The sequence below is a fragment of the Falco biarmicus genome, chromosome 4, assembly GCF_023638135.1.
Source record: "Falco biarmicus isolate bFalBia1 chromosome 4, bFalBia1.pri, whole genome shotgun sequence".
In the NCBI taxonomy this organism is placed as follows: domain Eukaryota; kingdom Metazoa; phylum Chordata; class Aves; order Falconiformes; family Falconidae; genus Falco; species Falco biarmicus.
In genome coordinates, this window is record NC_079291.1 from 51320709 (window position 1) to 51446253 (window position 125545).

The following is a 125545-nucleotide window of genomic DNA, read 5'->3' on the forward strand; positions in this document are numbered from 1 at the left end:
TTTGACAGAATTGCAATAACAGTGCATTTCCTTGCACATGCAGCTCCATTGAAACTTCAGAAAACCATTTAAAAGACTCCTGCTACTTCAGGGGTTACATTTCCAGTGTATTTTAATTCCAATGAGGTTCATGTGTCTCTTAAAATAGAAATACTTGTTTTTCTTCTTTAGTTCAACAGTGAACTCTCTAGTTGGGTTACTGTTAGTAACATGCACACTGATAAGAGAGTTTTTAGGCAACACTAAGACCCAGAGTTTTAGATTTTCTCCTAAAATGGACTAATTGGAAACAAACTTACAAAGTTTTTGAAAACATCAATGAAAACAATAATTTTTTTTTAAAACAAACCTGTTTCTGCCATGCTGGATACACATACCTCAGAGTATCACACAAGTGCATGAGAACTACAGACTGACTTACATCACTTTGTGTTCTAAGATGAGGGCATAATTTGCTTAAAAAGCCAAAATGCATCCATTTTTAGACTCATGACTGCTCATGATATAAAGGAAGCTATTTTCAAAATGCTTTCCTATTTATAAAGGAACAGATTATCCTGCTACACTACAATAGCACTTTCCTCTGAGATTTTTTGTGCAAGCTATTATATAACACCGAATTACTTGTATTGCTAAGACAAATGTTTGAACACTTCTGAATCCAAGTCTGTGGATTTGTAATGCTAATACTTAGCAGAGTAATATTTTTTTTTTATATCTTGTTGTATATTTACATTAATATGCTTTTGGGGATTATAGATACATCATGTTATTATGTGCAATAATGTGTGAGGATAAAACGCCGTAGTAATTTCCATGTTGTGGCTTTTGCTATAAGTAACGTTCTTTATTTTACTCTCTCATGTTCCATTAGTCTGCTTTGGAGTTCTGTGTCGTTTGGCTCCAGTCAGCACTGTGGTCCTCAGGTTTTTAACTGGTTTTTTTTTCCGTGCTGAAGTAGCAAATTTGAGAGCAGAGCTGATGCAATGGGAATGTGCGCTGTACTTAGATAATACAAACTAGTTCTCTGGCTGTTGCTGCTTATCGCCTCTTTGCACTGAAATAAAAAGAACTTTGGCTAAATTAGTTGGTCACAGAATGACCTGTTGTTATGCGCACCCATCAGAAATGAAACACAGTGGTAGGATTGCTATAGGCTGAGTACTTTCTTTAGAGAAAGAATAGTTTTAATGACCTTGCGCAAGGCACAGCTGGGACCCTGCAGAAATATTGCATGCAAATTTGATCACCTGTGTTCTAGTCTCCATGAAAAAATGCAGGCAACTACCAGGGAGAAAAAGGTCTAAAAGAATCATCATCATTAACTAAGTGAAGCAAAGGCTGAGAGGGAATGTCATGGTTTTGGAAATATATCAGAGCTGAGGAAAAAAAATAAATGTGCTGTCAGTACTACTTAATCTGACTGACAAGGCAGATAACAGATCCAGACTGTCTAGGAATACAGGTAGGCTGAAAGTCGGGACTTTTACCTGTTAAGCAGTGTAGTCTGAAGCAACTTTCCAGTACCATCAATATAGCAAAAGCTATACCTAGTTTAAATCTTGATGAGTTTTTAAAAAAATCATTGTATGTTCTGAGGTCCTCAAGCGATGTTTTATACAAAGATATGAATCTCAAAAATGTGAGTTGAGGCTGCTACAAAATTGTCATTGCAGACAATGTCTACTAAATTTTTTGGGGGTTGGAAGAATCATCACTGTTTTATCTCAGACTCAGGAAAGCCTGTTCTTTCCAAAGATTAGGAGAAAATGAAATCCTACCACAAGAATAATTACTTAAGATCAATAAGTATGTATCATTATATAGGAGGTTTGGTACCATCCTATGGCTATACGTATTTATACTATCACAGGATTCATAAACATTTTGTGTTAATTTGTTCTGCCATTGAGGCAGAACTCCATTTATAACTTCATTTGTAATTTGAAAATATTTGCCAAACAAATAGTTCTGAAATTAACTGTGTTACTAGAAGTCTCTAAGATTTCTCTTTTCCTTTCGTGGAATACTAGCTTCTAAGTACGATCCATAAATTCTTTCGTCTAACACTTCTTTTTACTCTCAGTATCCAAATGCACACCACTGTTGATATCTTTTTAAAATTTTACTTTCATGCCAAGGTATAACTGACATGAAGATGTGTGGGATCTACAAAACAAGTTGAAATCAGGGTCTCTGAATAAACAGTATGCTTAATGCCATGGTCCACTGAAACCACATGGAGACATCAGCAAACCCACTTATCAATGGCACAAGCGGGATTTTTGGGGAGTTGAAAGGGCCTCTGAATAGTGTCCCGTCAATAATTTCAAGTGAAAGGATGAAGACTCTCTATTAGTGAACACATCTATTCTGTGAAAAACAGTACCACAAATACTGTACAAAAAAATCTTTATTATTTGAATGACATTATCCTGAGCAAACTCCTCTCCTGGCAGCAAAGACAGAGACAGAGGCTCTCCAGCCTTTTAAAGCCATTTACGGTGTCTGAAACCTGCCTTTTGGAGTAAGAAGCCCTCCCACTTTGGGGATGGGGGTGGGGTGTTGGAGTTTCTGGACTGGGTGTTCTGCATTATAACTTTGCATATAAACACCTCTACTTTGCTCAAGTGCCTCTCCCTCTCCCCCCGTAGAGACTTTGCCACCACACTTTGTGTAGCTGCAGTCCCAAACCACCCTCATATGTTTTGCAGTCAGGATGCTCATTCCTTACCATAGCAAAACAGTTTCTCAAGTATGCTTTGCAGCTGACGAAGCCTTGGACATAGTGCTCTCAATACTTTCTGGACCGACTGCTTTAAAACAGGTTACTTCAACTTCTTGATGAGTTTTTCCTAAGCTAATTTTCCCTGCATTACAATTGCATAATAGTCTCAGATTGAAGTCTCTTTAAACTTTCTGCTGCTGCTTTAATTTGAAATAAATAGATTTTATTTACATCTTTCAGTTCCTTAATTTGTTTGATCTCAGGGGAATCAGTTGACATTGGCTCATGTTTAAATTATCTACAAGAAATGCATTATTGAGTATTAGGCTAATAATACAATAATACTCTGATTAAGGTGGTAACTCACTAATATAAATTGTCTTCAGCCTGAGGTTCCATAGGTTAATTTTTGGGAGAATATGTACTTAGCACAGCCAGATTGGTGCCTTAACAAAAAAGGTAATTAGCATATAAAAGATAAAGTGAAAGCTCTAAGTATTTTATAAATAGTATTGATGGGGCTTGCATCCAAGAAGGGTTGTAATGTTAGAACTATTAAGTCTTTACGTTCACTAATGCATATGATTAGACACAAATATCTGCTTATAATAGAATCTTACTGGAGATCTGGGAAAGCATGTTTGTCTGGATGAACAACAACTTAAATAATTAAAGGACAGAAGAAAACAGTTACTTGAATAATAGATAAATTAGCAGACTGTGAGGAAGAGATCTAAAATAAAACTAGTTATCTGAAAAACTGTTCATTGACAGGGGAGATAGTTTTAATGAGAGGTTAAAAATCAGAGGTTGTCTATCTTCAGAAGTTAAGTGAAGTAGCTGTCTCAGAAAATAGTGGCTATTTGAAGATTTCCAATGAAACAGATACTCTGGCTGTTTCACCACATTTTCAAACGTAAACAAGTCTCGACTGCTGGTATATTTATGAATTTAGCGGCTGGTGTTTATTTTAAGTTGAAGTTCGCAGAAGTTGGATGACTTAAATGATTAATAGCAGAGTCAGAGACTGGGTAACTAACATCCCAAATGTTTCTGTGTAGTCCATTTACCTTATTAGCACGGTGCTTTCCACGGTCAAGGTGTCAGCATGGGAGACTAGATGGCAAAAATATTGTTGTTATAAAGAAGGTAAAAGAAAATAATTACCTTTTTCTATGAGAGACACCACTAGCAGGAGCCTAATTTAATCATGCATGTTAACACAGCTGAATAAAGTTGCCACTGTATGTTGAGCTACCTGATGATGGAGAAGGGGTTTGTGGATTCTTCAGTGTGTGGCTGGATACCAGCCCAGGGACCTGCAGCAGTGGGCCGTCTGTTATGCTGCTGCTTGGTGTGGTCGATATTAAAGGTAATACTGGGAAATGTAGCTCTGAATGTGACAAAATGATAAGTGGAGGAATTTTGGGTTGTCCATCCAGTAAAACTAAGGCCCAGTTCTTAGACTATTACTGTGATTCTGCTAGAAGGAGACATGTAAAATCAGGTTTATCTGAAAGTTTCCACAGACAGGTAGAAGCCCAAAGTGTTTGGGTTGTGAAGGCTGAAAAATTTAGTCATGTATTTTCATAAGCACCCACAAACACCTCACAGAAAATAGTGCAGGGATACATACTAGTTATTTTCTACTTTAGTGAAGCAGTCCAAGTTGTCCTGCCTTCTACATTTACCTTGAATAACTCACTACTCTTGATAGAATTTTGTAGATATATTTATCCAAATTTTAAACAGGTAGCCTGATATCAATTCTTGTGGGACATCACCAGCCAATTTCTCTCTCCCTAATGAATTATTTATAATTTTCCATTGTCAGTTGCTCACAAGCCAGCTTTTGGTTGGACTAATTGTATTGTGGTCTAAGCCAAATTGATTTAATTTTCTCCCTAATCTATCCTGCGCCTCCTTATCAAATGCTTGTCTAAAATCTAAGTATATCCATGACGCTCCCTCACTTCGGTTTTCTGCCTAGAAACTATCAAGCTTGTTGGGCCAGCTTTATTTTTAGTATTTCCATGTAGTTTTGTTTCCATGACAACAGTCCCATCTATGGACTAGAGTGTGACAGCCCATCATCTGGCACATGGGAACTATGGGGGCTTTGGGACACCTGATGAAACTTCTGAGCCTCACCTATGTGTTCACCCAGGCCATGAGAGTGGGCTCAAGGACTGCTCTCCCCAAAGTCTTCTGAAAGAGAAGGGCCAGGAATAAACAAAAAGCAGCATTGGCTATGGCCCACGCTCCAGCCTGCAAGCCTAAATGGACAGTAAATGGTTCCACTGAAACAGGCACAAAAAGAGATTCACATTAAACATGGGGAAAGCAGTGAGAGAATTAGGATTGGGAATATCAGAGGCACGAAGTACCCACCTGGCACGTACCACCCAGCACGTGTCTTCTGTCAGGAGCTAAGGGATCCTCTGGGAGTAGGACACAACCCACAGCAAGCAGGTTACATTAGCCCTGCTGCAGTCCAAGGTGATCTCACCATGTGATGCTTCCTTCAAGATGATCTGCAACTTTACCTGAAACCCAGGATGCATGAGAGGCTGGATCATTTAATCTTGTTTTTCAAGGAATTCAGGTTTGGCTTGTGTTAAAGCAAAGGTTCCTTCATGAGATGTTATGCATTTGGGAAAAATAATGAATACGTTTGTGGTACACTTGCTATCATGAGTGCTAAAATACAGTAAGTTGTCACTCTACAGGAAGGGAGGATTTGGCTATCAGGTTAGTACAAAGTAAATTGAAATTATACTCTGGTATATTTTCTGAGTTTCAAATCTGACTTGGTCTTTCTGACAAAAGCTTTTTAAAAGGAACCAAACGTTGCATGAATGACATTCAAAGAGTGTGTTATGTGTATGGAAGCATGTTAATACTTCCTGGGTTAAATGATTAGATATAATGAACTTGTTTTCTTATCGAAATAACTTCAAATTTTCCCTTTACCTGTCCCATCAACATCATTCTGAAACTGTCAAACACACATACTGAAATGAAATTTAAAATAACAATGACAACGATAGATAAATAAAATATAAGATGCTTTTAAAACAGCTTGAAGAGCTCCTGCTACATCACCCAAGGAAGAATGAAGAGACATTTTTTAGCACAGACTAGAGAAATATGCTTTTCTCTCGAGACCCTTAATGCCCAACTCTAGCCATTTGAGCATGGACCATTACATTTTAGTGGGTTTTATTCTCAAATTGTTGAGGCCTTGAGGGAATTTTAGATGCAGTGTTGACTTAATTTGAGTATTTCATAGTCATGTGCCACCCGGTACACAATAAGGGCAACTTTACCAGTGCAGTGGACAAGGGTAACTTACCTGTTCGTTGAAAGGACCAATTATAAGAGGAAAAAAATACTTGGGCTCAGTACAGCCTCAAACATTTAGTATCAACAGCATTGTAAGTGGAGGGGGAAGAAGTCCCAGGAGAGCAAAAAGATCGTTGGATTTCAACCCAAAGTGAGGCAGAAGCTAAGCCCTGTGTCTTCTGGCCCATGTATGCGTCCTTACCCTCCATGGTTTTCAAGTGCTCTCTGACCAGCAGTTATTTTGGTGTTTTGCATAAGAACAGTTTCAGTGGGACAGAACCGAATATATCAGTGGTTATGGTACGCACCTGCAAGGTGGGAGACAACGGTTCAAGTTTCTATTCCAGCCAAGATAAGGGAGACAGCTAACTCAGAACTCCAGTTTCTCGACAGGGTATCTGTCCCCCTGTGCCAGCCTCACCATCAGGTGAGGGTCTGTCTTAGAGAAAGAACTGAACAGATACAGCTGGTTAACTGTGGGAGACAGGTGCTGGCTGTGAACCCCAAAGTAGCTACGATGCTTCGCACTGTTGGGGAGCAGCACAGGCCAACTGCTCCACAGGGGAGCTTGGTCTGTGCATTGTATAGGCAATCCTGAATTTTTAATTCCCCTGTAATCAGGGTCCTTGCAAGATTAATTCTCTGTACTTTTTCATACCTGAATAATGGATAAACAAGTTTTGTGACCTCCATGTAATATCTCATCATACACTGCTGTACTGCTGTTTATACATTTCTGTTTCATTGCCTTCGTGTTTTAGAAGGCGGCAATGTTTGTACTAGAAGAGAGATTCTCTTGGATATGTTCAAGCAGTAACACTGAGAATTCTTACTACTAAGATTTCTTCAGCTGGACTACTGGTTTCCACTGACCTCCAGTCAATGAGAGGGTCTGCTCTCTCGACACTTCATCTATCTCATTACTTTCTTCCAAATCTGTAATACTTGAATAGTAGAGGCAAAAGTGAATCACATTACATTTCTTATCTTCCACCGAGACATCTGAGATACATCAGACTTCTATGCAAATGAAATATTTGATATGCAGAATAATCCAGCAAGAGTTAACTTGCATGTTTACAAGAATTATTGCCACTGAAGAGTAATCAGGTATGCTCTCATAATCCTCCTCTAACTCAGCTTCTATTTAGCCAATCTGTTGTATCCAAGTCGTATTTTTATCTGTACTTGCTGCTATTAGCTCTGCTGTGACTTCTACCTTTTTATTATGTTTGAAAGCTACTTTTTTTCAGGCTACTAGTTAGAAGCCATGGGTCAGACACATTTATATACAAAACCACCACGTGTGGGATGGATAATGGCAAAGAAATTACCATGAAAATCATTTAGTCTAAAAGAGTGAAATTACATCTATTGTGCTCCCAAGGAGACAATACATGAAGTGCTAAGGGAAGGGTTATAATCAGATACTTTGATTAAGCTTGTCAAGAGAAACACAAAAAGCTGCTATTATGAGTACCCATTCCCACAGTCATTGGCAATTTTCATATTTAAGTTTTCAAACAAGCAAACAAAACAAAATAGCAACCCCCCCAGTTCCTCCCCTAAATTACGTGAACAAGTAGTACCAGTTTAGGTCCAAGATAATGTTTGTATCCAATACTTGTAGTGAGTTAAGTATCAAAATTTCGGCTATTAATTTGGTCTTAGACTAACCATCCAAAATCTCAGTGGCTTTTACTGAACTTCAATCTATAAAGCAGATCTAAACAGACTGAAAGAAAATGAAGGTATTCATGGTTTTGTTTTTTTCAAACCTGCAATTCTGTCTCTTTCTACTCAAACTGACAATGTAGCTATGTCAAAGAGGTTTATCTAACTCTTCAGCTATACTTACCTTTCTCTTTTTTGTTTTGATGTGAAAGACCTTATTCCCAACCTGCCCCAAAGTGCCTCTGAGTTATTTCAAAAGCAAACCCTCTTGTTTCTGAAAACTATTTTCTCTCCAAAAAGTATGAAACCGTATTGTCTCTCGGGTCCATTAAATTTCTTTCTGGGTGAAAGCTTAGGAACTAAGTCAGATTTTTTTGTCCTTTACATTTTTTCAACATGTCCATAGAATGAGTACAGCTTGGTGGTCCCAGTGAAAATGGCAGCACTAATTTCTGGAGCACAGCAGGCTCTCTTCTGAATGTTATGGAACATGAGAAACCTCTGCCTTGCACCAAAAAGTCAATTTTTCCTTGAAATTGAAAATCTGGAGCTGAGCAGTCAGGACCAAAGAGGAAGTTGCATGCTGAATTCTGTAGTTTTAAGATTTATGGGAGTTGTGTATTATAAACAGGGTGCATTTCCCTTCTAAATTCTGTTTTGGTATCTGGCTGCTAAGTAAACATTTGTGTAATTCGTCTGATAATCCAGCCTTACCCCCACCCACCCCGAACCCCCTCTTTGGAAAAGTCAAGTCCCCCAGGTAAGCTGTCTTCAAGATAAAATGAGAGAGTACAAACTTTCTAATAACTTCTAATACTGTATTTTAATGCTATTTTTGTGTAACTCAGAAAAAGTGAACTTTCCTGCTTTTGTGCTGTATAGGATAAAACTACTTGCCAGTATATTGCAGATCTGACTCTAACCTATTCTGTAATTAGGATTTTTAAATTATGTTATTTTATTTCTTGTATGTATAATACCCAGCTGATCTCAGTAAAGCTGTTTTCCAGGTAATGTAGTCCTCTGTTCTGCCTTTTAGAAGAACGCACATATTGGAGCACAGTAAGGTATAATTACATTGAACAGGTTGATTGCAAAGAGGCCGTCAGTCCACAGCTCTCTGTTTTGTGAGACCATTTACTGCTGGGAGCCTACAACCAAAGTTAGATGTTAAAAACGTTCGGTAAGTACCAGATGAAATTTCAGCAACAATGGGCTGGTTCTTCCTTTGCAGGTCCTTCCACACTACAGCTGGAAAGTCACATTAGCAATATATAGATAACATTCTTACATACATTATGCTAAAACTAAGGCCTGCTTGGCTCAACTGTTTGCTGCAATAGACTAATGTGGCTTAATATAGAACTAATCAAGGCTCCGTCTTGATGTGACCCAAGAAAATAACTATCTTCTAACAATCAACTCCACTGGCAGTAGACAATTATGCCTTCTCTCTTGCAAAAATGTGTATTTATAGTGTAGCAGATAACTGCACTGGATATATTCTTGGAAGCCAAGATAAAGCCCTTACTCTTCTGTACAAATAATCTGGTTTTGAAAAGCATTCCAATATAAAAATTATGTTAATAAGTATGCTGCAGTAACCTCCAGTGGCAATAACATTGCGATTTATCAAGTAGGAGTTTAAAATGCTTGCATCCACATTTTTGTGATTTTCAAAAGGTTCATTTTGACCTCAAAGTATTACTCTTGACTAAAATAACAACTTATCCATGAGTTTTGCTGAGTCTTCAGAAACTGATGAAAATTTTCATCTGAACTGAGACAGCCTTCTCAAGTCATGCATCTGGTTTATCTGTCTATTCCCTACAAACAGATGATCTCTGCAAATGTTGTTCATAATCTAGACTGGAAACCAAAGTGTCCATAGGCTCTGCAGTTGATTTCAGTTGCCAGGAGATCAAAAGAACTGAAAGGTTTGCTGCTTTGAGAATTTTATTCCCTTTCAGGCTTCTTTAAAGAACAAACTTACAAAATCTCCTTGCTGGTAGGAAAAATTACTTAACCTATGAATTTTTTTTTCATACTGTTATTACAGTGCTGCAATATTCAGGAGCTAACTATGGATATATGTGTTACTAAGCCCTCATTCATATGAACAATATAGTATTCAAAATTTTGAAATGTTTGAAAATAACATGGTTACAGCAATGGTTTTGTTTTTCTTCCTGACAGTGGAGCTATGTTTTGCTTAAAAGCCTGATTTTCTTATGCAGGAGAGAATTTCTCCAGGGAAAATCACACACATTAGTTAGAGGGAAGGAAAAATTTGTACTCATAAATTTTAATGCGTAATTTATTTGCTTGTTTCTGCAGATTGGTCTGAAGAAAAATGTGAAGGGCAAAAGCCAGCATGGCTTGATTAATGGCCCAAAAGGCCTTTCAGGGATTAGGAATCTGGATGAATTGTTTAAAAGCATCTAGAGTTTTAAGAGGGCCCTTCTAAATGTTTTAACTGAAAACAATACCTTTATAAATTGCATAATAATAATTCTTACCATATGGTGAACATAACTGTATTCCAAAGGCCTCATTCTAACTCACTTGCTCTGGTTTAACTCTCTGTTCAATACATAGCAGTATATTCTTGCCATGTACATCAATATATGAAATACAAATTGGTCACTAGAGACAAGAGGAACAAAACCATGTGCTACTAACCCCTAGTTCATATCAACAATAGGATAGTAAAAAAAAAGATATAAAATATTTGAAACTAACATGGTTATGGTAATGGCACCTCTGCTCCCTACCTCTGGTTATAACAACTAGCTAGATGCCTAAGAGGTCACTAGCTGGAAGGAAAGTAAGATCTACTTCTAAATTCAAACCAGATTACATTTTAGTTAAAGAACTGGCAACATTGGTTACTCCTATCAAGTAGAGATTAAAGTTTATTTTGCAGGCTTACTCCCAACTCAGGGTGAAAATACACAGTATCAGAGGCTTTATTGGAAACAAACCCCAGAGAGCTGGTGCACCTAACGAGGCACGCTACCTCTTATTGTGTATTGTGATATGACGACCTCCTGACTGCAAAAATTATGTTTTTTCTAGTTATATTTTAAAAAACTCTATAGATAAATATACTGTCAAAGACATGGTGAGATAATAATTAAAGAAATATTTACTGACTGACTGTGTCTCATTCCATTCCTGTAATAGTACCTAAATCTAACTGTGGGGAGCTTTATTTATATTAGAAAAAAAGAAATTAACAAACAAATAAAACAAATCTGCACTAAACAGAAAAATCTAGGCAAGAACTTTTCCTGTTTTCACATAAACTTCAACCCCACTTTATTTTCATAAGCCTACAGCAAAGAGGTTAATGAGGAACTTCAGACCCGGTGGCTGGGAAAACATCTCAGAATAAATGTACAAATATAGCATGAGTTTCCAGACTAGAATGATGCATAGATGTTTGAATTGTTTCTGGCACGGGAGCTCGTGAATTATATTTCCTCATGAAGAAATCCATGAAGTACTTTGGAATTCTCCCAACCAAGCTATCAGGTACCATATATGTATTGGAAAAAAACTTAGATGAATATCTGGATATGCCATGATCATAATCCTCAGTACCAAAGATAACAAACTATATGAGATAAGAAAGCAGATGAAACATAAGAAAACAAACCTCTGAAAACTAAAAGAGAAAGTTGACCACAATGGACTAAGAGTAGTGCTATTTACTGCAGCATTTTCAAACTGAAGTAAAGATTTCACATGGAGCAAGGCTTGACTCATCAGAAGACATCAATGCTAACATGTTGAGTCCCTTTCTGTTTCACAGTATCATAAATTCTGGAAAAAATCCAGTTTTCAGAGCAGCAGTCCTTCAGCATGGGTAAATGAGAAAATACAGAGCTCGATCAACAAAAGGAAATCAGCCAAAATAAACTTTTTCAAAAAAACATTTTCGAAAACTCCAACAAGCCCACAACTCTTCCATGTGAAGCAAAATAAATAAAAATCACATCAAGAAAAGCAGTACAGAAAAATCCAGGAGGGTTTACATGAACAGTAAGGAAATCGATACAAATGTTGAAAAAGATGGTAGTAAATCACAAGGCCTACTACCTTAATCTATAATGTTCTTAAGTAATTGGGGCTAAACAAATTATGAAGCTCAACCTGAGAAAAGTTCAACAACGGAATTAACAGGCCAACTATGCTTTTTATGAAGCATTTTAATGCTTCTATGAGGCATTTTAAAGGGAATAAAGACAAAGCTTAGCAAGAACAGCGTAGATCTTAACCAGTTTTCAACCACAAGTTTAGCCATAGAAGACTATACCAAAGATGCCTCAAACAACGAATACTTAAAATATGCACTACAGATTTTAAGGGAGTATTTGGTAGTCTCCTTCTTGGAAGGCTATATAAGCAAAAAGAAAGTAAATACAATATGATGGTTTTATATCAGCATATAGCTTGCACAGATGAAGTAGACACAAGCAATGACAAGGCAACATCAGCGCTGATGTCGGAGACATTCTCAACATGGTGTTTAGCACTGAATTTATAAGTTTTTAAGATGGAGTTGTACAGGTAAAGTGAGAAAAAAGTGATCCAGGAGCAGAACATTACTTGGGTTTTGCTAATGATACAGCTCTTATACAAGACAATCACCTAACAGGCAAGCAAATCAGAACACTATAAAAAAGAGATGGGTTAACAAGCAGTCATAAAAACAATATGTAGCAATGAGTATTGCTTTCATGTAGATCCAAGAAATAATTGGATGGAAACTCTATTATGAATTGGGAAGTCAGCTGCATCATTCACTAAAATGAAATTTGGCCACTGCAAATTTTGAAACTCAAGACCAAACTAATCTTTGTCTTGAATATAATTTCCAATTTACATCTGGATGTTGCAGTAATTTTAAAAGCAAGCGCACTGAGAAAATAGTGAATATTCAGCAGAAATTAATTTATAAGTCCATAGATTTATCCTAAAATTCAATAATTCCAGTATGTGATAAGAATGAAGCCTCAGGGTGTCTCACTGCCAGACAGGAAAACATGGAAAAGGACCAATGAAGGTAACTTGCAGTGCAGTAAGGTTTGGGCAAACTTCGAGAATGTAAATGGGATGATGAAATGGGAATACCAAAGCATTATTTTTTTTTCCTTTCTTTTTGCTCTTGTTTGACTCTATGGGAGAGCCCAGATTCAGACAAAAACCAAACCATTGACTATTTTGACACTCAGATCTCTGCAGTTGTTGTTACCTTTCATGCCTTGGGGAAAACTCATTTTTGAAAGAAGCAGCAAGATCCTCTGTTACAATTCCAAAGCTACTGCTGATTTTCATGATTTATAGCTGAGAAATATTGACCTTGGGTATTTTGAACCTGCATTTATAAAGATGATGATGCTGAAGGAATGAATCACACACGCTTGCATTTCCATTTCATTCATATGTCTTTTGAATTAGGTCTTTTTTGCAAATCATATCCTGAATTTAGACCTTGGAAAATTGAATTGCTAGTTGAATTATAGTGCTAAGTGGCACTTTGGAATGCCTATTGAAAGTCCTTAGCTTTCTCTATTTGCCATATGCAGTACTGATTTTTGAAAGTCATTAGGGTTAGCTTATCCTTCTGAAGAACTATTTTTGGAAGCGAAGAACTCATCCTCCCTCCCCTCTGCCCACGTGCAGCCCAGAAGTGCTGTTTGTGCTGGTACAGCGATAGATGTTGCACGTGGCTGCCCAAGCTCCGCAGCGACACTCAGCTGGTGGACAGGGCCAGCCAGGCACCGCAGAGCAGCTCGTTACAGAGCTGCCCTGGCAGGTGACCTGGTGGGCAGGGTAATTTCTAGGCACAGGTAAAGCACGCAGTTTCTAAAGCCACTGTGGAACCACAGCTTATTTCTTTTGCCTCTGAGACCTGAAAACCTACAGTCATTGCTGCCTTGGCAGGAGACCGCTGGGCACCCGTCAGGAGGAGCGGGTGCTGGTAACCCCTTCTCCTTCCACCAGGAGCAGAGCCAATGCTCCCACCTTCTCCTGCTGTCAGGCAGCTCTTTGTGGCACTTCTTTAGCTTGCCCCTGATCTCTGGCTTACATTTTATCATGCTTCCCTCCCTCTTTTCTCAGCAGGAATGGTCAGGTCTGAGTCCTGGTTCCTCAGTCCTGGAGCAGGAAAATGAAAATAAAATAGTGCCCACACTGCTGAGAGGCCCCGAGCTGGCAGGTGGACCAAAGGTATGTCTGTCCATGTCAATGCAGATGAGCCTAGGCCTGGCTTCGGTAAGTATGGTCCAGCCACATTAAAGATCTGCTGGAGCATGCCCTCCTTGAAAGGACTTCCAGCCTGGAAGAAGCTTATGTCCAGCTAGGTCAGAGCAGCAATAGAGGAGCTTCAGAAAGCCTCATCCACCGATACCAACACGCTGCTATACGATGAAATGTGTATCAGATTTTTCACAGAGCAAAGCAGATGAGCTCAAGCCTATTTTTAATGACGTGGGAGTAGGTCCAAGGTGGTACCACAGCCTCTTCTGAAGCCACCCAAGTGTGATGCCTGTATAAGCCCTGTGCCTAGAGCGCACACTGAATCACTTGAGGCTGCTGACTAGAAAGCTAGAGGTGTTGTTTCCACTTTCTTTGGGGCTTTGTGTCTCCATATTACTGCTGCCAGCCCTAAGTGCATCAGTTCTTGCTTTGCTAATAAAAAAAAGTAGTCTACTGTTTCACTTAGTACTGGAAGAGTCTCTGGAATATCTATAAAATACATATACCCTGCTCCAGGGTTAAGTTACTTCAGTATGTCATTAAAAATGTGGAAATTCCCAGTGCTTTTAGACCATAAATCTGTCAGGATGCATCCTTTTTCTCACTTTGTGCTATATGGCTTGAATATGAAAGGATTATTTATCTATTCTGCCTTTTTCCAATCTGGAAAGACATGATATTTATTTATTTATTTATTTATTTATTTATTTATTTATTTATTCATTCATTTATTTATTTATTTATTTATTTATTTATTTGAGTGAAAATTCATTTTCCCAGTCCTGCTATTATTGTTTCTTTTATGATTGAGGTTATCATAAAGTGCATCTTTGAAATGTTTTTCTTTCTTCCTGGTAGCTTTTTTGATTTTTTTTTCCCCTGTGAAAATATTACTTATTGCTTAAGTGAATTCTGTTACTTCTATTGTCTTTTCCGTTAAGCTTTTTTAAAGTGAAGGGAGGGAGGGAGACGGAATTGGAAGGAAGAAATGGGACTTCAGCCAGCCAAAAAAAAAAATATATCAGAAGCATCATTTAGCTACCACGACTGTATTTACTACATTTCTATAGTCATCTGTTCGTAATTTCCTGTTCACCCTCTGTGGTTCTATGAAGATTGTCGCCTTAATGGGTATGGCCTGGGTCAGGTATGGATCTGAGAGATAAGCAAGTCAATCTTTTTCCTTCAACTGCAACCTGTTCATTCTGTTTGTTCACGTATTTAGATATTCTAGATTAGAAAAAGGAGAAAGGAGATAGCTTGCTTCAGATAAATAACTTCTAAGGGCAGATCTAATTTACAATTCTAAGATAAACCAACTTTTTTTTAATGTTAGTGTAGGTATTATAGTTCAGTATGAGGGAATTAAAATAAGAATAAGGTCTTATATTTCTTATTTTTTTAATAAGACTTATCAATACTAAAATATGTCATCCAAAACTTTGCTACATGCTCCAAAACTGAAGGTTCACAGACAAGCAGAAATGAATTTAAGTTCATATTGGTTTGCAATATCAAGTCATGTAGCTTTGGGCCATTTCTAATGTACATCATACGGAGCTTCCTTTTTTTAGCAAAAAATCTGCAAACAGATTTTGTCTAAAAAGTAAATCCTAGGCTTTCTGAAAGCAAAAACTTTTTTCCTTAAAAAAAAATTATCTAAATAAAATCTAAACAAAAGAAAGTATGTGTATGTAATAGATTATTTGCAGAATATTTTTATGTATAGGCTTTAGTGCATAGGACAAAGGAATCCTGAAGACATTCTGAGTCGCTTATCTTAGAAGTCCAGTGAGGTCCCAGTCAACAAGTGAACCATGCTGGTGCCATCTCATGAGCTGATATAGCATCTCCTTGTGCAGGTCTCAGAAGGAACTCAGCCTTAATAAGTGTATGATGAAGTTCATGGTAGTTCTCACATCCAGGTAAGTAACAAACTTTTGGGACAAAAAAAATCAGCGTAACAAGAATCTGCTTCCTAAATTGCTGACTAGGTATGCTTCAAGCATATTCTCATATCAATCATATATTTTGGTGGGGCAACTAGCCCATCTCCTGTGGAATAAGATTTTGAAAATATTAGATGAGATTAAACAATAACAAAAGAAATGGTGAGGTAAATATTTTCAGATGTGCCAACTCTGAGGCCAGCGTGAAGCATTTGTTAAATGGGCATGAAAAAGCAACTAAACAAGCTAAAGTTATTAATAGGCAGCTGCAGGCTGAAAGCTTGCCCAGTTTCTGAAGACTGGAAGGAGGAAAGATAGTAGAAATTTTATTCACGTTCCGTGTGTTTGTGCTTCCCTCAAAGAGGGGTATGAAGATTGTTAAGAGAAAGAAACATATTCATACAACTTATAATGTCCGTAATTCTGTTGACAGTCTGGACAGCTGACAGAAATCAAGAGTTTTAGGAGTTTTTCTGTCTGCTGTGTGTCCCAGAACACTGACTGTCTGCATTTACATCTGTATGGCAAAATCTGTGACTTTTTTATAAACTTAAAACAAAATTTTGGTTATGCACCTCAAAACATACCACCCAAATATTTACCTACTGTACGTGCAAGAAAACTTTGTACATGTTCTCTTTGGTTTACATTAGGGTAATTCAGAGCAAAATTCAGCCAGGTTTTTTGGATGCTTACTTCGTTTATTTTTCCTGGGTTTTGGCAAGGTACATCAGTCTGTTTAGTTAATGCAGTCTTGGTAACAGCAAATCTTGCTTCATCCATTTGCTGTTGAAGATTGGTGGTGGTCAGGGATTTGAATATTGCTGGATTTAGTATGAAACATTAATGGATTTGTAAAACAGCAAAATGAGAACTGGGTACCCTGCTTCTCGAGTAATGATTGCTGAGAGTTTTAACAATCACTTGAAAAGTGATGAAAACCCACTGTAGTGGTCCTCCCCTACCAGCAAAGATCTGAGTTATATCACTGCTTGCCTGGTCAGAGATTTTGTGAGTCCCAGGGCACACAGCCCCATATATTGCAAAATGTAGCTCAAGAGGAATTCAGCAGCACAAAATGTCTACAACTTTTTTGCTCACAACAGAGGAAAAAAATTAAATTTAAAAAAAAAAGTATTCAGGGTTTTGCTTCAGTCACTGAATTTCCCATATAATCAGAATGTCCAGAAACTCTTCCCTGGAGTGTTTAGGCTGCTTCTTCCTTTCTTACCACAGGGCATAAGTAACAGTATAGATGTGGTTTGGTGCACGGGCAACAGAGTGATTTGTATTAATGCCATTGTTGTAGACAGTGACTGGAATTCATTTGCTGTGTTGTATTTTGTGTATAGGAAGTTTGCTCCCCTAAATGCAACAGAATGAGACAATGAAAACATTCTCCCTCCTGCAGTACAGAGTGAGGTCGCAGAATGTCCATGCTGAGGTCTGTGTGTTGATCTCTTGCCATTGCAGAACCACTAAAATTTACTTTAGCATTGTCACTGCAGTAGGCATCTCTTACTTTTCTTTTTAACCAGTTTTGGTCCAGTAGAGGGACAGGCATACTTAACACAGGAACATTTTTTATCATTTTCCATTGTTTGGAATGGAATTTTGCTTCATTCACTTGCATGTCTGCTCCTTGCTATGTCCCACAATTCAGTTAATACTCCTAATGTAGACAAAAATTCTATTGTTATCCAAAATACCTAGATTTCTGCATATGCATTTTCACATTTAAAAATAGAGGAATAGAGCACTGTGAATGGGAATTGAACACAATTAATGCCAGAACCCAAACCTAGAAATGACTGCATAGATGTTGGTATTCCTATTATATGTTGGTGCAAATAAAAGTCACTGCATGGACCCATTATTTTCATTAGCTCTGGAAGTGAATGGTTTTTTTTCCTTATATTAAAATATTTTTGTTAAAAATAAGTTCTCACGTGCAAAATTTTCTGTTAAAAACAGTGAGTTAAATCTTTGTAATCAGAAGCTAAATGTGATTTTGATATCAGTCAGAGTACTACCTAGAACATGTAAAGTTTTTTTGTAAATTAATGGTCTAGAATTCATTTCATTTAATAATCACCATTTAAAAGGTAGGCATGACATCTAAGCACCCTCCAACTCAGCAACGGGACAAAGGCACCCCCTGAAGAGAATTAGACCTTCCAGACTGTTCAGATGAATCGCTTCTTCCCAAGTGCTTGTTTCTTTAAATTGCTGGTAAAAGGTGACCACTAATTTCATTCAAATACTTTCTTAGGTGAATGAATCCCATCTAAGATTAAGAAATACAGAGAAATGTTGGAGGGGAAAAAAGCCCAAACCAGACATTCTGCAATGCAGGGCATTTTTGTGCCTTCCCACAAGTAAAATTATGCTTTGGATAATAAATGTGCCTATAAATATCAGGTAGCTATGGGAATTTTTAAAGATTGTATGTTGCTGGAAGGATAAATAGAGACTGACTGCCAGTGCTAGCAGGGCAGTAATCTTTCGACAAAAAACTTGTAAGTTGCTATTCACATAGGAAACATAGTAGAGGACAACATTTAAGAATCAAATATAGTAGAAACTGAATTAAAATGATATGCTTAACACACTGGGTAGATTTCAGTAGTGAACAAAAACTAAAGTCCATTATACCCTAGGCATTCCTGACTGCTTTGTAATAAAGTTTTTCTACCACACAGCAAATTATTACAACCTTAAAAGGCAATTTAAGTTTTACTTCAGTCCCAAATGCCCCCTTTCCCTTCAGCTAGCCTGTTGGTTAGCCTTATTTCTTCACACCTTCTGGGGTAAGCAAATATTCAGAAACTGAAGCTTTAGGGATACATCTAAAGATTTAGAAACTTAGTAGTTAGATGCTTTAATGTTGAACACCTAAAGCCTCGTCCCTGAACGGAGTCCACCGCACTCACCCTCATACTGCACCTGAGGATGAACACCAGCTGGTCACACTCACCACACAGACCCCCCGAGCAAACCAAGAGTAAGCTCTGAGGTTACATGTAAAACACAGCCTGCATTGCAGTACTTTTTGCAGGGCTGTACAGAGGCACTGCTATATACTTAAATTCTATAGTCTGTAACCATTCCTTGGGGAGCTACATATAGTTCTCTCTTCCTTTTTTTTTTTTCCCTGAGTAAAACTTTTTTTTCTCAAAATGTAGGTACTTTCCCTACTTTTACACCTTTGCACTACAGAGCATACAACCCTAAGTAAGAGAAAGACATTCAAGTATGTCTTCAGCTTACAGCTCTGCACCGATCTTTTAGGAACATGCCCTCACCATAAAGCTACAAGCTGCTCAGAAAAGGAGTGCTGCAAACTGCTCCAGCTGGATCTGTACCAGTGTGCAGAAAGCATGGAATTAGGAAATACTATAAACTTTTGTTTGTTCAAGTTATATAATATACCTGGAAAAATTTTAAAACTTTGGGGCTCAAGATGGCTTCATCAAGGCTACCAAGATGAAAAAAAAAGGGAGATCAACTTAAGCATACTTATGTTTCATTTGTTTTGATACACCGGTGATTTCTGGTATCCAATATTTAACAGTTTTGTGGAGTAACAGTGTAGTTTAATAAAAGCAAAAACATATACGGAATGTAAAACTCAAGTCATTTTGGAGTAAATTATCAATTTCTTTCCAGAGTGGATTGTTGTATCAAATTCATAAACAACTTCAAAGTCTACCAAAGTAAATCCTCTTCAGGTATAAATGAAGAATGGGCAGCAGCAGCAAAAAAATGAAAACCTTTCCCTAAAAAGCCTGGGAAAACAAAGGTCCCTGATGTTACTTTAAATATAATGAATACTAATAGGTACCTGCTAAAATAAGCTTCAAATATAATCTTGTCAATCAAACCAAAGATTTGTGCAAATGGCAAATGGCTTTTGATTAATGGACAATTTATGCTCCATTTTCTTGAGTGAGTCCAACAGGAGCTGATTCTCAGATGACATTCACTTGGTTTCGGCCACTCTCTTACCAACATATTACTCCACAGAATCATGAATGTCAGTGTGCTAATGACTATAAAGACTTTACAGTAAAGAAGACTAGTTATATTTCTAGATAGTTACTGTCTATGCTTTGAACAGACGTTATTGGTGATCTCTGTTTTAGCTTATAGACTGGGGCTTTGGGGAGGTCTGCTGCCAATGTCTGAGCAAATTAATTTGTGTACTAGAACTGGAGCCTGCAACAAACACTGCAAGTTTGTGAATTATGAGATTATAAGGTTAGATGTATGAATGGAGAAATGTTGTTTCAGTCTTGTCCCCTTAAAGTAATTCCTTAGCCTAGAAATGAGTCCACTGCTTTCTCCATGGTCTTCCCACAGGTTGCTTCCGAGCCTGCCATTCCCATCTGCAGGAACTCCCCTAGCACACAGCTGGGCCTGCTTCATGGAGTGTTGCAAAAAAAGAATATCAATTGCACCCAGAAAGGAGTGGGATAGATGCAGCCAAAGATCAAAAGTCAAGGTGCTCTTTTTTTTACCCCAAATATTAAAAGGAGCTCTTGAGCACAACAAGTAGGAGGACGTTGGACTTCACCTGTTTTTCAAAATCCTGGAGCTGCTGCTGAGGTTCCTTCCCAGCCTTTCTCTACTTGTATGCTCATGGTGACAATAGGTGTGACTACCCTGAGCTCTTCAGACTCTGCCTATGTCAGCCTTTGTTGCTGTTTAAGCCAACTTCTAATCAGAGTACAAATGATGTATTTAAATATGAATCACTACATTTGGGCAGAATGAGCATGGAAATCGGTTCATTTGCATTTTCCAAGCTACAAGAAAGACAGTAGACAAGAACAATATTTGTGTAGAGATTCTTGAATTAAATGAATGTGTTAGTCAGCATGTTCCTTAACATGGCATTCAAGAAGTTATTTCTTAGACTGTCTTCCAGCTGTTGTATAATACTCTGATTTCATTTATTATATGTGCAGTCACACAAATTTTGTTGACGTCAGTTGTAGTTCACTCCTTATAATTAGTGCATAATACTCTCTCATGTTTAACATAGGGAAGTAGAGAACTATTAATCTTTCTAAAATAATTAGGTTGCCATCAAAATATAATGAATATAAGAAAATTAAACAAACTCTCTTATGAGTCTGAATGAAATTTAAACTGAGAAAATAGATGACTATCTACATCTGGGTTTTTTTCCAGCAGTAAATAACCTTATTTAAAAAAAAAGATATTTCAGCTGGTGCCTTGACAAGTGTGTACATCTGTCACATTAAGAGCAACCCACAAACACTTAAATGAATAATTAAGGATATCATAAATCTTATGCCACCCACATAGTAATGTCACTTTAGTAACATATAATGTCACTTTAGTAATGTTTCTCTGCATGAAACAATAGACTTGGAACAGATTCCTCTGGTACAGAAGTAACAGTGCTGACTTCCAGCTTAAAGCCGCCTTTGTCCCTTCTCCTGAGCCTGAAATCTATGAAATTCACATTGGAATCAATGGGAAAACTCTCATTGATACTAAAAAGCCTCAAAATACTGCAGATCTCTTCATAGATGAAAGACAGGAACTAGCCTATTATTTTATTCATGCCTATTCTAAGCTTGAAGTAGTAATGTTAATGTCTCAATTAAATACAAACCAAAACAAAACTTCAGTGTGCTAAGTTGCTATTACAGCAAAAAAATGAAAGCAAGTCTGGAAAAAAGAAGGTACAAAGGCAGTTAATTAATTAATTTTCAAGAAGGAGATCAACAGCATGGTCAATGCATCCCTCATCATGCAAAAGATTCTACTGGTCATTCATTTAAACCTTTTGCAATACTGCTTTGATAAAACTGTGCTTTAGGAAGAAAGCTAAGTGCTAATGCTAAGATTAAACTGCAAACATTTATTTTTATTGAAGCTTATTGGAGAACTGAAGAATATCTATTTTGCAGAAGAGAACCTGAAAAGGTTTTCTTCAAAATATATTTCTTTTTCCTCCATTTTTTTTTTTTTTAAAAAGACTACTTTTCATTGTTGTAGAAGACTAAATTGGTATCTTTTGGCATGACCACAGAAATGGTTACATCTTGCAGATAACATCTCTGAGACCTGCCAAACCTTGTAAGGACAGAAAATCTAATGACTAGAAGCATTATTTGTTTGACTGACTTTGAAGAACTCAATGATCCGTGAGCAGACAGAAACAAAAGACTCATTTGCAAGGTACGACCTTGGCTATGCCGGGCTTTTCTATGCACTTCATTTCAGGCCCAGTTAGCCCAGCATATACAGCTGAGGAATTGCAGCCTATTTTCCAGCTTCTAAGTAGGGAAAGATTTGGGACCTGATCCAAATCTCAATGAAGTCAATGGGCATCTTTCCACAGACTCCAATGGACTTTGAACCGGGCTTTTTGTTCTGAACACTGCTAGTAAGCAGAGCTGTGAGAAAGTATTATGCGTGGTTGCTCTATTGAGCCTCTTTAGGAAAAAGAACTCATCTGTGAGATGTGCCTCTGCACATGTGAGTGCGTGGGTGTATATAAAAATGGTATACAAACAGGAAAAAACCATTTTCATAAGCAAGCTGCTTTCCTTACATGACTCCCTCCTGTCCCTGCTATTTTTGACTGGAAGTACTATAAACAGAGCAGGACAGATATTTGTATCATTCAGACAAGGATTTCTCTTGGGTCAGCATAAAAGCAAACAGAATTAAGTCTCCTCTTGAGCGAGGCATGGGATATGTCTGTCTCCTCAACATGCACATGCAACCTAAGCTTTCCATGACCCCCTTGATTTTGTTGCCATCTTTTCACAACTAATTGACATCACCCATACTGGCCTTACATTCCCTCCCCACTTTGAAATGGTCAGTGGCTCCTTGCCACTCCTCCCTTCTCCACCACTGCACCCAAATCCCACCCAGCCTTTGGAAACTCCTGCCTGTATCCAGAATAAATGGTCTGTTCCTCCAGGGCAATTCTAATGACTCAGAAGGGGGGGCAGGGAATGCCAATGGGAATTTGACATTAATTCTCAATGAATTTCCATTGAATCTGGCATCTCTCCCTTCCAGGCTCCAGCTCACTCTCTTTTAGCTGTATCTGCAATGGAAGATCTTTGCAAATGCAGACTTAACCTTGTCCAGCCTATTTACTCCTTCTGTCATTGCCAGGTTCCCTTGATCACCATAGAGTATAATTTTTGCTCAACATATTGATGTTATGCAAAGAGACTGTCTGAGGTCTTTGCATTAACTTAGCTCAGAAAATAATTTTACTATGCCATAACCAAAAAAGAAACATCCACACATGCGATGTGTAAAAACAGCAGGCCCCCAAATCTGCTGCTGTAAAAAATAGTGATAACCTCCTTGTGTTTGTCTTGCTGTGCTGGTTGGTAGCTACAGTGTTACCTGCAAATACTGAAGTTCTGAGTTTAACAGAAAAAGAGATTGTGTTTCAGCCTGAGTTTTGGATGTAGGAAGTAATGCACTGCACTCCGCCAAGTATCTTGTAATTCATCTTGAAATCCCCCAAATTCATCATCACTGCTGTTTCCCATTCTGTCCTTTTGTTGTAGAGCTACAGACTGCTGCCATACTGTTACTAGTCCATTTGGTTCTTCTTCCTAATCACTTGTAGCTGTGTGGCTGAAGATGATGGCTATGACTACAATGCAAGCTGCTTCTCGATATGATAAATCAGCCTCTGTTAAGGTCTTCCATAGCAGAGTTAATTCAGTTAAGGGTACCACAACACTATTGAGTAGGCAGTAATACCCCTGCTCAAAACTTAGGAGCAAAAGCTCATTTTTGTATAGGATTCAGGGATTTGGGGTCGATTGTCTGGTTGGTGGGTGGGTTTGGAGTCTCCTTAGAATCACATCACTGCTCCAAATTTCTGTAATATGTTTTGTTTGTTCTTTAAAGACACCTCAGGGAAGAAGATCTTTCTTGACAAAATTATCTGAGAGAAACCTGGATCCAGCTGAAGCCAATGGGAGTTCTGCCACTCAATTTACTGAGACCAGTGTTGTACCTTGAGGACTGTAGATGTCTTACAACCCTGTTAGATCTGATCTTGTTACATCTGATCAGAAATTTCTTGTTAGGGAAAACATAGAAGCTAAAACACTTATCTGTACTGGATCCTCTCCAGTACCAATTCCCTTTTAGCTTCCAAGCAAAGCATGAAGTATAAAAATGAGCACTCTTCTCACCTTCTGGACAGCCTTTCAGCCATCTGTCTGAAAAGCCACTATGTAGAAAATTGAAAATTGTCTTTTTTTTCAGAAGTAGCTTTGCTTATGGCCTGAAAATCAAGTTTCACTTGTTGAGTGGATCCACAGTATTGAGACTTTCCACAATGACTTACGCTGTTTTGAGGCAAGAATTTTGTTACATTGAGGCTGAAGGGAATATTCAACACTAAACCTTAGGCATGTAGCAGCTGCTTAAATCAGGGGCCCAAGTCCGATGTGTCATCTCTGATGGCTCTGAAAGAGGATGCAATGTGCATAAATTAGGCATCTATCTCTCTTCATTGACTGTAAAATTCACTGTATTCCAAAAGAAGGGTAAAATTTACTTCTGTGCAGGCAATACAAGCAAGAAACAAATCTTGGTTGCCTAACAGTGACATTAAATACAGATTGTGATTTGTAAACCATAAACTCTTGATAAAGATCAGGACTGAGAACCACCCAAAAGTTTGAATAGTTCTTGAAGCTATTCGAATCCCTTTTATCTGCTAAATTGGGTTGGACAGTCATGTGAGAGCTGCTTTTTTAGGAGTTTTTTTAGTTCTTTCTGCTTCTGGATAAGCTGTAAATAGCCTGAGAAAAGGCTTTCTCATAGTATTTTGGCTACTCCCATTCTAGTCCCAAGAGACGTGGTGCAGTGTGAAAACAAAGATGGAAAATAATTTTTAAGATTGCCTAAAAGCTTGAAGTTGAAAGAGAGGTATCAGATAAGAGAGTTGAGGAGAGAGGAGTAGGGCAGATTATGAGGCCAGTTTCTTGATCTGAGATGACCCCCCTAATACCAGAAGTTAGCATGACAGTTGATAAGACCATAAAAATGCAAGTATGGCTCTACTCAGACCAAAAATTTGTCTAGCCTGGTATCTGACCAGCAGTAGATGCCAAGTTAAAAGTACAAGAACAGGACAAGCACATATTCATACCTCCCTGGGACTGTTCCCAGTGGCCTGTGGTTTATGGCTTTCCTGAGCCAGTGACAGCATCCCAGTGCTGAGCAATGCTTATTCAGGAGACGGGCTATGCAGCCCCTTCCCACAGGGTGCAGGGACATTGTAGTTCCTGCACATCTTCTTTCTACCTGTGAATTCACTGCCCACCTACCACCTCATAAGGCACAAACAACCCCCATTGCCCTGAGCTAATCTTTCCCTGTACAGCTGACACTTTGCAGGGTGTGAGCATCTTTCCGGCAAAGAATAACGGGAGGAGATTTACTTTATCTATGCCAGCCTGGAAAAGCAGTTCAAAACCACTGTGGGAAATGAAAGAAGGGTAGAGGGAAGGTGGGGTGAACCTCCCTCCCATTGACTGCTGCTGCCAACAACAGCTAATTAATTTCTCCCTGGATTCAGGTCCTGGCTTCTGCGAACAAAAACAGAGAGCTCTGTCTCCCAGGAGACAGGCATCAACACAGAGGGAGGCAGCTATGGCAATCCAGAGGCAGAATTACCTGTCAGGAAAGTATTCGGTCAGGCACATGTGTGTGCCTCCTGTGAACACACTGACACCACAGCACCCACCAGCACAGCTCAGCCCGGCCCCACAGCCACCGCCTGCTGCTCCCTGGGAGTGGAAGCATCAGCCTTGAGGACAGCAGCGCCTCTGTTCTTCAGGCTGAGGGCCACATGGAAGGCGGAACATTGCATGGAGCACTGTGTTAACAGCAAATCCCAGTGCCATAAGAAGCAATTACAGCCTTTTAAATCAGGATTAAGCTTCATGAGGCAGAGAAGAAGGGGGGAGACTGGCTGATCTTGATCCAAAGTTCTTATCACTGAGATATGCTTATTACCGTGTAACGTAGCTGCATATTATAACAGATTATATTACTACTAAAAATGAAGTCCCGTCAGTAAAAAGGAAGCCACATTTAACTTCTGTTACAGATGTACTTTCTATCCTGATATATCAAGCCATTCCTTTGTAGAGAATGGGGTGAGAAAGGACTCCCTTAGTTGCTGTAATTGTTAAAGCAGAAGAAAAAGAATATGTAGCCATAAGAGGTATGACTCCTATCCTTGCATAGCCGACTCAAGAAGATAGGGCCAGCAGAATTAAGAAACTGAATAAGCCCCATGGCATTTATAAAATCCCATGCAGCAACACAGCGGGGTGCAGGAATTTTCTCCTTATAGACAAATTGTCCTCCCTTTAACGGCTACGGAGCTGGCCAGCAGGGATTACTAACCTCATTAATATCTCATGTTTAGTTCTAGTTTATAAATAGAGCAGCAATTATGCATGTACATGGTCTATGCAACTAAGTGTTCTTATCACTGTTTCCCTCCTGTCCTCTTCTCCAGTCTCCCCATTTGTTTTATTTGTTTACTGTGTCTGAATCTAAGCTGTACAGATTAGATACATTTGCTTGTACAGTTAGCATGATAAGATGATCTTTGTTCTCACAGGAGCTGTTGTAATACAAATGCTGCTAAGTTGTTAATGTTGTTAATCTTTTTGACAAAATCCTTTTGCAATTATTTTACTAAACGAAGGAATATGCATTCTGGTGAGCAGTATCTGGATTAGAGCACTGGAAATTCCAGCCAGAAGCTACCACATACTCTCAACTTTTCCTCCTACCTCCCTTAGATGATTTACAGTGCCATGTCCGCTGTCCCTGTGACTGCCTTTCAGTTCCTTGTGATCTTGAACTAAAGGCAATTGCTCATTGCACTAGCTCTCTTTATGGTCACTTCCAATTCTCTTGTAAATTGAGGAAGATACCAGTGATACAAATGCTTATTGTGAGCACAATTCTTTTGGTAGATCTGCTAAAATCAAACAATCAGTGGGGGAAAAGTCAAAAAAGTTATCTTTTTTCTTTCTTCATTATGAAAAATTTAATCTAAATGTTTTCATGTGTCCAGCTAGAAAATGTTTCATTTGGGTATCAGGCATCACCCTCAGCTGTGATGTAATGAAAAGATGAGTGTGATGTTAGCCTCTGTACAACTGGAGGTGGGTCATCACACTTGGTTAGAGCACTGAGGTTGACTCCTCTGCTCTTTTTAGAAGGTTTCCACATTCTCCACCACGTTCCTGCCCTGCTCTGTATGAAGTATAAAATACCAAGATTGTCACTGAGACAAAGAGTGACTTTATAGGATGGCTGTTGCCCCCTCCTGTGTGCAGTCGTGCTTCAGTGACTTCCATTTCTGTGACTAGTATTTTATAGTTAGCAGTCGACTATCAACAGGGTAGTGAGGTACCTGGAAAGTGGGAGCGGTGGATGCAGATCTCTTAAGGAGAAAGGGCGGTTTCGTGTATGTTCTCCATTGCTTGTGTAAAAGCCTAACTGCTGTATGACAGGATACAATTTCTCCCAGTATTTTGTGAATCTAACTGATGACTTCTTTTTCACTGTTTTGATCAGATTAGCTCTAAAACAAATAGAAAATAAATTATTAATAACTTTTTATAGTATGCAATAAGTGTATAATGAGTAATAATTTTCATTAACAACTTTTCTCTGAATTCAATCTGCAATTACAAGTGGTTTGGGGTTATTCAAAAGCATATTTTCTTGTTAATAAATGACTCGTGGAAAAAATCATTCAGTGCTAACATTAGCTACAGACAAACATAATTCTCCCTTAGCAAAGATGTTTTCAGCCTGTTGTTGGACTCTTCATGATTTCATGTCGCAGATGAAACATGATGATGACTGTGTTGCAGAAAAGTAGTTAAACAAACATCTTGTAGCTGTGAATATACACAGGATAGTAAAGCTCAGCTGCATCAACTTCTTTATTAGTATCACAGTGCAACCCTGAGATTTTGCAGAAGTTTCTTGGTATATTCCACATTAATATTTCAGACCATCTGAAAGTGTTTTTTACTCTATACAAAATGGCAGTCAAGACACAGTATATAACTAATGAAGCAGCAACCAATAACCTCTAGCAGTCAGCAATCCGGCAAATCAGTTCTTTTTCTTTTCTTATTTTTTTTTTTTTTTTTTTTGAGAAGGATTAATATAGCTTGAAGTTGTGAAAATGAGTTCTGCAACAAAACTTTCTCATATTACTTCAGGTTACCCTTTTAATTCCCCTTTTGCCAGCTTTTCATCTTCCTACACCCCTTCCTTTGATCTCAGACAGGCTGTGTGAGCAAAATTTTAGGGCCAGCTAACAGATGTCTTCATATAAACCTTCACTTAGGGAAAAAATTAAAATACGTTGGCTTTATCTGTACAAAATGCTTGGCCCATTGAACTTCAGAAAGTGCTTTAAAACGATTTGTAGTCTTTCATAAAAGTCACCAGCTCACTCAAAACCTGAGTCTACCACTTGAGCTCTGTTTTTTGGTATTACTGGGCAAATGATGAAGGCTGAAGTCTTGGCTTGCCATGTGGACATAAAAAGCAGCCAGGATGCTGGCTTTCATGGGAAGAACGTACTTCTTATTGACACTGTGCACAGGTAGTCCTGCTCATCTGCATCCTTCTCCTCTTCCATCCCTGACTGCACTCTCGGTCCAGGGCTCAGAACTGGGACAGACAGTAAGAGAAAGTGCTTGAAGTCTTGCTGCTTGGCACCTGGAGCTGTAGAAAGTGCTGCTCCATCGTGACTACAGATACAGCACCATTTCCTATTTGTTGCGTCTGTGTTTTGCCACGACACTGCAGACACATTGTTTTTTTTCCTTCTGTACATATTTACAAATATTCCACCGGTTTAAAACAAATAAACCCTCCACCAGGCATACATATGGATTCAGGGTTACTGTAGAGGTGGAAAGGGTAAAGGCAGCAGATCACTAGAACACTGGCCAGACTGACAGTGATAAGTTAGAAATTTATGATTCCTCAATAAGAATTTGCCTGAAGTCAGGCATTTAAGGCCAAGCTTTACTTCCTGAAAGTAAAATTAATAGGCAATTTTCAGGAATTAGCATACTGATCGTTATGGAAAAGTTCCATAGAATTTAATTGCAATTAAATGGGATTATGTCAATTAATTAGGTTTATAAAACAGATTTTAAAATACAGAATTTGAAAAATATAAATAATTATGCATAATTTCAAGCTCTTACAGAATTAATTAGATAATCATATCTCTATAGTAGTGTTCTCTGGGAAGTTTTAAATAAATTTAGAAAGGTTATTATTCTTTGTTCATAAAGGGTTGAAATACTCAGTGTGGATTTTTTACTGACTAAAAATATTGTGTGCTTGGCAAACTCATTGAGTTCATCGGCACTGCACAGATTTGATGGCAATAGTTTGAAAGCCAGAAATACCAGCTAGAGATCAAACCAGAGCAGAGTGAAAACAAAGGATGGCGCTCTATGCAACACCCTTAAAACAGGAAGATGCCTGCTTTCTTGAAGACCTTAGGGATGTCGGTTTGTCCAGATTCAGTACAAAAAGACTTATTCTGCTCCTATTTAGAGCTACCATCTAATCTGGGTTCATCACTGCAGTCTTCAAAAGGCACTGAGCATGTTTAAACCTGTACGGAATAAATCTATGCATAACTGTAAAGCTCTTAATAGGTAGACTGCAAATTTTGTTGTTTCAATTTAATTCTTCCTCAAAAAGGTACATTATTTCTGTACATGTAATTCTCCCTCATAAAGGTACTTACTGTTTCCAGTTCTCTGTAACTCACCAATATCAAATGAAGCAGGAATACACAGAAAGTAGATAAAACTCTGTTTTGTAACACTCTGTTACTGTTGATACTGTTTTGTAACACTCTAAGAAACAGTTCCAGCACTTTCTGTGTCATAGACATCCACAATTATTAACCATTTAATAAAAGCGCAAATATACTGCAAATGAACTGGTTTGGTTGCTAAAAGCCCATCAATGTCACGATGATAAGGCTAAAGTAGCATAACTAAATATTTTTTCTATATAGCTATTCTGGCAGAAAGTAATGTGGTTGGAGCTGATGAATGTTGACCTGCATTTCCATTGAAGAGTCTGTTTGAGGCTGCCTACAACATTTATAGAATGGAATATATCCATTGGAAGGGGCCTGCAATGATCATTTAATTCAACTGCCTGACCACTTCAAGGCTGACCAAAAGTTAAAGTATGTTATTAAGGGCATTGTCCAAATGCCTCTTAAACAGGGACAGGCTCCGTGGGGTGGGGGTGGGAGTGTGGGGGTGTGTGCATGTAATAATTACACATTAAAACCGTTGTTCCACTGAAAAATTAGGGGACCTCTGTGGTTTGGAGGATTGTCCTGGCTTCATTCCTTAGTAAATCTTCCCAAATCTGGGTATGTTGCAAAGTTGTGAAAAATCAGTCAGCAATAGAAACTTGCTAGCATTTAATAGCTAGGTAACTCACTAGAGATTTTGTTTGTACTCAGTGTGCTGCAATCCATGACTGGACAATTTTAGCCATTCTTTCCTTGCAATTGCTCTTTTCTCTTGATGGTGCTGAAATAATTATGAAGATTTTGGTGTTCTCTCAATATACCTATTGTATGGAAGAAAAAGTAATGGCATGGGAGAGAGGGGGAAAGAGAGTCTGCATGAAGCACAGAAGAAGGAAAAAGAAGAAAGAGGAAACAATATTCAGGGTATAATATAAAAATAATGCATAGTTAGCAAAACCTGGAATTCTGAACACATGCCAGAAAAGCATCCTGAAATCCATGACAAATACTTCAATGATATTGAGGATATCTACCTATAGGATATCTATTGATGTTATTTTACCATTTTCACAAATTGAAATTATATCCAAAATTAACTTACGTAATGGCTGAAAATCAAGATTTCAAAATATAAGAACCACGAGGTGGGCATAGGTGTCATGTGCACAGGTGTTATGGTGAGGTCCAGATATAAATCTTAGTGAAGAACCTAATACTGAATTCTAATTATTGCCGTACTAATGAATGGCCCCAACAGAGCTCACTCACCCCACACAGAGTGGCAGCTCGGGGCAGCAATACGTACGCCTGTGCTCCCCCATGGTTTTCCACAAGTCCTTTTTGGCACTAGTAGCAGGGTGCTGAGGCTGGAGCCTCCAAGCAGGCAGAACTCACCCAGTACTTAAGCACCTCCACACTCAGAATGCAATTGTATCATCACCGTGGTGGCTATTCCCTCACTGTTTTGTTCCTTATACTTGCACATTTAACCCTATTTATTGTTCATTTTAATTTCCTTCTTCCCTCCCTCTCCACCCCCACTCCCTTCCTCTTCTCTCTCTCCTTTGCCTCCTCCTCTCCCTGCCTCCTGCCCCCCTGCTTCCATGAGTAGCCTCTCCAAGCAACTGTGACATGCTTTAACAGAAAGCAGCAGGAAAAGCAGAACAGCAGTCATCTTTGCTTTGATACCAAACACCCACGTGCTTCTGTCATTCCTGTTTTCCTAAGCTCCCATTTTCCAGACTTTCAGTTACTGGTACACAGCAAAGCAGCAGAGAGCTCATGGCCCCTGCCACCCACACAGAGCCACCCCCGTCCCCACGCTGGTCAGGGAGCACTTGCCCACATGCCTGCATTGGCTGCAGGGCACACGCAAGAGTGTGAGGATCTCTGCATTTTCTTTGGGTCTGGTCTCATCCCATTTTTCAACTCTCCACCCACAAACTTCTCTTCCCTTGCTCCTCTTAGAATTATTATCACATATAGCTCTGTCTTGGAGCTTCTCAAGCTCATTATGCTAGAAAGGGAAAGTGCCTTCCTTTATATGAAGTTTATGCTGGTTTCTTCTCCATTTCACTGCTTACATTCCGATGAGACAACAAGGTATACAAATCACTTAGGGACCCTTCATAATATGTATCACAGAAACATTTTGGCCAAAAGACCTTCCCAGACTTTCCTTATGCCACACCCGAAACCAGAGCCATGCAAGATGAATGATGAGGACACAAAAGAGTTTGTGTGTCTGCAACAACCTGGTGGTGAAGGGTGCCAGCAGTGAAAAGGCTGCTGCACGCTGGAAGTGTGGGTGTCCTATAGTTTATTTAGTATTTTCCTATTTGAGAGTGGGTTGCCTTGTCTTTTGCTCCGTTTTCTTCCTCAGTTTTATGGAAGGAAACAAGCCATTGTTTTGAGCTGAAGGCTGAACTACAAGGAAAGGGAGGCTTGAGCCAGGACTTGGTGGTTCTGTTTGGTTGCCTTAGGTAACAGAGGAAAGTGGCTTCTGGTAGCAGCAAATCTTCAACTAATATTTAAAAATGGTTATGAGGGCTTCTTTTTCTACAGCCACACGTGACTGAGGAGACCAGAAGTGTTTTGTCCTAGCTAGTGTAATAGCAGTTTATCTCCTGGACATAAAAACACATGGAAGGTTGCCTGACTGCTGTCACCAAGGGACCATGCAAGGTGCTGATGTGTTTTGTTGGCTTTAGCTAAGCATGGAAGCTTCCTGCAGGAGGTGGCATCCAGTCCCTACAGGATGACATACACGGGTCACCTTGGTAGGCCTGGCTTGAAGGCCTAGAATGCCAGAGAAGTTGTCCCCATGCTGTCCTTCAAAAGATCTGAAACCATGAAGGAAAGACTTGTCCCTCTCCTGCTAGCAGTCTGTAGGGGCAGATGGGCCCTTGCGGGTACAGCAGAAATATGTGGCATTGCAGAGGCTGAAGTTCAGTCTGGCCTCACTCTCTCTCTCCCACAAAAGTCTGGTTGATCATGTCAAAGGCAGGAGGCTGCGCCTGCCATGCCAGGCTGCACGGCAGGTCACAGGGTGCACAGTGTGGAGATGAGGCGGAAAGTGCTGGAAAGCCCTTGCAGGATGGTAGAAAGGTAGTGGGGTAGATGCCTGTCTGGCATTCCATGTTGATTTCTTTGGGACTGTCTGCAGCACTCAGAGAATCACAGGATCACGGAGCAGTCAGGGTTGGAAGTGAGCTCTGGAGACCATCTAGCCCAACCCCTGCTAAAGCAGGTTCTCCTAGAGCTGGTTGCACAGAGCCATGTCCAGGCGGGTTTTGAATGTCCCCGGAGAAAGAGACCCCACAGCCTCTCTGGGCAGCCTGTGCCAGGGCTCTGGCACCCTCAAGGTAAAGAATTATTTCCTTACATTCAGACGGAGCTCCCTGTGTTGCAGTTTGTCCCTGTTGCCCCTTGTCCTGTCACCAGAAACCACTGAGAAGAGCCTGGCCCCAGCATCTTGCCACTCACCCTGAAGATAGTTGCAGACGTTGCTAAGATCCCCTCTGAGTCTTCTCTTATCCAGGCTAAGCAGGCCCAGCTCTCTTGGCCTTTCCTCATAAGGGACATGCTCCAGTCCCCTCATCATCTTTGCAGGCACTGTCACCAAAGTGTCTTAAAATTGCAGTTTGTAGGTTGCTAGAAAGTACTATAGGAAGTCCTTAGCCATTAGGCTCCAGGCTTTTCAGCTTGGAATACAAAATTAGGTAGTTAGCTTTTGACCTTCATCTCTAGGTCCCTATAAAAGGGCTAATAATAATGCAGCACATCAGCTGGGTGCTGTGAAAATGAATCCATTACATTTGTGTAGTGTCCAAACACTCTGCAAGTGAGCACATCAGAACAGCCATTGAGAAAATTGACGAATCTCTGTTCTGCGGAGGGTTTGGATAGCATGAATTAAGTAGGATCTCTAAGGTCACATACTGAATAAAAATAAAAGGAAATATTATATATCCATGCACTGATTGTGGCAGATACAGGGGGGAAAATATGATCATGTAATGAAGGCCTGAATTGTAATGCACATGCCAGAAAGCCAATAGAAAGTTACAGACAACCTTAAATCCTCCATTCTGAAACTTTGGTGCATAATTTCTTTTGACCTTCTCTTCTCCTTCTCCTCTCCTCTCCTCTCCTCTCCTCTCCTTCCCAGTGTGGGTTAACCCTGACAGGCAGCTCGGTCCCACACAGCCGCTCACTCACTGCCCACCCCAGGTGGGATGTGGAAGAGAATCAGAAGAGTAGAAGTGAGAAAACTCATTGGTTCAGATAAAGACAGTTTCATAGGTAAAGCTAAAGCTACACACACAAGTAAAGCAGAATAAAGAATGAGTTCACTACTCTCCACCAGCAGGCAGGTGTTCAGCCACCTCCAGGAAGGCAGGGCTCCATTGTGCATAACGGTGACTTGGGAAGACAAATGCTGTAACTCTGAGCATCCCCCCTTACTCCTTCTTCCCCCAGCTGTTATCGCTGAGCATGATGCAGTATGGTGTGGTCAGGCAGTCCCAGCTGTGCCCCCCCAGCCTGCTCACCAGCAGGGCAGCTGTGTAAGCACTGCTCAACAATAGCTGAAAGATTGACGTGATATCAACACTGTATTTGTCACATATCTAAAACACAGCACTGTATGAATTGCTCTGAAAAAAATTAACTCTACACCAGCCACACCCAGTACACTTTCTTTCTTTTCCTTTCTTTTTCTTTTTTATTTCCATCCTCCTTTCTCCCCTCTTTTTGCCTTCTTTCTTATTCTAGAAGAGCATTTTTGAATGCAGTACCTTTTCTGCCACCAGGAAAGCAACTTCTACACATACAACAGCTTTATAGAAGGCAAATACTTCCAAGCATCTCAAACTGACTGGATTTTTCCCCAGCTTTTTAGAGCTTGATAGCATCCAGAAAAAAACCAGAATACTCCAATGTTTCTGCGATAATGTGTGCTGAGCATGTGACCTATCCTTACTGTGTACTGAGATCCAGCAGAACTTGGATGGAGAACTCGGAGAACAACAGACCAAAGTGACAGTTCAAATTTGTTACTTCATGTTGTCCACAGGAATAAAATTCCTAAATCAATGAGAGAGATTTTGGGCTGCTGATCCATAGAACTACATTAAGTTGCCTTGACAATATTTGAAAACTGTAATTGCAAGTTGCAAGTGCTAATGGGCAGAGTGATGAAAGAATTAGATAACATTGTAATACTGAGGTATAGGGTGGGATGAAAAATGAGCTTGTAGCTTGTTTCTGCTCTTTATAATAAGCTCATTTGTGCAGCGTGATATGTACGGTTAGTTCTGCATTGCCTGCCCGGGCAGGCAGGCACAGCAGCAGCCCCAGGTGCCCACTGGCGAGGTAGGTCCACACGGCCAGCAGGAAAAGCACCCTTCGTGCGTGGCCATTTCAGGGTCTATGACTTCTGAGCAGCAAAAACACAGCCCCAGCCTCTACCCTCAGTATTAACAGATACATGTGGAGAGTGTCGACTTGCTGTGTGATCTTGGAGAAGTCAATTTCTTTTGGCTCACAGTTCTTCAAAGTACATGCCTGAACAGCGACCAACAGCATGGCGCCCGAGGAATCTTAACTTGAAATCTTAACTAAGTAGTATAAAGGATCAATTGTGCACATATAATCCTTTAGATATAAACCGTTTACCAAGTCTGAGACTAAGTCTGGATCTAGCCACACCTGAATTCCCCTCTGAGAAGTTCAGAAAGCAAGGGGGTCCTTTCTGAACCTCATGACTCAGTAGGAGGGTCTCCCTGACAGTTTTGAATGACCCTGTCCTCTGCGCAGTAAATAATTATGTACCTTGCCATCAAATCTTGTTCAACCACTGTGGCATGTACTATGAAACTTTGTTAAATCACTGGTTTATACCAATAAACGTATTGCTGCTTCTCTCTGAAGAATGAAGGGTATCACCATCCGCCACACTTTCCAATGTACAAAGAAAGCACAAACAGGATCATAACTGGCAACACTTGAAGCAGGGGGCTGTCTGGAATAGTGAACAGGCTATAGGGAGCATATTTGGAATTCTACCTCACACTAGGTCCTTGCTCAGGGCTGCAGAGAGGTGCCTCTCTTAAGACAGAAATAGTCTGGCTAGTTCTATCACCTGGTGTGCCAAAACTCATTAAAAATTGTTTGGGCAACACAACTGATGTTTACAGCTGTTATTGTGCTCACTGCTATTGTTATCTCTGAGATCCAGATGTAGTTCCTTCCTCTGTTCTCTCTCTTGCATCTCTGGAAGTGCCCTAATTAGCAACGATCAGCTATTGTATGGTCTGGGAATTCTTTGTGCCCTTGGTGAAGCTCTACTGCTTTGCATAAAGCAAGGATTCATGATAGACATCCCTAAATGTGAGTCTGCCATGGCAGGCTGACAGCTGGGGGGAAGGAGCCCTCCATTTCTGCCGCTGCCCGGAGCGCTGCCCATGCGTCACAGCTGAGAGCTCTTTAGGTGAAGCACATAAGCAGTGTTAGACAAAACACATAAGCAGCATTTGGGGACTCAGGACTGTCTTTCAAAAATGCTTAGCTGCTGAATAAAAGGGGGAATTTCTGCCTGTGCTTTGAAAGCAAGAGCAATCAAAATGATTAATTTACTGGTGGTTTTTTTCAGGTTATCAAAGACAGGGGCAACAAATGAAGATATGTCTTCTAATTCGTGACTCTGGAATGGCTTTTTGGATAATCTCTCTGCAAGCGAAGACCTGAGATGCTACAGGACATTTGCAGAAGCAAAGTATCATGCAGCAGGGAAGCTCATCATCAAGAATGCAGCATATAGTGAGGTTTTGACCCCTCCATATGATAACTTTTTTCTTTTATTGTTATTTTACTGGTTTATTCTTTTGTTATTTAATCTGTTTGTGTCTCAGCCTCTCATCTATGAAACCAGGGGGATGGGCTTACCTGAACTATCAGCTGAGCTCTGGAAGTAAAAGCTACACAGATTTTGAGTCATTATAGTCATTAGGATCATATAACTAAGGTAGGTGAATAAAATAAAGCTAAAGCTGAGGACATGTATTCTTAGAGCAGTATAAGTCAATTCTCTCACTTAAAAAGAGTGATAGCCAGAAAAATATTTTTGGTTAATTCCATTTTTAATTTGTTTACAGTGGACTTTTATATGCAGCACAGTATACTGAGGATGTTTTTTTGCATTCCAGTACAAACCTCCCAAAGTCATAACACCTTAGGTACTATGGAAAGACAGATACTAAGTTGCCAGGAATTTTATTAAATTAGCTGAATCAAAAAGGGAAGTATTCCATCAGTCTATCAATTCTCGCATATGAGAAGAATGTAGTCGTAGTTCAGGACTTGCTACAAAGAAAAGAATTCGTAGAAGACAGAAATGTTAGAAAAGTTTTAAACACAAGATATATGTCAGTGGGAACTTTACCTTGTCAGGCACTGATGAATGCACTCCACCCTCAAGATTTTTCTTCCATGTAAGATCCCTGCAGTAATGTTCTCACCTAAAGCTAAACACAAAACCTGAAAAAAACTGTTCTCTTCCATGGGTCCTGCAATTATTATTTTGTGGTTGATCCTATTTAGATTTTAAAATGGTAGGAGCCTATAATTTTCCCTGGAACTTTGGAAAATCTTGTTGCTAGTTTCAGTAGCAAGTTTTTAAGCAATTAAAGCAATTACATTAAATACTTATGGAAACCCTAATCTCTTCCTGTAGGATTTGCTTTGCTAAAAAACCACAAGCTAAAATATAATTTCCTCTCTGTATAGTATATGGAGTTTAATGAGGTTGCATCAAAAATAAAAGCTATATCCCTTTTATTCTAATATGGGCAGACTGTAATGTCTGTCTGGAAAGATCAGTAGAATAGTGACATATCCTAGACCAGAAGTGACATCTCAGGTTTCAGGCAGTGAAAGTAGACCTATTCAGAATAGAAAAGAATTTCTTTCATGCTAACAAAAATGTTTTGGGTTTTCATGTCTTTTTATTATTTGTTACTTAACTTCAGGATCTGAACTAACCCTTCTAAAAATATTCGGCATTCATCACATTTGATAACAGGCATTAACAGATTATAACAAACATCCGTTTTATCAAAATAATTATTCAACAAAACAAGGTAAGAGTTGATATTTATGAGTTTTTTAAGTTACAGGGCTGGGTGGGTATGTGTGGGAGGTGGGGGATGGACACGCACAAACAAACCCTCCAAACAATCTTCAACCTAAACCCCAATTTTTACAACTGGTGGAGAGCAGATACATATCAGCAGTGTGATCACAAAGGGCTCACAGCCTTAAGAAACCAGATACAACTTTTTGCAGACCACCATTAGGACAGGGCTTCAGATCTGCAGCCAAGTATCTCCAGTAAACCTCTTCATCTTAAATCTTAGCAGGTGTGTTCATAAGAGATAAGAAGTTTTCTTACTTTAAAGGCTGAGACCTCACTGACACATGCTTTACGGTCTATAACTGAACCATGTTTCGCTCCACCTTCAGCAAAGGAAAAATACTATTAAAAAATGTGTATACGAGTATGAGTCTAAAATGAAAATTTCAGGGTAATACTCTAGAAATTGGAACTATGAAAACAAGTTTTATTATTATTTTCAGGTCAGCTGATGTGAAACTGAAATAACCTTTATCAAAATTATGTTGACACAGTATTTCAACAAGTTTATACCATCTTTTTCATCTAGTTATTTTAATACAGCTTGTTTTCATATCTTTATGCATTTGGGGGCAGGAAGTGGTGGAAGATACTTTACTAGCTGGGGTGGGAAGTGGAGGATATCTTAGATACCAAGTTCATTCAACTAGTTGCCTATGCATATACAACGAAGTGAAGAAATAAAAGGCAGTACATGAGAGAGACTACAATCTCATTTTGGAAACTGCTAAAAGAACGTTTACTTTTTGTTTTATTAGCAATTGGAATATACACAAAAGAGAAGAATCGCATATTTCCTGCCCTAATGGTTTGTTCGGAAGTGCAGTAACTATTCTCAGGCTTTCCTCAGTATTTTGAACAAATGCCACAATTTGATCTCAAAGACATTGAAAAAGAGCATCTCTTCATTTTCTGCAGCCTAGAAGACCAAATAGGACCGTTGGGCTCAGGAGAGTGGAATTCAGCCTCTGGCCCATAGACTGACCTCAGGAAAGCTACCTCATCTCTCCAAGAAACTTCAGCTTTGCTGCTTGTTTGGGCTGGCTGGGGTCTTGTGAATGCCGTGCGCAGAGGTACAAATTTCAACATGAGAAATTACAAGTGCTCCTTCCCGGAACAAACATTTTCTGAATGATGGGCTTAAGCCCCATTACATAAAGAAGAACTCTGCTCCCCTGCACTGATTGGATACTCTTAATTGCAAGGGTTTGGAGCAAAATTATTTTTTTTCCTCTCAGTGGACTCTACCCAAGAGGTCCAAGCAATGGAGGGCCTGCCTGAGACCCTGAGCTCCCGCAGATATGCTGGAGTGACAGAGGAGCCTTAGCTCACAGATCTCTCTTCCGTGTTTTCTGGAGATCGGTTTCAGCTGTCCCCACTCACAGCGTTGGCTGTTGCAGTTCTTCTGAGATAGGACAATTCCCCACATTCACTACACAGGCACTAGGGAGAGACTTTTTACTTCATAATACTTCTGATCAATGGATAGGGACAGGAAAAAGTAATGCACAAGTGTCTGAGAAACCACGAGAAAGATGTTTGTAACTGGGGACAAAGAGAACTGATGGAGCACAGTTTGACTCAGGATGAGTAGGAACAACTAGAAGAAGAAAGACCTCTACAGAACTCTGTGAGCAGTATGAGAGCTTTGACATAATAGAAGTTGTTGAGTTGGAGGTATTTAGAAATAGGAATGACTTGATCAAAACTTTTGGCATAGCAAAAGCCTATGCATAGACTGTGGAGATGTTAAGAAGAAAACCAAACAGCTGAAGAGGAGGATCAGAGATCAAAGTAAAAAAACAAATTCACCTGGGACTGCTATCTTCTACTCCGGTAGACACCCCCTACAGAGAGCTCAGGGTGTTCAGTAGCAATTTGGAGGCACTTCATAAACTTTCTTATGAGACATGTTGCCCATAGAAGCACAAAAGAGAACCTGAACTTTGTTACGTTATAGTCAGACTTATTTTTAGACAAATAAAATATTTTAAAGGGGCATCTTTTTATATGAACTAAATAGTTGGAGTACTAGAGAGTAAATTGCTAAAGCAAAAATTCTGCAATATTCATTCTGGCATAACTTTATTTGAAGTAGGTTAGTGCAGATCAGGTAGAAAGGCATGAAAGCCATCCAGTGGCTAATATTTGGTCTCACAATCAAGCACTGCTACCAAAGCCTTCAAACAGAATATCTGGGCTATTTTACCTCATCCGGAATGAGGAATTGGAAACAAAGACCTATGCTAACATTCACAAATGTACTTAATTTTCTTTTACCTGATACCCAATTATATGTTTTAAAATCTGGGGGATAAATTTTCCATCTTCTGTTTGTGGATGGAACTGGTTTATAGCTGTTTATCTGATTTGTTTATAATTCAGTAGGAAGGATTTGGAAATTAGATTTATCTTTCAGAGAAAGTTATTACAGAGGAATGAAGCAGTTTGGAACAGAAATAATAAACAAGGATATGTATTCATCTTAGCAATACTGACCTTGCAGGAAATTAATTTATGTTTCTGGGTAATTCCAGGGAAAACTTTACTAAATAATATACAGCTTGTTACTGAAATACATTGTATAAGTATAAATATTTGGAGTTAACTAAACAGTTTGAGCATTTGTATTGGGACCCAATCCAGCCTTGTGGTGTTAAGGCTGCTTAGTCTTCACCTAGCAGCACTTTTTTAGGATGGAATCCTAAAATCATAGCCAAAGTCTAGAAACACATTGATACATGCTTTTGGAAATTACAGTCTTCCAGGAAAATAAACAGAAGCTGGCAATTCTTCTCCTCAGGACAGTCTGCAAGTACCAGGGTTGAGCCCAGAATCTGCTGAAATACATTTTTCTTTTGTCCACTAGCAATTGAAGTTATAAAACTTTCCTTTTAGCTGAATTCTGGACAATATTTTTTAAACTTCGCCTATGCCAGATTTTTCCTGATTTGAAAAAAGAAAATTAACTGTGAGAGAGATCTGGATAGTCTTTAGAAATAATACAATCAAACATAGCCATACTGTCACCATATCCATACATACCTAATGAGATTCGAGGAAGAAAATAGTCCTTTCTGTGTGCAGTTTTTTCCGAGTAACCCCATATCCATTTTGCTGCAGTAGCCATACCAGCGCAAACTTGTGAGCAATGTTGAAGTCTGAGAAGAAGTATCCCATGTTCCCATACCAATATGGAAGCTATTGGTTCTTTCTATCAAGGTACTCACTGATCACTGTAGAAAGCAACATGTTGCCAAATGACTAATAGGTGTTGCTTAATCAGTTACTTCCCATTTATTGGTAAGTAACAAGAAGCTTTCTGGGGATGGCATTCACACACTATGCCAAATCATTAATGACACTCATACAAGGACAGCTTCCCTTCAGGGAATATCCTTTAGGATATGTTTATACACACACCCATGCTCTTGAGCCAGAGGCTTTTCAGTCCTAACAGTACCTGCAAAAGACATTCCTCCTTCGTGTCCTCTCTACTTGAGATGAGAGGAAACCTGTTTCTCCTGAGTGTGTTTTGCCTGTAGCCTTACACCTCAGAGTATCATTCTTCAAGTCCCTTTGCAAAACAGTATATTGCTTTTCCTTTAAGGAGGTATATTGTCTTTTTCCTTTACATCCTGCCCACTTTTTGTTCCATAACTTTGCAATGTTCAGCCTGTGTAAGGGGTTGTGTTAAACGGACATTCCTTGCATTTGTTTGGCTTAGGAGAGCATGATATTCCACAGGAATATCACATCTATGCTGCCAAGAGCTAATAAAGAGCATCTTGGAAGTTCTTTTAGTTCTATCTCTGGCGCAGGCGAGCCATGCTGCAGAGAGTAACTGATTGCTAATGCAAATTTTGTTTTGGAAGTAGTGAAATACTGTGAGTATTCCTGATAATGCTGCAAGTCTTTGGAGCTCCTGTTGTGAATATTATTTTAAACTTCAAGGATGAGGGGACTCCTAGACTGTATAAGGTATGTTATACCTAATCAATTTATGGAATAAGCGGTGTAAGAATCAATCTATTTTCCAAATAAAACATCAATCTAAATGGATCTTTCTCTGCTTACTAGTTTGGGAACACAGTGTACCATGGACTTGGCTAATACATATTACTAGTTGTTGTTTCTACCCTTTAATAAAATCTTTTGAGGTTGATATGATTTCAGTTTTCTGTTTCCTTACAATTAAGTGAACACCAAAAAGTGCTTAAGCAAACTTAAAATGGCAAATATATAATCATTAAAAATTATTAATAATCCTGCCAGTCAACAAGAAATAAATGTGCACTTCAAACTAGTAAACAAGATATTTGCTAATGTCTATACATTTACACAAAGTGTATGAAAATCCAAAGCACAAATTAAAACCAAAACTAATGTGAAAAAAAATTAACTAAAAGGCAGAGTTTTGATGCTGCCTGCCCTTTTCCTGATTTTTGTTTCTTTACCTTTCAGTCACTTCTAACACATTTTGGGTAAAGCTGTAGAGGAGTTAAATAAACAGGGATTATTTGCCTCATTTCTTCATCTCCCAGGGAATCGCTTCACATCAGGTTACTGAGGATGATTCTGGAGAAGGAACTTGCCCTTTTCCTGTTAACTACCTGCAGAAGAACCAGCAAAGACAAATTTGCTTATTAAAACTGTTGGAACAGAAAGAATACCTAAAAACCATCAGGATTTCCACATTAATCCAATACCCTGTCTCTGACAGCAGCAAACAGCAAATAATGTAGAGAAGAGTATAAAAACAGCACAAAGACAGTTGGTCTTTCATAAGTATTCTCCCAGAATCCAGTGACTTGCATTTAACATATTTCCTAAGCCAATGGTAACATTTTTGTACTTAACCCTCTGTGGGTTTTTCTTCCATTAATTTGATCAATATCTAACCTGTATAAACTTTCAGGAACCCCAGCATCCTCTGGAAAGGTCTATGCATTGTGTGAAAAAAGTAGCTCTTTTGGTGGTTTAATGTCATGTCCTAACTAGTTTTTTCTATTGAGAGAGAGTAGTAGCAATCTTTCATTATTCATCTTCCTGCTACCCACACATGTCCCCTGGAATACCATTTAAAAATCTGTACTTTATTAGCTCACTCTCAATCTTCTGCAACAAATTTTAAGTAAGAAATTGCACACTGTTGTTAGCAGCTTGGATCTTTCACTTGGTAATTCCTTTAGGATCCTTTGGGAATATTGCCAGAGCTGGTAGTTACTGTTCTTTTTGTCTCTTTGTTCTGTAACTTCTACCAAAATCTTTACTAGAGACAGATTTTCCTGAAACACTGATTATAAGCAAGGGTTTACCAAGGTGAGCTCTCTAGACTCCTTCACTGTGATCACAGATGCAAGGAATCCATTTAATTTTCCTTCTATGTCTTATTTTTTTAAAAGTCTGATGTACTTTGATCCTCTATTGGCTGTACTGACACTCCAGTAGACTTGTTGCTTCTGATGCGTTTGAGAAAGATTTTACTATTAGTACTGATGCCATTTGGAAGCTCATCTCCTGTCCTATTCTGCTTGTTTACATGTAATGTGTGAAGTTTTATGATTTTCTGGTTTTCCTCATTTAGGCACATTTTCAGCTTTTGAAAGGTTCTTCCTTTTTTCCAGTAACCTCCCCTACCCTTCTGTTCAGCCATGCTGGATTTTTTTTGGTCTTTCTAAAATTGGATGCACTTGCCCCGAATCCCTATGTGGTATCTTTGAATAGTCTCTGCTACCTGCCAGAGTGTTACCCTGTGACTATCCTTTTTATTGACCTTCCTCCTCTGCATGCAAATCTTTTTGAAAATAAGAGGAACAGCATTCTTGTTTATGTATCTCCTACCACAACTGAAAATGACACCAATGCCTTACCCAGACATCACTTATCCCTTAACCCAAGAGGCCCAGGGGAATCAGACTCCACAGAAAGTGACAGTGTCAAGTATCATCCTATACACCTTGTATGGAATACATCATCATTCCATGAACATTTATTGCGTTTCATCATTTCATGAGCAACCATCTATGTCTTCAGATTTGTGCTACCTCCTTGAATTTGATTCTTCCCTTCTGTATCCTTTCTGCAGCATCATGTCTTCATCATTCTTTCCATCAGCATTAACATAATCAATGCACTTATCCCTTGGCAGAATGGCAAGCCCTTCGTATTTCAGAGTAGCTACAAGAAAACAGAAAAAAAACCCAACCATTCATTTTCAGAAACACATAATTCTTTCCAGAAATAACAGAAAGGCTGTTCATTTCAAATTCAGTTAGGCAAGTGACCTCTACGAGCAATATATTCAAAACAAAGTAGTAATGAAGTTGCTGTGGCTACTGCGGTCAGAATCTTAGTCACTGGGTAATTTGAAATCCTGATATTGACCACACATTGGGCTCCCCAGGTAAGTCAGCATCATGGCTTGACAAGTGGGAGCTGGCAAATGACCTTAAGAAGCTGTTGAGGGAAAAAAGAGTAAAATTACTACCAAACGCTATCTAGTGCCCAGCCAGTACAAGGTGGATAGACAGCAGAGCAGAAAGGCCAGATGAAAAAATGAACAGTGAGAACACAAGTAGATGACACTTTGAATCTGAGTCCTGTAATTCATCACCATACCACAACCAAAATGCAGAACAGTAGCATAGGGTGATGAGTAGCAGTTAAGGGACAGAACTTCAGCAAAGACTTAGAGAATGTGTGAGCTGGGGGCTGTTTCAGCAATAGAGAAGAAGAAAATCAGTAATACCAACATGTAAATTTAGTATTGCATGAAACCTGGTGTTAGCATTTCATCTTTCCTGTCTTCCTGTGCCACTTACGGACTGAGATACTTCTAGTGAGTACATGCAGTTAGTTCAAGCATAATGTAATTTGAAGCTCATTTACTTTAGAGCAGCCCAGGCAATCAAAGCTCTGTCATGAAAGCTGTTTTGCAAATAAAAAAAAACCATCAACATTAAAGGTTTATTACCAATCGGCATATGCAAATGCATTAAGAAAAAGAGGGGGAAAGTGGAATGACTAGGAAGGGAAAGTGCACTGTGTGTGCTCTTACTATGCTCTATTTGGGCAGAATGTCACATTTCACTATACCCCAAAAATATAAAAATAAAGTAAACCTTAAAATCTCTGTAGGCAATTGCTCATAATCATCTTCTAGGACATTCTGAACTTGTTCCTTTGTGTTGGGTTCTTGTCTTGTTTTAAATGCTTTTTGCCCTGTGCCATTGCTGACAACTGTGGAAGGAATATGTAAAATCTCATCAAAATCTGAAAAATAGGACATTACATCCACTCCAGTCATTTTTCTCCCACGTAAATCACTACGTAAGGTGAAAGGTAATAAAGATTGAGCACCATTGTATTTCCATAGCTTGACCTTAGTATTAAATCCTATGACTGGTGAGTCAGTTTCTGTCTGGTTTTTTGACATTTGCCTCTCACTAATCATTCTGCACAATTCCATTAAAAACAGTATATATTAAAGCAGCGAAATTACATCTCTTAGGATTAATTTCTAAGCTTCCAACCCAAAATAGCTTTGCAACTGGGGAAAAGTTGAATTGGCATTTCAGTTCAGCAGGCGTGGTTAGCTAATTGCTGGCATATTTAGTTAGTGCTTATCATTCCTCAGTATATGAAATGCCCTACACTATAGGTACTATAAGATACTTAAAAAAGGAGAAGACTGTGCCATCATTCCTCTGATGATCATAAGCCCAGCCAGCTATGTGCTCACCTCAAAAAGAGCAGTGTGATTTATAGAAATTTTAGGTTGGAGCAGTATTTACATGGTTTCAAGCCAAGCGCTTGACTGTGTTCCCAGCTGAAGCCAATGGGACTGTTGTCATTGCTCTCAAAGTGAACAGGGTTGGGCCACAAATGCAGGATTAAGGCTAACAAGCCAACATCCAGTTTCTCTTGAGGGTTCCATGATTCCAGTCTGAGCTTCCTCAATACCCACTTCAGCTACACAAACCCAAGGCCACTCAACACACCTCTAGAATCAGAGCAAGCGATCTCAGAGTTAGTTTCTCAGGACTTACAAGTTGTTAAAGAATGATTCAGGAAATATGGGGCAAGATGCAGCCCAAAAACATACTTTTTTTTCCAGCAAGATGTGAGCATCTAGGGCCTACAAGCACTTTATTACATCTATTTAAAGCCATAGTTGTTAAGACACATCTGTTGTGTAATACCACAGCAATGCACTGGCCCAGGAAGTGGGAAATGTGGGTTTCCAGAGCCATGTAAGCCTGAAAGGGTTTGAACATACAGCTCCTGGCTGTCCGATCTACTCTCTCTGCTCAAATGCATCCTCCATGTCTCCTCTTGAAGCTGGACCATGAATCTGGCTGTCATTTTCCATCCATTTCTAACAACTTTCAAAGCAAGTAGCTCATATCAACCAAAGAGAAAGTATCAAAGATGCCATCTCCACACGACAAAGCACACCTTTGTTCCTAGTATTTCGTTTTGCACAAATGCCCATCTTTCTTCACCCACTAACACTAGCAGCCTGTATGACAACTTTTCTGTTTAACTTGGGCGCCTGAAGTGGGTGGTATTGATTTTGTCTGTGGAACATTCCTGTGGATTACAGGGGCTTGTTTTGTCAACATGTATTTCTTTTACCCTCCTGCTATGTGGGAAAATTCCTCATACAAACTTCAGTAATCCATTCCTGATCAGAGCATCGTTCAGATCGCATTACACTGAACAATTAGGCTTCAATTACTACCTTATGCTGTTGAATTTTTGTCTTAATGGAGACAGCAATTTTCATTTGTTTAGAAGTTTGATTACACTAAAGATTAAGTTTCTCCTTTCATGTCTCCTGGGTATACTTGAGCTAAGCAAGAGAAATCAAGTCCCATATTGATAACTACACTGAAATCTCATCTCCTTTCTGAATTTTTGCTTTATGTATAACCCATTAGGCTGTTGGTTATTCAGAGGTTTTGGCACAATAATGTTCTGGATTTCTAAGGTATGCCAAGCTTCAGTCTTCTTCCTGAAGTGTCGGAAAAAAACCCCATGGTATAAACAACATTCTATCCTAAAGATACAAAACCTTAACAATCAAAGCAACCTCAAGCTGTAACTTACTCTGACTAAGAATTCACTATATATGTACTTGGCTGTATTAAAAGACCTAAAATCCTTCAGAATTAGCACTCTAATGTACCAAGACTAGGGGTGGCCTGGATTTTTCATCTCCTTTTTAATCACCCTTTAGTACAAGCCTTAATGTTTCATTTTCCACTGTTTCTGGAGAAGAGCCCAGTACAGGGCTCTTGACACAAATACTCCCAGATTACCAAAAAATGAAGATCCAGATCCAGCTTTTGTAAATTGGCCTAAAATCTGTTTTGTACCAAGAAAAGGTCCCACTGAGTGAAAAATCTTCAGAAAGTAGAGCCTGGTAGAGACTTTTTTTTCCCCCTCTAGCAAAATCTATGGTTGTTTTGAAAAGCCCCAAATGAAAAAAATTATACAAAAGCTAAATATTTGTATTTCTGGCAAAAAATAGACCTATTTTTGATGGAAAACAGGTATTTTCCACAAAGGTGTGCACTTTGTATAGAGAATTACTTTTTCTGTGTAAAAAGTCAAAAAACTCCAGCAACCAATTTTCTGTAGAACAGTTTTAAAGGTTTGGAGGGGGACTACTTACCACAAGGTAGGATACGGGCTTGGGAAAAGACCTCTAGAAAAGCCTGGCCTCCTGTTTGTGCACGGGAACACAACACAAAATCCTTTTCACTGGCTGATCAAATTCTACCAAATTCAAACTCTTCTTTTTTTGCCCTCACTGTTAAAATATTTGTCCAGAACAGCTATCTGGATATCAATCTATGCATTTACTCTCACCTAGGTTAATCCACCTGTTTTTTTGCCAAATTTCCTTAGTCTACATAGTTCCTTTCCTGGCAACATATTTCATCTCGGTTTATATTTTAGCAGGCGATTGAACCAAGTGTTCTCTAAAATACTTAGGTTTTCATTTATTTGCTGTGCACCTTCTAAATTAATCGTTCTTGGCTGTGGATTGCTAAATTTATATGCAACACTCCAGATAAGATCTGACCGATCCTTTGCGTGTTAGTTAGCCTCATTACTTTTCTACCTCTACCAGCAAGTATCTCTCCCATATGTGTTAAGATCACAGCTATTTTTCACAGCCATGTCACATTAATATTCGTATTTGCCACACACTGACTTGTACACACAGGACATCCTGCTATTGCACTTTAGCTTATGGTGGAAACACTTGCTCTTTAGCACATGACCTTCCATTTTGCTTTGTTTTATTTCCAGCTTTTTTCTAGTACTTCATTTTCAGTTGTTCCAGTTCTGTAGGATATCCACATACTGCTTACTATTGACAACACCTTGAATCATTAGCAAATTTTGTTTTGTCAATAATGAAAACAATTGCTAAAAATAATAAAATAGGACCCCAGCATGATCTCTGAGGAGCTTTGCTGCTATTTCCTTTTATCCTCCTATTTACACATCAGCATTATTTGTCAGGTTCATTTAACCACATTTTGGCCAAAGGGATTTTTCATTAACCTCCATCATTTCAATTTTAACTAGCAGTTTCTATGGCACTGTATCAAATACTTTACTGACAGCTGTCTAGAATAAATCTAGTGCCTTTTCTTTGTATAGTAAGACAATTTCTTACTTTTTCTCGGTAAAGAAAAGTATTGAATCAAGCTGATACTGACTTCTCTTGATAAATACTATTTGTATTTTATTCTATTTTCCATTTGTTTTCCCTTCTGCACGTATTCTTCTCTACTTTTCTGAAGCCTTGCCTGCCACTTTCTCAGTTGTTTTTTGTTTTGTTTTGGGGGTTTTTCTGCAGTTTTTGAGTTTTGCCTCTAGCATTTTGTGGCAAAGTCTACCCTTTAAATTGTACAAAAAAACATTATCATCATAATAACTAATCATTACAAAACCCCTAAAAATAATAGGCAAAATTTTCCTTTCATTGCATAAGAATAAAAAATACATCAGAATAAAAAGATTAGATGTCTTCATGGCCAGTAAAAGACTCAAAGCCCACTGATCAAGCCTGGAGCTTTGTAGCATATTGTGGCTAAAATTACATTAGCCAAGTATTTTCCATTATGCCAGATACCCAAATAATTTATTTTATATTTAATTTATAAACTTAAAAGATCAGATTCTGCTTCACCTATATACGTGAATGTAACAGAATACTTACTAATGGAATGCGTTCAATAAGTATTAATGAAAGGACTTGCCAGAATGGGCCCTTTCTCTTGCCTATAATGGAAATAGGAAAAATAGAATACCCTAGAAATTGGAGAGGTTTATTATACTGAAGGGACTTCTCTTGCTCTTTTGAAATTACAAAAGATGCGGGAGTCTTACAAATTTGAGGGAGAGGTGATAAAATTGCATACTTCACACGTAGTATTATAGACTACATGCTGTGTCTTTGTGAAAAATGTCCCTGTGCCATATCCTGACCGAAGACTTCACGGTTGTAGACATCTCTTTAAACAAGCAGTTTAAAAGTCCTGGGCTTAACATACCAAAAAGAAAAGTCTATTTTCATAGAATTTCTTTGTGCTTCTAATCTGCAAAGACCTATTTTTGAGTAGTCAAGCTACCTGCAGATTACAGAAAGACCACTCTGAAGAGTTCTTCATATCGCTATGTTGTTGGTTAGGAATATGCACTGTTTCGGTGCATTTGGCATGCTGAGGTTGGTAAATTACCATTTTGCAGGCTACAGCAAAAAAAGCAGTTTGTGGAGCAGTTTGTGCACCACCAGTAAAAGACATGCTCTCAGCTACAGCATGAAGCTACTACAGCGGGGCACTGTTGGGGATGCTGAAATGGAAGAGAATTAAAAAGTTGAGGTGACCCTTAAAGATAGCTTTTTCTTAGAAAACTCTCCCTCTGCATGGTATTGCTTCTTTTTCTAAGAAACAAGTATAAGGTTCAAGTAAGATGATCAGTAACAACAGAAGAAGTTCAAAATAACTAGAACTTTTTGAACACTTGCTGGAGTTGCAGACAAAATACATTGGTGAGGTTTTTTTGTTTATTCAGAGAATCTACATTTCACCTTATCCTCTTTACTGCAGCTACTACATTTGGTGCAGGAGGGTCAGCTGCTGGACAGTAGCAACCCTACACTGCTGCTGAAAGGGGGGTGTGTAGCCCTATGTCCCCCGGCACCTGCCCAAGATCTGGATTCCCATTGTCATAAGCAGGACACACGCTGTTTGCTCCACTCAGGCCTGGCACCTTCTTTGATATGCTTCCATCTGATCATTGAAAGAGGCTCAATAGGATCATTCATGTTAATAGTTACTGATGCTAAAATTTTGGGAAACTTTAATCTTCTTCCATATAAAAGGTCCAAACAGCGTGTACATTAAAGTCACAATTTCTTTTTCCTGGAAACCCTCTCTAACCTCTATTTCCATGGCTGAGGAATCTTAAGTATCTGGAATTCTGGGGGCGGGGTGGCGTGGAAAGCCTAACAAAATGCAGGATGACAGTAGAGAGTGCCTTTGGGAGATTTGCGAATATCTGACGAAGACCTAGTGTCTTTGCTAAGTGTGAAGACTTAGGAAGTGCATTCCTTTTGCAATGGGAGTTAGTACAGAATTCTGCATAAAGTGAAAGCAAAAAATCTCTCTACAGTCTTGAAAGCAGGACTCAAAACATGGGAAATAACTTGAGCAGCTCAAGAGATGGCCACCCTTGGAAAAGGCATGTTATCCAAGACATCTTGTACACATGCTCTGAGGGAAACCCTTCTAAGTTTTTCATGTGGTTCAGGTATTTCTGGCAACTGTATGTTATTGCATTGTGTAAACAGTAATTTTTAGATGATTGAACAAAAGTCAACCTCCTTTTAAACAATGAAAGCAATAGTTTTTTAGTCTTTATACACATGACATGAATATGATTTGTGGATAGAACACAAGTTGTCAAAACATCTTGAACTCCACAAACAATTTAAATAAGGATTAAGCTAAAATGGGAATGGATGACATTGCTTCAGTATGGAAAGCCTGACCAAAATCACATCAGCTACTTTATTGCCAACACTGTGTATTAGAGGATTCCGAAGAAACAGATAGCCAGACAGAAGGTACTTGCTACTTCTAACCGCACTGGCATGTACCTTTCTTTGCAGCTAGACTTATCTAACAGCTGGAATTGGAGCAAACCTTTTGGCTTCTGCATATGCTGTGGGAGCAGAGAGCCTGCGGTACCTTGGCACTGCTTGCCACTACGTCCATTACCTGCTGCTGAACTTTTGATTTCAGCTTTTACTGCCCTCACTGTTAACGCTCAGGCTCTGCTGAATTCAAAACAGTATCTATTTCAATCAAACTGCATTTACTTTTCTACCAGCTTTATTGTGAAGAGAGGATGAATTTCTCTCCATGTTTGGACTCCATCCTTTTCTTCCATGTCTGTGCAGTCCTCCTGTGCCTCATGGATAGCTCCACAAAATCCCTCTTTGTTCTTTCCTTTGAACTTGACAGGTTGTTCTCGGAAATGGCATCAAATCTACACTGACTGTCTAAATTTATATGACTCCTTGGCTCCTTCATAACCCTATCCATTCTTTGCTGAATAAAAGCATCAGTCTCATTCTTATATATATCTATATAATACATAGACATATATAACATAAATATACACCATTCATATATATGAAACAGCTGGTTTAGTTCCATTCTTGTTCTTTTTCCCCCCTCTGCTTCTGCTATAACAGGACTCTGAACTGTGCTATGTTTAAGTGAAAAGAATTTGAACCACATTTTATGGGTTTCATCCATCAATAATTTGTATTCTCTTCAGGAAAAAAAAAAAGTACTTAGCTATATCTAAAAAAATATTACTATTTGATGCATCTCTTTCATCTGATGTCTCTTTCATGTCAGAGTCACTGGGAATAGCGACAGAAGAAACGGCTGAGAAATAACTGATGATTTTTCTTTTCACCTAAAAATGCTGATTCATTGCAAACAAAACATCACAAAAATCTGACTCTGGACAATCTTCTTACAGAAAAGGTGCAAGTTTCAAAACTTTTTTTGCCAGTTGTGGGATATGTGGACTGCCTACTACCCAAGATACTAGTTTCTGTCATTCCACAGAAGGAATAATGATGACAGTTCCCAAGACTCTTTCTACACAGCATGTTAATACTAATTCATTAGTTGGTTTCCCAGGCTACTCAGCTTCAATAGCCTAATGAATCATCTGCTCAAGGAATCAAACACTGGGTTTTGGTGTCTGGCAACTCTTGTGTCCTCAGCAGCTGGGGCAGTGCTGCTGGTGGACAGTCTGTCTGACAGCTCCTCCACACACAGACTGCTGTTGAGTCTACTGCTGAAGTAGCTGAAGAGCCTTCTTGGCATGTATAAATTTCACTCATGAGAGTGACTGCTTTCTTAGCAGGATGCCAGTCATTACAACGTGGAAAAAAAACCCACCCCAAACTTGTAAAGAGAAGACAGAAAGGATTTTTCCAAAGCCTTGCAATAATGATAAGACATCAAGTTCTTGTGAAAGATAAGATTTAAAAAATGGTTTTGAGAAATGGTTTGGAAAAGACCTACGGCTCTTAAGAAATTGCAAGGAGCGCGCCCAGGCTGCACGTGTCAATAACCAGGAGCCTGCAGAGGAACCTCAGGCATCGGTGTCGGGAACCAGCGGGGTTCCGCTGTGCAATTCTCCATTTCCAAGAGGTTTGACCTGAGAGGCTGCCCAGGAATCTCAGAGCTAGCGGCAGAACCAGGTTCTTCTCCAACCCAGCTGTTTCAGGAGTAGGTGCAATTTGGCATTTCAGTACACCTGTCGCGTACAGATCAAAGTCAGTCCAAAGGGGTACTATTTTCTGTCACAACAAAAGTATTTTCGTTACTTAATCATATGCTATCCTACAAGAAGTTTTTCTTTCTGCATTGTTTCCCTCTGCTCTCAGCATGCAGGTTATAACACTGCTCATTATGGCTTGTGGTATTTCTTTTTAATGATATCACAGGTTATAATCAGGTCTTTCTTCCCAATATATGAAAACAAGTTTTGCAAATGCATTTAAAAATGTGAAAAGTCTCTTCAGCTTTCTTGCAGAAGTGTCCTTGGTTTGCTTATAGCTGGTTATTTTGGGTGGCATATGACTATTTAGGAGAGTCTTACGTTGCCCACTCAGTCCCTTTTCACACACAGTACTTAAATTACAGCACATACAATACAGGGGAAAGACAACTACTTTATTCTCATTCTCAGCTTTTAAACCAGCATACAAACTCAGCTTTTTCTACAGAAGCCATGGGCTAACATAAATGTCACTTAATTATATATCTTATATGCCTTGTGAGGCGAACCCAAGATCCACACCTGGTGTAAACTGCCAAGCAACCACACCGAGTTGCCTTCAACTTGGTCCTCTGTTGAGACCTCGAAAAAGAAGCAGCTTGAGGGGAAGAAAGATTTTGTGATACAGTTGCTGATCCACCCGGTGACAAGACTGACCCTGCCAGGGATCATTTCACTTACCCCGCATCGGGGGGCGGGGGTCGTGTGTGTCTGTCCGCGCTCGGTTACCTCAGCGGTTTCACGGCGCTCCGGTGCCGGCTCCGCCAGGCTGCCCGGACGGGCACCCAGGCCCTGCTGCGTGTGAACCCATGAGAAGGGGCTCCCCCGGCACACCGAGCCAGGCAGAGAGGGGTAAATGCCGTCCGTAAGCCGGCGGCAGCCCGGGGTGGCGGGGGAGCACCTGCGGGGGGCTGGGACGGGCGGGGGGCGTCCCGGCGGCGGGGAGCGGCTCGCACCTCTTATGGGGGGAGCAACCGCGGCAGGGAGAGGGAGGAGGAGAAAAGGAAGCCGAGGAGAGGGGCTGAGGAGAAGCGGGAGGGAAGGGAGCCAGGATCTAGAGGAGGAGCTGAGTGCAGAGAGGCGGTGGGCAGGGGCTCAGTCGGGCCGGGAGCTGACGGCCGCCGGAGCGGCGGGCAGGAGGCGGCCGGGGCAGGTGCGGGAGGCGCCTGCAGCCACAGGGCGGCAGCCGCCCGCGGGGCCGGGGGCTCGGCTGGGCGCGGCGGCGGCCCCCGGGCCCTATGGTGCCGCGGCGGGACCCGGCCCCTGCTCGCCGCCTTAGAAAGGGGCCCGCGGAGCGGCGCGGGGCAGCGGAGCCTGCCGGCCCCGGCATTCGCCTGGCATGAGGAACCTGCCGGTCCTCCTCCTCTCCCTCTGCTGGAGCCTGGGGCGGGTAAGTCACCCCGCGCTCGCCGCCGGGAGCAGGGTAAAACTGGCCCCTCCAGACCGCGGACGGGGTGACCCCTGCGGCTGTTCCCGCCGCCCCCGTCCCTGGGGTGCCTGCGCGGAGCCCCGCGGGCTGGGGGTGCCTCACAGCTTCCCCCGTTCCCGGCCGCGGCGGCGGGGGGCTCAGCGGCAGCCGTAGCAGGTGCGGACACTTCGGCCCCACCGCGCTCACTTCGGGAGACAAGCGACGCCCGCCGCTCGCCCTCACCGGGCGCCCCGGGCAGGGCTCTTGCAGAGGGGAGCGCTCCTCAGCCGCCACCGGGCCGGACGCGCAGACTGGGGGCGCCGGCGCCCCGCACGCCCGGGCGGTCCTCGGGGGCCGGGACGGCTCCGCCCCGGCGGGGCCGCGCGGCTGGGCCCGTCCCCACCCCGGCGGAGCGGCGCTGGGGCGGCCGGGCCGTGGGTCGGGGGGGGGCTTTGCTCTGCGCTGTCCGCCGGAGCTGTCAAAGCTCTGCCCGTTGCGGCTGGAGGATCGCTGGCAGCCGTCATGTGGGGGAAAGCTGCCGCGTGGTTAAATTCTCCTACCGCCTAACAACGTGCAAAGCACTCAAGAGTAGTAAAGTCGTCAAATTTAGGGCGTCTGTTGTTAACGTGTTTGTATTTTTTAAGCATCTCTTTGGTTATTTGTAGAACTCTGTAACGTTGCTGGCAACGCGATTTACGAAAAAATAAAAAAATCTGCCCTATAAATGTTTCCATCTTTTTTTACTGTAAGTTCAAAATAACATCGCTTCCACCAAAAGTCGGGAAGCTGCACTGAAGGTAAATGTAAGCCGCTTTTGTCAGAAGAAATGTTTTTCCAGTCAAACTGCTTTTCTGGATGACTGTGAAACTGCTAAATCCGCAGGGAGACCCCCCAGCCAGACCCCCGGCTCGCTGTGCCTGAACCTGTGCAGTGTGCTCAGTACTCGGTGGTTACAAAGGGTATCCTACCCTTGGGAAAGCAGAGGGAAAGGTGGATGAGCACCAGCCCTGAAAGGTGGAGAGTGCCCTCAAAATCCATTTTGGGGTTCTTGATGTGTTTAGGGATGTGGTCAGTGCCACAAAGTCTCGAACCCTAAATCTCTTTAGCTTGGTGAAGTACATGTGAATGAAACGGGTGTATGTATTAGAACAAAGTATGTTACAGTGCGGCAGGTGTCCCAGGTTTGGAAAGTAATGCCTTACCTTTGGGTCCTAACAAATTTATATTCTCAAAGTAACCATCACTATTAGGTCACTGGTACTGGGAAGCTTGCAGTTCTTTTGGAAGTATGAGAGACAGAGAAGTCACTTTGGCAGGTTTCTTAATTGTAGTAGCTGCTTTTATTTATCCCTCATTTAATTAACGTTTATATTTACTGGCATCTAACTTTCCAAGACCCAGTAATTATAATACTTTTTGATGAGTAGATCTACTCTCAGTTACCAAATGTTTCCAACAGGGAAAAAAAATATTAAAAAACTGTTACGTGAAAGGGAAAATGCAATTGAAACTATTATGTATACATGGGACTTTATTTTACATGGCAGCTATCTTGCAAGTAGATAATACATAACAAAACACATAAATTTTCAGTATAACACAGAATTTCTTTTATAAGTATTAGAAGTCCTTATTTCTGTTAAGGATTTGTACAAATTCACTTTAAAAAGAAAAAAAATCTGCCCTGAAAACATACAATTTCAATAGTCAATGTAGAGAAAAGATGGGGGAAAAGGAGTAAGGTTCTGATGTTGTAGATGGTGAAATGAGACATTTGGAGAAGAGACAGATTTTCTTGAGTTTTCATAAGAGCTCCTGCTGTTATGCTTATGGCTATTACACTGTATTTTTAAAAGTTGTGCAAATGGCTTGCCCACAAGGAGACTGCAGAATAACTAGGTCCTCAGTCCTAACTCTGGGTCCTAGTTTCTGGGTCAAAGATCACAGCTTAATTACTACCATTTAAAAAAAAAATACTGTCTCATGAATCAGAGATTATTACCAGATCCTATTATTAAGTATCTCCTGAAAAAAAAATTAAGACAGAAACTTGGAGAGAGCCCACACTTTTCTTGGTAACAAGCATGAGGGTGACTGAAGTATTGCATATTCACATTTTATTTCATTATGATGTTATTTCATTTGAGCTAATCTCACTGTCCTTTCAGCTCTGGTGAAGTTTCCTACTGTCCCATTTGTCACCTGCTACAGTCATTTCTCCCATGCAGTCCCTTACAGACTCCATGTGTTTCTCATTTAGGCTCTGTCTGCCTCTTTGAATCTACCTGTCTTCAGTACAACTTCACAGCGTCTTGTTTCTTTCCCCTACATCCCTGTCTCTTCCTGTGGACATAAATAGCCTTTTCTGAAAACCAAGGAACTGGGGGCAGGGCTCTAAATCAGTTAAAGGCAATAGTGCTTTCATTTTTAAAGGAGTAGGGTTTTCTTCCAGTGTAGCGCTTGCTTGAATCAAATAATCATGTTCTGGGGCCTTCAGGAGATAAAATATACATGGCTGAAAAGGGAAGAAAAGCAAAATTTACCATGTCAAAGAGAATGCAGTTTGATCGGTTTTAGTGTTCTGTGATTTGTATTAAACTTTCAGCTGCCTAACTTACTACAAAAGCAAAAAAAGCAAACGTGTTTTCTTTTTCAGTTTAACTCAGTTTTTCTTGGAGGAAAAAGTCTCATGAAACAGTATTGGTGAATGCACTAGAAAGTTAAATATTTTCTTGTAAATTACAGTTGGCCTTGAAATGCTACGGGAAGGACCAGTGAATGCTCTAGTAGCTTATTTTAACATTTTGTTTTGAAAAGTCAATGTGTGAGAAGCTAAAATGGGCAATGACTGTGTCTCTAAAATGCCTAGCAAATACTTGGGCAAAGCCAGTGCCAGTTAAAGCTGTGGCTTTCATTATTGGTAGTTGCATCCTTCATAAAGCATTTTAATTCATCTGTCGAGATCCTGGCCTATTTTTTAATTTGACACAGGTGAATGGTGTCCATCCGGAGTGCAGATTTCAGCTGGAGATTCACAAGGAAGAAACAAGGTGCATGGAACTTCTAAAGAATGTAAAGCCGGTGGACTACAAAGGTAAGAAAAGATAAGCTGTGATGTAGGGACGACTGGAGTATTCAGAATTTTCTCCCTTTACCCTATTTGCTGTTGTGGTTGCAGTTGCCATATTTGTCTGTACTTATAGTTTTATGTATTTTAGAATTTATGCAGATTTTGCATTAAAGGTACACCTGCAGCAAACGTGTTGTGAGAGGTGTGCCAGGTGCTAGGCACACACTGGGTGGGACACTAGATGGGAGCAAATGCATTCACATGTTTTAGCTGTTGCTGCTAGTATTTTCTGACTAGTGGAGAAGCTGCAGGCTGGTGGTGACAGGACCAGCAGAAAGAACAAGTCTGAAGAAAGGCTGAAAGCCTTGGATCCAAGCATCTCTCTCTAGCTATGGTCAGAAGTAAGGTTACAGTGGCAGGAATAATCACTGGGTTTCCCAGGCAGAAGATGTTTCAGACGTAACATCAGATTCACACACAGAGTACCATGGAGTCATGCAAAGGGAAAACTGGAGAGCAACGTTACATCTCTGTTAGTTTATTGGTTTTATTTTCTCTAAATAGAAAGATAAATATATACATACAAATATGGCCAATTGTAATTTAATAGAAGAAAGAAGGAAGATGTAGTTTATTATTTTTTAACTTTAGATTTTACTAATTTCCTTGCTACATTTTCATGACTATAAAATAAGATTATGAAAAAAATGACATTTTTTCTTGGGAGTTAGAGCTACTGATAGAGCCATTTGATCAGCAAGCAAAATATGAAGGCAACAAACAAATCCAGACAGCCAAATGAAAAGCAAATCTGTAACATTAAAGTAGCAAGGGAAAAACTTTGCTAAAAATTTTTGGCTTTTTAGGAAAGCTGGAAGCGTGTATTTATTTTTTAATGACAAAGGTATTGATGTTTTATAATTAGTTACCGTTCGTTAAATTGTATGCCAGAACTTCTGAGCAGAAAGGAGTCTCTACACACCTGCTGGTGCGAAAGTAGAAGTGCTTCTTGGAGTGCTTCATTTGCTGGTGACAGGTGAAATACTGAAAGGAAGGGTGGACTTTCAGTGAGACTTAGATAAAGGGGAAAGAAAGTTTAGATCTAAAGAAAACTGGATTTTTTTTTCAGTTCAAACTACAATTTCGATTTTTACAAAGTAACATCACACCTAAAACTAATTATTAAATTTCTGCTAAATGATCTTTAAGTGGCTGGAAGTATTTAATTTCAAATTGGTTCCACAAAGCCCTAAACCTCATCGGTGTCCTGCCTTTTGCTATGGTAGTCCAGGTATGTATAATCTCAGAATAACTGGGCTCCTTGGAATACCACAGCTCTTGCAGTGCAGTTGTTTTCCTTTGGCTGAACTAGGTGATACATAGTGTATTTGTTTGTTCATATTCGGTCCGTTTTGAATGTGCTCCGAAGATTACTATGGTACCTCGGGGACCTGCCATCTGCGGTGCCCTTTGAGCATAAACATGAATCCCAACTCACGATACTTTCTCCACCTGTCTTCTTGATGTAAATGTGTAACTCACTCAGTGCATAGTCTAGTACCAATTTGTATACACTAAAATAATTAAAAGGATCATCAGCAGTTTGTATGTTATGATAATTCCTCCTTTTTATTACTCAAGATCGGTAATTAGAAAAATTATAATAACAGTTACAAATTTACATGGAGATCTCTCCAAGCAAAATCTTAGTGGAATAAATCTTCTACATTTAAATTTTTTTATTTATATGACTGGTGAAGAGAGATGGCTGTTAAATAAATAACACTGGTGTAAAGCCAGATGGAGAAATAATTAGTAGCCCAGCTTAATGAATTAAATCTTGAATTAATAAATTCACTGTTGGCTATTATACAGCTTTGAAATTCAAGCTTTCTTCAAGATCCACTTTTGTGATCCAGACTCTGGCCCGCTCCAAGGGTATTCTTGTGATGCACACCAGTTTTATTTTGGGTTCCCTAGGGGAAGAAAGAAGTTTTCTGTCAAAATTTTCTTCACAGCCTCTTTTCACTGGAAAAGAGGGGTGCCTCCTGAAGGCAAACTGCTGTGGAAGAACTTCACGTCTTAGGAAGAGACAGCGTGTCTGATGGTGTTGATTCAGCCCCGCAGGTAGTGATAAAACAGCAGTGGAAGGACTTACACATTTAATTGAATGCCTGGCTGAATCTAGGGGTATATTTCATTTTGTCAGAGACATAAATAAAGTCCCTGTGGTAATGAACCCTTAAAAACTGTATGTTTAATGTTACAGGAGAATTTATCCTATGTTTCACGTTACAGATACCTTTACCAAGAGCCTGTTCAGAAGAGCCTACATTAAATATATGCATTTGCATTTCCAAAAATACCCATTCTCTATGTGTCCTTATTTTCCTGATAAACTCTCTGTATTCATACAAAGATGTGAGGAGTATTTTGAACAGAGACTTGCAGATTGTCACAGTGACACTCTGACTGCTGATAAAGAAGAATTACTAATGAAAATTGGCAAGCTGGAACTAGTCCAAGTCCTGGCTCCACACCTAAAACTTGTAGTACTTTTGAAACATAATTCATTACAAGAAATTCACAAATCCTATTTCACTTTTTCCTGAATTGGAAAGGTGGTTATGCAGCCTTTGTCAAGCTTTTCTAACTTTAGTATTTGCTACCTGCCTTAGAAAAGCTATCATGAAATCTATGAAGGTCCTGTCTAGAATTTGGAAATAAAGGTTTACTGAGATTTTCCACTATCTCAGTGAAAGGCCAAGGCCTCCCCTATCAATGTAAGTGGGATTTTTTTCATTAAATTCTTGGGCACCTGAGAAGCCTTCACACCTCTGTGTAACATGCTCCAGAATTCGGCTGGCGTGCACAGCTACTGAATTTGAAGGATCCAAATTTACGGGACAGGCAATTTCTCCTTTGTCATAGATGCCAATTACGTATTTAATACCTTATCTAATACTTCTCAGCTCCCAGTTAGGGAGACATAAAGGAAAGATTTAGTGGTGATTGTGGTTTGTTTTGTTTTTACGTAATAAAATGATGTTACCTTACCTGAGCTGCCTCATTACATGGGCTGAAGAATTTCACTGAGTAATTTTTGGAGCACACCTAAAATCACTGACTATGAAATCTGTGAAGGACTTTCTGACTTCATGGCTGAATAAAGCAATAGTGTGTTTTGCAGGGAAACACTGTATAAATACTGTGTAAACATCCTTTGAACAATGCTAAGGATATGTTAGAACTGGAGGACCCAGTTTGTCTAAATTCTGCTCATTTGCCAATGCCAAACTGTTAGACATCTGGACCTCCTGCTTTGCACCCTTTGGGGGATTTTCAGGCATTAGCACATACTCTTCCATTAGTGGAGAGCATTACACTCCATTTAGGGAAGAAAGTCATTCTCCAAAGATCTGTAGCAGTGCCTTCCTCTCTGTAGTGCTCTAGCAATTCTAGTTGTTTATCTTATGAAGACTGCATTAGCTTCTGTCTGCATTTATTTTCTTCTTTGCTTCTATAATTTGACACCTGAGGTATGGATGCACCTTAGCTGGAAGCCTAGCAGAGATTTTTTTTTTGCATACTCATTTTTGGAGGGCAGATGAATTGCATTCTAAATAGCTTATAATAGCTACGAACTTTGATGTCTACGTGGAAAAACACTGGTTTACTTTTTACTTACTACCCACAGCTTGTCCCAATAGAGAGGTCCCAATAAAAGTGATTGAAAATACATAAAAATTGGCCCACTGCAAATTTCTGTCTTTATTATTTAGAATTTTTCCTTATAAAGTAATTGTCTCATTTCTGTTCACCTTTAGTGAAATCTTATGGTAAAAAGTGTTAAAACTCAGTCAGTAGACTTTATAACAGGGTTCTACAACAAAAAGTTTGAAAAAGATTTTATTATGAAAAAATGAAGTCTAGGATTTTTTTATTCATTTTGGACTGAGTGGCTGCACAGTTATATGAGTCTTCTTGGCTCTTGCTTTCCAAAATGTGTTTTTGTGAGACCCCATATGCCAGATGACATTTTTAATTTTAGATATGACATCTTAACTTTGAGGAAGGGATGTAGATGGAAGGAGAAATATCTTTGGAAGAATTTCATAAATCTCTCAGTGAGGCTTCATAATGCAGCTAGTAATGGGAAATTAAAACAGACAGGACTACCAAAATGACACTCTTACTTATTCATAAATTTAAAGAAAGAGGGACCAATATTGCTATATAATCCAGTCTCCTGGATTAGGCTGCCAGTAGAATTTCACTCAGTGATTCCAGTGCTGAGCTCATGATCTTGTGAGTGAAACAGAGCACATTTTTCTGAAAGCTCTTCAGAATAGTGGGATGCATATTCAAATGTTGGACCCGTGGGAAGTTGTCCAAAACTTAGTTTATCCAACTAACCTCTGCTGTTAAGGTTATTTCTCCAGTAAGAAAGGTGCCTGTTTTGCTGTCCAAACCCACACGTACGCACACACATATATCTCTGTATTGCACAAAAGGACTGACGTAGTATAACAAAACCAACATGACGATCACTCTCGCCTCCATGTCAGTAAACTGGAGACACACAAAGCCAGATGAGACCTTTCTTTTGTTACATGAAAAGGAATCTCTTCAAGGTTTCCCCTTTCTTAATCCACCCAATCTCGTCAGGGTCTTCTGTCAGTTTTTGTTTGGTCTTTCAGCTATTTCCTCTGTAAAATAAGTCAGTAGTTCAGGCTGCGATGCTCTTTAGTTATCTGAGGTAGCATTGAAAGTAGAATTACATGAGAGAGTGGGATCATGGAACTTCCTTTCATGTAGCAGCAGGAGCTCTTGGCAGGACAACTTTAGCTTTCTTGAATCTCTGTGCTGCTGCTTTTCTAGCTGTAGTAAGACATATTGCTACTTTTTGGTTCATGCGTTTGTTGTTTTTTTTTTATGAGGGGAGCTAAAGGGGCTGCTTTGAATGTTTGTCTATTTTGGCTTCCGTTACTTGAAGTGTCATCGTTAATGACACTACATAAAACTGATCGTCCTTGTGGTGTTCACGATGTCTGGGCTTTGTGGAAGCTATACTTAATTATCTGAGGGCAGAAGAGAGGCAGAGCTGGCTCATCTTTTGAGGAGGCTGGGCGATAGGTGAGAAAGAACCTTGAATGAAAGGAGTTGTCTACTGAAAAATAACCAACAGGAAATCAACATTGAAGACCAAGAAAATGTCCTCATCAGCTCTATTCAAAAATCTGACATAATAAAGGTTACTAAGAGTGAAAATAACAAACTTTTTTGGAAAGAAGAAAGGCAATACGTAGCCACAGATACATTCTACAGTTTTGAAGGTCTGAAATTTCTACCCCCTCAAAACATGAATAGCAATTCAACAGTCAACATTAATAAATGGCATTTGGAGCCCTGAAAAGGAAAACTGCACAGCCAGTGAATTTATTGTGTTTTTCAGAAGATTCTGAAAGAAATACTGCCCCGCATAGTTTTGCACTTGAGTCCTGATAAAGACATCTGTGGCCATGGCAGCCCGCTCTCCATGATATCCAGAGTTCAAATACCACAAGGCAGCCACCTTGAATACCAAAGCACTAAAAAAGCTCCAGCTAATACAACAAATAGCACATGGGTTAGGCATAATCCAAACTAACGGAAATACGCGGTTCCAATACTTTACAGAGACCATTAGTATTTTGTGGTGGTTTATATAAACAGAAGATTGAGATTTAATAGTAGCTTTTAAAGAATGTGTAGCATGTCTAAATTGGAGCAATGCGAAGATGAAGGTACCTCTTACTGCTTTGACTATACACCCATTAATATCTTTGCACTATAATGGAAAATAGTTTTCTTATGGTAAGGTTAGAGTGCGGTCCAGTCATACAGAAGTAAATGCTCTTGCCTCCAAAGAACATTTTGAGTAATTGGAAAGCAGGATTTACTTGCTGAAGAATTTGGATGGAAATATGTTTTCTTTTTCAGAGGATTTTTTCCAAAGTTTTTAGCAATTTCTGTATTTCCTCATGGAACCCTAAAAATAGGTAAATTCCATTAAAAAATATAATTGGCTTATAGATTTTTGATTCTCTAACAGGAAACTGCTCTTCAGAAGAGAAATAAGGCATTTCTTTTGAAATATTTCATTTAGTGAAAAGTCAGTAGTACCCTAGAAATCTCGGTAAGCACATTTTTGCCATGCCTGGTAATAGGAGTGGCTTTTGAAAACCTATAAACTGCAATCATTTTAGGTGAATATGAGATAAACTCTAATGGTTTCATCATTCTGTGTAACTAGTTACACCTGATGTGTACTGTAGACTTCCAAAATTCTACATGCTGTGTAGGAGTAGTTTTTGTTGACTGGCAATTAAAAAGTTTACATTTGCATTTCTTCAGTATTCCTGACTAATCAGAGCTTGTATACACTACACAATTTCACAACAGCGCTTTAGTTCAACATAAGCATATTGGAGCTGCAGTTTGCAGCCAGTGTTTTGGTTTTCACACGGGTGCAGGTTGGCAGCTCCTTGCAGAGGGGGATTGGGGGCTGGTGGGCAGGCAGGGCAGGCAGGGCAGGCAGAGCCTGTCCCACCAGCAGCCAAGGCAGCCAAAGGGCAGCCACGGCCCCCCCCAGCCCGGGGCATTGGGCACCTCCAGGGGTAGGGACAGCTGTGGACGTTAGCCTGCAGGGCAGGGGTCAGGATCTGGCCTGATGCAGGGGACCAGGGTCGAACACAGCCCTAGGATGGCCGGGCAGGGCCGTAGTGGTGGGCGGGTGCCCAGGCAGAAGGTGGCACAGGTGCTGCTGTGGCAAAGCTGGTCAGGTGCCCCATACCACCGCTGGAGGCCCAGACCTGAGCTTAGATGGGACCCTGGACAGGGGAGTGAGGCGGGACAGGGACGTTAAGGCCTATTAGTGTGCTCAGGGCCCAGACAAAAAGTAGATGACAAATAACTTCAGCAAACTAGCTTGAGGCCATAGTATTTTTGCTACCGTCTTATTCCTATTACCACTTTAAGCAGTTTTGCTGTGGCTTTGCTTCCACTTTGCTAGCTCGCTATTTCTTTAGTGCCTCCTTTCCCTTTCTTCATTATTACTTGTGTGAAAAAGCAGAAAGAATTTCAGTCTGTGTGCGTTCATAAATTCTCATGTAGTCTAAATAACATGCTGCGGCATTCAGACCTACAGTCTGGAAAACCTTTCCCGTAAGAGGTGAGATTGCTTCTGCCTTGTCAAGTAAAGTACAAAAAATCAAAATGTTTCCCCATTCGAAAAATAAACCCTTGACTAGCTGACAACTTTCTGGCTGATTTTGAAAGCACTCTCACTTTTTTCCATGTATCACACACGCCTAGGCAGTTTAAAAAATGCTAGGCCTCTCTTTGAATTGGAAATTTCTAAAATACAAATGCAAAGTGCCACCTAGTGGTTAATGTATGGATAAATGTATATATAAACAAAACTTTCCAGTACAAACCCAGTGTTACACATTTTTATAGATGAAGAAGCATGTAGGTAGGTAAGCAAACTTGTTGCTCAAAGACTGGCCTTCAGACTGCAGGGTGATGAATGCGTTGACCATGCTTATGTAAGCTGAAAAAAATGAGAAACAAAATGTAGTTTATAGTCTGTTATGTTTCCTTTCATTGTGAAGTTATCTGCAAAGGCATCACAAGCATTAAAGACTAAATATTCAAATAAAGTAAGTGATCTCATTGAAACTAGCGAAGAATAGCATCTGCAGTATCATCTGGAGGAACAGGAGGGAAGAGCAGTAGAGGAGTGACACTGTGGCCACACTTTTGAGCGAGTCATTGAGTAAAGGTTTTCTGAGAAGGTTGATTCTTTGCTTGGATATGCTGTGAATGACACACCAGAGAAATAAATGATGCAAATGAAGAGATTAAAAAGAGATTGCTGTATGTACAGTGCAGGAGTGTTCTTCTAGACACCACAGAAGCAGGCCTGAGGAGGCTGTTTTTTGTTGGGTTTTGGTTTTTTGGTTGGTTTGTTTTTGGGTTTGTTTTTTTTTTTTCTTTGCTAGCTTTATTAATTGGTAAAGAAGCCAGTAAAGAGTGTAGTAGTAGAGATGCCCAGAAAAAATTGAGGAGCTAAGAGAGACAAAGAGTTGGACTGGTTTTATAAATGTACATATCGGAGTGAAAGGACCAAAACGTTGAGAATTTATTGAAGCAGGATGCAAAACATAGAGATTAAATCCATTAATGAACATAAAAGTAAAAGGATAAAAATGTACATGAAAATACTTTTGGGTCCTTAAAATATTTTTAAAAGTATGATAAAATTGAAGACTTTATAGGATATAAAGATTGAAGCAATTTAAGTCTTATTTAAAATGTGAGATATTTTCTGTAGAATTATTGGTAAAATTGTTATTAGAAGTAAAACTCGAAACCTTATTTAAAGCTAAAGATAAAAATGTTTTGTATATTTGTTGATTAATATCCTTTGGAGAAAGTAGGAAACAGGCTTATATACGTGGGAGATGAGTGAAGTTTCTGGAGAATAAGAGCATACATAATGGTTTATATGAAGTGCAGCGGTGATGGATGACAGTCCAGAAATCCTAACACTGATTGAATTAATGGTTGGACAGAGAGCAGTAGACAGTGAGTGAGTAGAGAGGAGAATATCAAGCTTGATCAAATTAGATATTCTACGTGCAGAAAGAGACACATTTAACCTAGTATTTATTGCACCTTCATTTTCCAAGTGTAGGTATTTATAGCACTGTAGGCTGCTGTTGTAGTCACTGGGGGGAAACAGACAATTGTTGGGAGCAATTAATCTGGCCTGCTTTCATATGTTTTAGGATGAAGTGATTCCTCCTCTGCCATCCCCTGACAATATCACTTATGTCATTGTTTTAAAAGGGTACTGTGGTGCATAAAGAACAATATCTACTTGAAGACCTGTGAAAATCACCACGGTGTCCAGTTGTGCCACACGCTGAATTTCCAAGACCAGTGAGAAATTAATTGCTAATTCCAATTGTGCACAATTAAGCTCATGCTGTACAATAGAGATATGTTGTTGGAATGGAAGAGACAAATTGATGCAAGTGTAGTAATAATGGACTTGTTAATTGTATCCCACCTCTGCATAAGGGTATTTTTTGCTAAGAGAAGAAAAAGATACATGACTGCAATATTGTCATAACAGAGGAAGGGGAAATGAGGAAAGGTGTGGTCTGAAAGCCCAGAAAAGTGCATGTTGTTTAACAGTTGTACTTCTAGCAGCCTGTAGCAGTATACCAGTAACACTATCATTTCAGTATTCAGTCCTAGACCAGTTTTCAGAGGCACACTGTGGGCATTCAGTGAATATAAATGCCTCCAGGACATTTTAGCAGTTTTCTCAGATATCCTGTACCATAATAAATAAGCCTGTAAATATACATGAAATGGAGCTTTATGTTCATCTTGGAATTCTGATGACAGCCACTCAAGTTTCACTCTCATGATTGCTGATGCATTTGAATGTAGTCTAGGTGTAAGAAGTACATCTTTTGTATTATTTCATCTATTTGATTTAAGGAGTCTGAAAAAGTATTCTCAGCTGTGCCATACATGCCTGTAAAGTCCTAAAATACTGAGGGAAAATTGAGGTAAAAAATACATGCCCCAGAAAACATTAGGGACTTGTAATGTTTTGAATATCAAAAACTTGTATACTGATTCCCTTCATGCAAGCTGGCTTCGAGATCTGATACAAATTGTGTTGATTAATTTTGGTGGGAATAGGACTTGGATCTCAGTTTTTCTGTGTAATATTTCATGTAATGGAAGACTGAGTAAGAGTTGTGTGGGATTTTGTGGAAAATGTAATAACAGAGCTCTGAAGTCCCATGTTGTTCAGATGCCTTCTAAGCAAAATCTTCACCTAGTTCATATAGCAGTGTAGCAAAAATTTATAAAAGCCTCTGAACTGTTTGCAGATTACTGTAGCAAATCCACCATCTTTCAGAGAGTATGTTAAACAAAAGGGAAAATTTGTGAAAGTAATCAGCTTTTATGGGTGTGCATGAACACTTTCATGACTCATCTCAGCTTTCACTTATTAGTGGAAATGGGGATGAACTAAAAAGGTCTGAAGTTGCACAAGATGCTAATTATTCTTGTGTACTCCAGGGCTTGTTTATGCTGGCTCAGGCAGTACATCCATCAAAGCCAAAAGAGTTTCATTTTGTCGCTATAGTTCTGAGTGCTGGCAGATGAAGAAAATAGTTTCTTTGTCTCTCTGGTTACTTGTATGTCATGTTGTTGATGATGTTTCTGGCTTAAAATCAATTGGGGAGGAAGCATGACCTGAATTGGCTGAGGTGAACATTCTTTTACTTTGCATAAGCCCTGGTGCTGCATCATGAAGAGTTGGACTTTGTTTTGATCCAGTACTGCAACTCAGGAAGCACTTCAGCATGTTTAAGTTCTGTTGACTTCAAAGGATGTGAAGATGACTTGCTCACATGTAAACCCCTTAAATTATATACAGATGACCAAGTCAATATCATCTCAGACATGCTATAACTAATGATAAAAGACACAAGAGCTACAACGGAGTACCAGGTAGACAGGTAAAACAGAGCATAGATAAAACTCATGAGTTAATTCTTAAATAAATGTATGAACCACCTGTAGGGGCAGATAAATTAGAAAGGACAAACTCTGCATGATCAATGGGGAAAATAGGAGCGTATATGGAGTTCAAAGTGTGTTACACTCTGTACTAAAGGAACCAAAACAGTTAATCCTCTTCGGGTGACTGGAGAATTCGACAAGCTGAGGTTAATCCCACAATATTAAGAAAATAAGGATGGGGTTGATTGGAGTAAACACAGGTACCTAGAGTCTAGACTCTGCAACTGGATTCACAACTTCAGGCTTTTTGGGGAAAAAATAAGCAATTTTTTTTAGGTTCAAAATTCTGACCCATTTTAGGAGTTGGCTTTAGTTAATTTAAACATGAGTCAGCAGTGCACCCTTCATACACTGTGCTGCTGGTATATCAAGAGAAGCAATTGTCTGTCTCTATTTGACACTTGTGAGACTGCATTTCAGTGGAGTACTGTGTCCAGTTTTGGGCTCCTGTGTAAAGAAAAGCCATTAATTGGCTGAACTGAGGGCTTGGAGATGGCACTGGTATATGCCGTATATAACGACTAACTGAAAGCTGTGTTTATTTAACTCGGAGAAGAGTGATATGAGTGCTCTCTTCATCTACCTAATGGGATTATAGAGAAGATAGAGCCATAGTCTTCCCAAAGGTGAACAGAAAAACAAAAAAAACCAACCAAGAAACACAACAGAAAGCAATGGAAGCAACCTGCAGCAAGGGAAATCCTAATTAGATGCATAGAAAAATTCTTCATAGAGGAAGTTGTGTGTGTGCTGGTTGCCTAGAGAGGTTGTGGTATCTCCATCTTTGGAGATTTTTAATGCTTGGCTGGAAAAGAATATGTGAATATGGCAGTGTGTGTGTAATGAACATTTAGTACATTTCTTGCGTACCTCTTTGGAGGTATACAGGGCAGTGGAGGATAAGGCATTACAAAGAAGAGCAACAAAGCTGGTGAAGGGTCTAGAGAACAGGTCCTTTGAGGAGCAGCTAAGGGGACTGGGGTTGTTTCGTCTGGAGAAGAGAAGGCTGAGGAGACCTTGTTGCTCTCTACAACTACCTGAAAGGAGGCTGCAGCAGGGTGGGTGTTGGTCTCTTCTACCAAGTAGCAAGTAATAGGACAAAAGTAAATGGCCTCTTGTGCCAAGAGTGGTTTAGATTGGATACTGGGAAAAATGTCTTCACTGAAAGGGTGGTCAAGCACTGGAATAAGCTCCCTGGGGAAGTGGTTGAGTCACCATCTCTGGAGGTGTTTAAAGGAATTGTAGAAGTGGCTCTTAACAACATGATTTAGTGGTGGAGTTGGCAGTGTTAGATTTACGGTTGGACTCAGTGATCTTAAGGGTCTTTTCTAACCTAAATGATTCTGTGATTTTGTGTTATCTATCCACACAGATAAACTTTGTGAAGTGTTCCCATTAGTAAACCCTTATATTTGGTATCATCTTTCTGAATATAGAACAGATGCTGCATTTAGAGCTGTACAATCCTAAGAGGAGTGAAGAAAGACTCAGTCCCCATGAACAAGTGACTCCTCTAGAAAATAGCATTTCCTTGGGAAACTGTGTAAAGGGGACTCTATGGAATTGGTGACTGAATGCAGCATTTGCCCCATAATCCTCCTCTCATCTTCTTTTTTCATCTCCAAACCCTGTTCTTGGTACAGCAGAGAGGCTTCCTTCCAACTGTTACACTTAGATGTCTTCCAAAGGAAAGGAAAGCCCATGGAAATGCTTTGCCACTGGCACTCCTTCATGCTGCATACAGGACATGCCCACAGGTGCAAATCCATCTGCCAGTTCTGTAACACATTCCTGGGTTCTCTACTTTACATGTACTTTGAATGTAACTAAAACTTTGAAAGTAGGGTACTAGACACTTTAAGTCAACACAAGCTGTCCAAGTTTAATTGCTCTAATGTGGTTTAGAACTTTTAAATATTCCTTTTTCAGCTTCATTTAACTCAGTTGGCTTGATTTTGGGCATGACCTCACTAGTACAGAGTAAATGAATAGTGAATTTCTATTACTATAATTATTGTGAAGAACAGTATTATACATGAATGTGAGCAGTTCCTAATCCAAGTTTCATGGTCTGTACTGAAAGGAACAAACTGTCTGTTACAGTTTCTAATAATCTTATGGAGATAACACTGGTAGGATAAAAGTTTCGTTTCTCTCTTTAGTGCTAATTAAAAACATAACTTGTCAATTGTCAGTTGCCTTATTTGAAGACATAAATGCCCAGAATTCTGCACAATTTATTTTTTTGAGATGACTTGAACTAAGACAATATGAGTAACATTTCCTTACTTTTTTCTCGTAATTCTTCCTAAGGCTTATATTCAGAAACCTTCATCACTCTTCACTTAGGTTAGAAGGCATGCATTATAAGTAGACACCTGTAAGCAAATAGAGCATGGTTGATCCAAGTGCCTGTAGCGGGCTAGAGGAAGATTTATGTTCATTCAGAAGATACCGCTTTTGAGCCACATTTATATAGATATCAGCATGGGCAAAGCTGTAACAAGTTGTGACTATCTACTAGTTACAAGTTATTACTAGTACTATTAAAAAATATGCCTATAAAATTTTATGACACACCACACCCCCCATCCTGAAATCAATATACAGAACCATTCTTTGTTCAAATCTCTGTTATTTAGTTTAGGAGAGATGATTTTGTAAGTCCACACCCATTGTTCCTCATTTTTCACTCATGAAGTGCTCATATCGTGCTTGTGAAGCTGAGTCCAATGAACTACTTAAATATTTCTTTGTGATGTTCAATCTGCCTATTACTGCAGATAAAAAAGTTCATTCTGTGATTAAGAGACTCTCAAAACTTTGTTAATCTTGTTAATAAGCCATATTCATACTCAGAAGTTATTTTGTAACATTTCTTATCTTTTCTTAGCATCATCCCATCAAAATGACATAGTTTTAATGAGGCGTTTTGCAAACAATATATTAACTGACCTAAAAATAAGCTGGTTAATCAGCAAACTCTTAAGATTCTCCTAACATTTTCATAGAAAATACCACCTTTGCATCTTTCTTGGAATAGTCTAATCTTTCTTGAGCTATTCATCCAAAACTTCCACCAGTTCTTGAGAAGGTAGATAACGGTCCAGTGATTCAGGCCATACTGAGCTTTCAAGACTGTTACTGCTGGTTTTGTTTCAGGATGTGTTGGAGTTTGGGATAACATCACCTGTTGGCGTCCTGCAAAGATTGGAGAGACTGTCACTGTCCCTTGTCCAAAAGTATTTAGCCTTTTTTCTGGCAAACCAGGTATTCTTTCATTTTAAGGTGTATTTTTGCTTACTTCTCTTTGGTATTTTATAACATACTGTGCTAAAAATGGTTTATTTGCAGTTGAAGGTTTTTGTTTTCATTTTAATGATAATCGATTCTTAACAGAGCTATTTATGATAGATCATGAAAAGACCAAATAATGGTCTTTGTGGTCCATATGGTGTTCTTTGAGTCAGATACTAAATATGTATTCTGATATAGTGTTACTCATCAAAGCTGAAGATACTGCTTGCTCTTTTTGACCTATTTGTGTTCATTATTAAGGCAGCCTTAACCTTTTTAACAGTTGTGTGGAATGATGGTGTAGAAATAAACAGTGTCTTCCATAGAACATTGCCTAATTCTCTCTAAGGTAGAAGGCCTTACAGTACATGTAGTAGAAAATACTTCAGCATCTTGAGTACTTAAGAGTCATTTTCTTGCAAAACTGGCTTTGACGTAATTTGTCATGCTGGTAACACATTCCTCTTCTCTGTCTAGTCAGAGAATCATGATGTACTTTTGAAGTGAAGACTCTTCAAAGTGTGTAAATACGTTACATTTTCTTTAAAAAATTCCATATCTATGCCAAATAGCAGAAGTGGTCCTGGTGTTTGAGGAGACACTGTGGTTTGAGGTCAAGGCCTTCTTATAAGCCAGAACGATTTGGTTGTTTGCTGTTCAACCATTTGTAGGATATTTACAACTTTCCACTGAAGACTTTATACGGAGAAGAAATTCCAGTAACCAATCAGCAAAATAAAAATCACAAAAGCTTTAATTTGAAGTGTATATGTAAACACGCTTGGTTATTCTTTGCCAAAGTTGATCTGTGACACATAAATTTGTTCTTGTGTGGTGAAAACCACGCATCTTTAAGTCAGTTAAGACAATGGTAAACTGAAAACTAAAGCAATATGTGATTATATATTTCAAGTATGATGGATATAAAAATTCTCTATGAAAAGTGAGGGCAAGTTGCTTACAATTTAACATTGTAAAAGTAAGTTATAATAATTTTAATGACTATTCTTTATTCTGACATCAGACTCTTCAGTTTTCTCCTATTGAAGCTGTTCCATGTTGTATGAACATTAGTTCATATTAATTAGATTAAGGAGCAGAATCATGGGCTGCCCCCATCTCATCTGCTTGACTTTGTCTGGGAAAAGAGTCAACTTCTCTCCGTTCCAACCGAAGAATCCTTTCTGAAATTAATAGATGCTCAAAATTGCTTTCCAGCCATACTCGCACATCTCCTGCATGTTCCTTGGGCTACATTGTTTCAGGAATTGGCTCAAGGAGTGAGATTCAGCATGCATATTTATTTCCTTGTTCTTTAACCTATCACGTAATTTGGCCTTTAAAGTGCATTGCCAACTCTACAAACATTTGCTGTAGCAGTAAATCATTGCCATATTATCTAAGAGCTTTTATAACTCTCTAGATCATTTGGCACTGCCTTCTCAGAAAAGCTGAAATAGGAGGTTAGAACAGCTCTCTCTTAAATTACTTTTCTATCAAATTGCTTTACCTCCGAATTATCCGCTTTATGGAGTAAGCTGAAAGAGTCCCTCTAGAATACTTCAGATAAAACATGAAAATATTTTAGGCTTTTGCAGGTGTAATAGAAATAGCTATTATACCAAAGTGGAAGCCTGCCATCATAGCTTGGAATTACTTTTGTTTTTCTCTAGTGCAAAGGCAACTGAGCAAAATTAAAAGCCAAAGTAGTATGAATGAAGAGCACATGAAAAGAAATGGCTGCGTTGCTTTAACAGGTGTGCTAGGAAATACAGGATGTTAACAGAGAATGACAAAGTTGTCCAAAGATTCATCGATGAGGAGAATTTAAAATCTTTCTGATTTAAACTCTCTATCGTTGCTTTACAGGAAATATTAGCAAAAATTGTACGACTAACGGATGGTCAGATATTTTTCCTGACATTTTAAGTACTTGTGGATATAATGACTATGAAGATGATTATAAGGTAGGAAAAGTACTTTTTCTATGAATTTAGATGCTGATGTTCAATACAGCTATCAGACATGTTCTGTTTCTAAATAATTACTGGTTTACTCTATCAGAATTAATGAAAATCGGTAGTAATTTTTAGTAGCAGTCTTGCCATATGCTTGGATTGCAAATGTCATATAAGATAAAATCAGAAATGTAGAATTCAGTAACTGAAACTCAAGGCTGTAAGCAGTTGGTAATTGCAGTAATGCATCTGTATTTCTAATATTGCAGTGTTATTTGGCTTGCACACAGTATGTTTTACATTGTGTTATTTCTAGATGTTTCTGTGATAACAAATCCTAATAGTGTAATAATCTGTTAATAATACATGCATCACTTGATTGCTGGTATGTGTTTAAGTAAAATAGAACGAATTTAGGTCATTGGAATTATTGTAGATTTATATTGGACTTTCAATTGAATTAGCAATTAGAAGTGGTTCACGAAGCTAGCAAGATATCTTAAATACACTATAAATGGAAAAATTAATTTGATCACTTTGCAGATACTATTTCTTGTTCTTTTTGTTGAGGAAAGTACTTTTTCCATCACATTTTACCTATTTTCTATCTGTTTTCCTGCTGAGGCTAACAGAGCAAGATTTTGTTTATAAGCATGAGCTCATAGTATCAGTAAAACTTGTTATCATGAACAGATGGAGTCCTCTTATGAATAAAGATATTTGGCTGCTTGGGTTTTTCTGGATTTTCGTATGTGTAGAGTGGCTTTGGCAGATCTGTTCCGTCTGGTTTGCAGAGATGTACTGGCATTCTAGCTAAGACATGCAGTTCATGCCATGTCTTTCGTTACTCAAAAGCCTAACCATTACTGCAGCTGAAAATAGATAATAAAGAAAATGTATAGATTATGTTTTTTCCCAACTTTTCTGAAGACATATTCTAAAACATTGGTATCATCTGACAGCTTGGGAGCAAACATGCGTTACTGCTAAAACAGCCGTTTTAAGACACCATCAGTCAACCCAGACAATTGTCATGTGGAGTGAAAATGGGTCAAGATTTAAAAATTCAAATTAACAGAGGATAACATTTCTAGTAGTGAGAAATACTTAATTAGCAGATGAACTAGTATAACAGAAGAGCAGTTTGTTTGACATATTCATTAGTAATTTGAAGAAGGAGAATGAAGTTCAAGTTGACTATACTTGCAGTAGTAAACCTAGAAAAACTGGAAACAGGAAATAGTTGTAACATTTACAAAAGCCTGGAAAAGAGCAAATAAGAAACCAGTGAAGCTAAAAATCAGAAAAGAGATGTGAAAAGCAGATACTGAAAAAAAATTATTAACAAAAATACAACAGCTAGAGTATCATAGCTACCTAATACAGGTATGGAGCAAATGCACAGCATGTGGCAGGGAGGGAAAGGAGAAATGCAAGAACTGATTGCACTTCAAGCAACATGGCCCAAGGGCACTGTCCTTTTTCTCAAGTACCAGTGTCATTGCTTAGGGAATATTCTTTGCCTGAAGATCATAAACTGGTTGTTTCAGTGGGACAAGACAATTTTTCTGACTTAAACAGTGACAAGTCGAAAAGTGGATACAGCAGTGCTGGCTTGTCAGAAGCTAAGCTGTTCCTATGCAAATGTTTTTTGGGGTTTTTTTAGTTAAAGAAAGGACAAAAATTATGAGAATAAAATCTGAAAAGGGAAACAGGAAAGCATATGTTTAAACCCATCTCTTCATGGGAGGTAATATAAAAAAATGAAAGTATCATGCAATTGTGAGATTTCAGAAGTTATTTGAGGTTCTGCATCAGCCAACTGCTGCACAGAAAGCTTTCTTGAATTTGGATCTTAGTGCTCAGTGGTAGCACCTCAAAACAAAGTATCTTTACTCAACATAAAGCAGTATAGTTCATTTTTATTTGACCTAGAGTTTCAGAAAAAAGAGCTAAAAAGGAAATCCTAAGTATTTGGATACAAGATATTTTGGACACAAAAGTTTCGTGCAACAGTATGCTTTGCAGATGATATATGACGTTGCCCTCAAAACTGCAGTAGCTAAGGAAATAACACTTTAGGGAAGGTGGCAAAATGCTTTTCTTGTACCGAGTCTTAAGTTTACTTCTCTGTGCTTTCTCTGAAAACAATGTTAAAGGAGTAGGTAGAAGCTCTGACGTCAGTTTGGTGCCTGCGTCACTGCTGAATGAGTTTCCATTACAGATCCAATAAAGTATTTATTCCTGGGGGTTTTTTTGCTGTCTTTTAGGATATGGACTTGTGTCTTTACTTCAAAGGGGACTAATGTATATACATATTTTGTATTTATTTATTTATTTATTTGTATATATGCATATACAGAGACAGATATCTCTCCAGATATGTGTCTGCTGGCTTGAGCAGTTTTGAATATTCTAGGGAAGGTTTAAATGATAGAGATTGTTAAGCAAATACAGACCTTTTCTGCTGAAAGAACTTGTCTGCTTCAACAGTTTGCATTGATTTTAGTTACAGTTAAAATGTACAATTTTTATTCCACATCAAATGGTGTATTAGCAGGTTTTATAAAAAGGAATTATTTGCTTAACATTTTTAAATTAACCGTAAGTTTCTGATACAGCACCATTAAATTGAGTATTTTATCTTATATTAGGTCTTCTGCTAGTATTCTTTAGTACTCCTGTCTGTATTAATAGGGGACCAATACGTCAGGTAGGACAGTGTCTGAACAAACTATCTGCATGTTGTTATTACATCAGACTGTATATCTAAACCTTTATTATATACTTCCACTCTCTTTCCTATAAGTAAACCTACTTATAGGAAATAAGTAAATTTTCTATAAGTAAACTGCTAACCTTGAAGATTTAGGTTCATCTCAGTTATCTAAATAAGTGTGTTTTTTTTTCCTTTTATACTTCTGTTGAGCTCATGGCAGCACAATGGCAAAATTAATAGCTTGATTTGACCATGCTAGAAACACACATCGAGGTATGTTAACACGACCCGAGCCTAACTGCAGCCTTTCCTTGACATATTTTGACATCTTCTGCCTAGACTGAACAAGCTAGAGAAGTGTCCTAGGTGTCTTCATACAGAGTATTAAACTCGCTGTCAACTTTATTAACAAAACGGCAAGATGCCTGGTGAATGTAGAGGACTGAAATGTGTCCACTTTGTTTAAAATAATGACTGGGTCAGTTAATAGAGCTTTGTTTGATCTTACGATGAATTGGCCTAAGATTTATTAGACCACACAAAAACCCCAATACATCCAAGTTACAGGCTATGAGATTTGAACACCTAGGGTCATACAAAGACAAATTCATGGAAAGAGATCCTCAGGGCTGCTAAGCATGGTGATACTGTTGCAACTTGTGATTAAGTAGAAGCATCTTTTATGGAAGAGGTGTTCCCATATTCTGGCCAGATTCCCAAAGCATTCACTCTTAGGCTGCTCTCAGAGATAACCTCCTGGATGTGCTACCTAGTACCCAATGCAGGTGTGTTACGCAAGGCAAGGGTAGTCAAGGCAGTGAGGTCAGGACTGACACAAGCCCTGTCTTGAATGTCTGTAGCCACCTTTACAGAACAGATGCATTACTACTGCCTGTGAAGTGGATCATTGCACTAATTGGACTAATGGATTGTTTGTACTGAGTTTAAATTGAATCCTTCCCTCTCAACAAAATGTAATGCAAGGCAGCCATCTACCAGCGCTTTTTCTTTGTGCCTATAACTCATACTACTTTTATTTACATTACATTCTGCATTTTTCATTACTTTTTCCATGAGATGTGATTAAGAGAGAAGTATTCCTTAAAATAAATACAAAATCTTCTTCCTGTTCTGGTTTCAGCAGGGATAGAGTTAATTTTCTTCCTATAGCTGGTAGAGTGCTGTGTTTTGGGTTTAGTATGAGAATAATGTTGATAACACACTGATGCTTTTAGTTCTTGCTAAGTGGTGTTTATACTAAGTCAAGGACTTTTCAGCTTCTCAGGGCCTGCCAGCAAGTACTCTGGGGGGCACAGGAAGTTGGGAGGGGACACAGCCAAGACAGCTCACCCAAAGTGGCCAAAGGGATATTCCATACCATATGACATCATGCTCAGTACATAAAGCATGGGGAGTTGGCTGGGAGTAGGGGGGATTGCTGCTTGGGGACTGGCTGGACATCAGTCAGGGGGTGATGAGCAGTTGTATTGTGCATCACTTGGTGTTCTTTTCTTGAGTTTTATTTCTCTTTCTCTTTTTGTTATCTCCCTTTTCATTACAATTATTATTAGTAGTAGTATTGCTGTAATATTTTACTTTATTTCTATTATTAAACTGTTCTTACCTCAACCCACGGGTTTTACCTTTTTCTGATTCTCCTCCCCATCCCACCAGGGACAGGGGATGTGAGCAAGCAGCTGCCTGGTACTTAGTTGCTGGTTGGGGTTAAACCACAACACTTCCATTGACTTCAAGTGAGAAGTACTAGCTCCGAATATAAACTGGTATTCTCTCTTCTAGAGCACAGTGGGAATTGAATTTATTAATTGCAGACTGTCCAAAGACACTGCGTAATATCAGTATGCAGTGAGAATGTTCACACTCACGGACACATATATGCTGGTGCATGTTTACACATGAAAATATGGAGGTCTGTACATCTGTAAAATTGTCGTCACTCTCACTATGGTTAGGGAACTTTGAGTAAGAAGATATTCTTACTGTCATACTTAGAATTAATGATACTACTATTATTAAGAGATACTTAAGGCACTGCTGGTCTCATCTTTTTAAGGTGTTGTTTAGGCTTAGAGTGAATTGAAAGAGAAATGTGTCAGAAAAGGTTATCATTAATTACTTGTATAGAGGTTATTAAATAGTATGAGGAATACCAATTTTTATTATATTTTTATTTTAATATTGCATTTTTATTAAATTTTGTTTTTCTCTGCACCCTTAAAAAATGTGTAGAAGTGCCTGATAAGAAAAAAGTGAATCCATCTCTTTATCTCAGTTTGCCTTTATTCTCTTCTAAGTAAGTACTACAAGGTTTTAGAAACGGCTACTCTGTTGTTGAAGTTAATTTTGCAAAGGGAAAGAACTGGGGTTCTTTATTCCACTTTTATTCGCATTTGCTCATTTCGGTGCTTGTAAAGCACTGAACTCATTTGCTAGGCCCAGTTCTGATTTACATTGTTTGTGCAGGTTAAGGTTTTCTGATATATTCTTCTAGTATGAATATTTGGATATTATGGAATGTACTCTGACACATGTATCATGAGAATGTAAGACCACAAACTTTAAGCAATCGTATCTGCGAATACTATACTCTCTTACGGGAATGTACTAGCCCACAGAATAAACAAAATGGTAAGTCCCTTGGGATGAAAATGATCGCCAGTACTTTACTAATGATCAGTTATATTTCTGGTTAAATGAATAAAGAGGTGTGGGGTGTTCTTTTATATTAAGGGTGGCTTCTGGTCAGTAGCAAAACTCCTTTGGACAAAGAATCAAGGCTTAAATGTTAGAGCGTTTTGACCTTCAGGATTAAATTACCCTCTCACCCCTAGAGGTCCTTCCAAACCAAGGTTAAAAGATCCACTGAGTAACTGTCAACTTTGCCTAGGAAGCTTCAGTGCTACATCTGTTCTCTAAGCAGAAGAATTTTGTCTCCTGAACTTAGTAAAAATAACATGACACTAACTTTAAAGGAAACATTAGCAGAAAAAGGTGTCTGTTCTAAGAAAATGTAAGAATAGATGTTTCGAAAAAGTGTATTGAAGATAACACTAGTTACATGAACTTGTACTAATCAAATTTATTGTTATATCTGTGGGGTTTTGTACCCTTTTAAAAGCTGTTAAGTAGCCACAAAAAAGGAGGAAACATTTTAGGATTAGATCTTTTAGTCTAGAAAGCAGTTACAGATTCTGTAAACGTTTCCATAAAATTGTTCTGAAAACCATAAGCCACTGATTTTTGCTGTGCCTAACCACCTATTGAGTTCAGTTTAGTGGTTTTAATTAGCATATTGTCCTCAAAACTTTAAAAGTAAATTGTTGGATTTCAGTTTTGGAATCAGTAATGCTCAAATAATCATGTGAATATTTCGCAGAGGCCAGCTGTTCTTACTACTGTTGCAAATGTACTATTTTTGTTAGACTTGCAGAAAATTTCATGTCATTTCAATTTCATATGCATGGCTGTATTTATTCTGTGCTAAAATCTTTTAAAAATACAAGTATAATTTCGTTTTAATTTCTGTTTTGGTCAATCTCTACCTTCTTTGCACTCATTCTTGCCGATCTTGCACATTTTATATTAAGTTCAGAGGTTAAAGCTAAAATTTAATTGAGATCTGACTAATTGTGGTTTACACAGAATAGTAAATAAGAAAAAAATATGCCAATCTTACATAAAAGATATTGATTTTTATGTGCTATCAGATTTGATATTGCTTTGTCTGCTTATTTTGCAGCAATACAATATAAAGAACTTGTTTCTAAATGGTATTATGTAAAATACAGAGTAGTGACAAATATTTATTAGGTGTAACTGCCACAACACAATGCAGAGTTTAATTCTTTGTCTTTACGAGGGTCATGTATATTTAATAAACACATAATTTCAGAACACAATTTGCCAATTGTTTTGCTGAGTGAGTAGTATTTATAGAGTTCTTACAGGCAAATTAAGACACTTCTATTTACACTCATACAGGAAATTTAAGTAGCAGTATGATTGCATCCTCTTTGATGCTGAGACTGATAAAGTGCCTCATACTAACCATTTTTGCTTGTTTTTGAATATCGTAACTCCTAAACTTAAATAGTTGTAATTTTCAATGTAATGGATCAAAATGTAGTAGCATTTACTTAGCTTTGCAACAGTTTGAAAAGCAGGGTAAATTTTTGATCAGTCAAAAATAGTAAAACATTTCAGATTTCTGACCATTATAATACTAGACGAGTACGATGGTCTGAAAGAAGGAAATGTGTTTATTAGCTACACTTTCAAGTGTAGAATAGAGAATAATTAAAAATCTCTGTCGTATGATAAAGCAATTGTAATTGTGTATTTATTTCTTATTTGCTTGTACTCGGTTTGAACAAAATGACCATGGTCAGTATTAAGGTAATGTCAAAATACTCTTGGCTGATTAGCTTCAGTCGTGACTTATACCTCCATGTAGCTGTTTTGTGTTCATCCATTTGGCAAACGAATGACTGACAGATAGTCTCAGTCCTGCTGACACTGACAGCTATTGTGGTGGACTAGAAGTACACAGGATTATTGTTTTGATTTTACTCTGACTATTTGTTGTAGGGGTCATGTGTGTGTATGGAATGCCAGAAACATTATTTTAAATAATGTGTTTTTTTCTGGAGGAAGACAACATCTTCTGTTCTCCCCAGTGGGTAGAAGTGACGGGAGTCATTACACATGCAGCCTGCCTGACAGCTACTGTCAAGCTCAGAGTACATAGCTAGAGGCTAAATTAGAGGTGCAGTTACATCCAGTCTGGCTGGACAACTGATGCTTTGTTTGGAAGTTCATGTGGGATTTCACCTTTTTTTCCATCGTTTAAGAATTCTGAAATCAGATACAAGTAAGACAGGCTCCAGTTTCAAAAGAGTCAGTCAATGGAGTTTTTCTCAAATCAAATCTGGACAGATTTTTCAAGATGGCACAGAATGATAAAAAATGGAACAAGTCCAGCTTTTTTGTTGGGTGTGTTTCAGTCAGCCCAACACTGAACCACAGCTACTTTCTGTATGCCAAAGTACAAAATGCTGTCTTATTATATAGTCTAATGGCTGAAAAATATTCAAAGTAAGATTTTCAATTCTGTAATATCAACACCTGCCATGCTAGTTTGTTTATAGATGGCAACAGTTTTGGTAAGTTTATGCAGTTTAATGCAATTTATGTATCTACATCCACAGTTGGAGTTATTAGACAATAGTCTAGCTCCCAACTTGAATAATGGGGTTTATGATGCCTTCAAAATTGGCAAGGTGAAGGACCTTTCAACTTCCAATGCTATGAACATAGTTAACATAACTGGTATAGTTCCGTATGCTTCAAAAGGTGACACATGGCTTATATATAGAGGGCATGACTCTTGGGAGAATGTAAATAGGATGGCTCCTGTATTTCTTGCCAGTGCTATAGAATTGGCCATTAGATGCTTTCTAAGCACTGAGATTATCTGAGTTGCAAGTTGTTAATATCTGAAGCACAAGAGAACTTGAGTAAAGGATATCTCTAGTGGGAATCCTTTATTGCTTTCAGGGGATTTCTGCACCATTCACTATTTCCTTTAGCAGATGCTTTTACTACTGACTTTGGAAATTCACTCCTTACACATAAAAATAATCTCAGAAATGCTGTTAGATAGATTTGTGTTGACTTTTGTGACTGCCTGCAAATCCAGTTAATCCGCTTCCCTTCTTTTTGAATATTTAGAAATATTTTTTTAAAAGCACATCACTTTTTTTTCTCCATATGTTGTTCCTTTTGTCTATTTGATGCCTTTGCAAACTGACAGCCTCCAAAGTTGGTTAACTTGGCAGCATGATGGCAGATACAGTCTAGCCAGGCCAGTCCAAGAGCAGGAATTGAAAGGAACAATTTGTCCACTTAACTGTGAGCACCAAGGGATTATGGAATGAGATATAAACTCTCCAGTAAATTGTGGAGGCATTATTACAGACAGGTCAGTCAAGAACTTTGTGCAGTATACCTTATTGGTAAAACCAGCAGAGAGTATTTTATTCCTAAAGGAAGGAGGCCATTAGGCCAAAAAAAACTTTCAATGATACCATTCTCTCTCCCTCTTCCTATTTGAGTTTAGATTCGCATCTCAGGAAAGAGATGGTACAAGTCAAAAAGACAAGTTATACAGTGAGGTATTAAGAGCAGACATAGCTCTAAGACATTGATTGTAAGATAAAAAATGTGTTAGAGAAGGGCTTTTAACTCATAATTTTTTTATCAAGCTTTTCCTCAAGCAAATGCAACATAAAGGTGCTATTAAGAAGCAAGAAATTTTAAATAGACATCTTGGTTTTCTTTAACATGCTATAAAATCATTCTGCAGTACTGTCTTTGCAAGATACCTTTTAAGAGAAAAGCAAAGGATATTTTGAACAAAAATAACATCTGCAGTTTACAGCAGCTAGATTTGGAACTGCAGTCACGATGTGCTCTGTGCTTATTTTGGATCTGTTGAGAATGATAACTGCTTTTAACCACTGTCTCACTTAGAATGAATGTATATTGCATCAGAAGCAATGAATTAAAAAGACTAAAGCTCAAACTCTGGTTACCCAAAAAGGTTAATCAATTTAACTATGTAGTTTTGAAGTAAGCTGAATTGATGAGCATAGTCTTTAATTCTTGTTAAGTTAGTTTACTTGAATTACATTAATTTCTAACTGATGTATAAAATATACATACATCTGTGTACATGTATATATTAAAGCCCCTGTCTATTGTGAGAATGATGCAATGCAAGATTAAAATCCACAATTTTATATATTTCTGTGGAAAATAGTACTTGAAGCAGAGCTTAATCAGGGACTTCTGACAGCTGATCTTTTAGTAAATATCCTTTTAAAAATGCCTCCTCCCTCACTTCCCTGTAATTTCTCTGTACCAAGCACTGCTGGGTTCTTCCTCATGAGTCTTTAGCAACATGGGGTTATGTGTTCATTGTGTTACACACTGGCATCACTAGGACTGTGTGCAGTTACCAGTAAAAGCATGATGGCTGCTAAGGTATGGAGACATTACAAAGATGAGATTTTTTAACAGTACGCAAAAAATACATACTCTTGTGTGACTAGAATTACAATTCCAATGAACTTCATCTGACTAGATTGTAGTGTACTCAACAGCATTGAATCCAGACAGCCTATGCCTTCTCTGCAATGACTAATTCTGTTGAGTTGCCTACCTTTCAGAAAGATTACAGCCCACTGTTAGATGTATTAAGCTAAACGAGTTTTACTTTATTAATTTAACCTAGTCATCAGTAGTTGTTTGAAAGAGTTTAAAATAATGTTACATTTTTATTCATGATATTATTACTGAGAAAACAGATTTGTGGTTTCAGAAATCCCTTGAGAGTTAGACCTCAGATGGAAAAATGACAAATAAAAGCAAAACCAAATGCCAGACTCCAAATGTTGGCCTTCAAAACAAGATGGAAAAAAGAATAAAGACGAAAATCTTAATGGACGTAAAACCAAAGCTTTGTAATGCTTTTACTGCCTGATGGAAAGCTGACCAAATCAGTGGAGAAACTCCTGGGACAGAGTCATGTTGTCTAACTTTAGACGTCTGGCATCTGCATCTACACTAGTTTCTCTAGGTTCTGTTTGTATTTAATGAAGAAAAAGTAGGTGGTTTTACTTCACTATCTTTCTAAATTATTTTAGATGCCTGTCTTGGGATGACATGAATAGCACTCTGCTGCTTCACTGCTTGTAAGGAGATTCTTGATACCTACCTCAGATGGAGTCATCCCTGCAAAATCCAGTGGCTATTAGTGCATCTGCTTATTTACTGTACTGTCCTGCACTTTATTCTAACTTGCTTTGAGGAAGTAAACAGGAACTCCGCATTCCTGGGCACGGAAAACATTTAAAGGAAGACAAAACTGCTTATCCTAAAATCAACTTTATAGAGATCTCAAAAAAAATTATTCCACAAAAAATGGAAAAATACTTAATTGAATTACATAAACTAGATAAATTTCAGTGTTGTTCTCAGTGTAATGGATTCCAAGAAAAGGAGAAGGAAAAGATATATTGAGTTCAAATTGTTCTTGCCGTGAAGCAATGCAGAACATATAAGCAGAATCAAGGCTTTCCCATGGGAACATTGGTCTGACTGCAATTTCCCAATAATGACTGCTGGTCCAGAATCATTCTTATAAACATTTTAGTGCATGCCATCTAAAGACTATAGTGACTGTGGGTTGTTAGAATCTGTAAATCAGTTGATTCTGTGTTCTTAATTTATGAAAGTATAACAGGTGCTGTCTAGGATAGGAATGGGAGGAGGAGAAGAAAGTAGGAGCAGTATAATTCATTCTGAAATGAAGATGGGCAAAAATATGGAAAAAGCAGACAAAGGCAATGCAGACTAAACATAGATATAAATTTTATATACTTGGCACCAAACAATTTACAATTTCCTAAAAAACTTCCAAGATGAAACAAAAATTAAGGAGAATATACAGTCTCTCTCTAGATCTGGTATGCTTGGGCCTTTTAAAGTAGCATTAACATAAAAATGCAATGCATATATAAGAGAATTATGTGATAACTTAAGTGATGACTGTTTTATAAGCAGCAAACTTGTTCAACTGCAAATAATTGCATCAGAAGAAGTGATCAGAAAACAAAAAATTTGTTCTTACCCATTCAGAGTAGAAGCTGAATGTGAAACCTTTCACATTATGCATCAGGGTTTCTTATCTGGTGGGCACTGACTTGGCTGTGCGCAGAACATCAGAGCAGGTGCTGGAAAAAATTTCTTGGGTCTTTCAGTCATGTCTGTGCCAACACAGCCACATCAAATTCTCTCCAGTCGTTTGCATTTACATACTTACCATGTATTTTAAAACCTGGAAGGCTGAAATTCAACTTGCAAATCAAAATTCCTAAAGGTAGATATTTATGTAGGTGTCTAATCACGAGTGTGTGGAAACAGGGTTTGATGTGAATGTCTAAACATAGGTATCTAGTGCCATTGGACTCGCCACTGCCATTCTGGCAAAGAGGTCTTCTGACACATCTGCCATGCAGATGTCTCAGATCCCCCAGAGCATCTCACGTAATAGTAGATGACTACATTTAGGCAAGTAGGTAGTTTATTATGTTGGTGGAACTTCCATTGACCAAAAGGTGATGTATGATTCTCTGTTTGGTTTTCCTTTACGTATTTGAAAGAAGAGAATGAATGACAATGAGTTGAGGTATTCCTATGCTGACAAGCAGAATGCACACTTTTGACTGTGATTTAAGACATTAAATGTAAAGGTGCTAATGCAGCTTAACTGAATCACGATATATGAGAGTAAGATGTGTAGTATGTTTGTGTCTGTGGATGTTGTACAGCCTGGATTAGTCACTTAGAATGGTAAGGACATATACCCTTTATATATGAGACCCTAGTATAGTCTTTAAAATCCACTCCCTGTAGTAGATACAGAAAGCCTTTGGGTGAATCAGTAATAAAGAATGTTATGACTAATTTTTGAGAAACTAAGGTTATATTCAGTGTCAGATAGAAGCCAAGGCCTTGAGTAATGAGTTCTCAAAAATGTCAAATGTGTTCAGGAGCAACTACTTTCTATTGTTGAAAGGAAACTTGCAAGTTGAAGTTATTTCTCATAGCTGCTCGACTGATCTCTCATGTAAATATGGGCTAAGTAGCTACTAGCAACAGAATTATATAATCAGAATTGCTAACAACTTTATTGCAACCTAAATGTATTTTATTAATTCAAATATTTTTAAAGATCTGTGCATTAAAATTACAGTGTTTCTAGTACTGTCAGCTTCCTAATAATTCCTGTGTATCTTGTGTGCATAGTTATCTATGAGATCTGCAGGAAAATGGTTTCAAGGCTGTCGTGGGCTGACGCTGGCCAGCAGCTCAGCCTCACACAGCCCTTCACTCGCTCCCTCACAGTGGGATGGGTGAGAGAAATGGAAGGGCAAAAGTGAAAAAACTCCCGGGTTCAGATAAAGACAGTTGAATAGGTAAAGCCAAAACTGTGTGTGCATGCAAAAGAAAATCAGGAATTCATTCACTGCTTCCCTTCGGCAGGCAGGTGTTTTAGCTATTTTCAGGAAAGCAGGACTTCATCACACATAATGGTGACTGGGCAAGACAAATGCTGTAACTCCCAACATCCCTTTCCTCCTCCATTCTCCAGCTTTTATTGCTGAGCACGTGTCATATGGTGTGGGTTCAGCTGTCCTGGCTGTGTCCCCTTCCAGCCTCTTTTGCACCCCCAGCCTCCTCACTGGTGGGGCAGCAGGAGAAGCAGACAAGACAGCACTGTTCAGCAATTGCTAAAACATCAGTGTGTTATCAACACTTTTGGTGACAAATCCAAAACAGCACCCTATGAGCTGCTATGAAGGAAATGGACTCTAACCCAGCCAAAATGAGGACAAATGTCAGCAGTGAGAGAGTCAGAACAAGGGCATTTTTTAATGAAGCGAGGAGGTGATGGGGGGAAGTTTAAAGTCTAGCCAGAGGGAACTAATTTTAAGTCTGGAGTATAAAGACCATGGTACTTAGAGAAGAATATACAGCTGGGTCAGTTTAGCCATCAATGTAACAGCAAATGCGTGAGTTGGTGTGTGTCAGTCTCACACACTTCTTGCCTCAGAGTTACTTCTGCTCCTTAGGCAAACCCAAGACTCTCTTTGGAGCAGGTTTTATAGTCAACTCATAGCACACGCCAGCTGCTCAGGAGCAGAAAGGAACCTTACAACTGCTGTAAGATTTTCTAGCACAATGAGAAACTTCAATAGAAGGGAAGAAGTAATTTCTGCTGGGCACTGGGAAAGTCCAGGACACAATTTACATGAGAAGTTCTGCTTTGTTTTCCTTTTGAAGGCTATTAAAAAATAAATTACAGGAGGCCAGTGGTTACTTTAACATATCAAGATTTGTTGAGCTACTTGGTAGTTCCCAGGATAAGAAGATGAGAATGGTGCAAAGTTGTCCCTGAGTGCATTCTTACCAGGTGTTGTGTGCATGGCTTTAGGATACCTGGGGAGACCCCTGTCTCTGCTCTGCAGTAATGTGATGTTGAACATCACTGTTACTATTAAATCAATTTTTTCCATGAAAGTGAACAAGAAATCTTCCACTCTGTATTTAAATGGCACAGATTTATTGCCATTGCAACTTCTTTTGCAAATGACATTTACCTCCCTGAAATTTGTAATATTTATGTGGTGGGTGTTAAGAAATTTTGATTTAGAGACCATTCAGGCTTCTATTTGTACACTCAGTGTAAACGTACTTAGCAGAAATGGGCTCTGCTAATGCCAACAAGAAGATAACAAATAAAACATATTGTGGAATTGCTGTGCATCGCTGTCATGGTTTAACCCCAGCTGGCAACTAAGTACCACGTAGCGCTCGCTCACTGCCCCCACCCCCAGTGGGATGTGGAGGAGAATTAGGAAAAAGGTAAAACTTGTGGGTTCACTTAGGAACAAATTAATAATTGAAATAAAATATTATAATAATAATAGCAACAACAATTTTAACAACAACAATTTTAATGAAAAAGAGAGAGAGGGACAGAGAAATAAAACCCAAGGAAAAAAACAAGTGATGCACAATACAGTTGCTCACCACCCACTGACCAATGCCCAGCCAGTCCCCCAGCAGTGATCAGAGGTTCCCAGTCAATTCCCCCCCAGTTTATATACCGAGCATGACATTCTATGGTATGGAACATCCCTTTGGCTAGCTGACCTGAACTAGCCAAAGGGATGTTCCGTAACATAGAACCAGTAGAGCACGGGAAACTGAGAAGTCCTTGATTCAGAGTAAGCACTACTTGGTGACAACTAAAACATCTGTGTGTTATCAACATTATTTTCACACCAAATCCAAAACACGGCACTGCACCAGCTACTAGGAAGAAAATTAACTCTATCCCAGCTGAAAACAGGTCAGTCATTTCTCAGCTTTACACTATATTTGCAACTCCCGATGGGCACAAAGTCGGGAAATAAAATTCCCTTTCTTCCAGAATACTGTTGATGGGGACATGAGGCTGCCAAATTGTTAACTCATTTATCGGAGTATCCTTTTTTCCATTATTTTGCAGAGCAGATCAGGTTGAATAAATGAAGGGGGACACCTGAAGTATTTACAGTGTTGGTGCCATGGGCTGTTGTAATTGCTGCTGAGAAACTGTTTACCGCTCTGTTCCCAGAAAATCGCCTGGAGACTGGCTGATGTTCCTTTTGCTGTGACAGAAGCCAAATTAAAGAAGCGTAGGGGTGGTCTGTGGTGTTTATCTGTAGGCATAGTTTTCAGAGCTGTCCAAAAATGAGCTGAACTGCAGTATAATTCTGCCATTCTAGCAGGGAATTGAAGGGCAGTTCTTCAGAACTGATTTTGTGTGAAATTATGTTAATTTAGAAAAAATATTTTTCACATTGTATTTGAAAACCATTTTAGAAACATTGCGCTAGTTTAGAGTCCTATTTGGCAAACACAGGATTCATGTGGAAAACTAGGATGTTTTGGGGGCATCCATCTAAGTGCAGGCATTTGTACGCTCTAGGTAGCTACACTTCAATTAGTCACTGGGGGGCCTCTTCATTGCCTGTAGAAATAAATTCAGTGAAGTCCATGTTCAGTGCTTACATAGGTACAAGAAGTACTTTCTCGAAGGCCCTGTGAAGACACCCTACATTGCCTTAGATATTTATATTTGCAGTGTAGACACCTCATGGTAGGTGAAACAGAGCCTACAATATATGCTCACAGAGTCCTTAAGACTGCAGTGGAGCTCTGCAAATATACAGCAGACTCTTTATAGAGAACAATAAAGTAATACTTTAGGTTTTACCATTTTAACCAGCCAGGGACACCAATTAAAAAAACAACAAACAAACCCACAAACAATTCCCCCCCCCCAAAAAAAAAAAAAAAAGCCAAAACAAAACAACCAAAAGAAACAAAGGCAATATTTATTCAGGATTTTAACTAAGGAACTTTATTATGGTCATTCTAATGGCACTGGAAACTTCATTGAGTCCTTATTTTCTTTCTTTATCTCTATAGTCAGTGAATATTATATAAAACAAACAAAACATTAAAATGTCAGGACTGTTGTGAAAAAAAAATCTCAGCTTACTTCCGTAATTAAAAAAAGAGATTTGTTTCCTGTGGCACCTCATGTACCACTTGTAGCTCCTAACAAGCATGACTGTTGCTATGAATAAATTTGAGATCTATTGCAATTATGTTTCCCTTATTCTTGTCCTTTAACCATATCTATGATAGTGCAGTTGCAAGATTCTTAATTTCATTTCACATTTCATTTAGTTTTTTCCGTATCTGTGTAATATTTGCTAAGTGGATGTTCAGCTGATTTCATCATGAATTGGGATTGCTAAAGTTAGCTCTTTACTTGTCCTTTTACATGTTATAAAATAAATATCATTTGCTTTTCCTTTTGCTATCTTAGTTTATTTAAAGAGTGATATAACCATATGCACTGAATATTGAAATTGTCCATTATGCATAGCATATTCTACACTGCTATTAAAAACTTTAATTTCATACCATAGTACAAAACTTTAGTTTTAATATTTTATCTAGCTTGAGTGGAAAATAATGTCAGTCTAATGACTTTGTTGTAGGCATAAAAGAAGCAGCTTAATTTTGAGAATATTTAGCATTAGTTTTCTTGATGTTGTCATTCAGAATAGGAGTAGATTTACAGATAGCTGCAGTGAATCAGTGGCCTGTGCACTTCAGTCTGCTTTTCTTCTGTTGAAGAATTTCCTTTCCAAGTTTTAGCAAATAACTTTACTAAAGGAAAAAAAAAGGGTTGTTTGGGTCACAATTTAGTAAAGTATTTGAACATTTATATTAGGAAACTAATGAGATGTAAACAGGTCTTTAAAATTAAACTCATATATAAATGCATTATAAAGTACAGTAGAGCAGAAGGAACTGAGACAGATTCTCTCTTTCAGAGATAATCCATTGTTTCAGTGTGACTCATTCTTCAGTTTGATTGCATTTATGGAAGCTGATGAATCTGATGCTTTCTTTGACCTCATTGGCATGGGATAATCAGCTGAAATTGTACCAGCTTGTGTGTCTAAAGTTTTGAGTTCCTGAGGCTGAATTTTCTGTTGAGGTCCATTGGCTTGAGATGTTGCATTGCAAAAATATGTTGGAATAAAGATAAAATATTCTCATCATGTACTGTAGAGCAAAGAGTGAAAACAATACTATTTATTTAGCCTTCAGAGCTACTTAATGGAAAACTATGTAATTTCACAGTGAATTTTATATATCAGTAAGTGGTTTCTGCATGTATATTTTTCTGTGCAGGTCAACTTCTATGTAAGGGTGAAGGCAATTTATACCCTTGGACACAGCGTATCTCTGATTGCTCTTACAACAGGAAGTATAATTCTTTGCCTTTTCAGGTAGGTGTTTTTCATGAGTAAATATGAACAGTGATAAGATGGTTTTTACTTGTCTGATTGCTGAGGTATTTAGAAAATGCATGTATTTTACACTTTTCTCAATTAAACAGCTGACAATAATATAATGCTAACTTGATTTTTGCTAGTACCATATTAAAAAATTTCAAAGCACTTAACAAATTTACAGACATTACAGCCCCTGTAAGAAAGAACAGTCATTTAGGAATGGATTATATAAAGCATTTTCTATTTGATTATTAAAATTGACACCTTGAATTGCTCTTGAAAATCAGTAGGATGCTGGTCTCAACACTGGACAAGTGGGCAGCCATATTTTGCAGAAGCTTCTGAGTGGTTTCCGGGGGTACTATTATCAAAGGTAATCATTAATTTTTCCAAGTGGGGTTGTAAAGGTATGGATCATTATGCTGAAGGATAGTGCTGTGAGCGCAATGGTTTTGTTAGGCAGTATTAGGAAAGGCAGTACTGCCTGTTAGTTTTGCCTAACTTCTGGGAGTTTTCTGAGACTGAAGGCAATCTCCAGCTGGTAAAAGAAACTGCAAAATGGTATGATCAGTATCATAGATTTTCTCAGTCTCTCCACCTTCATGCTTTTATGTATCACTTCTTCCTGTCTAATAGAACAACCTTTATATTCTCCATTATAAACTTCACACAACTTCTCCGTTCCGCTCTGCACCAAGAAAAAAAAGAAAATGCATCTCTCAGATTTGGTAGAAAAGTACACGTAATATGTAGAGGACAAGCATGTTGTTTGGCAGAGCCTTATTCCTCTGATGAAATATTCCTATGGAGAGTTCTGTAAGCCTTTCAGTCTGTCATCATATTTTATCAGTATTTAAATATTCAGATACTGTTAAGAGCAGATACATAGGCCATAATTATATTTTGTAATGTGTTTGAAAAAAATTGAGACTGTCGTGACTGAACTCCAGCTGGCAACTAAATGCCATGCAGCCGCTCGCTCACTCCCCCTGCCCCTGGTGGGATGTGGAGGAGAATTGGAAAAAGGTAAAACTTGTGGGTTGAGATAAAAACAAATCAATAATGCAATAAATTAAAATATAATAATATCAACAGAAATAATTGTAGTGAAAAGGAAGATAACAAAAAGAGAGAGATAAAGCTCAAGAAACCCAAGTGCTGCAGAGTATAGTTGCTCACCACCCACTGACCAATGCCCAGCCAGTCCCCCAGCAGTGGTCAGAGGCTCCCAGCCAACTCCCCCCCCAGGTTATATACCGAGCATGGCGTTCTGTGGTATGGAACATCCCTTTGGCTAGTTCAGGTCAGCTGTCCTGGCTCTGCTCCCTCCTGGCTTCTTGTGAACCTGCTCCCTGGCAGAGCATGGGAAAGTGAAAAGTCCTTGATTTAGAGTAAGTACTACTTGGTGACAAATAAAACAATGTGTTATCAGCGTTATTCTCATACTAAATCCAAAACACAGCACTGCACCAGCTACTAGGAAGAAAATTAACTCTATCCCAGCTGAAAACAGGACAGTCACTCACGGTTATCTTCTTCTTACTAGGAGATGCCTCAGGCAGATTGTGCATTTTCAAAACTGCTAAAATTAACAATGCATGTAAGACAGTGTGTTACAGCCATTTGAATGTTGTCCATCACCAGAAGTCAGTTATAACAAACAGATCAAGAATTTCAGAGGTGTGCTCCAAACCTTATATATTCAAGTTGAGAGCTCCCCAATCTCTCTGTTGAGTCAGTGGAAAACCCAGGCTTTTTTTCAGGGGGGGAACACAGGGTCTTCTAAGTCTCCCCCTAAAGAAGTGTGTTTCTCTGCTATCTACAGGGAGTGTAGGGACCTCCTAACACAGTGAGTTGAGTTAGGAACCCAAACAAGTTGTAAAAATAACCTGGTCAGTATATAGTTTCCCAAGCATGTCACAAGCAGCCAATTATCATGGAAGGCTTTAGCTGAAGCAGTTGTAAATTATCAATAATAGAAGAGAATGCTGATGGCTACGCATGTATGTCTGTCTCAGGCATGTTGTAAGGCATCCCATACATTATGGTCATTTTTAAGGACAGAGTTTGGAAAATAAGAATGTTTCTGTAAGTTTTAACTTTTCACTACTTAGCTGGTAGCACCCTCTATCCAAGAAACATACTTTCTCTAAAAGGTCTCAGAGTTTGTTATAGGTAAAGTCAATATACTGTTTATTAAACCAGTCGCTCACCCCTGAAACACATTCACCTTTGAATGTAACCAGCAAACTTTCAGCTTGCTGTGTTTAAAAAGGAGAGCAAAGAACAACTCTTCTAAGCAAAACTATCTAAAGGAGATTTGGTAGTTAAGTACTGAGTTAAAAATTGGGAGTTACTAACACAGTAGGGTTGTCAAAATCCTGACTTCATCCAGCAGGATTAGAATTTGAACTCTGGATATTAGTAACACAAGAGATTATTAAAATTGTGCATTGCTGGATTTATATATGTATGTTTCAAATTATACTGCGTTTAATCCTGAATTTGTGCAGTACTTTTAATGAAAGAAAAAATGGAATAATGTGGATTTTAATTTAATTATGGGTGATGTGTTCATGACAAGGAAGTGGATATTCTTTTTTACGTATTACAACTTGACTTCTGCAGTCCATTTTACATTATTATGTACTGTCTAGCAGAACAGATAGATCGTCAGTGCTTTGCAGTTGTTCACAGCATCAGCTGTAAGCACATGAAAGGCAGAACCATTCAGTGGGGAAAGGAGGGTTTTTTCTGAAACCTTCCATGCAGTTGCAATATTGTTTTGCATTTCTTCCAAAGAACTGGACTTGGTTTGAATCTTTACAGAAACATTATAAGGGTTCCCATTTATTAGTATCTGCAAAGAACACAGAAGCATTGTAAAAGGAAAGGATTGTATATCTGGCTAATCTTTTAATCTCAAAACAAAGGCATAAAACATGAATATCTGTAAATACCTTGCCAGACTAAACTGACAGCGTTTTTCAAGTCACTATATGCCACTCCCCACATAATATTCTATGTATTTATCATAATTAAAGTTAATTGGCAACTTTCTGGCACAATGTTTTCCTGTTGGAGGTTGCCAGTTTGTCAGGCACATTCTTGCTTCTCCAACCTTAATTTATAAACAGTGAAGCTAATCATTTTGATGCAGTCAAAAGAAGCTGCTTGCTTTACCCTTCTTTGAATGCAAGTTTCTATTTCTTGATTTTGAATGTCTAAGTCTTAATATGTCATAAAATTTCAGAAAGGTGGAAATCAAAATTATTACAAATAAATATTATTTTTCAGATATTTTAGAAAAGGTTTATTTGTTCCAACTCAGAGTGAAAATAAATTGTAGAACAGCATATTTCCGCATAACACTGACATTCTAGATCTTACCATACTTCCTTCAGGGTTAGTCCTGTATAACAAAACCTTCCCCCCAAAATGTCGGTTTCTCTGATATGTGTTTCTTACCGAGGAGAAAAATATGAATCTTCATCATTTCTGAAAGATGGCCTCTCATGTGCATTTGCATTAACTGTCCGTAAACTTTCCTCACATGATAGTTTTGTGTCATCAGGTAGTCACATCAAAGGAATAAGCAGCATAGTTTTTGTTTCATTGTTAAAAAACAGCATTTCTTTGTTATTCTGAAACATCATACATATCCCATATAAAAAAATCTGGTTTGACAGCCTTATATATATCCAACATTTATTATTTCAGCTACTGTATGGGGTGAAGAACTAATCATCTAAATTAGTTACTCATGAAAAACATTTTCCTCCCATTTGCAGCTTTCATGTATCTCCGAATTCCATAGGAACACATGATGCAGTCCAACATAATACTGGTATTTCAGTTTTTCTCAGAACCTGGTTCAGCTAGGGACATGCAGAGCCACAGAAACCACTGGATCTTTGAACAGCTGCTGTCAGTTCAGCCTGGTATTCTGTCCCTTGCCGAACTGTGGGCTAGCAAGACAGATCTCTTATTTATTTCCCTACACTCATTGTAGCTGTCCTTGTTTTAGTAGTTTCAGAATGGATTATTTAGCATTCTTTGGTGCAAATCAAAATGTGAAGACTACTTGGAAGCTACCACTGCACACCACCATAACATCCTATTGCATCTTTGTTCTTTCATTGCTCGTACTTGCTACAATGCCCTGGCTTCTGGCTTATTTCCAGGTGCAGTTCAAGGTGCTGGTTTTGACCAGAAAAACCAAAAGCAGTTTGGTTTGTGAGGATTTGCTATGAAAAAATTCTGTTGAATGGGAAGGTCTTGAAGGAAATGTCTTTTAAGCAAAAAGCCCTGAACTTGCAACTTTCTTCTCCTGAGCACTCATTCACTTACTTGGAATATTTAATTTGTCATTTGTTTGTCAGGCTATCACATGCCTGCTGGACTTAAGAAGTTTTACATCTCACTGGATAGAAAGGATAGGCGATCTAATATTGTGAATGCATTTTTTAATTGTAGCTGCGTACACTCAAATCATAGGATGAAAAGCCATTATATAGCAAAATGCAGGAGTTAAATAAAAACTTAAACCAGAAAATAACAGGTGAAAGCATGTCTGGAATATATCCAGGATAATCAGTTTTATTTGCAAGAAAAACACTGGGATCAGTGCACACACAGAAGGTTATAATATTCTATGTTTATTGTAAGTTTATGTTAAAGTGTGGGAGAAATATCACTGGCATCTTTTGGGCTGTGATACTGAAAAGGAGTAAGACATACTTTGTGTATTTTGGACAGCCTATAATAATGGTGAGGATGATGATGATAAAAGAAAACAGCAAAGTAGCACTGAATATGACAGAGGAAAGGATAGGCTCTTAATCAAGGTTCATATTACTAAGAAATGACCAGAAATTAATAGAAGAGCTTTCTGTCTCAAAATCTAAAATGTCTGTTTTTAAATCTCTTCTTAGAAAACTTCATTGTACTCGGAACTACATCCACCTGAACCTGTTCCTCTCTTTCATTCTAAGAGCAATCTCTGTTTTAGTCAAGGATGATATTCTCTATTCCAGCTCCAACACAGCTCACTGTCCAGAGGATCAAACCTCATGGGTAATGAACCTTATTTGCTACCTGGTATAATACTGTTGTGTCACTAAATTTTCCTCCCTGATCCTTTTAAATATTTAACGATACCAAGCTGTCAGTGCAGACAGTTCTATAGAGAATATAATGACTAGCAAAATGGTCTTTTAGAAGTAGCCAGAGAAAGAAGGTTGCAGCACAAGTAAGAGAAGTTAATGTCATTTTGCATGTCCATGAAGGGACGTGTCATCTGCCAAAACAAATCATGACCAGCTATACCTCAGAATAAATATGGCCACTGCATTAATCAGCTGGGAGAGTTTAAGAGAAACAGGAGTTCCAATCAACTGGGAGTGATTAAATGCAGCTCTTCTGGAAGTGTTCTAGTGGCTTTATCAGGAGTCTAGGATTTGGACAGGTATCAATGGAGGGAGAGAAATGAGTCAGGGAATTAAATATTTGCAGGAGCTATCTTTATTAACTCCTCTGTACTTTCTGGCTATGACAGGAGTGTTGTCATCTGCATTCTTGGCAAGCTAATATGTTTACTACATTTTCATACCCAGGGGTTAAAAAAATTCTCAAGTCTTGCTGTTAGAAGACTGACCGCTATATGGTAATCCCTATTCTCTGCCTGCCTTGTTTCAGTCAAAAGTGCTGCAGAAGAATCCTACAAATATTGCTGAAGCCCTTCTGAATTTAATTTACTTCAGTTTAAGCTTGTGAGAAAAAAAAGGAAGATATTTTTACATTGATGAAGCTGTATTGTCCCACAGCATAAAGTTCTTAGCAGTGACTACCAAGCTGTATGCATGAATTTGTAATCTGGGATATTTCTAATGAAGACAAATAGGCTCTGAGTTAATAGACGCAAAGAAGGCAAAGTAGTTAGAAGGCAGACTGCCAGGGGTAATCAAAACGTCTTAGGTCCTTGAAAGATTAGTCAATGGACTCTCAAAATACTGCTTGATTTCTGCAATTTCTTTTATTCTCCTGTTATTCCTGCCTGAAAGCCTCATATTTTCCTATTTGAATATGTCCAGTTTTGTGGACCGTTGAGTAATTTTTGGTGCATTATACGTGGGATAATCTGATGCCAGCTTAGCAAGGCTGTTTTGTCTTGCATTGGCTGGATGCTGCCTTTCTGATGTAACAGCCTGTGGGCTTTGCCCCTTTTGTCACGTGTGTGATGTTCCACAGTTCTGCTGCATGCACAGGTGTTGAAAAGCACGCAATTCAGAATGCAATGTAACTAGGTCCTGGATCTGAGTGACACAGAGCCACAGTTCTGGCTAACGGTTTATTGACAGATACCTTCGCTGTTCAGCATCTGGAAATACACCTGATAGAGGATTAGCTGCAGGAGGAAGGGAAAACATTTTGTTGCGGAGTTCTGGTGTGTAAATTGAGAATATAATACAGGGGAGTATTGGAATTTAAAAGGTTTAGACTTTGCTAATCTGGTTGTAAGTAGTCATAAGCATAAAAGCAAATCGCAACTTGCATTTTGAAATTTTCTGGCCATTACTGGTCTGCAGTGGATATCCCTCCAGTGGATGCAAAGTCCAGAGGTAAGATTAGTCTTATTAAATGAGATGACTGAACTACGCTGTTTCTCTGGGCTTCTGTCTTTCTCACTGGACAGTTTATCTCATCTGCTTTTAAGACTTTCTCTGGTCATGCCTGTCTGTCTTCGTGGCTGCATAAGGAGCTGGTTGGCTAGTAGATGGCTAGCATTCACCAGAAACCTTGCTTGTAGGCAGCTAAAATTAGGTGAAATGAATTCAAGCCTTTGGATTCTTATTTGGTTGTCTATGTAGACATGTACATGGGTATAAATATAGGCATGTATGTTACTTGGGATGCACTGAGATACCCGAGACACCACAAGGGGCTGATGGATACAAAGAAGTGTCTCTAGGAAGTCAGTGACCTTCTGGCTTAGCAGCTGGTGACAGGTCCCTGATGGCATCTCACCTTATAATAGACACCCATGTTTAGACAGAGGAATCAGTCACTAAATTAATGAGTTCGCTTCTTAGGTATTTGGTGTACTTGGAATTTTAACAGAAACAGTGGAAGTATGAAGGGTATTTAAAACGGGGAAGGGAGGAAAGCAGGCAGAAGCTAGAAGTTTTATTTAGTGATTCTCTGCTTCCCGGGAAGTGGCCAAACATCGCCTGCTGATGGGAAGTAGAGAATAACATCTTTTGTTTTGCTTTGCTTCCACTGATGAGACTTTTGCTATTGCTTCATTAAACTGCCTTTATCTTGACCCACAAGGGTTTGTTTCCATCTTTTTTTCTCCCCTGCCCTGCTCTGCTGAGGAGGGGAGTGACAGAGCCGCTTGGTGGGCACCTGGCATCCAGCCAAGGTCAACCCACCACAAGTCCATTTTGTTTAGTCTGTTACATTCACCGTATCATCACATTTCTCAGTTCAGAGTCAACGGAAACATTTTTATGTTCAATTCTCACATCCCACATTCCTGCTGGGAAGTACCAAAGTAGCAGCAGCCAGCACTGTGGAACATCAGCAGCACAGACAGCTGAAAATCAGTTCTGAAGAGCAGCACATAGACTGTAACTGGGACTTCATTTCATGATACGTGTTTACGTGTTTTGTTACTAAAGAAACGCTAAAGCATTTTCTACAGGGAAAATGTAATTTTTAAAATTCCAGTCTTTTTCTTCTAAGTCTACTTAGATTATTCATCATGTAAAGTTATATTTTTCACTCAGTTTCTCATTTAGTCTTGAGAAATTAATAAAGCAGTTTCTTTGTTAATTTTCCTGTTAGCTGGGATTTTAATGTATTTATAAACCACCTACTAGATGGTCATTTAATCTAATAGCTATGTGTTAACTAACTATTGCAAATGTGTGCATTTATTGATAACCGTTACCTTTTACAATATTTATTTTGAATTTGAAATTATTGAAGGTTTCAAAATTTCTGAGCAAATTTGCTGAGAGCCATCTAAATAATTTTTTAATAATTCCTTTTCTTCATATATATATCTACACAGTAACGTTTACAATGTCTCATTTGGCATGACTGAAAAAAAAAATTTCAGCTGGACCTGGGTTACTAGTATTACATGGAGAGTTAAGATCTATAGGATATATTAATAACAGAATAATACAGCATCTTTCCTGCAACAACTTTGATCTGTACTCTGATATTTCAGGTGGGCTGCAAGGCTATTTTGGTGTTTTTTCAGTATGGTGTTATGGCAAACTTTTACTGGCTCTTAGTTGAAGGGCTTTACCTCCACATCCTCCTTGTGCTGATATTCTCCCCCAACAGACACTTCACAGTCTACCTGCTGATTGGATGGGGTAAGAACTTCAACATCTTCCAATAATACTCTTTTTTTTTTCTGTCTGTATATATTAGTTAGGTTCAATATTCCATACCAAGGGGGTCATGCCATTTCTGTTGGATGACTCCTCGGACTCACTAGTTCCACGGTTCAGCGCCAGCAGAGGTTACAGCTGCTGTACCATGGGAGGGAGGGGGCACAAAAGTACTGAGGCATAAGTGCTAGTTTGGTCCTTGGCATGGCTCCGACCCGTGCCGATGTGCACATTGCCCAGGGGGTGTTCAAGATATAGGATGGTGCAAGGACTGCCACTGCAAAACGTATAATTCAGGCTGTCCTAATTTGGGAGGAAAAAGAAAGTTTACCTGCACAGCCACAAGCTATGCTATTTGCCTTTTTTAGAAGCCCAATCATATTCTCCATCTGGTTTTAAATACGTGTATTCCTTTCATTTCCAGAAAGTGCAATGATATCTACGCAGAGCACTTTAAAGCTTCCAGTAATTGGTGGTCATAAAACATTTAGGTATTGCTGGGAAATGGGAATAAACCAGTCTGTGGGAATGGTTCTTTATGAAATGATTTACACTTCAGTTTTATATTGCAGCCCTTGGAAGTGCGTTGGGAATGCATAACTTGTATCTATTGCCCTGTAGGTCACTCCGACAGCTTGAAAGAAGCCTAAGGCATGTTCTCTGTATATTAGTCATTGTGGCTGCATTTTTATAAGAAATAAACCCACTATCCCTGCAGTCTTTGTTTGCAATACATTGCTTACATCACATAGCTCATCAGATGGGCCTCTCCATGCACATGTTTACTGTGTGCTGTGTGTTTGGGGAATAAGTGGTTACTAGCAGGCTGAACTTTTTTCTTTTCTTTTCTTTTCTTTTTTTGTGGTCGTATATTTTTTTGATCATCCTCTAAACCTCTGGGATTTTTCAGGAATTCCTACCATATTCATTATTACGTGGACAGTGACACGGATCATTTTAGAGGACACTGGGTAAGCACATGGGGGAGAGAAATTTTAAAGCCTCTAATGTGCCAATACAATCCTTGCCTTGGCTATGGTGGTGTTCACACAAAGGTAGTTTGCTGTTTTGAAGGGGATGAGCACAGTATTGAAATTTCAGATACGGCAATAAAGGGACAGGTGTTTAGGAGCTCTTCAGCATGCTGCTTATGCTGTTTATTTGAAAAACCTTGAGGGCAGGAGAGAGCAGAGAAAGGTTTTGACTAACGTTACCCCTTGAGACCCACACTTAGAGCTATGTGCTTTGGAGGTCAAAATAATACTTAAAATAGCAGAGGGGATCCTTGGGTTCAGTGCTGCAGTACAGCACAGTAAGATGCTGGGCATTCTAATTTGCTAATTAGCAACTTAAAAGATTGAAGTCTAGATAACTTTGGGTATATCTAAATCACATTCCCAGAAGTGAAGCAGTGTGATGTAAACATATTGAAGATGCACGTAGTCAGGTAAAACTATGACTAATTAGAGCTAGGCCTGGCTAGCTTCTCCCTGGGAAGGGGAACTGAGATAAGAACTTTCTTTCTAGGAAGATCAGACTTATGCTGGCCCCAGGGAATGGGAGAGCATTCCTAGCTAGTGGGACAGTTTTCACACTCCTCTCTTTTTTCAACCTGGCTAATATTTTTCAATTTATTCTGTAATTAAATTGAAAAATCATGTCCTACTTAATTTCTAAGTTTTCTTTGCAAGACCTCTAACATGTAAAGCAAAGCCTGACTCCTATTTCCTTTGCCATTGCGATCACAGTTAGAGGAACTCTGAAGGGTATTGCCCATGCTCAAGATTAATCTTTCAGAGCACTTAGATCAGAGTATTTGCACCAAAAGTGCTGAGCCCACAGCAAAACTTAAATTTTCAGTTTTTCAGACTAAGTTTCAGGTTCAGTCTCACATTTTCCTAAACCAGTTCCAGCCATCTGTAACCTAAATACCCCACAAGGAATAATGTCATTTCAATTGTATCTGTCAGCTGCCCAGAGGCTGGTGTTAAGCGCTTATTGGAAAAGTGTCCTTACACAAAGTGAAACTAAGCTTGGTCTCCCTAAAGGCTGACATCCTCCGTGATGTCTAATGGTACAGTCTAGTGTGCCTGATGTTTTAGCTGATTTGAATATGCATGTTAAAACCAGGGAAATAAAATTACAGGCAGAAAAAGATTGAACGCCAAATTCTAGGCTAGCACAGGCATTATTTTACTGTGCTTTGACTTGTGTATAAGAAATACTTCTCCTCCTAGGTCTTGCTTGCCAGATGATATTAATGTCAACATAATTTTCCTTTTTTTTTTTATAGTTGCTGGGATACGAATGAGCATGGTGGTCCCTGGTGGGTTATACGAATACCAATTTTAATTTCTATTATAGTAAGTAAACTTTGAAGCATGAATTATAGATCAGTACAGCATTCTGCAGTGCATATAGCCATTATTCTTTACTGCTAGTTACAGATAGGCAAGAATTCTGTTTTAATGAAAAGAAATTGCGCTGTAGGAGAAGTGTTAAACAGATGCCAAGGCCATTAAAATTTGTTCCCTTCAAAATTTATCTGCCTCCTATTAAATGAGCAGTTGCTTTTATTTGTATGTTCTTCTTTTGTTAACATCTCTCCTTTATGAGCCTGGGGGAAAGAAAAAATCTAATTATACTTTTCAATGAATTGCAGATTTGATTTTGTGTGTAAATAGATAACCCTGTAATTGAGAATCTGATATTACTGCAGCCATAAAAAACTATGGCTGTGTATATCTTTCTTTAATTGGTAGTCTACTGAATTATATATTGAACATGAAGTATTTGCAAAAGAATACCATTTGAGAACGTTTCATGGGGCTTTTCCTATGTGGAGCTCATCAGAATTACTGGAGTAGCATAATAAAATTCCTGCTCACTGTGATGATTGTGTAATTAACTTTGGGCATAATATCCTATGGTTGTATGTCAGTTTCTGAAAACAGTCGTAGTGCAAATTAATACATTTAGATACACTTGCATTATTTTAACATTTTAGTCAGAAAAATTGGGACATTATTAGATTACACAAGATGTCAAGATTGCACATTACACTTGGGCTTGCCTTTGGGTCTGTGCCTGCTGATAATCATTTTGAGAGAGCTTTCTATCATCTTCATCAGAGTAAATTCTGCAGAGTTTAAAGAGAAAGCAGAGTAGGCATATGTGTGAAATGACATAAGGTAAGGACTCACAGAAAAGATGTTTTATGATATGAAGAAATGGGCATGCAACAGAACTACAGCATCCGTACAGAATATGTGTACCTCAAAGGAGCTGGAGAATGAGGGATGGTCCAGAGTCAAGAAAATATGCTGAAAGATAAAAGCAAAACAAACCACCTGGTGTTTACAGAAAGATGAGTCTATTCTCTGGATGTTCAATTTTAACAGCTATCTGGTAGATGGCTGAACTTCATGTGCCAGAATGCAGTGTTCCTCCAAAGAAGTTCTAGACCTGGAAACAGAAGTTATCCAAGTGCTCATTGGCAGACTTTAATGGCAGCTGGATCTTAGCAAAGACTGGGAAATGAGTTCTGAGTTAAGAAAATGGAGTACTGGTCACTCAGCAAAAATTCAGTATGTCTTAAAAGGTGGACCAGAATCACTATTCGTGGCAGGGTTTTTTTTCTTTTTTTTCCCCCATTCTTTTTTTTCATGGTTCCATTACTGATTTGACACAAAGGGATTGTAAGACATAGGGAAACATTTTGCAAATAATCTTTTTTGGCTTGCTGGGTGCACATGTTTAGGATCTGCTGTCTCCTTCCAGATATGTTTCTTCTCTTAAGCAGCATGTTTTAGGGATGAGAGCAACTAAAGATGGCCAAGTGATTCTGCAATGTGTACTTTGAAACCACTTATTTCTCCAGTTCGATGATTCTTCAGCTGTTTGATCAACTGCATTTTGCATTTGGGAAGTTAAGCTGGAAAGGGAGTTATGAAAGCAGTGATACTCGCACTTTCCTGCTGAATAAGTAACGTATCTTGTTGGAACATTGAACTACAACCTGCACATTCATTGTGGCAGCTAGGATGCTGTGCAAACTTACAGCTGTGCAAAGTAGCGCATGCATTCATAGAGCAAGAGGAGCTAATGAAACACCATGTAAAATTGGTCATTGAAAAACACCACATCCATGAGAACATGATTTTCAACTTGCGTACACATGATAAGCCTCAACATTTCCTATTACCTTCTAGAAAAAAAAAGAGAAGTTGAAGATTCAGATCTGAATAATGAGGTCAGTGCTGCCTGCCATTCAACAATGAAAACAGATCATTGCAAGTTTTTTGGATAGGTGTTGTGAAAGAGTTGTGATGCTTCTCAATAAAAGTATGATGTACTTAGATCGTACTCACTTACACAGTGCCTTGAGTCTGCTTGAGAATGTAGGAAGACTGGAAGACTCTCAGAGAATGGTGGAAAGGGTAACCACCAATAAAAAATGGCTTCAGTAGCAGGAAGGACATCTGTGTAAGTAGTCAATGAGGTGAAGACAGAAAAACTCTGACAGAAGCTGAATTCCAGGAAGATAAAGGAGAAAACACCTAAGCTGACAACCCTCATTGACTGTCTTATGTAACAGTATGAAAGCAAGCCCACAATGCGGCTAATATTGAAAATCTTTAGGAGGAGGAAGCGTGAAGAACCGAAGAGTAGAATAGTTGTTGCTGTGAAGGCGTGGATTCCAGGTGTTCTCTCAGTTTAGTACGGGCATGCTGCATTTAGTGTGTGGTTTTCTAGACTGCACCAAACAAGCCAGCACCAGAAGAGCTGTTGTACACAAGGTGCCAAAAGCCAAGGATGAACGAATAATGGGAGCAAAACTTGGGAACTATTGATTTTTATATTTCAATTTTCTAGATTGATCGGGGTCTGATCGTAACTTTTATTATGCAAGTGCCTTTCTAGAAAATGAAATATGAAATAAAATATTACTACTGTTTTATGTCAGAGGGCTGTCACAAGAATTAGACTGCAAGGACTCAGTTCCTTCAGTGATAATGTCTGCATCAATACCCAAGACAGACAGATACTTGGAAAGGCCCTTTCTATGCTTGATTGGAGTGGACAGATTATCTGTGCAATGATCTTCTCTTCCCCTAATTCAGACAGAAAATAATAAAGTCAAGGTGAGAGGCATGAGAGAGAGGGTCAGTGTGTCGGACTCACATTTTCCTTTGGGTTTCCAGTTGTGAATCCACCTGACAATTTAGGACAATGCTTGATTGTACCAAATTACATGCAGTGTCCCATCCTGCCTGTCCCAAACCTGTCTTCAGCTGAGATTTTGAAAGGAGGGCATTTCTGACAACTTGGGGCTTTCAAGAGCTTTTGCCAGCCTGGCTAATGCAGAGGTGCACTGGACGTAACAAACTTAGTGGGGCAGAACACAGACAGTAGGCTTGGCAGCGTAGAGCTGGATGTGTTCTGGCAGGAGGTACATAGCACCCACGGCTGAGTTGATTTGTCCAACTTGATAAGCATTTCTTTGTGCTGCATGTTGAGTGCAGAAGTCAGAAATCACTTTTTGGGTGGTTTTTTTTCTTCTTTGGTTTTTTTTTTTTTTGTAGGTGAATTTTATACTTTTCATTAGTATTATAAGAATCCTACTGCAGAAGTTAAGATCTCCAGATGTTGGAGGAAATGACCAGTCACAGTACAAGTGAGTCATATTTTTTGATATTATATACAGAACCAAAATAATCTCTGTAAGATTTCCTCTGCCAAAACCTGCTACCAACAATTTCTGTGATAATATAATTACATTTAATTAGGAATATTTTAGATGTGGTTTAATGAACATCTTATCACTATGCTGAAATAGAGATGAACCTAATTGTTTTGTCAAACACTAAATTCAATAAAAAATAAGCAATTTTATAAAGACCAACAAGCTATTCTCGAATTGGAGTTTAATCCATGAATGAATATGCTGATGCAAAAAATATGGAGAGTAATATCTTTCTTTTAATGTGTAAATATTTCATTTTGACGTAACAAAAATTTCAATATCAAAACACTGTTTCAGCCTCCTTAATAGCATTTGTTTGTTTGTTTGTTTCTAAAATACTTTTTCTTGTGATACTTACATATATTTTAAGAGCTGGAAAGAAGTTATGTGGTTTCCAAAAAGTTAAAAATGAAATGTAATGTTTTATGTTGATTTAAAATAGCACCTATATTTTTCTTGAGGAAAGCGATAGTTTCTGACTTAGCTCAACTTCATTTCTGTTTAGACTTTCTTCTTTTTTGTTTGGTTTGAACGTCAAATCCTAACATCCATCGTTGCCACAGCTTCAGAATCAAGGAACGTTGGGGGGCAATTTAAATACTTTGTTAAAATTGGATTTGTTCTTTATTATATTTCCATATCAGTTATTGTTGTTTATTTAAATAACTGCTGGTTACAGTAATGCAGGATCGAAGAGTCTGTTGTAGTAGGTCTTAGTTTAAAGCCCAGAAATAGGCACTGAGTTTGACACTTTAGGACGTTAATACGATATTTCAATGACAAAACTTAACATGAGCACTGAAAATTCAAACCCATGCAAATGGACTTTGAAAATGTGCTCCTGGATAACGCCTTTTCTTCATTTAAGAAATACTGAATTTCTGTCCTAAAAGCAGACAAAACATGGTGTGCTGAAGTAAAGCATATCTTTAAAACTAAGAGAGCTAAGACCTGATGTGTTTTGTAAACAACGTGACACATTTGATGCAAAAAGTGAAGAATTCTGATGTGCCGCAGGAAAGGCAACACAACTAGATTGACATAATGCTTTGCTTCATAGAGCTACAAAGGTCCTTTTTTGTGTTTGCTGCGTGAATTAACGAAATGTGGGAGAATCAAGTCAACTGGGATGAAATTACACAGTTGCCGCATTATTATTTAGCACAATGACCAACCTATGGGCAGGAAAATTCCTCAAGTTTACTTCCTGTGACAGGAACTTTTCTTTGATTCCCCATGGTATTTATGTATTTTATGAAAATGAGACATTCCCTTCCTATCAGTCTCATAATTTTCCACAGTTTACTCTAGTGCTTCATAGTATAAAATGTTCATTAACAGCGACCTTGTCCTTCGTTATTCAGCCCTGTGAATTCTTTACTTTTAGCATTTGATTGCCTGATTAAGTTTGGATTGGATAGTCTTTAGCTGATACCCAGGAGAACAGTAGATTAACCTCCTCAAGAAATACTGCATCTACAGAGCAAATTAAAGGTTTGGAAGGCTTGTTTTTCAAAATGCAAATGCATTTTCTAAAATACAGAGAAGAATAAGGCTATTTTGTCTGTCTCTTCACTAAAATGTAACTGCAGTATAAAGTAATATCAGCTAGACAAAAATTATTAAAACAAGAATGGAGTGAAAGTGAGACATGAATCTAAAATGAATACTACTCATACAAGTCACCATTTTTCTTCCCTTCCTCTGTCCCACTTGCTTGTACCTTGTTCCATCCTTTTCGTTGCTCATTTTACTTTTGCAGTGGGTAATGTTAAGTTCAAATAAAATCAGTTTTCCTTTTCACTTGGGAAACGGGGAAATTTGATGCATCGTCATATTCTCCAGTTGTAAATTAATTTCTTCTGCTAAGGAAATCCTATTTGTCCCGCCTACTGGCATCACCTTTAGATGTGAAGGTTTTACTGTTCTTGAGAAATTTCGCTGTCAAAACCGATTATTTCCACATAAACAGATGCAGCCACTGAGACATTATGAGCAAAGGCAGGCCATGAAGACTGACACAGAAAAAAAAATATGCTTGAAATACCTTGACTTTTCTGTTAAAATAGGTAAATTCACAACAGCATCCTTTCATTGTGAAATCAAGTTATATTCATCAAGACAGTGATGAATTATGGGACTCTACATTATAATTTCATAATTTTATCTGATACCAGACATCCATAATAATGCATGACTAACCCTGTATAATACATAAAATTGATGTTATTAGAGTGAAATAAGTGACAGATAAGGGATAATTAGCAATGCATCATTTCAATGGTTTCACAGGCAGTTTGTCAGAGCTGCTGTGCTTAATAATTTGAAGTTCTCCTTCCTTAACTTCAGTAGTGTATTGTGCTAAAATTTATTATGTAATTGACAATATTAAAAACTAGCTAATGGTATGTGCTTAATACCATCACTGTGGTTGTGAGATTTTAGTATTTCAGGGTAAATCTGAAATTGCTCCTGAAAATCTCACTGTTGAGATTATTCTGGATTACATTTTCTAGGTACTGTTTGGATATTGTGTATGTGCAATACACAGACTAACCATACGGTCGCACATTTAAAGGAAATTAACATCAATTAATTTCAAAAGAAAGATTTTGCTTCCCATACAAGAGGATCTACCAGTATGACATTGCAGCAAGGCATTATTCCTTTCCACTCTGAACCCATTACGCCAGGTAAAAAATATCGTGAGAGATCTGAGGGCAGTTTATGACACTTTGTGGGATGCGGTCCTCTGGAATAATGCAGTAAAACCCCACGCCAAAAAACCGTGCCATGAAACCAGGCTGGGAGCTGGCTGTATGTCAAGGACACAGCAGAGGACAGGTCCTACACCCTGCTGCTGTCCAGAGGGCAGCTGAAAAAGGGTCGGCTGGTTTAGAGGGGCTCTGTAGCCTTTTACCAGCTTTTGAAAAGCTGGAAGGTCAGCAAGAGCAAGTATAACATGCAACTGCCCACTTTGAGTTAAGAGGTTACTATGTGGCTAATGTCATAGCAAACCTGACAGGAAAACGATTTGCAATAAACAACGCTTTAGTGAGACTGTTTACCAATCTGAAGTCATACAAGCTTTATGTAAACAACATTGCATCAGGTTCTTATCTTAGAAAAACAAGAGCTCATCATTAAACTCCAGCTTTTTCTCTTTTATTTACCCAGGAGACTCGCAAAATCCACATTGTTGCTTATTCCGTTATTTGGAGTTCACTACACAGTGTTTGCTTTGTTTCCTGACCGCAGTTCCAATAATTATAAAATAATCTTTGAGTTGTGTTTGGGATCTTTTCAGGTAAATTTTAAAGTTTTTATTCAAAAGAAGTTTTATTGACCTAGGTTGGTGCTGCCTACTAACTTACAAATATTGTCTCATTCCAGGGGTTGATTGTTGCAGTCCTGTATTGTTTTTTGAACAGTGAAGTAAGTCTCACCTTTCCTACGGAGGATGTTAAATACTGTTTTTAGTAAATGTATAAGTGGCCCTTTAATTTCACTCTGATACATGAAGCTGTTTCAGAAGATGTTTGCATTCCTATTTATAGAATATATGTTTATGTACAACAGGAGAAATTAGTGTATTTGGGTGAAGAGTTAAGACCTGTTTGAAACCGAGGTGTTAGTAAATGTGTCTTCTGTTATTTAACATGATCTAATTCTAGATCCATTGTAAGTAATGTGGATTGTGCAAGTGTGGTGCAACAAGTCTAGAAATTTATCTAAAACTTGAAACACCATTTAGTAAGTATTTAGGCATAGTCCTCTGACAGAATCCAACCCCCAGAGCAGCAGCAGATTTTCAGAAGTACTCAGCATGTAACAGCTTTCCTAATCTCAACTGAGGGAGATGCAAGGAATTCCTTTTGATATCAGCCACTTTTTAAGTAGAAAATACATTAAACAGCATGCAGCGTCTGACAGGAGGAATCTGTCTGAAGACGACACCTGCTTGCACAGGGAATTGGCAGTCAGGTCTCCTGAGTGCTATTCTGGTCTTTGATATTCATGAGATGCTTGATGCTGGGCTAATCATTTGATTCTCTGCTTTAAATATGTGTGATTAATAGCTAGATACCAAAAGCTAATGTTGCAGCACAAGTGATACAAAACTGATTTTGAAAGTGGCCTTGGGGCATCTCCTTACAGACAGCACAGACACAGTCTTTGCCTCTGTTTTGTAATCTTTGTAAAAACTGATTTGATACTTTAGAGGGGAGGGTTGCCACCCAGAGGGACCTTGACAGGCTTGTGGAGTGGGGACACGCGAACCTCATGAAGTTCAGCAAGACCCAGTGCAAGGTCTCGCATCTGGGTTGGGGCAACCCCCAATGTCAGTTCAAATGGGGGGATGAATGGTTTGAGAGCTGTTCAGCGAGACGGACTTGGGGATGCTGGGGGATGAAAACTTGGACATGAGCCAGCAATGTGCACTCGCAGCTGAGGAAGCCGACTGTATCCTGCATCAAGAGAAGCGTGGCCAACAGATCGAGAGAGGTGACTGTCCTCAGTGCAAGAATGGCGTGGACCTGTTAGAACGAGTCAAAAGGACAACCGCAAAAATTATCGGAAGACTGGAACACCTGTCCTATGAAGAGAGGCTGAGAGAGTTGGAATTGTTCAGCCTGAAGAAGAGAAGTCTTTGGGGAGACCTTATTGCAGACTTTCAGTATAAAAAAAGGGGATTATAAGGAAGATGGAGAAAGACTTTTTAGCAGGGCCTGGGGTAGCAGTTCTAAACAGAAAGGGGGTAGATTTAGATTGCATGTTAAAGAAGGAATTTTTTCTGAGTGTGGTGGAGACCACTGAAACAGGTCGCCCAAGGAAGCTGTGGATGTTCCATCACTCAAAGTGTTTAAGATCAGGTTGTATGGGGCTTTGAGCAACCTGGTCTAGTGAAAGATGTCCCTGCTCATGGCAGGGGAGGTGGTCTGGATGATCTTTATTGTCCCTTCCAACCCAATCCATTCTACGATTCTATTCCTGGAGATCCCCATTTGACAGCCAATAAACATAGAAAAGCTCGTCACGTAAAAGAACATTTTCATCTCGTGCATTTTCTTTTTAACACAGGTGCAAGGGGAGCTGAAAAGAAAATGGCGGAGTTTGTGCTGGAAGCAGACAGCAGGCAGGGATTACAGATTCCACAGCTCTTCGATTTCTCGAAATGGATCAGAAAGTGTTTCCCAGCTTCACCGGAATTCAAGGGCTCACTCATTTATGCAGACAGAGACCACCATGATATAAATCAGCTATGTCCCCCAAAACATGAAAACCTATGGGATGTCATTCATTATGCAGCTTGATGTGATATTTTATAAAGTGTACAGTTTAGTGCTTTGCCTTTCTACATGTTGGTATTTGAGAAATTGGTTTGTGCGGCCAACCAGTTAATACAGACACCTGCCCTGTGGATGCTTTCTGTTTTTTTTAAATGGTATTCATATTAATTCTGATGTTCTCTTGCTGCTTACTAGCCTTAACTATTCAAAACCTCATTTACTATAATGAGTAAATTTACTCTCCAATATATCTAAAAGATGTATGGTATCCTGTTCCATGCAGACTGCTTTGCTACATGTTGAAAATTTAAGATGGGAAGCAAGAAAATTTCTTACACTTTATTTATAATAAGGAGAGATTTCTTTCCTTAAGGGTTAGGAAATTCTTTCCTAATTGTGGAAAATAAAATACAAATAAATAATGTAAGACTATAATTAACGCACTGGGATTTTAGTGTGCTAATCCAGGAGATTATTAACATTATTTATGCAGAGGGAAAAAAGGTAGTACTTGGCCAGTTGTATACATTTCAGAGGTTACATTCTACAGAGTTTGATTCCAATCCTGTTGTTATGTTTAGATGCAGAAAGTAGAGCTACCTTTGTAGTCCATGCAGAAAGGGCTGATAAAGCATCAGCATTTTCCAGTAGTGCTGTTGCAATCAGTTCTTCTCTTCTGTTTAAAATCAGAAATATGTATTTATCTGTTATTAAACAATTTTCTGAAGAGGTGCTTTATTGCTAAAGCAGTCTGGCATAGGATGAACAGCCTTGGATAGCATATTACCCTTTGAAAATATCATTTTAATATAATATTTTCATTGGAATGTGTCTCTAGAAGTACATACTCGGCAGCTAAAACAAGGACTATCACAATAAAGTTACAACTCCCATTTAAGGAACAATGTAAATTCTTTTAGCTTAATTATCCTCTGTATCTCTGAACTGATTTAAAATATAGTCCTGACCATGACTCCAGCAAAACAAATTAGATGAGTCCCTAAAAATTACCATAAAAGGCATAAATGGAAGGAATTCTCAACAACGCCAAGCATCTTATGTAGCCACTTCGCAAAAAAAAAAAAAAAAAAGACATAGAACTGACAGATTCTTATAAATATACACAGAACTTTTGCACTGTTTAAGAGAAATAAACCCACTGATGTTTACTTTCCATGTCACGTTTAACCATGTCCACTCTAAATAGCAAGTGGGAACAATATGTATTTGCATGAGCACTTCTGATCCATAAAAACAATTGCCCTGATATTTCAGATTGTATGGCACTAGCAGAATCCAAGGTCCGTAACATTACCAGGTAAAGGGAAGGACAGCAGCAAGGGCATGTCTTGGCACGCATATATGTACATTCTGGAAGATATTACAAGTGCTGGAAATATTGTTGGCAACCATCAAAGTATCCATACACCTTTCGGTCTGATTTAACTGTTTATCAGTCAAACACAATTTATTTTAACGGGATTACCCTGGAGTGATACAAAGTTATGTCAGACCAAAGATAGAAAAGGCCCCGTGGTTCACATGAGTACTGCAGAACTGGTAGTAACTGTGAATCTTATGTGACACCGACCTTTACGTAGTAGGTATCATTTGACTTAATAACCGCTTGAGGAATTACTACTTTCCGGTTTGACTTTAAAGAAGCTACTGATCACCTCCAGTCAGCACGTTTTCTGCTGACCCTAGGTGAACCATGAGATTCTGGAGTGAAGTAGGCCGCCTAATGACAGTCCCATGGGGTCTGTAAGATGCGCCTCTAGACACGTATTTAAACTAAATATATTCCCAAAGGCTTCAGACTCAGAAACCACTGCTAAACTTCAGTATTTTTCCTGGATCTCTGAAGAACCTTATCAACAAACTCTTAACTGCAAATATATGAAGACATGTTGGAGCTCTGGGGGCTGCTTCTATACCTAAATTAAACACATCTGTACACTTTAGGCTTGTTTGTCTCAAGTGGCATTGTGATTACTTAGCTCGCTGAGATGTGACGTGCAGGATGTACTTTTTTCCCAAATTTTCTTGGGTAGAAAGTCACACTTAACAAGCATTCAAGTGTACTCATCTTTATTTTGAAAAGGTGTTTTTTGAGTGAGTTAGCACACAGACAGAATGATGGTTAGAAATAGAGATTTCAAGCAACCATTTCTGTCAGTCTGTGTGGTGCATCACTAATTATACATGTTTTTCATTCGTTGCATCACAGCAAAAACTATCTTTGTCCTTATTAGGTGAGCATGGAGACAATCTGCATTTTAATTTCTGGATTATAAAACAGAAAAGCTTAAAAAAGAAAATACATTTTAAGTTGCAATGATACAGCATAATTTCCTTTAACAGGGCCACAGATGCATTTGGCTTTAATTCTGCTTCTCATGTAGGGACTAATGTCATATGAGATAATGAAGTTGCACCAGTGGGAGAACAAAGGTTATATCACTAAGTTTGTAAAGGACATTGAAGAATGGCACACAAGGAAGAGAGATGCTGTGTTTATTCTTCTTTCTAACCAGCGAAAAGTGCAGTACTTTGTAGTGCCTTATCCCTCTATTAAAAATCATAGAATTGAAATACAATAAATAGATTTCTGGGGGGCAGTTTAACTTCATAATGCTTGGTGCAAGCACTTTTATGTCTGTAAAGGCCTACAGGGCACTGTGCTCACTTGTTTTTACTCCCAGAAAATTCTGATTTCCAAATAATTTTATGCAATATTACAGCATCGACCCCATCATCACCTGTTTGACTTCCGGCTGCCTTGTCACGCACAGATACACGTCATATTAAACATATATAAAAGCTGCAAAGCAGTTTGACACATCTAGTACTCGATCAATGTTTTGCATCTTTACAACACCCAGGAACAAGATAGTTTCTCGTGGCTTTGTCTTTCATTGCATTTTGCACAGGGGGTGTGGCGTTAAATGCTCCTACTCCGTGCTGTGGTGACACTAAGAGTCAAAAAGAAAATGCAAGAAATAATCATTTGGCCTCAGTCATCCCTAAATCTAGTTCTGGCTCATCCTAACAGCGTGAGGGCAGGAGGTCAAGGCAGCAAGACAAGTGTACACTTTACCATCACAGCCTTGTGACATCATGCTCCTCCCTTTTTTTTTTTCCTTTACTGCCTTTTTTCCTTTGGCTGCATCAGAGTCCAAGCTGAGTTGGAAAGTCTTCAGAGCAGGAAACCTTGGGTTTTGTCCCCACTGAAAAGCCAGCACCAACTCATGTAAAGTTACTAAACAAGAATGGTAATACAATTCACTCTCATACTGTGGTTAATTGTTGTACTTTACTTTCCTTGGAGCTGCCAGGGTGGCACCATTCATTCTGAGTGATTTTTGTCAGCATTACCTGGTGCTGATGCCTGAGGGCCTCTCCAGTTGCTAACCATGATCAAAATCTAAATATATAGTGAGTGTTGACTTAAATTTTCCTCTGCAGAGTCAATTTCAGCTAGGTGCTTGATAAACTCGGGTGAAATTCATCTGCCCTGGTTTTGGTATCTGAAAGCTAGATGTCTGTCTCTGAGCTAAAGACTCTTTTTAAGTGCCTTCCATAGTCATCGTAGAGAAATAGGCACTAGTTGAAGATGATTCATCCGATGTTCAGCTGAGCATCTAAGGTAGGTAAGCTGAATCACCTTTTCCTCTACACTTACTATAAAATGAGCACAGGGTGGCTGGCTAGTGCCTAGGTTTCTCACTCTACATCTGAAATTAGGCAAGACTAATCTCTCCAGAAAAGGCCATTCTGCTATCTGGCTAATATTACCCAGACACTCCTTTTTAAGCCAGGTAACTTGGGCTGGCCAAAGCCATCCTCCAGGACATGTGCAGCACGATTCAAAAGTTCAGGCAATGGAGGATCCCTCCATTCATTTGGTAGGGTGTCACTGCGGTTGACTGCCTCACACAATGAAGCCAATAGCCTTATGTCCCACTTTGATTTGCCTGGCTTCCGTGATAAAGCCAAGAGCCTTATGTTCTGTTTTGATTTGCCTGGCTTCAGCTTTCAGCAGTTGTTTTGGGTTAGGTGTTTGGCTTTTGGTCTGTTGCAGAAGGCTCATACACCAAAACAAAGTGCTACAAAGACTACCAGAAATTATCTTTATGTGAAGTCTCTTGTAAATCACCCTTTAAACCATGTCTTTATTTCCTCTTTGAGAAACTGAATGTCAAATGCTTCAAATTCTGACAGTGAGGTATTTTCTCAAATTTTCTTCCTGATTCTCTTCTGTGCCCCATTCCATTCATAATAGCTTCAGCCAAGAGAAGCAAAGAAATTATTTCAGTATCTCCTCCTTCAGGACTGCAGACACCATTAACCATATTTCTCACACCCACTTGCAGCTCGCCTGTTCATACCTTTGAAATATTTGACTTTACATTTTAACTGAGCAGGAACTGGCTAGTAACATGCAATGAGATTATCACTGGCATGTTTTTTGCCATTTAAACTTTCCAAAAATATGTTGGCTTTGGTTTCTGGGTCAGGTGCATTAGTGTGCTTTGCAAAATAACTTTGGAGAGCACCCTTTTAGCCATTGGAAAGTGCTGGCTTTCTTGAAATGTTAAGGTTTTGAGATGTATTTAAGTACTCCATGCACTCCAGCATGGAGTGCACGAGAGCCCAACAGATTGCACCCGAGTAGCATGGCAATGGGTGCTGCAGGCAGCCGCCGAGGAGCTACCCAGTTTAAGCATACATTGGAATTGTACTGTAGCAGCAATAACTATTTGCTGGCAAAAAAGCTTTACAAAAAGCCTTCTGCAGTCAAGTTGAAGGTAGCCTACCCTACTCTGTAGTATCTACTTCATGTCCTGATTTACCCCAGACAGGCTTCCCTCTGTCTTTAACGTGGTGAAGGGGAAAGCAACAGGCATAGACCCTCAGCAAACCAGAGGATCTGTCTGATATAAGGCATTGCCAAGTGCACATCTCACATGCTATGCATAAGGACTGAATAGCGTCATTTACATTATTTTTGTCTTATTTTTGTGAGTTCGAAAGAACATCCTCTGTTGACTTAATTTGTTCATTTCAGCAAAGCGATTGTGAATAAAGTCCAAATTCACTTTACACAGATTTTTCAGACATCCTAATGAAAAATCAGTCATTAAATATGCCTGGTAAAAAGGAAGTACCAGCAAGTAACCTGCAGAGAAAGCTGCTATGTATATACGGGTTATTGTCTGAGAAATTACTGTCAGTGCATAGTGATACAGGAAATACTTTGACTAATAGAAGTACCGTCAGGTTACCACGAGTGCCTATCTAAGCTGTGGGCTGTCAGTACTACCCTGGCATAACCAAATAGCAGAAGTTAGCGTGCAGTGCTGTTCTGTTAATGGGAGGGGTGGGGGGTGGGGGGAAGTTTTCTAACATGGATGTTACAAGAGTTCATCAAGATAACATTTAAAAGGAGCATTGTGTGATACAGTTTAACCACTCTGTGTTGAACCTGGCTTCTGCCCAATGATAATATTACGTAGTTAAAACTAAGTCGGTAACATTTCCATTGTCAGCTAAACCAGTGACTGAAACGTCCCAAGCCCCTTTATTTCCCAAAGCACTAATAATTTTATGGTGTCCTGCAGCTTTATTTCCCTGGCACATTAGTATGAGTATTGCTTTGAAATTCTCTTTTGTCATCTTTATCGAGAACTTTTTATCTGTCAAGTATGGTAAAAGTTAAGCATTATGTAAATGAATGTGATTATTTTTTACAGAATGTACAGACTATGATGTTGTATAGATTAACATGTGTAAATAGATTTCCTTTTCATACTGTAATTCACTATACTTTTATTCTGGTTTTGCTCTTTTGCTTTGTTCTGTTTTCAGTTTTTAATGTCACATACCTAACAGCCTTCTCTGAGATATGTTATATATAAAGCTGTGAACAAATAAGTGTTTACATCTTTATGCTATTAGAGATAATAGTAGTTAGTAACACCACAATGGACTGAAGAGGAATCAGAGAATTAAAATTTTAAAAGTTTTGCACAGAAATTGTTATGTGTGGGGTTTTTAAAAAAAAAATGTGTAAAATGATGCCATTTTCTTACTGATTCAGTGGATCAGAGCCATGCTGAAGGATGTGGCTAAGTCAGTATTTCAGTTTTTAATTCAACAGCTCTAAGACACACTTGTTAAAGAAAACCATCCCCTTCCTGAGCTACTCCGCTGAAGGATACATAGCTGCATGCAACCAAGATGTGCTTGCAGGGGTGTGAGAATGGCACACACTTAGAGCAGACCCAGGTGATCCCATATGTTGTGTATGTCAACACCTGAATGGCCAGGCCAGCAACTATTTTTGACTTACTGTGTCTTGCTTAATTGTCCAGGTACCTGTCAGAAGTGCATTATGATGGAGCTAAAACATGGCTAAAAAGCCATGAGATCTTTTCTGAAGAGGGAACATAATATAACATGTATTTCTTCCCTAAAAAATATGTATCTGTTTATATATCTGTAATGTATACATTTTAGAAAATCAGATGCACTCATAAACCAGATTTTCAAAACTGAAAATGGTCCTCCTGCCTTGGCAGCTCAGGGATCCTCAACAATGTAATTAAAATTAAATTGTATTGCACTAAAAGCAAGAGGCCGAGGCTGCTGCTGCCATGGGAATGGGCACAGAGAGGAGACACACTGGGGTGGCACTGGCAGTGCTGCTGGCGAGGCCATTGAGGGAGGTGAGCATGCATGGAGGAGGTGGTGACACCTGATGAGGCAGCGTGTCTCCCCCAGCAGCAACACCACACAGGGACAAAGCATGCAGCGCTGTTTTGCTGTCTCTTATGGACCAGAAAGTCCATCCCCTTCTGTGTGTTTCCATAAGTATTACAGAAGCTACAATACCCAGAGGGGTCTCCTGACCTTTTGAGGGACCTGAGCTGCCAACCTCTCCCATCTTACACGTGTGCCTCTGTGAGCTGCGTACCAGTCTGAACCCTTGCAATCAATTACATGACTGCAAAGCGCTTCAGTGTCCCTGCCCACATGCACCTCCTCTCTCCCCCATTGCTAACTGGGCAGCCCCACAACCAGATCACCTTGATGTCTGCAGGTGAGCTGCTTTAGGGCAGATAGGCCTGAACCTTCAGGAAAGCCAGGGTGCAGGTGAACCCAGACCCTGGCAGCAGCACCCATTCTCATCAGTGCGGGCAACCATGCAGGCAGGTTTCCATGGCAAGTGAGTCCTGTCAAATGCAAAAAATGGATCCTTTAAAACATTTCTGGATAATTTTAATGCTATCGATGCTGACAGACTCCTGTAGCTAGAGGAATGCAGGTCCCCAGAATAAAAGCATTAGGGATGGGAGATTGTAAGGGAGCCCGCACTCAAGAAGCGGCTTCAAGAAGCAAACGCTTCTATAACTTCTGCATCATTGTGCTAGGTGTAGCATAGGCTGCAGGAGTCTCAGCTCTGTACTTGTAACCACTGGCCCACAGGCAGGCTTGACCACAGCAAAGCTGCCGGTTTTCTCTAATTGTACCAAGAAGCCTCCGAGACATTTGAAAAGGTAAATGAGATCAGCGACTGGGATGGCTAGAGTCAGAAAGACTGGCTGCCTTCCCCTCCTCTCTGTCAGAGAGCTGAACCAAAGAACTACAGCAGACAGCAAAAGAAAATGTATTGCAAACTGTGTGCGTGTGTTTATATATGTGTGCGCGCAAGTTTGGGTGTGGGCTGTAGAACGAGGCTGCTGTTATAGGACATCTTGTTTTCCCTTGGCAGTGCGTACAGACCAGGAGGACAAACTGGGCTCCCAGTGGGAGGCCTAAGAGCCTGCCATAGGGAAAAGCAGCAGCCTACACCACAAACTGCAGCCTGCTGGATAAAGGCAGGGTCTGTGTGTACCCTCCCCACAACACTGCCTTGTCCGTGGAGTTTGAGGGGGTGACTTCTGCTGTGGAGGCTCCGTGTCAGGATAAAGATTGTTCCAGTTTGCAAGGGGGATTCCTTGGACTGCACGATGCTATTGAGTTAATACAAAGTTCCAAATAATCAGATCCTTTGTGTCCAACTGAATAAAATAAAATGCTTTCTATTAATTAAGTTCTATTATTTATGATTGACTATATTTGAATATCTCATCTTTCCTTAACAACATAGGTTGTGATATATTGTGAACTAGCTGACATGCAATTTAGATTGATCTATTGCTTCAAACCATTAAGTAAATGTATGTTGCATCAAACCATTTGATAAGCATATGTTGCATCAAACTAGTCACAGATTTTTCACATAGGGAAAATAAATATTTTTTTTCTAGTGATATCCTACAGGATATGGTCGGTGCCCTAGGGTATTCAATTAAATATGAGTATCAAATTTGGAAGAAAAAAGAAATCAAAATTAAGAGCTGTGCTTTATGTTGAAGCCCGTCTTTATTTCTGAGCTGGTGCCTTTGTAATTGAGACTGCTTCTCAACACAATCCTGTTAAGCTGTGAAATCCTCTGTTTGGAAAGGCTTTATTTAGCAATAGCCCTCAGCCACTGCTTATCCCTGGTTTCCTGCTTACATTCTTCACCTGCTCTTAATTAATGCCTCAGGCTTTGGCTGCCTCTCTTTATAGGATATGAAAAAAATACTCTGCAAATAATGAGGGAATCAGTAAGCAAGTTTATAACAATATAATTAATAACGGATCCTGACTACTAGGGGACATTTTGTTATACAGAGCTGTATTTGTGAGAAGCAATTTGAAAATTAAAATATAATCTGAGTAATACATAAAATTGTGCTGTAAAGGATGGTTGTGTCTTAGCCAGGTGACAAATTGGACAATGTAATCATTGCTGCATATTTTAGCTTCTGTTATTTAGATAAGTACCCAAACCATATAGCCTGATTTTAAAAACACTTAACTTGACCTTATTACTCAACAGTAAAAACATGAAGAAAAACAGTTTTTCCTCAAACACACAACATCTTTAAAGAATCATCTTAATTTTGCCTGTGAAGACCACAACATCCTGTTTCTTGCATTAGGATAATGATTTATCAATTTAGATGCTTGAAAGTACCATTTTGTCTTGTAACATATGGAATTAAAACTGTTACTAAGTTTTTTAAAAATCCTTTAAAATCCCAGCATATCCCTTGCTTCGGTTATAGCTCTGGTTACTTGTCCTGGTGCCCCAAATATGAGCTGACTCAAGCTTGGAAGTTACAGGCAATACTGGGGTTTTGTCATTTAGACCTTTTTTACTTCTATCTAACTTTAAACATCTCAGTGAATTGTTCTATTTATAAATCCCCTTTTTGGCTGAATGCAAAGCCAAAAATCCAGCCCAAGCACGGATTCTGCCTCTGGGATCTCTCACATCCTGCCCCAGCCGAGGCTCCAGTAAGGACCTGCAGGGGGGTGGCCCGTGTCCCTGCAGTGGGGTCAGCAGCCCTGACAGTGCTGCTGCTCCTCACGCACACATTTCGCTCACGTTGGCAGTCTGACAGGGCTGTGCTACAGATACGTTGGGGTTTTCCCATTCTTTCAGCTGCTTATGAAATCTGAATCTTAATTTAAACAGGGTTATCATTATTATTATTGTCCCACTCCCACGACATTCAGTAGGAAGACATTTACTCTACAACCTTCTCTAGCTTCAGTGCAGTGAAATACCAAATTTATAGCTTTGAAACAGCCTAATGAGGGGGAGGGTTTTATTTAAAAGGATTAATGTTGAGTAGCAACTGTCCTTGGATGCACAAATGTTAGCAGAAGGAGTTTTTTATGGTTCTGCTACCTATGCAAATTTCCATACCAAAATCAAATATTGACTGGTATCACAAACTGAGGCTGGAAGCTACAAAGTTGTTTGTAATCACCAGAGGAGTGAGGTTTTGAAAAAGCCTCATGGCATCTAGGGAGAAATCCACTTTTAGATTCCTGTTTACATGGCTTAGAGGGAGCAATATGGTATGAGTCTAAAAGAGCAGAAGGTTAGACCTCCTGACCCATGTGCTTATACTTCCTACACTCCCATAAAACTAAGGGATCTTGGGGGGAGGCAGGGTATTAACTGCATTATTATTCCCAAAGTTTTGGGAAGAAATAGGAAAAGATGAAAAAAATTGATAAACTTTTCCAAATCTGAGAGTCTAAACACGTAAATGAATCACAGAAATCATTAGGTTTTGATCTGTTGTCAATTGCTATCATAAAACTCCCTATTAATGCTATTTCAGTCATTTGTTTCAGCTGTAGATTCAGTCTGAATTTGTTTCAGCTGTAGATTTAGTCTGACACAGCTCCATTGTGCCTGGATGAACAGCAACTGCTGTTGACGTAGATACTTTGGAAGAAAATGTGAGTACTATAAAGAGATTTTTAGTCTAAGTTCATCTTCTCCCTCTATTGTGCTGTGTATTCATTCCTAGCCTAGAAAAGTTCTTCCAATTACCTATTCAAATACCAATCCATGAATAGTACAACTGTACTTCTATATATGTTCTCCAAATGTCTGGGCTGAATAGTTTATTTTCTGAGTTGTAATTATTCATCTCAGCATTTGGCAATGCTTTTGAGTAGTTTTAACTTTCCTCACACAATGTGCCATCAGGTTTAAAAAATAGTGGGTTTTTTGGACAACTGGGATACTGAAGTATTAGATTGCCTTATGGGTGGAAAGGGGCTTCTGACCTTCACAACTAACTTGCAGTTGACTGCTTCAGTACATTTTAAAAATTCAGATTAATCACAAATGTTAAATTACAGAAAAAGGATGTGAGATTGGGGAAGAAAATGGGATCAAAGCAAGAATCTTACTTTGAAGAAATAATATACTCTGGGAAGATGTAGGGGCAAAGGGATGCTTGTTTTTTTGGGGGGGCACATGTAGTATGAGGTGGGTGGAAAAAGGGTTGTCACAGAAAAATCAAGAGCTTTGCTGAATATCCCATTTGGGTCAATCACTACTTGGGGACCATATACATCAGGAAATGCAAATAGTCCTCCAAAAAATTCCCAGCGTGTATGAATGAAACTAAACTAGAAACATGCACTGCATATAAAACCTGAGCAGTTTTTCTCCAGTTCACAGCTAAGTTACACAGGCTGAAAAGTTTAGGTGAATGTACCTATCAGCTGGTGGTCTACATTTCTGTCCTCCTAAACAGAAGCCTTACATATTTTTGGTGACATGAAGGCCTTTTTTTTTTTGCTCTCTACATGCAGCAAAATGAAAACTTCTGAGTAAAGAATAGGATTGGGAAACACCGATTCATCTGCAAAGACAGAAAAGCCAAAAGTCTCTCACACCAGACCAAGACAGCATTTTTACACCAATAAGCATATAAGGTAATACATTTCAGAGGCGTTTAATATAAATCATGATTCTTGGTCTCATTACCAAACTTAGTTACTGTGGCGTTAACTATGCCAGCTGATGGATTGTTTGCTGTGATTCCCAAAGCCAAAATCAATAACAGAAAAATAAAATTCTTTAGACTTCCATATGGCTTGAAGTATTTCCACTGTTTCAGAGATTATTTTCTGGACCCGGCATGACATTCTTCCATTTTCCCAAACCAAAACACAGTGATCTTGGCTTTCACTATGTCCATTTTGTACCCATTTAATTGCAAATGGTTCAGTAATGGTACAATCCCAGTAGCCAGCAGGCTGTTAACCATTGTCGCAGCACTCTCCAGACTATCAAGCTGCAACAAGGTCTTTCACCACCTCATACCAGCACACTCTTCATACAGTCCCTCTGCTGCCTTCTCCTTGTCTCACCTCATCCAGGGCACGTGTTCTCTCTCCTCCTGCTTCTTCCTCCAGAAGTCAGACCACACTGCCACTGCCACCGCCACTGCCACCGCCACCACTCCTCCTCCATCTGACACACACACCACCCCCTCTCCCACTGCCTCATTGCTATTTAACCACTTAGCAGGAACGAGCTACAGCTGCACATTGTCCATGTCAATCAACCCACTGCCTCTGAGGCAAGGCCACAGCTGCATGTTATCGATGCTGATCAACCCACTGCCTTCATCCCTCTACAAATCATCAAAGTATAGATCAAAACCAGCTAAACAGAATACCAGTTTTTGATGATTCATTAATTTGCCCTTCAGTTTTCTACTTGCAAATAGTTAACATTTTGTTTCTTCATTAATACAGCATGAAGTTTGTCATTTACCTCTGAAAAGCCATACATTTCAGGCAGGCAGAATCAAATTCCTGCAATGTAATTTATTGCCCATCCCAACCTCAACTATGTCTCTGCTGTTCCTGACATTCATTCAATCTGTTCTTCATGTCCCTCTGCAGCAGGGACTAAACATCCTTCCCAGGGCAGAAATCCCATCAGGGAATATTTTTGTCATAAGCTGTGGCTGGTGAAGGACCTATGCTTTGCGTACAGCCTTTCTTCAAGTGGGATCCACAGATGTTCTCATATCATGTTAGTTCTTTGGAGAAAAATAGTTGCTGCTCTAAAATAAGACTTCTGCAATGTGTTTTACTTCAGCTTCTACAATGAACAAAACAACAAAACCTAAAAGCAACAAAAAACATCCGGTTATCTGTTGACCATAAAGTTTTATTGCTTTAGGTATTCATATTTTCAGCTACTGCTCTACTGTATCTGCTGGGGGTGTACAAGTGATGGTATGGTAACAGCTAGCAATATGTGCCCATCTCCTTCAAATGAACATTCTCTCATGCCCATTCAAATACCTAACGGAGTACATTTAGACCTTTAAACCTATATTTAAGTCCTAAAATATCAGTGGATCTTAAGGAGATGTTCTGGCGTTTTACTGATCATAAACACAGTTTAAAGGAACAGTGCTTGTTCTTCCCCTGCTTATGCTTCATGGTTTCAACATAAATTATACATGATCTTGAGAATCCCTTACCAACATTTACCCATCTTACAGCATCAGTTCGTAAGTCATCTTCTGCATTTCCTCAGGATGCAGTTTCTTCTTTTGCAATACTGTGAATACTTCATGATGTTTTACATATTTCCCTTTGATCTATATAGACACTTCTTCTCTGGGTTGGTCCGCACCTTATTATTGTCTCTGGATACATTTTTAGAATCGTTACGACAGGGGGAAAACAAGATCAGAGATACAGCTGGGATGAGACTGACATGAGACCCCTCAGGGCAGGAAACTGAAACTGGTACATTAAACTAAAAGGGCAAGTGCCAAGGCAGGGAGCTGGAAGACCAGAACACGTCAACATGCTGCAGGAAAGGGCCTTGAGCACCCACACTGCCATGGGCAGAGCCAAGGAGATACAACCAGAGCCTCCCACGGAGGGCTCTGAAACCTTTTCCTAGTGATCTCAGTGTTGACATAAATTGACACCCTAATAAAAGAGCATGAGGGGAGGGCTTGGATCAGCTGCAGCAGTGCTTAGGGGGCTCTTTTGAAGGCTTTAGTTTACATATTTTAGTAGGGACAGCAATCTTATCTAGGGCCATTGGACAGCAGGGCAGATAACTCCAGACTTGCAGTATGACCTCCCAGCTGTGGGTTCCAGCAGGATCTCTGGCTTATACATCAGAAAGTCTTGCTATCGTTGCTCTAGATTTCTGTTTATTATTTCAGATATCTTCTTGTAAATATCAGTTTTAACTCCTGACATGGTGTTTCAAGTACTGAGGTGACTGTTAATTATGGATCTGATGTATGGCTTGAGAATATCATGGGAGTTACTTAAATCAAGATGGCTTTTATCATAGTTAATTACTAAGACTTGAGTGACCTGATGTAGCGCTACATGGAATGGATTCTAGCAGGCCTATAACTATAACAGTGGAAGGAGAGAGCTTGAGTAAATTAAAAACAGTTTCAGATTTTGAAGATAGAGGATACACTGTGCTGTTCACAAGACATAAGAATGACCAGCCAAGATGCAGAGGGCCATTAGGCCACATTTTGTTTCTTCTTTTCTTGGTGAATAATAACTCAGAGATAGCTTCTAAGTGAATTTCAACTGACATTAAACAAGTAAACACATATACAAGTCCATCTAGGTCCCAGTATCACTTAATATTCTTTAAAAATCAGCCATTGTAATGTAGATGAGGAATCCAAACAAGTAGAGAGATGAACCCACTTATTTTCCTTCTAACCTTCAATGCAATCCTATTTTTAAAACTGTGGAATGTTATGGTAGCATAATAAGAGTAGTAGTCTGTATCACTACCTGTACAGCTGAATAATTCTGCATGATGTTTACAGTAATTCCTGCTTCTTCCTATAGCCTTGTTTCTCATATATAGTTCCTTTCGTCTTTTCTCCCCCACATAGTGATGCTGTTTGTGATTTATCAGATGCTGGTTTAGTACCCAATTAACACACCACAGAGCTGATCACTGGACACTGAAAAAAATAAGATATAAATCACTGAAACAGGACACAATAGGTGCAGAAGTTACTGTGCCATGAATGATTGTAGTTGAGAATGGTACAGTGTATTTAAAGTACTTCAGGTTCTCCAGTAAGTCTCACACCATCCAAATTAGATAATTGTCGTTAAAGTAATGTCTTTATGACATGATGGGGAAGAGTAAGTAAGCTAGAACTTGTGACTTTCCCAGGTCATCAATTATTGAAAAACAGAGATTTGCCTACAGATAAAATTAGTGTTCCAGGAATAGACAACTATGTGGACTTAGAAGTGAGGGCTGACTTTCTGTCTTCATAGTGTCAGAGTCTCATAAATTTATTTCAAATACCATCTTACTCCAAGAGTCATTCAACAGAATTCTATGTTCCTGCAAAGGGAAATAATTGCAGTAAATCAATGATAAAGACTGCAACTATCTGTTATAAACTGAATACTGTGTATATGTCTGCTAGTTTGCAAGAGGTGGGTTTTTTTTGTTTACCTATTTAGAAACATTTCTGAATGCATTGCTATATCATAGATAGTACAGCTTAGCATACTAGATAAATCAATGATCTTACAGTCACCTATACCAAATGCTTCAGGAAAGACACATCTAAACATTGTTACTGAACAACCTCTGCTTGGTTCCTTACTAACCCAGAGATCATGGTTTTCACGAAGACACATGCCAACACTTGGCTCCCCCTATTGCATTTTAACTATTCCATAACACTCCCTCCGGACTGATCTTTTTTTTCCACTCCTACCCCACTGCAGACTGTCCTTTCTAAAGGGTAACTTTCTTTTCAGCTATGGCTGTTGAGCTGATGAGTCCATTTTCAAAGTGCAATGTTTCTCTGCTATGTAATACAATACTTGCATAGTCAAAAGTTTCCAAACTAAGACGTTGCATTTTCTTATTAACTTCTAGCCTCTGGGCTCAAGCATTGCTCTGTGTTTCTCCATTCTGCTTTGCTGCACACCAAGAGGTTTTCATGTTATTCCTGGTGACTGGAAGATGTTCCTTCCCCTTCCCCAGCCCTCAAGTTAGCAATTTCCAAGCTGCTTATGCAGACGAAAACACTGGGATGTACCAATGATTTTTTTCAGGATTTCCACTTGCAAAAGAATGGAAAGCTTCATCA

General features: G+C 38.9%; 1 protein-coding gene and 1 long non-coding RNA gene across 4 annotated transcripts; one reads left to right on the forward strand and one right to left on the reverse strand.

Annotated features, from left to right (window-relative positions):
• Positions 1-38439: 38439 nt before the first annotated feature.
• On the reverse strand, positions 38440-53903 carry LOC130148147 (uncharacterized). 2 transcript variants are annotated; one of them, XR_008821480.1, is made up of 6 exons: positions 53613-53903; positions 45158-45275; positions 44081-44213; positions 42491-42646; positions 41079-41269; positions 38440-40979 (listed from the first exon to the last, which is right to left on the reverse strand). It is a non-coding gene; the product is annotated as an uncharacterized LOC130148147 (long non-coding RNA). The 2 variants fall into 2 exon arrangements; XR_008821479.1 differs by having other exon boundaries at positions 41079-42646.
• Positions 53904-54001: 98 nt separating this feature from the next.
• Positions 54002-111100, forward strand: VIPR2 (vasoactive intestinal peptide receptor 2). Of its 2 annotated transcripts, XM_056336389.1 has the most exons (13): positions 54002-54321; positions 57331-57433; positions 71231-71338; positions 73235-73332; positions 90452-90549; positions 95490-95631; positions 98795-98945; positions 99874-99934; positions 101257-101326; positions 104549-104640; positions 107887-108016; positions 108103-108144; positions 109792-111100. In XM_056336389.1, the coding sequence occupies exons 1-13, from the start codon at positions 54271-54273 to the stop codon at positions 109963-109965; spliced, it is 1320 nt and encodes a 439-aa protein (XP_056192364.1). In that variant the 5' UTR covers positions 54002-54270; the 3' UTR covers positions 109966-111100. The 2 variants fall into 2 exon arrangements, with proteins under 2 accessions (XP_056192364.1, XP_056192365.1); XM_056336390.1 differs by lacking the exons at positions 90452-90549; positions 95490-95631 and having other exon boundaries at positions 54046-54321.
• Positions 111101-125545: the final 14445 nt, after the last annotated feature.

Coding starts and splice junctions, on each gene's coding strand:
- VIPR2 (XM_056336389.1), top strand. CDS start 54,271: ATGAGGAACCTGCCGGTCCTCCTCCTCTCCCTCTGCTGGAGCCTGGGG. Junction 71,339..73,234: donor CCTTTTTTCTGGCAAACCAG/GTATTCTTTCAT, acceptor GTTGCTTTACAG/GAAATATTAGCAAAAATTGT. Junction 108,145..109,791: donor ATTGTTTTTTGAACAGTGAA/GTAAGTCTCACC, acceptor TTTTTAACACAG/GTGCAAGGGGAGCTGAAAAG.